The sequence below is a fragment of the Onychomys torridus genome, chromosome 17 (genome assembly GCF_903995425.1).
Source record: "Onychomys torridus chromosome 17, mOncTor1.1, whole genome shotgun sequence".
Lineage (NCBI taxonomy): Eukaryota > Metazoa > Chordata > Mammalia > Rodentia > Cricetidae > Onychomys > Onychomys torridus.
The window spans coordinates 39813710-39935605 of record NC_050459.1 but is presented as its reverse complement, the minus strand read 5'-3'; the positions used below and the strand labels follow the sequence as shown (position 1 = coordinate 39935605).

Below are 121896 nucleotides of genomic sequence, written 5' to 3'. Positions count from 1 at the left end.
TCTTTATTAGGAAGACTTCCTAGGACCAAAGAGCTGTCGGGAAACATATCCGTGGCTATGGGAACACAAGAGAATCAGAGTCCTGGGTTGGCATATGTTACCTAATGCCGAATGTGAGCAAACCGGTTTTTGTCTACGCTTCGCCCGTGTCACCGAGCAGTGCCCACCCACCCCTGTGGCAGGGCACTGCTGCCAGGGTGACTCCCAGCACTGTCTCTTCTCCCTTGCTTCTGCAGAGCCTACATGTAAAGCAGGAAGCCTGCCAGAGTTATCTGGAACCCCAGCAGCCTTGTGGTATCGAGCAAAGATGAGTCTGATCTGTGAAATTTGGCAGTCAGAAGTGTTTCCCTTCTCCTGGTCAAAACATCAACACAAAAGAGCTGCTAAGAACTATGCTGACACCGGGCAGTGGTGGCGCACACCTTTAATCCCAGCACTCGGGAGGCAGTGGCAGGTCTCTGTGAGTTCGAGGCCAGCCTGGGCTATGGAGTGAGTTCCAGGACAGGTGCAAAGCTACACAGAGAACCCCTATCTTAAAAAAAAATAAAATAAAATAAAATAAAAATAAAATAAAAAAATTCTATGCAAAATATATTGGGGGAAAGGTTCTACTTTAGGCCAAAACCAGAACATTCTACAACTCAAGAACATGATATAGAAGCAAAATCCAACTGCCAAGGCTTCTCTGAGGGGAAGAGACCACTCAGCTGGTAAAATGACTGCTGTGTAAGCACAAGGACCCGAACCCGATTTCAGCTGCCAGCACCCACATCAGAAGCTCAGCTTGGTGGCGTGTGTAACAATGTTGTGCTTATAATCTCAGCACCCACTGATCCAGGTTGGTGGAGACAAGTAGATCTCTGGACTTGCTGGTCAGCTATTCTAGCCTCGGTGAGCCCCAGGTCCCAGTGAGAGACCCTGTCTTAAGTTGGATGGATCCTGAGGAACAACACCTGAGTTTGACTCTGGCCTCCACATGCATGGGTATACAAATGACACACATGTACACACACACACACACACACACACACACACACACACACACACCTTTTTGAACAAGGTGTCAAAGGGTTAAGAATCCAATGGGGAAGGGACATCTAGATTGCTTTTTAGCCCAAATATATGGATAGTTAATATGGCAGGCCAATTTTACAATTATCCCTGCCAAAAGAAGTGAGTGTAATGGGAACCTATGTGGGATTTTGGCACTTAGTCTGGCAAACAGTGGTGAACTGGTAGCTCAAGCTGGTTGGGAAGACATATAGCCTTTTAGGAGCTCCCATTCCGAGCTCAGTGGTGGTGGCACTCGACTTTAATCTCAGCACTCGGGAGGCAGAGCCTGGCAGATCTCTGTGAGTTCAAGGCCAGACTGGTCTACAGAGTGAGATCTAGGAAAGGTGCAAAGCTACACAGAGAAACCCTGTCTCATAAACAAAAAACAAAAAACCAAAAACAACAACAACAAAAAACCCCAACCAACCAACCAAACAAACAAAAGCACTCCCATTCTGCAGGGGCCATGCTAACGTGGAGCCCAGGTTTCTAGCTCATGACCACCTGGAGCCCACGTTGGAAGAACTGCCTCTGAACTGAGACCTAAGGACCACTCACCCCCTGCAGTCAGACTCACAGCTGAGACCTGGTTCCATAGAAAATGAGGAGGGGGCTGCAGCCTGGCATCGTGCCTTGACTCACTCCCCAGGGCTCTGTCCTCTCTACTCCCCAGCAAGTTCCGCCCAAAGCTGTTGATGATTTTCCAGAGTCCCTAACTCGTTCTGCTTTCCATCAGGGTAGGATCAGTTGGAGATCCTTCCCTATTTTCTAGATATCCATCATCCCCAGGTTCTATGGCATTATTTACAGCTGTAACTCCCTGCTCCAGCTGTGGCTGCCAGTTCCACAGCTGGCCACAGGCTCTTCGGTATCTTCCATTCTTCAGTAGGATCCTCTAGTAAGAAGAGTTCAAATCAAGGCCCAAAGATCCCTCTCAAGATCTATGCAGCTTTGAGTCCTGTACAGCTCAGTAAGCAGGCTCTATCTAGACCACCCTGCACACACCTAAGCTCTGCTCTGATTACCCAAATACTCTCTCAACACTGAAAACAGCTGGTTCCAGCTGTCACCTTAGACTCCATGGTTTTTGTTTGTTTTGGTTTTTCGAGACAGGTTCTCTCTGTGTAACAGTTCTGGCTGTCCTGGAACTCTCTCTGTAGACCAGGCTGGCCTGGAACTCACAGATCCACCTGCCTGTGTCTCCCGAGGGCTGGAATTAAAGGTGTGTGCCACCAGCCCCAACTGACTCTGTGGTTCTTATCTGGCCCTTAGTCTTCTGATTTTATCCCTCGGCAGCAGTTTCTAGAGCAGCCAGCTGCTCCCCAGAAGGGTATTTCAGGGAGTATCGCTCTTTACTTCTGGAAGTTTCCCCCTGAACTCAGAGCTCAGTCAAGACCCCTTTCCTGGCTGTCAACTCAGGTAATTTCTTTTACTTTCTCCTGCTTATGATGCTGAAGCCACATGGGCTCCCTTCTGCTTCCTTGAACAAATCAGGCTCTCTCTCACCCCAGGGCCTTCACACTCAGTGTCTTCTATTTGAAAACTGTTTTCTGGAAGCCACGGGAAGCTGTTCCCTGTTCACCAAGGTTATCACCTCCAGTGTCACCGCCCCACACAGCCCTCTTCTGGTAATGCAGTGGTTCTCAACCTGTGGGTTGTGACCCTTGGGGGGCGGGGCTGTCAAATAACCCTTTCGCAGGGGTTGCCTAAGACTCTCGGAAAACACAGATATTTACATTACAATTCATAACAGTAGCAAATTAAGTGAGGAAGTAGCCATAAAATAATTCTATGGTTGGGGGGTCACCACATAAGGGACTGTATTAGAGGGACGCGGCACCAGGATGGTTGAGGACCACTGTGATGACACTTAAAAGGCAGATCAACACAACCTTTTTTGCTTAAAGCCCATCACACCTGAATACTCCTTGGCTTCCTTGCAGATTACCTGCCTCTCTGAAGCATCTCCATGGAGGGACCTTGCTGGCTGGGAGGACTGTGTATCCCTACAAACGGAGCAAGTCTGGAGCTTGGCAATGGCAGATCAGCCGAGAGAGTGATCACTCTCCTGATAGGGCTTTAAGATTAAACACACAGAGCACCACATTGACACGGGCCACAGCACGTTTCCCAATAGGTGTGGTTATCGCCATCCTCACGGTTGGTGACTCCTGGGAGTTCCCAGACATGTGATGAGTCACAGCACATCCGTAACCCAGCTTTATGCACATTTCCCCCTTACACACAGTGGCAGTTTCCATCAAGCTGTTGGCTCCCAGTGGATTTGGGGTTGCCAAAATCGTTCGTAACTCTTGACACCATAAACAACAGGATACAACTCAAGAGGTGTTAGCTGATGTATGATGCAGAAAATCCATCATCTAGAACCCAAGGCCACAGGTGCTAAAGCTTAGGGGTTCAACTGCTGCCATCCAGCAGTCCACATTTCCTCCAAGTTCACTGCTGAAGCGCGTGCGCACACACACACACACACACACACACACACACACACACACACACACCAGCAATCTATCCTCTAAGGTTCAGTCTATGTGGCCAGACTACACACACACACACACAACACACACACACATACACACACACACACCAGCAACCTGTCCTGTAAGGTTCAGTCTATGTGGCCAGACTACACACACACACACACACACACACACACACACACACACACACACACACACACACACACACACACACCCTGGCCAGACTGCACACACACACACACACACACACACACACACACACACACACACACACACCAGCAATCTATCCTCTAAGGTTCAGTCTATGAGGCCAGACTACACACACACATGCACACACACACACACACACACACACACACACACACACACACGCACACACACACACCCCGGCCAGACTGCAGACTCTGTCTAGCACTGTACGCTGCTCTAATTATGTTTGCTGTAGTTGCATCTGTAACCTGGGGAATAAAAGCAGAAACTGGCTAAAAAGAAGAGCTGATCTGGCTTGTGGCAGCACTCCACACGGCCTCGTCATGAGTCTACGCAGCTCTAAAGGTGGGGAGCAAGCCCAAACATTTATTAAATGCCAGCTATCCTTAAAAACAGACTGCCGTTGGGAGTTCAGAGAGTGAGTGAGGGTGTCTCCTGACCGGCCTGGAGGGAGAGTTGACAAGCTTCCAGGGCAGCAGGGTTGCATGCTGGACTGGCCTTCCCTGCAGTGAAATGCTCTTCAGTTTCTGGCCCCTGGCTCAGTGTCTAGAGGACCAGCTGTCCTGGCAGTTGCTAAGATGCTTAATAGGCAGTGAGCCTGGAGGGAAGAAAGAACTGCCTTATGGGTAGGCAAAGACACCCTGAAGTCACTTGCCTTTCTGGAGAGGTGAGAGACTGAACCTAATGAGCTTCTGAGGGGCAGCCTTTGTTTGTGGGAAGAAAGCCCATCATGGAGCCAGTGCTGCTGTGTGGGTGCCCACCCTCAACAGCTCACCTTACAAGAATTAAGTGATGCTCAGGGATTGATAGCCTGAATATATAAAGAACTCCCGCAGTGCAGTAACAAAAACCCCAAAGAACCCAATTTAAAATTTTTTTTTTGTTTTTATTCTATGCAATGAGTGTTTGCCTACGTGAACGTATGCATACAACATGTGTGCCTGGTACCTGCAGAGGCCAGAAGGGGGAATTAGAGCCCCCAAAAGTAGAGTTACAAACAGTTGTGAGCCACCATGTGAATGCTGGGCACTGAACCCTGAGCAGTGAGTGCTTTTAACTACAGCACTCCTCTCCAGTTCCATGAACTCAAGTGGCAGAGGGTTTTCATTGACAGCTTCTCCAGAGAGGATATGGAAATGTCCTCGGAGCAGAGATGCTCAGTATCAATGGCTACCTAGGAAATGCAAATCCAGACCACACTCACTCAGACTATTATGAAAAACAGACTAGCAGAAATGTAAAATGGTGCAGCCACCGCGGAGAACACTATTTCCGTTTTTTAAAAAAAAATGTATATGCACAGAACTATCATTCAGCCCAGGAATTTCACTTCCAGGAACACACAAAGAAGTGTTGAAAGCAGGGACTCAAAACAAAGGTCTCCCTTGTCCAAGCTTTGCTCAGTGTGACACTCAGTCCACTTCCTGTTGCCTTTGGGTCAAGATGTAGAACTCTCAGCTCCTTCTCCAGCACCATGTCTGCCTGCATGCTGCCATGTCCCACCATGAGGATAACGGACTGAACCTCTGAACTGTAAGCCAGTCCCAGTTAAATGTTTTTCCTTTATAAGAGTTGCTGTGGTCATCATGGTGTCTCTTCACAGCAACAGAAACCCTAGGAGACATGCTAAGTGGAATAAGCCAGCAGCCATGAAAGGACCAGTGTTACCGATGCCCCTTACAAGGGATACTCAAGTTCAGAGAGGAAGTGGGATGGTGGCGGCTAGGGGCCGAGGTGAAAGGAAGCATGGGAGTTATTGACTAACAGACACCAAGCTTGTACTCCAAAAGATGAAAATTTCCTCAGGAAGGAAGACAGCAACGCCACAGGAATGTCAATACAAGGCCTCTCCAAGCTGGATGTTTACACAGGTTAAGACGAGGCACTTCACCAAGTAAACCCAACAACCTGTCTGTTAACCTCACTGCGACACCTCTGCCCTGAATTACAAGACTGGTTTAGTGAATAGTCGCTAGTTTGTAAGTCCCAGGTTGGGTGCCGTAAGAAGAGCAATGCCTGCTCTCAAGACCTTGCGCTTCAATCAGGGAAAGGGGAAGATGAAGGCAAAATGGGATCTTTAAAACAAGAAAGGTGGTCTGGACTAGGAGCCATGAATTCATTAGAAATGTAACTCCCAATACCTTACGTATTAGAGGTGATTGGCTCTGTGGTCACTAATGGGTTAACCCATTTGCACAATCACGGGTTATCAAAGGAGTTACTGGGTTTTTCAGGTAGGTCTGTCTGTTAGAAAAGCAAGCTTGGGGGCTGAAGAGATGGCTCTATGAGTACGAGGACCAGAGTTCAATTCCCAGCACCAATATGGTGGCTAACAATGGTTTGTGACTTCAGTTCCAGGGATTCAGTGCCCCCTTCTGGCCTCCTCAGACACTGCAGTCATGTGGTGATACATGCAGGCAAAAACACCCATACACATAAAATTAAAATAATTTAATAAAAGCAAGCCTGGCCACCCCTCTTAGGCCCCTTTGCCATGTGGTAACCTGTACCACCTTGGAGCTCTGCAGGGAGTCTCTATTAGCCATATGGCCTCTAATCAGATGGTTCATGAATGTGAATTGTCTTTAAACCCACAACTGTACACTTTAAGATGGTGGCTGCTAGGCTCTTAGGCTTCCAAGCCTCTAGAACTGTGAGCTAAATAACCTTTACTCTTTATAAACTACCCGGTCTCTAATACTGTGTTATAGCAACAGAAAATGGGGTAAAGCAAGCTGTGTCAGATATTCATAAACTTGGGCTTATAAACCCAAGAAACCCATAAACCAGAAAGAAAGAACATACCAGGCCTAATGTCTTGGGCCTGTAATGCCAGCTCCCCAGGAGGCTGAAGCAGGAGACGTTCAAGCCAACCTTTGGCTGCACAGTGAGTTCGAGGCCAGCTTGGAGTGATTTAATGAGAACTCATCAAAGAAGAGAGTACTAGGGGGATCGCTCAATGACAAAGCATCTGTCAGGCTCTGGGTTCAAACCCCTATAAGACATACTCTCTTTCGCTCTGGCGCTCTCTCTCCTTCCTCCCCTCCTAAAAGCAAAGCACCACCCCCACCAGCCCCTCACAAAGACAAACACAAACTTGAAGAGTTTGGTATGGCAGCAATGGTAGCAGTGGTGTTAAACACAACAGGCTTGAAAGAAATTGGGAGTTACTTAACATCTGTTAACACAGAGCAGGCCAGGAAAGGGAAAGAAAAAGGTTGCTGTAAACAAGACACCTCTAAACCCACTGTATAGAAAGAGAATTACTCTGATACAGTGGAATTAAACCCACCACTGTAGACCAACGGCTGCTGTGTCTCCTGACACCACCGCCCTCAAGCAAAGCAGCTTCTACGACAGGGGACACTTAGCATTAGTAGTATAGATTCTACCCCATGGTGTTCTTCCCCCAGCATGGGTGACTGTGGCCAGACCAGTAGGGGGCAGTGTGAGTGTCATAGCATGACTGGGCTGAAGAGACCAGGGATGGAAAGAAGCAACCAACAGGAGGATCCCCTGAGGAGGGCCACCTTACTCAAGGGGCAGGCACCCCATGGGCTGTCTCCAATGTGACTCTGCACTCGAAAGACATTCTCCACTCACTCGAAATGCAGAAATATTTATTTTGGTTTCCTTCATTGTTTTTGGAAATTCTGTTTTGGTTTATAAAACATAGAAATAGCCAACACGGAAAGCAAACATTCAAAACCCCGTTGTGAAAATTATCGACTTCGTGTGCAATTAAGAATACAGGTATGAAGTTAGGCTACCAAATAGTGTTGTTACAATGACGATTCTTTAGTGCAAACCCAGCTGTGCTTCAGTGACACACACACACACTATCACACGCCCAATAACAGTGGCTCCCCATGTACACACGACGGCTTCACTAGGTCAAATGTGGCAAAGACTCATAGTAAAGTAAAATGCTGCTAATTCCCCAAATTAACTTTGAAAAAAAAAATCCCATGAGAAGTTATTCCCAGGATTTCCCCCCAATTTCTACATCCCAGAATTTTGGCTTGTCAAATGCATCTCATAGAAGTCAGGAAGTTTTACATTTACTTACTACTGTCCATTTTAATAAGTACCCATATTTATCAACTCCTTTAGTAGTTCTGAAGACATGCTTTGCCTGAGTTTAATTGGGAGGAAAAAAAAAGCAAGTTGATCACATCATCATTGGCTAGGAAAACCACGTTTGGAGCCCAGTGGCCGTCACAGTCACGAGCTGGTTCCACGAGGAGCGAGTGGACAGTGGCAGAGGCGTCACAGTTGAACATGGCCGATCCAGGTCGTTCTTGGAAATACCATCTTCATGGCAGAGTCTAAGGCAGGATTTCTCATAACCCCTGGGAAGGGGCTGGGGACCAGATCTGGAGAAGAGTCTAAGAGCATCCTGCTGTGTGAGCGGGGAGCTGCTAGCTCTCAAGAGCCTCCATTTTTTTTTTTTTCTTTTCTTTTTTTTTTTTTTTCTTTTCTTAGACTGGGCACCCACATTGTTCTGAGGAGGATCCGTCCTTTCATTTACTGGGCATCGTGTGTCCCAGCAGGCACAACAGGGGGCCATTTGGAATCCTTACAAATCAGATAGGTTGTGTGAGTGTACTGGATATGAGGTGGAGAAGTGCAGGGGCCCTGGAGGATTTAAAAGAGAGATCTGTGGTCCACTGTGACTTTCTTCAGCCTGGACACTTGTTCTTAAAGGGACAGCGTCCCTCCAGTGCACTGTACTCTTCAGAGCAGCAGACAGACAGCTGCAGGATGTGCAGCAGAGAGCAGACATATCAGAAAGAGGGAAGTCCTAACCCCTCCGGTAGAAAGACAGGAGACAGAAGTTTCAACACCCACCTTATTGGTTGAGGAAGTCTTAAATAACTTAGCACTTTTATGGGTTCCCCTTTACTATATTTAAGGCTCATTTTGGAAAGTGTGTATCACCAGGATCATGGGCTGCAACACAAGTGACTGTAAGGCGGTGCTCCGTGCCCTTGACTATCCCTATGGTAGGACCCTGTGGACAAGTCCATCATGGCCATATCCCTTCCCACACTGGCTGCAGGCAAAGTTACCAACGCCAAGGCCATTGGTACAAGGAGGATTGTGGAGGTGTGCCGTTTCTTCCAAGTCGTCTTCCCCGCGTTAAATCTTGATGGTGGAATACATTTCATCTATCTGTGACCTGAAATAGTTCCGTAGCTCTGGCCTTTTTGCCTTCATTGTTGGAGTCAGAAGGCCATTGTCAACAGAAAACAATTCCGTGTGTATAGCGATGCCTTTGACCTGCAAATAAACGAGGCTGTTAGAACAAGGGGAGAAAAGGCCAGACACACAGAAACAGCCTAAGAAGTCTCAAGAGAAATGAAGTTCTCAAAGGAGATGGAGACCCTTACAGCATCCAATCTACCCTCCCATTTCACTGTGCTTTCTCAATAGCGGACACGGGTCCCATTAGGACAGAATTCAGGAGTGTGTGCTAACCTCAGGAAAAAGAGCAGCCATATACTGAATAAAAACCCTGACATTGGAGAGATGCTCAGCAGTTAAGGGCACTTCCTGCTCTTCCAGAGGACCCAGGTTCAGTTCCCAGAACCCAAGTTGGGTGGCTCATGACTGCCTATAACTTCAGCTCCAGGAGAGCTGACACCTTAGGCCTCTCTGGCACCTGTATTCATGTAAACATGTGCTCGAGCACACGCACGCACACACACACACACACACACACACACACACACACACACACACACACACACACACACACACACACCCCACATGAATCTTTAAAAAGAAAATCCTCCTGCATCAAATTATTTCCAGGATTTCTTTAGGTCTGCTCTTCAGCCTCTAAAATCTGCTCATTTAAAAACCATCACGCCAGGTTCTGTTCCACACTGAATTTGTACGTGGACCAAAGTCATACCTGTTCGAAGGGCTTCAGACCAGCTTCCTTCCCGAGTTTCACCATGTCCTCCAGGATAGCCTTCTGGACATCCTAATAATGCATGAGAAACAAGATTACTCTCTCCCCTCCCTGCCGGTGCTAAGGACAGAGGGCAGAGGCAGCCGAGGGCAGAGGCAGCCGAGGGCTGGGACACAGTGGCGGCATCTTACCTTGTTTCTGCACAGTTCCTCGAAGGAGCCTTGAAAGCCTCTCTTGGAGGCCCAGGGACCCAGGTTCTCGGCGTCTGGGACCACAACGGCTATGAGAAACGCCTACAACACACACAAGTGAGTCGGGACCTGTTGGCCGTCCTGCACTGCAGGCCTGTGGGATTGTCTGATAGTGTTATGGGGTGTCACTCAGAATGTATTTCCACCATGTCCCTTCCCAGGGAGGGGTGCCTGAGCCCATGTGAGGAACTACCAGCCTTACCTACTGATGGTGACGCCACCAGTCACTGGAAATCAAAATCTAACATCAAAGCAATTTTTATGTACTTTGATACAAACTTTTTACTTGTTTATTTTTTCCAGACCAGCATCTCATGTAGCCCAGGCTAGCCTTGAATTGGCTACATAGCTGAGCCCGGTCTTACACTACTGACTCTCACACCTCTACCTCCCAAATGCTAGGACTACACGCGTGCACCACTCTGCATGGCTGTGTATACTTCTGGAAATTATATATATAATTAGAATACTAATTTTCATTTCTAACAGCAAATATGCTTGACTTACAACATAATTTTTTTCAAAAAAAAAATTTAAATAAGCTAGGCTTAGTAGTAAGTTTTAAAATGTAAAACCTTCCCCTGGGTCCTTGGTCTATCTGGTCTTAGGTTCAAATACCACCATTCTATTTTAGAGGAATGTAGCAATTACTCTAGTGATATTCTGCTACACTCATAGATCAGTGCCTTGCTCAGCCACCATCAGGGAAGCGGATGGGGAAACACAAACAGAGATCCACAGCTGGACAATGTTCAGAGCGTGAGAGACTGTGGAACACTCAGCCCTAAATGGGATGTCTTCATCGAATCCCTCCCATCAGGGTCCAGAGCACCCTTCAGAAGAGGAAGGAGAAAGACTGAGAGCCAGAGGGGACGGAGGACACCAAGGAAACAAGGCCCTCTAGACACATCAGGACCGACACACATATGAACCCAGAGACTGCGGCAGCATGCACAGGGCCTGCGTGGGTCCAAACCAGATAGGGATCCAGCCCTGGGGGGGGGGAGTGGGCACATGCCCCCACCCCTAACCCAGAAGCTATCCCCAGTCGGTAACCACTCGAAAAGGAAAAATCAGTGTTCTCCATCGGAGTCTCCCTGGATGTACAAACTACACACAAGGGCAGGCCCCATGCCCAGCAGATATCAACACAAACAAGCTCAGTGACATCTTTGGAAGTTCTTTGTTTAAAACAGTAATCAGAATGTATTATATGAAAAAACAAAACAACAAAACTTTTATTGTGTTTTTGTTGTTGTTTGATTGAAACAGGGTTTCTCTGAGTAGCCTGGGCTATCCTGGAACTCACTCAATAGACCAGGCTAGCCTTGGACTCAGAACTCCACCTGTCTCTGCCTCACAAGTGCTGGGATTAAAAGTATGCACCACCATGCCCAGTTTTGTTTTGTTTTGTTTTGACTTGGTTTTTTCCTTTATTAAAACAACTATTTTCAGTAAAAGGCAAATAGGAAAAAATGTAACATGTGCCAGGTGTGGTGGTATACTATACTCCTTTAGTCCCAGCACTCAGGAAGCTGAGGCAGGAGGGTCTGTATTGACTTCAAGTCTGTCTACAAAGTAAGTCCCAGGACAGTCAGGCTGACACAGAGAAACCCTGTCTCAAAACAAAAATGTAAACCTTGGGGTTGGATTGATGACTTAGCAGTTAAAAGCACTTATTACTCCTGCAGAGGACCCAGGTTCAGTTCCCAACTCCAACATAGGGGTTCACGACAATCCATAACTCCAGTGCCCGGGAATCCAATGCCTTCTGACCTCCACAGGCATCACATGTTACATTCCATAAGTATTAATATTTTCATTCATAACTAAATTAGAAACATACTATCAAACCCCTAGTATCTTTATTCAACTACTACTGATATACCACAGCAATTAAGTAGAGTTAAAATGAAAATCCAGAAACTGAAGAGAAACCAACTTTTAGGGACAGTGAAGGCCAATGGCGTAAACCCACCAGTGAGTCGGCTGTAGGTCAACAGATACTGACTCAATCTGTCAATCACCTTTTTGTTTTGATTTCTGAAACAAGGTGTCTACAAGTAGTAGCACAGGTTGGCCTCCAACTCATGATCCCTCACCCTCCCAGGTGCTGGGATTGTAGGCGTGTCCCACCACGCAGGGCTGTCAATCAAAGCCCCACGAATCCCATGGCTTTGCTTAGCAACGGTTCTAACCTAGAGAGCACATACCTGCAAGCTTTCTCCATGGACAAACACCTGGGCTAGGGCCTCGCTCCGCAGGTAGATATTTTCAATCTTTTCTGGTGCTATGTACTCGCCTTGGGCTAGTTTAAATATGTGCTTTTTCCTGTCGATGATCTTCAAGGTGCCATTCTGTGTGTCGGAGAGGAAGAGGGCTGAGTTCCAGGCTCATTTACCACCCTCAGTCACAGTACAGGGTATGTGAAATTGCCTAGGGCCATTGAGCTATGCTGAGAGAAAGTTAAGAGCCCCGGTGCCCTCTGCTTCCCTGCTTAGCATCAGACTTAATCATTCTGCTTCATTTACCTCCTGTCTCAAGTGGGGACACATATATCCTGCCCACCAAGTGAGGTGTGTTCCCTGACGGCCAGGACACAGCCTTAACCTCCCACATCACTCTACAGAGGCTGAATTTCCACGGCCATTACCATTCTTTTAGGGGAAGGCAGTTGTTCTAGTACTCTGGGAAGGGCCGGTCCCAACACCTACAAACCTGTGGGAATGCCAGCCAGCACCCAAATCAAGGTACACACTTGGTGTTGTAAAAACCCACTTTTTTTTTTTCTTTTTTGGATGTCAGATGAGGGGCAGCCATCAACTGATTTTAGGCAACAAGAAAGCATTGTGCTACAGTGAAAAATCAAGATTTTAATCAAGCATTCTGAGAATGTAAGCCTGCCTCCTGCAGGACACAAAGGATCTATAGCACATCATTCAACAAGGAGAGGGATGCAGCAGGGGTGGGGTGGGGTGGAGGGGTTGGGGTGGGGTTGGGCATATTCCTCTCTGCAGTGAGACAAAACTGTCTGTAAAGAGGAGAGGTGATAACTTACTGGCAGCCATTTCCCAATGTCCCCCGTGTGTAACCAGCCATCTTTATCCAGGGCTTCTGCTGTTTTTGCTGGGTCCTTCAAGTAGCCTTTGAACACATTTGCCCCTTTCACACACACCTAAGGAAGGATGCTCTATTAACATTTCCTAGGGATTCTCCCCAGAATTCACGCATATGTGTATTCCAACCTGTATCTGGAAGCCTTCGGTTCTAGGCTCTGGAGGGCATTACCAAAGTCCCACCAGGATCTTGGAGCCATTTCCAGGGTCCCCACTTCCTTTCTTGCTGACCTCAGGATAGTCAAGGCACAGGGGGAATGACATCACTTTCGTAATGAGGCTTTACTGGTGGCACAGGCAGGGCCATTAGCAGACTGGAGACAAGTCCCCTGGGAGCTTCTGTATCCTGCTCTTGGGCCCTAACTGCCCTGCAGGAGGAAGGTCTAAAGTGTCCTCCTCCCTCCAATCCTGAGGGGGTCAAACAGAAATGCACCTTTGACCTGACCTCCTTAACTCCAAGATCCCAATAGAATCAAGCTTAACAGCTGTATCGAGCGCTTTCCGGAACTGTGCTCCTAACAGCGGTTGTTACAGGAGATGATGTTACTCATCCGTGATGGACAGGTTTCCACTCACCTCACCCTCGCCCTTGGCGGCCATGTAATTCATTTCTTCCACATCCACGAGCTTCACATAATTGCAAGGCATGGGGGCACCAACATGGCCTGCAGATAAAATGGGAGAATCATTTCAAAGTGTACTAGAATGGCCTCGGGCCAAAGCATTTTTACAACCAGTAAGCCTCCTCACAGGAACAGCTGCTATAAATTTCTGGCTTTTGCAATTACAGCCTGACCCTGGTAAAATAATTTTGTTTTGTTTTGTTTTGTTTTTTTTGTTGTTTGTTTATTTTTTGAGACAGAGTTTCTCTGTCTAACAACCCTGGCTGTCCTAGAACTCGATCTGTAGACCAGGCTGGCCTCACAGAGATCCGCCTGCCTCTGCCTCCCAAGTGCTGGAATTAAAGGCATGCACTGCCACTGTCTGGCCTGGTAAAATAATTTAAGAGGACTTCTTTCTCAAAGACAGGCGAGAACACACAAAGGTCTATTTAGGACCTTTCCCATTTCTGAAGCTTTGAATAATCTCCAACATTTAAACTCCAGTCACTGATTTGAAGGTGGGCACAGATACTTGGAGGCATGGCTTCTAAATAAAACCTCAATTCCATAATCTGATTGGGTTGATTTCACCCACCCATATACTTTTTTTGTTTGTTTGTTTGTTTTTTGCCTCCAACTCTTTATATAGATGAGGTTGGCTTTGGATTTCTGATCCCCCTGCCTCTACCTCACCAGTGCTGGTCCAGGCATGCACCACCACAACCAATTTCAAACTTCTTTATGTCCACTCTCTCAGAGAACACAGGTAGCCCTGGACACCCTGGTGATTCTCTGACACACCCCTTGGTTCCGATCGGCACAGCTATTGTTTTTAGAGGAGCGTGTTTTTACATTTAGGTCTATAAAGACATTTCCATAGTCAATTATAGTCTCCCATCTAAAAGTATTAGGACTGGGCCTGTGCTGTTTAGCATTTTGATAATCTGATTCAGACTAGGTCACGTGGAAAGAGGGACCTCAACTGAGAGGATGCATCCATAGCATTGGCCTATAAGTAACTCTCTGGGGCATTTTCCTGATTAATGATTGATGTGCGCAGCGGGGCCTAGCCCACTGTGGACGGGGCCAATCCCTGGGCAGGTGGTCCTGCATCCTATAAGAAAGCGAGCTGAATAAGCCATGGACAGACAGACAGACAGCAGTCTCCCTCTCTGGCTTGTGCTTCGGTTCCTGCCTTGTCTCCTGCTCTGAGATCCCTCAGTCATTGATGGATTACGACTTCAGAGTAATAAGATGAAATAAACCCTTTCCTTCCTGGGTTGCTTTTGATCCTGGTGATTTCCCACAGCAACGGGAAGCCAACAAGGAAGGGTGTCTTTTTCCAAAACAAACATAAGCCATCACAGATACATTTTAAGAGTCTCACAGATAGTACTGCTTCCTATGTTTTACAATTCTAATATAGAGGTGGTTGTTCTAAATCCTCTGGCTGTTAAGGGATATGGTGATACAAACTAAAGGTATAAAGATGGTAGAATTCAGGGTCACCTGTAGAATTACATTATGAGACAGTGCTAGAGGCTGGGGTCTATGTTGCTAGATGGTTGCTAGACTTGTAATGCACCCGACAAGCCAGGGGAGCTCAGTCATCGCTGTGTCGACGATCCTGCCAATGGGTTACAGAGAGAAGCACAAAGCTTTTCAGTCTGCTTCACGACTCCACGGCAATGTAGTGAGTTCTCCCTGTCTGCATGCTATTTAAGCCGCATCTATAACTTATTTCCCCATGGTGTCACAGGGATAACACGGACACCCTGTCCACAAGAAACCCTTCCTACAGATCCGGATCCATTGCAGAGGCTCCTCAGGTCTTGTCCTCCCTGCTTGCTTTGAGACAAAGGGATTGTGGGTATTTCTCTTGGCAGTTCCAACAGCTCACACAGCACACAGTATAATGTGATACCCACTTCTGGGTTAAAAGCACCAGCAATGAGACCCCGCTCCATCACCGGCAAGTCTGTGGAGGAGGTAGCTCCTCTCAGATGCCCCTGCTAGGATGCATCACAGTCTCATCACACCGGGTCCAGGGACATTTTCTACCCAGCTCACAGAACCTCAGGACTATTTGCCTGAGGCCTAATTCCTTGAGAAGCATTATGCATTGCTGGGCAAGGAGGCTAATGCACCAATCAATGATGACTCTATTTCCAGGCATCCCAACCTCGAACTCCAAGGAGGAGACCCTGGAAATGGCTCTCCTGACAACCGTACCTGCTGTCCAGTCTCCAGGCAAGCTCAGGCAGCACCCAGCGGTGCACTCGGTCTGTCCATAGCCTTCATAGAACTTGGTCAGCGAGAAACAAGACATTATTACTGTGGGACTGCCATGTCTTTGCAGGAAGTGCACAAGAAATTAAGTTTTACTAACTCCTGGGGAATTCCAGCCTTTGAACCCTTTTAACGTTCAGTTTAGTAGGTTCATTCACTAGTGTAAAATGTATCCAAACATCTCCACCACCATGCCAAACACTGGCTGTATTCCATGTTGCCTTCCCACGCAACTTCCTGCAGACAGGCAAGGGGGAGCCTCCATAGCATGGGTCAGCACCCACCCGGTAGTACTTCTGTTCTGCTAAGCCAGGATATCCTACACATGTCCTAATTGTCAGCATGAGCTCTGGATTCTTTTGTAACAGCTTCTCAGCATGGTGTGTGGGTAGGCTTATCACCCATCCGATTCCTCTAGCCATACTCTAGAGGCATGGCTCACACCTTACCCTAGATAAAATTACACATACATCTTGCATAGGGCCAAACACATACAGATTTATTCCCCTAGGAAATCTGGCACTAACCTATTCTAAGCAAAACCAAGACATACAAAAGAGGGGCCAGGAGGTTTGGGAAGATTGAACAGATACTTGGAGGCATGGCTTCTAAATAAAACCTCAAGGAGGAGTGAGCTCAAGTCATCTACTGTATAGCATGGTGAGTGAGCTCAGGGGCAACCACATGGAAAACAGAGTACAATACAATGAACCATCTACTTGAAAATGTCTGAGTTGTTTCTAAGTGTTCTCACCACACACAAAATTGATAAGTACATGAAGTGATACAGTAATTTAGTCATTACTCAATGTAGTCATACGACATGCATTACAATGACAATACATATAAATTTCTGTCAATCAAAACATGGGTGCAGGGCATTACAAAGCCTGGGATAATTGGGTGGTGTGATCAACCTCACCTGACAGCCGAGCGCCGACCTCAGAAACGTCAGTACTGTGGCAGACACTGGGGCGGCTCCCGTGATCATCAGCCGGACTTTCCCACCCAGGCTCGACTTGCAAGACAGAAACAAGGCAGGGTTACCTATGCACAAGTCAGAGCTCCTCTGCCAGACACTTGCTTGGGACCAGCTGTCCTGCAGCTGCATGGACAGGACTCTCACTTGAGACAGAGCTCTTAGTGTCCACAGCAGGACCCAAGTTCCCTGGCAGACTTGGCACTAAGCCAGCACTCTGCTGATGGATGTCTTAGGGATCAGATTATGGCAACTACCACATTTTTGGCATCTGGGACAGCCCCTGATATTACACATTCTTATTCTCAGGCTTAAAACATCACCTCAGGAGTGGCATACTTGTTCCAGAGAAGCTAAAGGAAGGCTAACACACCCCGAATCCTTCTACCTAGGACAACTGTAGCATTTTCGGATGTAGGTAGGGAACAGGATTCACCTAATAGCTGTCTCTAACTTTCAGATGGGTGCCAGAAAGAATGGAAATCCGTTGTTGTCTCTTGGCTTCCTATCTACCCCAATCTGTGTGTGTGTGTGTGTGTGTGTGTGTGTGTGTGTGTGTGTCTGTCTGTCTGTCTGTCTTATTGATCTCTCAAGGCTCTGATGAGCTTGCTAGCAAGCATTCCACCACTGAGCTGTGTCTCTACCCCTCTTTTTATCTTTAACTTTGCAAGAGGATTTTACTAAGTTGCTCAGGCTAGTCTTGAACTTGCAATCCTCCTACCTATGCCTCCCTAGAAGCTGGGATTACAGATCTGCACCATTCAGCGCGCGCTCTCTCTCTCTCTTTCACATACACGTGCATGCACACACACATGCACGCATGCACGCTCGACTTTACAAGAGACGTCCACGAGGCAAGCGTCCACCTGCATCTACCTGTATCTTGTGAAAGATGAGTTTATCCCACAGGCTGTTGTTTCTGATGATGCCGCTGCGGAGCTCAGCTTCTTTTCTTTTGGAGGCAAAGTCCAGCAGCCATCGCTTCACTGTAGTGTTTGCTTGGCCAAAAATCTAGTGAGGCAAGAGGGAAGGTTTGCACATCTTCCAAGAAAGCTAAAATCAAAAGGTCAGGCGACAGTGTGGTGGAGACAGCACGCAGGAGCCTCGGAGCTGCAGGAGGGGTGGACACAGCTTTGGAAAACTACCCACCAGACCCTCTAGCTGTTAAGTGCAAATTTGCCCCAAGACCTAACTCTACAGGAATGAAGACATGTCCACTTAAACCTACACACAAGTGTTATGTTGACAGCAGGGTTATTTGCGGTTGTCAAAAGCTGAAACCACCCAAATGACTGTCAATAAAGGCACAGCTAAGTAAAATGTGGATGACCATACAGTGGGATAGTATTAGGCTATGAAAAGTTGTAAAACACCGAAATGTACATTTTGAAGGTCTGATATTGGTTGCTCAGGAATCTAGCAGGTAGGAGGTAATGAAGAGCAGGTTCATTTCTGGGGTGCTGAAAGTGATTTTGGTGTGGTTAGATCTTTGGAAGGAGTTAACGCTCCCCACTGTAGCACCCACAGTGATATCCTCCCCACTTTTACTGCTGGGCTTGAACTGGAGCCTCACACATACACCTCTCTGTGAGCTCTAGAACCCCAGGCCCTGCACCATACAACTCAAAAGAGTAAATTATATACTATGTGAATTATTCTTTCTTTTTTCTTTTTCTTTCTTTCTTTCTTTCTTTCTTTCTTTCTTTCTCTCTCTCTCTCTCTCTCTCTCTCTCTCTCTCTCTCTCTCTCTCTCTCCCTCCTCCTCCTCCTCCTCCTCCTCCTCCTCCTCTTCTTCTTCTTCTTTTTCTTCTTCGTCTAAGATTTCTTTATTATGTATAGTGTTTTCTGTCTGCATGTATCCCTGCAGGCCAGGAGAGGGCACCAGATCTCATTACAGATGGTTGTGAGCCACCATGTGGTTGCTGGGAATGGAACTCAGGACCTCTGGAAGAATAGTCAGTGCTCTTTTTAGAGATGTCAAGAAAAGAAAAAGTGAAAAGTATTATTAACAGTGCCCACTAGAAACTCAGTTTGAAGACTGGCCATGCTGGTCTTGCCCAACTGAGCAGTCTATGCCGAGACAGCAGGTGCCACATCTCCCCAATTGGCACTGCGGCCTGGACACTTCTCTCAGTAAGGTGAAATGGCGCTTCGTGCACACAAGGGTTGGTGGAACGATCACTAAACCATCTCGCAGTTATCTGTGAGTGATCCGCTAGCACCCTGATGAACAGGAGACGGATGGCCCGTTTCATAGAGGAGGAATGAAGACCAAGGATCGTGGGGAATAAACTGTCCTCCTGCTTATTACAGCTGGGCATCTGCAGAGCCCATGTGCTGTGTGCTCCCTTACCAGCAGATCTGTGCAGTGGGAGCTGTACTTCTGCAGACGTGTAGACTGAAGTTCTGGGAGGGAGAGGGCTGTTGATGGCCACCGAGGGGTAAGGGGCTGAACCCTAGTCAGACTGGCACCAGGCCTCTCACCTTCTGACCCCGACACTTCAAGGTTGGGGACTCACCCTGTCGAACATCCGGTTCAGCAGCCTCGGAACCACCGGGAAGATAGTGGGCTGAAGCGTCTTGAGGTCGTCCATCAGAAGCCTGATGTCCCCTTGGAAGAATCCTATCTTAGCTCCATGACACAGCATCACGCACTAGAGTAGGGACAGACGACAAGCTTCAGTACTCCCAGGAGGCTCCACGCACTCAGACTCCGAGCATCAGCGTTTCAAACCAGCTCCCAGAGACCAGAAGACCCCCTAAATACGGGCACTTCCTTTCAAAATGTGCCTGCCATGGCTTGCCGCTGTACAAACATGGAGACTGAGTATTTCCGCCATCCCAACGCCACGGGAGTTGGTATGAAACTGGGTTGCAGGGAAGGGGAACCTCTTTCTGATGGTAATGAGAAGGGCTATCTGGGGCTAACAAGCAACATCTGTTGGATGAGTTTTATGTTACTTTATAGACCCCAAATGTTTTTAACCTTCCGGGAACTTGAAAGCTTATTTATTCCCCAAATAAAAACCTGTTGCCTCCAGACCAGGCTTATTAAAATCTCATTTCCTTATCTGAATTGAAGTAGGATTTTCTGAAAAGACACTGCATTAGCTTGGGTCAGGACTCCAAGTGGCTGGCCACAAGATTATCCCGTATGTTGCTTTCCCTATGGCCTGCAAACCACCCAGACAGACTACACAAACCACCTATCTGCCGATCTCAAGTTCAACATAAAAAAAGCCTCACCGGGTGGTGGGGACACCCGTGTGGTGCTGTGTGCATTTGGGAGCCTAGCACTGGTGAGGCCGGAGCTCTCTGGGATCCAGGACTCGCCGACTAGGCTAGGCTGGCTGACCAGAGCTCCAGAACATTTTCACAAGGGTGCGGGGACCAAACTCAGGTCTTCACACTTCCAGAACAATCACTTTACCAACCCAGTTATCTCTCTGCCCTTGGTCAGGTTTTAGACTAGGGGCTTGGTTGTGTGGGCACAGGGAACCCAGGCCAAGGTCAGGTAGACACCATCCTTCCTCCCCGGGGGCATATGGAATGTTAGTGAAGAGATTCAGCCAAGCTGTGTATCAGTGAGAAGCACAAAGAGGGAGGCGTCTTCCATAGCAGGTGCCTCGGAGACATCGGATTCAATGAATTAAAACATTTCCTTTAGAGATGGGAACTAACATGGAGACCCAAAGCTGGACACCTCGCAGAGTATGAGAGACCTTGGAACACTGAGTCCTAAGAGGGATGTCTCCATCAAACCCCTCCCCTGAGTTCAAGGAACTCAATGGAAGAGGAGGTGGGAAGATTGTAAGAGCCAATGGGGACAGAAGACTCCAAGGAAACAAGGCCTTCTGGACACAATTTGACTGATGCACACGTGAACTCACCGAGACTGTGGAAGCATGCACAGGGCCCGCACAGGTCTAAACCAGATGAGACCTTGGCACTGAGGGGAACTGGGCAAAGGCCTCCACCCCTAACCCAGAAGCTGTCTCCAATGGACACCACTCCAAAGGAGTGTCACTGGATATACAAATCATACCAAAAGGAGGTCCCACGCCCAGAAATAGATGGCCAACACACAACCAAGCCAAAGGTATCTTTTGGAGATGTTCTGTCTCAGAATGCTTTGGGAATCTCTCTCTCTCTCTTTTTGTTTTTTTAACTTTACATGTCTTTTGCTTATCTATTATCATTTGCTATTTTGTGTTTATGTGGGTTTGTCTGCCTGTGTATGTTTCTGGTGCTTTTTTCCCTCTCTGTGTGTATGTTTGCTTTATTTTTGTTTGCTCTTAAAAAAAAAACAAAACCAAAAACAAAACCTTTTTTTAATAGTTCATCTGCAACCGTGTGCTTATGGGCATTCCTTGTTCAAACTCTCAGCTTTTTTTTTGTTTTTGTTTTTTTTGTGTGTGTGTTTTGGTTCTTCGAGACAGGGTTTCTCTGTGTAGCTTTGCACCTTTCCTAGATCTCGCTTGGTAGACCAGGCTGGCCTCGAACTCACAGAGATCCACCTGCCTCTGCCTTCCGTGTGCTGGGATTACAGGCGTGCGCCACCACCGCAAACTCTCAGCTTTAAACTGCAGGGTTAAAGTTCAAATACCCAGTTTGGATCTAGAATAAGTATGCATATTCTTTCCAATAATCTGCCGCTGTGAATGGAACCAAGTGAAGAACCTTGAGTGTGACGGGCCCCATGCACCACACTTACCTGCAGCTGCTGCTCATACATGTGTGCCAGTGGCAAGTAGGAAATCTGTGTGTCACTGGCATTCAAGGTCAGTGTTCTCTGCAAGACACAACAACTTAGCAGGGCACACAGGGACAAGCGGGGAGACACAGTCGATGCCTACCTCTACAATGGTCTCAAACATATGGGCGAGAGGCAAGAAAGATATCAGAGTATCATCTGGGGAAGCGATGAATGAGTTCTGAAAGCAAGGACACCAGCGAGAAGAGAAGAGTTAAGACTTCCAGGATACCCCCATTTTCCCTCAGAGCAGGGCACACGGCCCCTCAACACTCGCCACAGACGACTTCTACTCACGTCTGCCGTGGTTTTTCTCACCAAAGAATCAAAAGTCACTTTTTAAAGAGTATGACTGGGGATGGAGGGAGAGCAGTGCACAGGCTAGGCAAATGCCCCGACACAGACTACATCCTCTGTCTCAAAGCGACACCAGTCGGAGTGGACGTCGATCCTCATAACTCAGCGCACCCACTTCCGAACTATGTTTCCCGTCTGTAAAGAAGCTTGTCCGAACTGGAGTGTTGAGGGACTGTGTACCCCACTTGTTTTGGTTACAACACCCCACTACCAGGTAGTTCCCCAGCCCCTCAAGCACTGTAAGACCCACCGCCTGACAAGACAGCACGTTATCTTGCATAGGGAAAGGGGAGAAAGGGCTCCCAGGCCCTTTTCTTTCCAGTGTCTGTGGTGCTACTGGATGAGCTGGATCGATGTTTTTACCTTAAAACCTCCCTTCAGCTCCGGAAAATACTCAACAGTGTTTAATGCAACCGCAAATCTGGCTTGAGGAGATTTGCTCTCCTATAAAATCCTGACCAAGAGGAGCCTACAGGCAGATTAAGTGTGGACGCCTAGTTTTCCTCAGAGTGGGCCTTCTTAGGGATGGGTGCAGTGCATGTTATTAACATGAAGAAAGCTTGCCAATGCAGCTGCAGCCATATCAATCAGAAATGAGGGTGTGTGTGTGTGTGTGTGTGTGTGTGTGAGAGAGAGAGAGAGAGAGAGAGAGCACTGTACTAATTTCTAGGTCATATACTCTTATCCCCAAAGCTGGATCAGTCTTAGTAACAATGTAACCCTAAGTGGGGTCACTGACAATGGGATGGGTAGGCTATAATTTAAGTTCAATCTAAAAAAGTTAGAAATGCATCTCAGTTAGTATTTCTTGCTGTGACATTGTCATATAATGAGAAATCAGATCCAGTAATATCCATATATGCATGTGTGTTTATATATATGTATATGCATGAGTGTGTGTGTGTGTGTGTGTGTGTGTGTGTGTGTGTGTGAATCTGCACTGACCCCAAGGCCTCGAGCTTCGAAAGCTTGCTTTCTACTGCTGAGTACATTCCCAGCACTCATACTTTCGAATTTCTGAGATACCACCAGTGTCACGGTTAGAAGTTTTACAAGTGGAGCTTGCTCCTTGATGGTGTAACTATTTTCAGTGTCCTTCTGTTGTCATTTAAGTGATCTCTGAAGGCCTACCGGGAAATTCAAATTTCACTTTGGTGGGGCATGAAGTGTTGAGCTTTGTTTATATGGCAGACAACCCCCCAAAAGTGACGATGGAGTAAAATTAAGTGGAAGCACCCTCAAGAAAATCCACCTTCGACAGCCACCAAAGAAAGATGTCCGCTCCCCTAAGGTGCAGACAGCCTCCTACCACAAGAAGTAGGCTGCAGGATACCCCCGAGAGCCTGCAACAGCACACTGTGTTAAACGGAAAGAGCGTGCCTTTGCAAAGATGAGCATGCGATCCATCTTTGGAGTTCCGGACTGAACTCTGCTCCCTCCCAAATTCATACTCAACGGTCCCAGGCCCCAGGTCTCGAGAATAGGGCCCTGAGATGACTGGATTTGGGAGTAGGCTCCGACCCAACAGCCTGGGGTCTCATTAGAAGAGGAGACACTGGAGCGCCCAGAGAGAGAGGCAGCCCTCGGCAAGCCGGGGAGAAAAGCCCTCACCAGGAACCAAACTCGCTGCCAGCTGGTCCTGAACTCTCAGCCTCCTAAACTGAGGGAAATAACGGGCTGCCGTGCTTTGTTAATGGCAACCTGTGCAGACTCCGACCTGTGAACAGAAACCTTCAGATGACAGGACATTGGCTGGAGTCAAAGTGACCGAGTAAAGACGCTGGGAAGTCTCTCCTTTGTCTTTTCCAGAAAGCGCCTACAGAGTGACATCCAAACGGTCCCCCCACGAGAGCCACCTAGAGTTCCATCATGTCACAGAGAGGCTGACGGGACTAAGTCCACAGGGAAGCCATCCGAGAGAAGGGGACTCTGGGCCTGACTTACAGCTGACATTGTTTACATGCCATGTGGACCTCATGGGGAGGAGGAGGGCTTCAGGTCTCTCTCTTGGGGCCTAAAGGCCCTCGGTGGTGGTGGGTGCGTGAACGCAGAGAAGACCCGGATGACCCTCCCAGGAATTTACCTCTGTTGCTTTCACAAAAGCTGAGCAATCGCTCACAATGTTTCGGTGAGTGATCATTGCTCCTTTGGGGTTGCCTGCAGAGCACAGAAGGGGCAGTGAGGTTAGAGACCCCAGTTGGGAACAGCAGAAAACCTCTGCCCTCAGGGCCTTGGGGAGCTTTGCAGGATGCCCACCGGGGAGCCCGACGCTGAGTAATAATGCATTCCTGAGCAACCCACGGCCCTCTCGAGGAGACTCACTATCAGGAAACCACTGTAAAGAGTCTTCAGTAAGGTCTGTGTGTGTATCGGCAGGGGAAATAAACTAGGAATTGAACTCAGCAGAGACCCCGATAGAGTACATCTGAGGTCACTTTCAGTAAGCGAGGTACTAAGTACAGGAACTCTCAGATTGGGAGACTGCCTTACAGAGCAACGAGATGGCGTCATTCAGTCCACCCTGTCTCTCGCTTTCCTGCGCCCATCTATAATTAGTCAATACATTACCCCAAAGGCAGGCAGAGAGCACAGGCTTCCAGATACTGCTTTGAAACAATTACATCTCAACATGTACCTGTAGTTCCACTTGTGAAACAAATTATTGCAAGATCTTCAGGTGCTGGAGGCTGAAGAAAATTTTAAGAGACGGGATACATCAGAACAGAATATATCAAGCCATAAGGTATCACACTGCATTTCCAACAGTCTGCAATATGACTCGGAATTGCAAAGAACAAAAGGCTGTAATTCAGAGTAATCCAGAGTGCTTACCTTGGGTTTCTTTCTGTTCACTTTTCCAAGGTCCTTAATTAGAGGAGAGAGAGAGAAACAAAACCTCAGTGTTAAGACTTTCTAACTATTAAGAGTAAAGTCAGGGCTGTGGAGATGGCCCAGTGGCTAAGAGCACTGGCTGCTCTTCCAGAGAACCTAGGTTGGATTCCCAGCACCCACATGGCAAAAACCGTCTGTAATTCCAGGCCCAGGGCATCTGATGCCCTTTTCTGGACTCAGTTGGTGCACATCTATGCTTCACAGACATGCATACTGGCAAAGCACCCATATACAAAACAATAAAAGACTAAAGTCCTACCAGTTACTGCCTTTACTGCAGATTCCCCTCTCAGCTGGCTGAAATACCATCATTTTCAAATTAAATGAATCAGAACAATGCTAATGAACAAAAGCCATTGTATCTATAGTTCTAGGAAGACATTTTCCAGTTGTCTGTCTTTTACAATGAAACCAACCCCAGAAATGGTCTTGGAAATAGGATTGATTCCAAAGACAGCAAAATCCTCGGCACTGTATTCTAGTCTCCTTCCTTTTCCTAGGATGACATTTAACAAGGCCTTACTCTTGACCTTAAGCAAAGTCCTGCTGGTCCTCAGCACCCTCTCCCATGAGAGAATGCACTCCCTGAGCACCTGACTCCACCTCCATGACCTCTTGATAGACAGAAACACTCTCTGCCGGATTTAAATGCTAGCCCCGTTAGTGAGGCTCAGCTATCCATGCTCCACACATGGGAAGGAGGACTGGGGCACTTTGAACTGAAACAGGCTGCAAGGCAGAGGGGAGGCTGCTTCTGGACTGGGTGGTAAGTTGTTCTAAGCGCTGTCTCTAGGCACAGGTGTTCCCGGTGCAGACTTCTGCTATCAGGGATGTGCTTCAGTTTACGTGCTTGAGAATGCGTGTGGGGTGCGCTGGCATCCAGCATAAAATGGAAATTAGATGGGCATGCTCCACCTAGCACACGTTTAATCGGTTTAAATTACATACAGCATGACCGAAGATTAAAAACAAGAACCCTGACGTCTAATTAGAAGTAGTCAACTAGGGTTGGGCACTGCAGCACACACCCATAATCTGAGGCAAGAGGACGGCTTGAGCCCAGGAGTTCCAGATCAGCCCAGGCGACATACAAAGCCACCAGCTTAAAACAAAACAAGACATCAACAAAAACCACCCCACGGTCAACAAGGAGCTGGGCACAGCACTTCTGCAAATTATTTTCCCAATAGCTTTATTGCCTTTACTGATTTCTACTCATCCATTCACAATTTTCTCCGTTTTGTCGGTGGTGGTGGTGAGGTAGGACATCATTCATTAGGGCAGGCTGACCTCAAAAGAGCTTGGTAGCTGAAGATAACTTTGAAATAAACCTCCTCCCTCCCATTCCCAAGTGCTGGAACTCCAGGCATGCATCACCATGCCCAGCTAATCTGTTCTTAAGTGACTTCTAGAATCTTCAGCTGATGTTGAATAAGGTAAAGCTAGAGTCACACGCAATTTGCTTTTAATTTAGGAAAATAATCATGACCTCCATGGGTCCATTGCTTGGAGTGACAGCTTCAGAGCCTTAAGTCTGTCTTGCCATTTCTTAGGGGGAAAAAAGACAACAATTACTTTTAAAAGTGGTCATTCTAGGTTAAAAATGAATAAAATTGAGTTCTAGTGAATGACAAGCCAATTGGAGTACTTATGAGTAATGAAATCTGTTCCCTAATAAAAAATATGGAAGGATAGATAAATACTGGGGGAAAGCACTGCTGAAGCAGATGTGTTAAAGGCTTAACCATCGATTCTTTAGTAGGAAGAAGGGAATATGGCTGTGTGCTGTATTACTCAACAGTTTGTATGTTTGAAATGTTCATAACTAAAACACAGATGATGCAAATATTCCAAAATGCCTATTCTATCTTGATGCTACAAATATATGTATTATTGTAAATAGATAAAAATGTAAATGACCTCACAATCAACCATGATGTGAACTTTAAATTCTTTTCTTCTCATTTCTGTTTAGAAAATGTCTAAAATGCATAAATTTCATTAAGCAGGTGAGTGTGAAACAAGATTTCAATATAAACTCCATACTACAATTGTCGTTCATTTATCAAAATAATGTTTAATTTTAAAATTACCTCTTTCTCATGCAGTGGTTTTTTTAAAAAGGCAAAAGAAAACAACGATGTGCATGCATCTCAGAGGAGGGACAGAAAGGCAGGCAGGGGAAAAGAGATCTCAACAGGATGAAAGGAGACTACAAGTTTAAAAAACAGGCCGGTCGGTGGTGGCGCACGCCTTTAATCCCAGCACTTGTGAGGCAGAGGCAGGCGGATCTCTGTGAGTTCGAGGCCAGCCTGGGCTACCAAGTGAGTTCCAGGAAAGGAACAAAGCTACACAGAGAAGCCCTATCTCGAAAAACAAAACAAAACAAAAAAACAAAAAACAAAAAACAAAAAAACCAAAAACCAAAAACACCCCAATGGAAAATCTAGGTAGAAAGCTAGCTAAATTCTAATTTAAAGACGAAGCCTAGGCAAAAATGCATGTGGAGTCATTCCGTATGCTGCATGTGTGCAGGTGAGTGCATGCACAGTTACATGTCGGTGTTGGAAAAATGAGTTTCCCTCTGACTACTGGTTCCTCGAGAAAGGTCCCACAGACCCTGCTCTGTAGCCTCTGATTTTCTGTAGAAGGAAGAGAAGTAGACATAAAAACTAAAACCTTATTTCTAACAGTGTCTCAAAAAGCCTTCCATCTTCAGCCACAGTGTAGTGTAATCTACTACCTATGATGCACACATGAAAAGGCCCTCCTGCTGGCCTCCTGGCTTCCTAACCTAAGGTCAGGGTTGGGGTCAGATCACATGCACCCCACTGATACTCCTGGAATGGTTACTGTTAAAGTTGTGCTTAAGCTGAAAAGAAACCACATGGAAAATAAAAACAACGAAGAGATAAATAAGTGAGCTGTGCCAGGTAGTTTCCTGTCAACATGACAGCAGCCAAAGTCATCAGAGGGGAGGGAACCTCAATTAAGACAATGTCCCCATGAGATCAGGCTGCAGGCAAGCCTGTAGGCATTTTCTTACTTAGTGACCAATGGAGGAAGGCCCCACCCATTGTACGGGCTGTGTGATTGTGATTCTTTGGGATTGTGCGATTGGGACACGTAAGCCAAATAAACCTTTGCCTCCCCCAAGTTGCTTTTGGCCGTGATTTTTACCACGGCAACAGACACTTAACTGGGCCAAGCGACTCGTTCCTGTGATCCCAGCATTTGACAGACTAAGGCAAGAAAACCACTACAAGTTCAAGGCTGATCTGTGCTCCGCAGTGAGTTTTAGACCAGTCTCAGCTCTTAGAGCAAGACCATCTTCAAAAACCAAGCCAAGGGCTGGAGAGATGGCTCAGAGGTTAAGAGCACCGACTGCTCTTCCAGAGGTCCTGAGTTCAATTCCCAGCACCCACATCGTGGTTCACAACCATCTGTAATGAGATCTGGCGCCCTCTTCTGTATACATAATAAAATAAATCTTAAAAAACAAAAACAAAAACAAAAAAAACCAAGCCAAGCAAAACAGACAAACAACGCAGCATGCAAGTCCAATCCTCGTCTAGTAGGAAGATGGGAATTTGTCCTGTATCTTTAACATGACTGACCAGCACTGGGATGACACAGTCACTGGGTACCACATCCAAGCCCTCAGAGAAGTGGGCCGTGAGGATGGACTCACCTCCAGAGCCCTCAGGCTGATGATTTCCACCCCACACTTCTTGCCTCGTTCCACCAGATCACTGCCATAGGCGTCCATGATGACTATGATTTTAAGGCAGGGAGTTAGCTTATTCTCTACACCTTCTAACAAGAGTTTGGCCTTTTCTGGCTTGTCGACAAAAATCACAGCGAGTTCAGCTGTAAATGGAGAGGTGGTAAGGAGTGAGTCCTGGGATGTCAAAAGCTTGACTGTAACATATGACACAGACATACTAAACATGCCAGAGTGATGCAGATTTAAACGTAATACTCCCCGCTCCGAGCAGATATATGGATGTAAAGTCACCGAATCTAAACCCATAACTAAGACAATGGTCACACCAAGGTCAAAGACGTACCTTTGTTCACTATGTAGGTGATGGCTTCGGCTCCAAGGGTATCATAGAGTGGAACAACCACCATCGAATAAGCAAAGCATCCCTGCTCGATGATCACCCACTAAACAGTAAAAGTCACAGAAAGAAAATGTGACGTCTCGCCAGAATCATTGCAAAGGGCAATATGCAGAAAGTCAAATCAGAAGCATCTACTGTAGCAAACTGACATTAGTCTGTCTACCACTGTGCACCGGGTACCAGGAGAGTTCAAAACAAATGCTTGCTCCTTCTTTTGATTTTGTCTATTCTTGCAATCTCCGCCTTCTTTTTAAGTCAGCATATAAAAACCTGTCTCTTATCAAATCAGACTGCAATCTGCCTAAAGAAGAGAGGCAAGTGTGTGAGGACAGGTCCATTACAAGTCAGGGACTGGCCTAGAGAACAGGGACCCTCTGCGGCTTCTAGACGGCTGCAGAACCTTGGCGGGGAGAAATCTGGGGAGATCCGTTGTAACAGAGACACAACTGGAGCGTGGAGGAGACAGGGAGAGAGACTAGCAAGGGACTTGCGATATCTAAGGCTGGGAGGCCAGTGAGCAAGCAGGCTGGATAGAAGCCTGGAGGTATGGGCGGACTAGAGTGAGCCTCTGCTCACTCTACTCCATGGGCCACCCGGAACTACTAAGGTATTCTGGGCAGCACAAAGGCTGCGGGGTTTGAGGAACGCCATTCCCACAGCAGTACAGAGTAAGGTCTGAGATCTGGGAGCAAGAGCACCTATCTATCAAATGAGAAAGCCGTCTTGAAAACAATTCTCCCTAGTAAGTGACCAGGGCAAGTGGTGATACAGTTACTGGTTCTCTTGCCACTAACCTCGGCTGCATAGCAACACAGGGGTAGCAGAACCAAGAAGCCTTTCTGGACATAAGCAGATATAAAAATAAATTTGATGCTTAAATTTTTCCAAGGCAGTTATTGCTTACACACTAGTTAACAGTGCTCTAAGAGGGACTTCCCACTTCAAGTCACTTTATTTTTAAAATTATTTGTGTGTGTGTGTGTGTGTGTGTGTGTGTGTGTGTGTATGTGTGTGTGTGTGTGTGTGTGTGTGTGTGTGTGTGTGTGTGTAGGTGCCCGTGGTTAAGACCACTGGGGCATCTCTCCAGCCCCTGAAGTCACTTCTCTGGAGTTCTAAGCATGAGCTTCCACAGCCAAATAACAGCTGTATACCGCCACAAAGGCCAACTCAGAATGGGTATTTCATGGTATTTTAAGTTGGGACATCTGGTCAGAAGAAAGGTTCAGACCTTTCAGGAAGAAAAGTTTGCTACTAACAAAAATATACCCAGGATTTCTGCTCTAATTTATTAATAATTTATTGATGCCTTTTATCCAGTCATAGAGATAGCCCTTGAAGAGAGGAGACTTCTGATACGACATTTTGTTTCTAAGAGTTTTGTCTGATGACTTGAATTAATAAAAATGTAAACAAACAAACAAAGTATGGGTGCATGATGGTTTTCTTTTTCTCTTAAAGTTTAAGAAATTCTCAGTTCAGGTTTTCATACCTCTAACTTTCTAAAGGAAAAACCACAGAGCCATATTCCCAGCCGAAACCAGACAACAACATCTCGTCCCCAGCAGCTGCAGGCGCGAACCCACAGAGGCCCGTGGAAACCCTGTACAGCAAAAGGCTGGTGGTTAATACCTCAGGTCTGTTTTGAGAAAAGATGCCGATGAACTGTTCTGGGGAGGCCTTGAAACCCTTCTGGATCAGTGCGGAGCCGATGTACTCAGCCAGTTCTGCAACCTGCAGAAAGGGGGTGGGGGTGAGGGGAGCATTAGCAAAGAGCAGCATTCTCAGGGCCTTTTCGAAAATGTTTGCCTAACACAAGGTTTTATTCACCACAACCCAGCGGTGGCTTTAATGGACCTGGCCATGGGATTCCTTCTGCAGAGCAAGTTGTTCGGAGTTGGCGGGTCCCAGACGACTGCAAATCTGGGCTTCCTATACATGACTGTTTCTATTTTAGCGCTATGGAATAAAGAGACTGTTTCTTTTCGGGGTTCTTGCTGGTTTGCCGTGCTGAGAGGGGAACGGAGGGCCAGGCACATTCCAGGCAAGCATTCGAAGATGACCTTGTCGCCAGTCCTTGATTTCTCCAGCTGGTCTGGCTAACCTCCAATTCACAGGTCTACTGCTTCTGCCGTTGGGGCCACAGGTGTGTACCTGCCTAGATCTTTTCTCATTTATAAAACATTCGAAAGGTAACCAAAACCCTCGCAACCTGTCATTAGAAACAGTTAAAAAAAAAAAAAAAAAAAAAGACCAGGCTTTTATTTATTTGTTTGTTCTTTTGAGACAGGTTTCTCAGTGTAGCCCTGGCTGTCCTGGAACTTGCTCTGTAGCCCAGGCTGGCCTCAGATTTGTAGAGATCTGCCTGTGTCTGCCTCCCTTGTGCTGGGATCAAAGGCGTGTGCCACCACACCCCGCTATGACTCAGTTTTTAATCTACAATCCCACATTGGGAATTTCTTTTTGGTAAATGATATAATCTTAGGAGATTTTTGAAGGCTTATATGCAAAGATACAAATTTTAAAATTACCTAAAGCTGAATAAATCCAAGGGAAAAATAAAAATAGAATGTTAAGTAAATGACAATAACCCCCAGAAAATAACAGCTAGGTAGCTGGCAAATATTACAACTCTGAGAAATGCCCCAAGCCTAGGGCAGTGTTAACAATGATAGGCAGTAAAAATAGATGAAAACCAACACTATAATACCCAAGTGAAAACATTCACAAAACTGAGGAATATATATTCATGGCTACCTTCTCGGCATGCCTGCTCTAAATTAATTTTTAAAAATTTAAACCTTAAAAGTTAGGCCAGGCAGTAGAGGTGCACACCTTTAATCCCAGCACTTGGGAGGCAGAGGCAGGCGGATCTCTACAAGTTTCAAGGGCAGTGTGGTCTACAGAGCAGGTTCCAGGACACCCAGGGCTACACAGAGAAAACCACGTCTCAAAAAACCAAAACCAATCAACCAACCAACCAAACAAACAAAAAACCCTAAACAAACAACTGACCAAACACACAAAAATAGACCTTAAAACGTTCTTTATTCTCAAGAGCACTTTTAAGGCCTATCATGCCAACAGGAAACCCAACCATCCCATCCTTGCCAGGAATCCCGTGGGTTCTGGTACCTGACACCTCCCCAGGCCTACCTAAGGGAACCAGAGTGGTATAGGCCAAGTGACAGGGCAGCATGACCAGATCACAAGTCTACACTGAATTTAAGGGACTGGAATTTGAGAAATGCCTACAACTGTTTGCAGGGCTCACTGGAACAATACATATACATTTATGTTTCTAGAAAGATGGTCCATTTGCTTTTTAAAAAAACAAAAACGAAAACAAAAAAACAAATTAAAAAAAAAAAAAAAACAACTCAAAGAGATTCTTACTTTCCTTAAAAGTCAGTCTTGTTAAGTGAGTAAAAAGTAAATTGAGGTAAAGATCTTTACAAAGCCGGAGTTGGCTTCAGGTAAATTCAGCTCTGCGTCTCTGCCAAGCCTCTGGCTGAACTGTGCAAAATCACACAGCAACGCCTTCAGAAACTCCAGGGACTTACAGTGTGCCCTGAACACCAATCTGCAACAGACGCCTTGTTTCTTCTGGCCAATAAACCTAACAGAAACAATGCAGTGAGCACTGGGGAAGTCTGTGGAGCCTGAGGGCTGGCACACGGTGCCCCGTGTCCAACACACAGTCTTAGTGTTTTGAGGTGGTCTCACTTGGCAGCCCAGAGTTGGACTCTGCCTCCATATGTTACCAAGGCTGGCCAGGAACTCACAGGGATCCTCTGGTCCCAACTTTCCTAGTACTGGGAATACAGATGCCAGTCAACACTGACTGATGTGTGTGTGTGTGTGTGATTGGATAGAAACTGGTTTGGACTTTGGTAAAGCCAAACAGAAAGAGAGAAATCCCTCTGGTCACGTGAGTTCCTGGCTCTGTCCACAGGCAAGGTATGATAAGCCCATCTCCCTTGTCTCTCTTAAGAGACAAATACTACCCAAGCAGAGCGTTGGGCATTCTTGTCCATCCTCTGAGGAGGGACGAGGACAAATCCAGGGCTTCAATCCAAGAAGCTCTGACAGGTGCTACTCCCAGACTGGGGTTTCTGGCTCCAAAGGACAACTCCCTCCATAGCCACACCCTCAGACAAACCAGCTACTGAAAAGGAAGAGGGAGAGAGTCAATGTGTGCTGTTCATGAGTGTCACGGCATTACCTGGCCCCGGAACAGGCAACAGTGGAGGCCAGGGACAGAGAGCCATTTCCTGGACAGCTGTGTGGGAAAAAGGAATCAGCCAAACTGTGCTCACAGCTGCGCCTGCCTATCCTGAGGCCAGACCGGAAAAGCAACAACAGCTTGATTCTGTGTGATCATAATGAGAATTTAAAAAAAATAAAATAAACAAAAGGTGCCGTCTTCCTGCTCTGAGACCCGCTACTCTCAAATTGTGATTCAGACAGTTTTGGCTGCTGCTGAGTGAGGATGAGAGCGCTGTGTGCTATTGAATATCCAGATCCTAGCTTTAGGCTTACACGGACAGGCAGAGGTGTCCTCTGAACATCTGGGCTCTTCCCTATGGCCGCCAAGAGGTTAAATGTCACACCCTGGGGAGCTGGCCAAGAACAGTTTTGAGGATCAATGAACAGATGCCAACATGTCCACAGTACACTTGGCTCTGGTCTGGTTTCTGCTACTCACACTATGTGAGCGTGGGCAAGGACACTCCCAGGGCATTTTCCCTCATCTATAAAATAGGGGGACACTCCAAATTGGGGTTTCTAAGTTTCCTAGCACCCCTCAGGCAGAGACATCCTAGGCCAGGGGTCGGGGGTTAGAGGGAGCATTTGCTTCTAGAGATTTCTAGAATTATCTGAAAAGTTATACTTCCCAATAAATCCATATAGGTTGCCAATAAAATGCTTTAATCCATCCATTAGCTAGACTTTCCCAAGATTTCCTCTGCTCTGTTTTTCCACACATGCTCAGTGGAGTTCCAAAAGTGCTGCCCATTTCCTGCCCCTGCCATCTTTCAGCAGGGTGCTGGACCAATCTACAGAGCCATCCTTATGGCTGCAGTCTGAAATGGACCACGCAGGTACATGTGCCTAGACATTTGGCTCCTAGCTAGTGGCAGAATTCTGGAAGAGGCAGAACTTTCTGGACATGGGGCCTAGCTGTCGCATAGAGGGTCACAGGGACTGGCTTTGGGTTTAGGCTAGCCCTGCTTCAGATTGGGCTTGGTTCTGCAAAGCACAGGAAAACATAATGGAATCCAGCTACTATCACAAAAGCTACTACTTGGAAAAGTCAAGGACTTCTCCACAGGTCAAACCAGGGATTAAGATGTCTTGGTGATATTTTAACTTTTGTATATATATTAGCTGGTTCCTACAATGATTTTCTTCTATGCTTCCAAGAACTCCTAACAGAGTATTTATCTAAAATGCCTACCAAGCATCCAAGGCCAAATGAAACAACACCTGTTTCCTAGGTCAGATGGATAGCTTTATTTCTTGGGCTATTTAGGGTGAGACCCTCCTTTCTTATACAACCTTACTAATAGACCCCTAACCACTTCTAGGGATGCAGACTGAGCACATAGATCCCCCTCTTGATATACTGACTGGTCATTAGCACTCAGTTGACCTCCTCTTATACCTGAGATCTAACAAGCTGCATAATCCGCTTGCACAGCCGGGCACCAAGCCTTCCCCACCATGGCGGACTGAATACCCCCAAACCCGAGCCCAAATCAACTTCTTCTCCATTCATGTTGAGTATTTGGTTGAGTATTCCATTTAGCTGCTTACTCTGAGAATCTGGTCACAGATGTGTGGAAGGCTATCAGAGCCAGGGAACTCACCTCTTTGTAGGAAATCCATTCGTAGGGCTGGTCTGGCTTTCTAGAACCCAAACAAGGACCATTGTCTACAAAAGAAAAAACAAAGATGAAGCAGAAGATAGCCTTGACCGTTAACTATTCCTGCGTTTTCTTTGTTTCTCTATTCCTCAAAATACCAGTCTAGTCTTCAAATTAAAAATGGTGAGTTCAGATTAGAAATGCTTCCCCCCTCCCCCAGAGTCTGAAGTGATTTTTATGTTTCTTTGTTTAATTTGCTCTGTTTCTTAAACTGAAAGGAGTTGTAGATAAATAATGGAAAGGTAGATATATGACTGACACTTTCGGGGTTGGGTTTGGGTTTTTTGAGACAAGGTCTCTCTATCACGTCGCTCTGGCTGTCCTTGAACTCACTTTGGAGACCAGGCTGGCTTTGAACTCACTGAGATCTGCCTGCCTCTGCCTCTGGAATGATGGGATTAAAAGTTTGTGCCACCACACCCCGTTACCATGATTTTCAAGAACATTTGACCTGTGACTTTTTCTCTCGTGCCAGTGGCTGAGTGTAGAGATGCTACTGTGGGTTCTCAGAAGAGGCAGCCCCCTGAATTTCTAGGGAAACTTCAAGCATTCCAACTCAGAATGCAATGCACCCCCAAAAGATCATGTGTTGGATGAGGCTTAGGTGGCAGCTGACGGCCTTCTGAGAAGTGATGGAGACCTGGGGGTTCGACCCAATCACTGGATTAATCCCTCCATGAACTTGTAACAGGAGGGCAGCATTGGGACAATATCCTGGAGGATAACATCCCGCCCCAGCCCTGCTGACTTTTTTCTGTCTCCCACCCCCACAGGGAGGAAGGTAAGGTAAGCGAAGATGTCACAGTGTCTGGGTTCACCAGTCCAAGTCTGAGTTGGTAAAGGTGTTCTGATCTGCTATGGGGACATGGCAGAACTGGCAAGGAAGACAGAAGAATGGCTTGGGGGTGGGGGTGGGGGGGCTGTGACAAGCCTGGTGCTAATGCCTGGAGAAGTGTGGAGCGCAAATGGATTCAGGCGTCACTCCGCCGCCGTCCACAAAATGGGAGGACATGAGCTGGGCTCCTGACAGCTCCCTGACAACAGACCAAAAAAACCAGTCCTTCCTCCAGACTCACTTCCGTTTACAGTGCCCTACCCCAGGCTGGGAGGGTTGGGGAGGGGCAGCAGCTCTGCACCTTGGAGGGAGACACCTCAGCTACAGGAACCCATGTCACTTTACTCCTCAAGAAGTGAGACAGGCGGAGTGCAGCCAAGGGCCACAGTGAGCCAAAGGCTGTTTCTGTAAGCAGTATTAGTAGAACGCGGCCTTACCAACTCATCCGCCTGCATCTGAAGCTGCAGAGAGTCTGGGGCCCCAAACGTCTAAAGCCTAAAGTGTTTACTGTTTGGTCTTTATGGACACAGCATGCTGATCCCAGCTCTAGAACTGTGGTTAAAAAGCAGCTCCCCGGCAAACTTGAAAATGCCCATTCCCAGGCCCTACTGCTAAAATCTGCTGTCACTGCAAGGCTGAACATGAGCTTTAGAATTTTAAAAAGTGTCCCCAGGTGACACTAACGTGCAGCTAGGTGAATATTAAAAGTATTAGGTTTGAGGGGACTCGAGAGATGGCTGAGCAGTTACAAGCACTGGCTGCTCTTCCAGAGGACCCAGGCTCAATTCTCAGCAGCCAAAGTTCATCTCTGACTCCAGTCCCAGGAGGTCTGACTGACGCCCTCTTCTGGCCTCTGTGGGCACTTCATGTAACAGGTGCACAGGCAAAACATACACAGAAAAATAATTTTAAAAAAAATTAAAATGAGGTTTTAAAAGCTCTAGGCTATCCCAGCACATGGGAGGCAGACAGGTGGATCCTTGTGAGTTTGAAGCCAGCCTGGTCTACAGAGTGAGTTCCAGAACAGGCTCCAAAAGCTACAGAGAAAAACCCTGCCTCACCCCCCCCAAAAAACCACCCCCCCAAAAAACCACAAACAAACAAAAACAAAAAACCCCTCTAGGTTAGCTTCTCCTGCCACTGAACAAACTTCTGACCATCTACGAAAATGCTGGGCTTTGCTCCTCTATAATTTTTTAATCCTGAGATAGCCTAAGAAAATTAAAGTTTAGGATAAAATGTTTCTTGGGGGAAAAGAGGAAATGCTGACTTAGAAAGCTGCTGCCTTTAACCAGTGTGTATGAAGAAAGCTTACATTATTTCCCTTTCCTGTGAGTTATCGAAGACCATTCGTTTTCCAAAGGACCATTGACAACGGAGCAGAGAGCTGTCTGAGTGTCAGAGGCCCAGTGGAGGTCAGCCCCACCCTCCTAGACACACGGCACTCCCCGCCTACAGAGGAAAGTCCGAACATCACTTCCAACACACAGATTTGCACGTAGCTTGATGCTGGCCTGCTCTACCTCAGGGAGATTTACTGTCCTAGATGAGCTCAGACCTTGACTCCAACGTCAAGAAAGTTCATGTCGTAAATGATATACCAGGAGGCTTGCTTTCTCTTTACAGTGGGCTAATGGGCCTTTTATAGGGCTGAACACAATGGGCTGAGTAATCATTGTACACCAGTGTCAAGCAGTAAACAGCAGGTACTTGTTAAGTGCACACATGTCCTGTGGGACACAGAGAACGTTAATCTCCCCCGGTTCCTGACTGTACGGTGGTCACAATCTAGCTACCAGTGGCAAAGACCAGAAGCCAGAGTATGGATCTTAAGATCTTTTTCTGTAGCGGATCTCGGCAAAGCAAGAGTGGTCCTTAAAAAGAGCCTTCCTTCATGGACAATGTATTGATTATCTAGTGTGGACAGGTCCTGGGTCAGTGCTGTTGAGAGAGCAAAATGGAAGGACGCGTTCTCAAGGAGCACAGGCTGAAAAGCAAAAGGCAGGGCATGCCGTGAGATGCTGGGATGAAAAGGGGGAGATGCCCTACAGAGACAGGAGTGAACGACACACGCAGACGAGGTTTAACAGAAACAGGGAAATGCAACAGGGTGTCAAAAGAGTACCAGCATGTCCAGAACACTGAGGGAGGTGTGGAAAGCACAGGACTGTGATTTGGGAAAAGGAAGTGCATGAAGACATGAAGGGAGGGACCAGCGTGGTCTCGCTAGAGGACTGGTTCAGGCTGGGGAGCTGGAGAGAGGCTGTAACCGAGGCAGGTGATTGGACAGCATGGGCTCTCGACGGTGTTTCTGGTAGGGTGCAGCTTTCCTGGAAAGTTAGCATTTCTCTCAAAATACGAATGCTAATGGCCCAGCAAGCTTGAAAAATGATGGGCCAGAGCCAATTAAACATATTTTTTTTAACTATAGGAAACATTGGAGCACAGTATGTGTGATTCTCCATCAAATATACGACATATTTGGTGACAGAGATTGACTGACAAGTCACAGAAGGAGGCGGGATACAAACAATGCTAGGCATGGGACAGGCTGGCAGATGAGCCTTTTTGAAAGGAAGGCTGCTCATTCCTTGTGAGAAAGTGTCAGTCACCACCGCGCAGCTACGGGCTTACTTGACACCTGCATGCCCCTCTGGAAGCCATCGTACAGTGTTCTGACATCGTCGTAGATGTACACCAAGAGCTTGTCGTTGTCGAGGAGTGCGGATCTGCGAGCACCGTCAGTACCCTGGGAAGGACAGGGGCAAGGAGGATGTCAGTGGAAGCCCACAGCAGCACGCCTTTACAGAGGTGCGTGTCATGGCCCAATGAAGTTAACCAACATGCCTATGTTTTTCCCGAGGCTTGTCATTTATTTGTGGTACAAACACAATCTCCTGTCCTGGCAATTCTCAGGTGGACAATAAATACACTGGCAATGAATGGTGGCCATGATACTGTAAGAGAGATTCTGTGAGCCTATTTTACTTACTGTACATCTTCCATATATGCAATTACTATTCAGCAGACGGATATAAAATAAATCCTAACTGCTATGCAGTAACTAACAGCTGAATGAAGAAGTGCAGAATTTGTTGATGTGCTAATGTAAGTTATGGGGGTTCTGCCCCCACCTTTCTACCCCGGAGTACTCTTGAGGAGTGAGGGATAAGAGACTTAGACAGAAACACAGAGGGGAGAGAGACAGAAACACAGGATAGCCTCGGGAGGGCCTGGATCCTTATCTACCGGTCCCTTCTGTCTCTTCTAAAGGGCTTTTTATAGGAATGCCAAGGGGTGAAGCAAAAGATCTCCCCCTAGCACAGCCAAGTACAGACCGTTCCAATCACCTGGTAACCACACACGTGGTCCAGCCATCCCGTTATGCAGCCCTGCTGGGTAAAGCAAACTCAGATCTCACTAGGAAACCTCTGTGCACCTCCATAGTAAGTCAGCCGGAGAACCATGGTGGCTTTGGAGAAGCAAGGCTAAGACAACATGGCCATGAGTGAATCTGCCTGTCTGTGAAAACTGAGCGGGGAAAGAAGCTGCTCACAGATTTATAAGTACTTGCTCTGCTAGACCAAGCCAAAGAGAAGGAGAGGACAAAAGGAAAATGTCACCACATCGTATACTCACTGCATCCACCAACAGAACAGAGGATGATCCTACCAGGTTGGGAAGAACAACAGACCACTCAATTTTAACTTCGTAAATCACCTATGCGGGGTTACTGCTTCAGCTCTCTCTTATTACCAACTGCAATACAGTCCGGGAGGTATCAGCTACCAAAGGTGAGCAGACGCAGGTCTTTCCAGGTGTGCACATCTGCTGCTGAACACCATCTTAGTTGTCTCCACCTGCTAGGACCTAAATACAGCTGCCATGTACGGGACTCCTGACCATGAACAGAGTGTCAGTTCCTAGCCTCCCCAGAGTAGCAGGAGGAGCTACCGAGCTCTCTGGGACCAGAGCAATTCTACACGGGGGTCCAGAGAGCCACAGGGACCCCTCAGACATTCTTTCTACACTGGCAGGTGAGAGCTCAACTACAAGGCTGGAGCCTTCTTCCTATTTCACATTTCAAAGAGGGGCCCTTCGCATTTACAACACCCAGGAAACCCTTGGGGGAAAGGAGGACATGGTCTGAGAACTTCCACCATCACAAGAAAGGATCATCCAAAAAAAGTGGAAGAGATCACTTGTGGCTTGAGGTTAGGTGAAGGGAAACAGGAAACCACCCCAGGCAACAGGGGCAAAGAGCAGCAGAGTGGAAGTACAGGCACCCTGGCTGCCCCGCGCTGTCCACAGGGAAGTCCTTATGACTCTGTGCTCAGGGTGGTGCCTCTCATCCCACTCACCCACTCATCGCGCCACGGAAAACCACTCATGGCGTTTCTCTATACAGCATTAGCTCTTTAAAAGCGATGATGATACATACCTGCATCCCACAGAGAGGCTCTCGAAGCTCTGAGTGGAGCAGTTGTGAGTCAGGTAAACAGGGGTGTGAGGGGCTAAGACTTGTGCTACGGTGTGAATCTGAAATGTCCCCTGCAAGCCTCATGTTTTGCATGCCTGTCCCCTGGCCAGTGGTGCCATTTGGAAGGCTGTTGAAGCCTTAAAAGGTGGGACCTATCTTGCAGAAGTAGGTCACCAGGTATAGGCCTTTGAAGGTGACAGACAGCATCTGGTTCCTCCAGAGCTCCCGGCATCCTGTCCGCCATGATGTGCACAGCCTCTGACACATAATCCCATCGCTATGAACTAAGCTGCTCCATCTGGCCTTCTCTCCCATAGGGGACTGATACCCTCTGAGACCATGAGCCAAATGAAAGCTTGCCTCCCCTAAGTCATGATGCAAAGCTCCTACAGAAATGAACACCAGAAAAATGGGGCTGCTGCTCTGCCTGCACCTGACCATGTGGTTCTCGGACTGTTGGAAGGGATCTGCGGGAACAATCTGGAAGACCCGGGAGACACTGTTGCAAAGTTTAGTGAGCAACCATGGTGCGAGTTTGGGAAATGAAAATTCCTCCAGGATTACAGACAGTGAAGACGGCTCATGAGTTTCCAGATGGGAGCAAGGACTCCATTAGGAACTTGACCAGAGTTCATTTGTAGGACGTCCTGGTAAAAAGAACTTGTCTATAATTTCCCCACATCCAAAAAATTAAGTGAAGCTGAACTAAAAGGTAACAGTGATGGGGCTGGAGAGATGGCTCAGAGGTTAAGAGCACTGGCTGCTTTTCCAGAGGTCCTGAGTTCAATTCCCAGCAACCACATGGTGGCTCACAACCATCTGTAATGAGATCTAGTGCCCTCTTCTGGCCAGCAGGCATACGTGCTGTATACATAATACATAAATAAGTCTTTTTTTTAAAAAGTGACAGTGATAACCAATCAATTTGGAGGAGAAACATGTCAAACTATAACCTTGAGGCCGTTGCATGGTTATTGCTAGATGCTCTTTAGTCAGCTTCACTGTGAGACTTGTAAACAAAAAGATGTAAAGAGAGAGAGAAAAAAAGGCACAGTCTGGCCAGAATGGGATTTATTTAATGTTGGAAACAAAGGAGTAGTTAAAGAGATTGACCACTTAAGAAAAGCCAGCTAGTTTGTACCAGGAAAATAGAAAAGGGGCCTTTGTGGACTTTTCTGGAATTGGAGAGACTTTACCCACCAAAAATTCCTGCATACTGGGTTTTATAGATTTCACCACCATATTATATATGCACATCATTTATATATACATCACCACCATTTTATATCTCACACACACACACACACACACACACACACACACACCATCTCGAATTATATATGACATGAAGGTAAAATGAAACCACAGGGGAAGGCAGAGGGTACGAGAGAGAAGGTGGTCCAAGTACATTTTACACTTGTGTGAGATGCGTTGCCATGTACTGTGAACACACACCCTCACTGAAAAACTGAGTTAAAACAACAACAACAAACCCTCCTGTATCTAAACACAAAAGCTTATTTTAAAGACCTTCCTTAAAGAAATAAACCTGTTCCCTGTAGAGCAGGGTGAGGACTATCTCACAGGACCCACCCACAGACAGAGAACTCAGGCAACTTCGGAACACTAGTCCCCTTGGTAGTGAGTCCCATAATTGATTATCCAATACCAAGTGGTCAGCCCTAAAATCGCACACATACAATTAACACTAAGTGGTCCGAGTAGGTTGTAGCGTGTGTGTGTGTGTGTGTGTGTGTGTGTGTGTGTGTGTGTGTGTGTAATAATAACAACTAAAGAAAAAGGAGCCACAAGCCATGATTTTTGAGAGAGGGGTTTACACAGAAGGAGTTGGAGGGAGGAAAGGGAAGAAGGAAATGATATAATTATATTTTAATTATAAAGTAATTATACAAAGGTAATGTGTTTTTTGTTGTTGTTTTGTTTTGTTTTGTTTTGTTTTTTCGAGACAGTGTTTCTCTGTGTAGCTTTGTGCCTTTCCTGAAATTCACTTGGTAGCCCAGGCTGGCCTCGAACTCACAGAGATCCACCTGCCTCTGCCTCCTGAGTGCTGGGATTACAGGCATGCGCTGCCACCGCCCGGCAGGTAATGTGTTTTTAAAGCTATGATACTAAGTAACATCACTTTGTGGATGCATGGATTCCCTTGTGAATAAATGCAATTAAAATGACGGAGGATGCTGAGGAGAAAATGAATAATAACCACTAAACTGTGAGAACAAGGAGAAAGTTTTCCTAGGGTGCCTGACTTGCACAGAGCAGCCTAAGAAAGGGTCTTCCCAGGTCTCCCACCCTGGAACTCCAAGGCGACTGTGGTCGTGGTGCAAGGAGGCACGGGCCTTGGAACTGGACCTCAGAGGCCAACTGTGACCACAGGACAAGGAGGCACAGCGGCTGCTCAGGCTGACAGTGGAAATGCTGTGTTGTCCAGTGGTACTAGTTGTGTGGGCGGGCAGAATGCTAGAATCATGGAATCATGGCAGCTTCCACCAAGATTTTTAAGGAAATCTTGGGAACCAGGCAATGTGTATAAGCATCAGATGTGCTGCAGGGAGCCTGAGAGGTCTGTAGATGAAGCGCGGAAGGTGAAGACTAAGTTACAATCGAGGTCCAGGATGTCGGCAAGGACAAGAACATAGGCCGTCTGTGGAGGAAAGCTGTAGGCAGAGAACAGGGCCATGCCAGGACGGAGGCTGCGTGTGTCACGTGTGGTGAGGAGAGGCGCTTCCCAAGCTCACTGGAGCGCACACATCATGGCAACATGTGCCTCTCACGCCGGACACAGAACTACAGGATGCGATGCTTGCCCGGCTGGCTTCGGGCCTTGCTTTGGTCCTACACACACTCACTCTCTCTCCTCTCTCTCTCTCTCTCTCTCTCTCTCTCTCTCTCTCTCTCTCTCTCTCTTTCTCTTCCTCCCTCTCTCTCTCTCTCTCTCTTTCTCTTCCTCCCTCCCTCCCTCCCTCTCTCTCTCTCTCTCTCTTTCTCTTCCTCCCTCCCTCCCTCTCTCTCTCTCTCTCTCTCTCTCTCTCTCTCTCTCTCTCTCTCTGTCACACACACACACACACACACACACACACACACACACACACACACACGCCCCTTGCCAAGCCACCATCCCCCCTTTAGAGTAGCAGTGCTTACCCTGTGTCCTTGTATGTTGGAAGTGTATGGTTTGTGTATTTTCTAGGAGCTTGGAGCGAAAAGACTGCTTTGGATCTGAGCAAAGATTCTGGATGCAGACTTTGGGACAGTGACGGAAGAGGGCTGTGGGACTCTGAGTTGGACTAAATATATATTACGTTAGGAGATGGTCATTAGCTCCCGGGGCCCAGAGGTAGAATGCTATGGTCTGAATCTGGAATGCTGCCTCACAGGCCCATGCTTTGACTCTGTGTTCTCTGGCTAGTCCCTCTATTTAAGAGAGGCTGTGGGACCTTTCGACGGTGGGGCCTAGTAGACAGCTGTGGGTGATGGTGTGGGTGTTTTAAGGTGTACCTTGCCCCTTGGTTCTGGCTGGCTCTCTGCTTCCTGTCTGTGGAGACACAAACAGGAACTTCTCCAGCCACCATGAACTTGAGTGCTCCACAGGCCTTCCCGCTGTGAAGATGGAAACCTGTGAAACTGTGAAGCCACAGTCTCTTCTTCCCTCAGGAAGTCGCCTCAGGTGTCGTGACCACGGCAGTGCAGAAGTAACTAACACATCTTGTCTTTGAGTGACCAAAGACTCCAAGGAATATTGGCCAATCTAAAGAAAACCAGAAGTCAACAAGGACAGACAAGGGTAGGCCTGGACCCTGAGGGCCACAGGCTTAATAGGTTGTCTTTGTTAGAAATAAGTTCTAGATCTCAAAGAAAGAGACCATCATCCCAACTGGAGTGTCTGGACCAGGAGGTCACACTCAGAAGAGTGAACACGAACACACACACACACACACACACACACACACACACACACACACACATACACACATGAAATGCACTTGGGGGTGGGGACCTCATAGTCTCATTTGATTGGCTGGTCCATCTTAAGGTCATAAAATTCCTGGAATGCAGCAAGAGGCCTTTGTGTACACCAAGATTTACCAGTTGGGGGAAAGGGATTAAAAATTTTCATGAAAGTTTTAAAAGGTGGGAAAGACAGAAAGTTTTATAGCATTTAATAGAAAAGACCCATACTTAATATTTCCTACATCTTAGAGACCAGGTCTACAAAATATGGACTGGGGGACAACTGCCATTTGCTGGGAAGCGGAGTGAAGTAGGCTGAACCTGAAACTCTGAGGCTGTGACCCAGCAATCAGGCTTCAACAATACTGTCAAGAGATCCTCAGCCAGCCCTACAGTCTGAGAAGCAGGATTCCAGGGACAAGTCCCAAGCTGGGGAGTGGTGAGACCAGAGAGAAATCTACCTCAGTGTGTCGCAAGGGCTGTGGGAGAGAGAAAAGGATTTATGTGGGCTCAGTCTCGGGCAGTGGCCTGGGGATGGGGCAAGGGCAGCCATGCCACGAGCCACATGAAATCTGTCATTTAACAGAAAAAAGGGAAGAATTGAGGCATGAAGAATCACAGCTCCGAGTCCATGGGGTTTAGCTAGATAGTGATGACCATAACCCTCAAGATAGGATGACCCTCTCGGTCTGCTTCCCAACTCTTCAAAAACTGCTCTAGAGGGTCACTGTAGAACAAAGCCTTAGCTAAATAGTTCTTTAGTTAGGCTTAGGCTCTTGGAAAGAAGGAGGCAAAGCTATCCGACCAAACCTGAGGAAGTTAATTTTACTCCTAGTAAAGCCAACATCTTGACACCATAGCCCAAGGACAAGGTGTTGATTATTGGTCTAATTATAAGAGCTAAACTAATTGGCAAAGGCTTGGAAAGGAAGCAGTAAGGAGATGCCAAGGAAGAGGTATGAACTAGAGGGGACAGGTGGAACTGGGCCAGAGGTCCCCCTGTCACTCAGTTGACACTGTCACTCAGCTCTGGAGAAGAGGGCAGTGAAATGGGGGAGAGGCGCTAGGCGACACCAAGTGCCATGCTTTGAAATCTGTTCTAGGGATGATCACAGATTCCCCTAAAAGGATCATCACCGTGGATGGGCGGGAGTTTTCCCATTCTTCCTGAATAAAAATGCTCTATGTAAGGACTGGGCATTCATCACCCGAGTTATACAAACCGACAGCAAGAAAGACTGCATTCTGCAGGCTGACAGCTGGAGCCCAGAGTGCCCAGATGTGCCACAACACGGAGCCTTTAATTACTAGGTTGTCCAAGTCCACAGAAACGGTTCTAGGAACGGCTGCTACTGAAATGGAGAACGTCTTAAGTGCAGCCTTCCGATATAACCTGCAGAAAGAAGGTTGGCTGGGGCGTAGGCTGTGCTCAAGAGATAGCTACCAGTATTCTCCAACATCGACAGGCTTTAGGATCTGTTTTTCTACACACTGAATTAGTAAGTGCAGTTGAGGTTGAATTAGGCTACATTAGAAAGTAAAAACTCAAATTGCCCCTGAGGGTAGGAATTGGGAAAGGCAGGGATAGGAAAACAGGGAGCATCTATGTCTTAGGAAGTTCAGGAGACTAAAGCTCTTGCCAGTATTTGACGAACAGGAATCCATGGTGGTGAGTTATTCTGGCCTATCTTGATATAAAGTATAGCAACTGATGTCCCCGAGGAGTTCCTAGAAGTAAAGGGGTCCAACTTGACATTGTAGCCTCGCTAATCTCAAGCTATGAAATGGGTAGCTACAGGAACTGTCCTGGTGGTGAAGGGCGGCACCTCTGCTCCCTTCCGGAGTCCGCTTCTCCCAGCACGGCACCTGACATCTGCCACTTGACTGACAAGCCACTTCCCTGCAGCCCACCACCACACACTTCTTTTCAAAAGTCTGGATGAAACTGCTCTTCAGCGACACTAGATGTTGACATAAAGGAGGTCTCTTCGAGGCCAGCCTGCGTGAGGCACCCCACACTCAGTGACCTCTCTACGGATAATAGACAAATTAACAACACCCCTAAACTGTCTCAGTGGGTACAGGGCAGAGGCTGCAGGGCAGGGGTCATGCTGACTGTTGAACTTGATAACAACCCTGGTTCTGCACTCCCACAGGCAAAGACAGTGTAATTGTCATCACCGGTTGGTGCTGGATTTCCACTAGTGGAGGGAGAATGTGTGGGGCCTCTCAAGGCCAGCCACCTCTCATCAAGGACAGGCTTGCTGACTGGGTCCCTCCTCACTTCCCTGTTTACAAGGCAGTGAAGCGGAGCTTCCTATCCAGCTAGCCTGGTGAAGGGTTCTGCAAGCAGACTCCTCCAGACTTGCCCACCTATCATTCCCCTTCATGCTTCAGAGGACAGCGTCCCGAGAAACACCACCCTCTAATTCTCAAAGCCCTTGGCACTTTCTAAATCTAGTTAATTCTCTAACTCTTGCTAATTTCCTGTGCTGTCCACTATCCTAATCAGAGGATTTGTTTAGGAGAAATTGTGTGTGTGTGTGTGTGTGTGTGTGTGTGTGTGTGTGTGTAGCACATGAAAAAAATATCACTAGGAAAAATCTCAGCATATACTGCTCTGGAAAAAGGAGAAGGCTGTCTATAAAGTTTTTCCCCAGCCCTGTAGAACACACAAGGCACTAGGTGTCACCTCTGCCTGGCCTAAAGGGGCCACAGCTCCAAGTCCTACATTATATGATCCCACCTCTCGGATGTTAGTGCTCGGTAGGAACTTTTTGCAGGAAGCACAGAGTGGTGACAAAATTGTCTTTTTTTTTCACTTGGGACTTGTTGGTCTCATTTGGGAGGGTATTTTAAAACTCAAGTAAATATTACAGAAATCCTATCTGTCACTTCTATGAACACACATCTCTTGTGTAGTGAGGCAGGTCAAACTCACATGTGTTTTCAGAACGGGTTTAACATATTCCTATGCAATCAACCCTTGCTTTTCTTGGGTATGGAGAACTCAATAACATACCAATATGCAGATATATTACATACTATATAAATTGTTATTTTGGGCTTATTTATTTATTTTTATGTATGAGTGCACACAGATAGCTATGAGCCACCATGTGGATGCTGGGAACTGAACCCGAGTCCTCTGTAAGAACCAAGTACTCTTAACCACTGGGCCATCTCTCCAGATGCAGCATATGGTTTTTTAAGACTAATAATCAACTTCTCTCTTTCCTTAAATTCCTAAGACACCTGCTTAAACCTTCTGCAGCCTGGTGTTGGTGTGAAGACCAGAGCTCTGCCCCGACTTCCCAGGAATCCCTGCCTTGACCTCCAGTGCCCCAGACCACTGCCACCGCTCATTACCAGCACGACACTTCCTCCTCTCAGGCAGTTCAAAGCCCCAGGCACCTGCATCATCGTTCCAAAGTCAGCAGACTGCTCACAGGAACACCTTATACTTAGGTTCCAAGAGGGTAAGTGTAGTAAGACAGTAATATTCAGAAAGGTTTCATAATTTATCAGAAAGCCTGTTAAGTTTTGGAAAAGGTGATGAAGTTACCGAAAGGCATGAAATGTCTGCAAACTTCCAGAAGACTCTCTGAACAGAAGCACCCTGAATATGCTTTCTTTCTTTCCCTCTAATCCCCACTGACCTGTGAGGACTGCCAGCTAAAGACATTCTCGGACGCTGAAAAGCCCTTTCAGGAAAATGTGTTCAGGAATTCTCTGAGTTGGTAGAAGCACGACTGTGAGGGCAAACATTGGCTCCTCTTTATTTAACCACCTGGACAATTACCTTTCGATCAAGACCAAAAGAGACCGTGGGAAACAGTGACCAGGACCCTGCAGGGACAAACGGTAGGTGGATGCAAGTGGCTGCTTTCAGGACTCTCGTGAAAATGGTGGATTTCAAAGACCGTTTCATCATACCAGCAGGTGCTTCTGAAGCATCATGGGGACTTCCAGTCCTACACATGTCTACCGATTGCTCTCTGGCCTAACAGCTTCACAGAGTTGAGAAGTAGTGTTCATCTACAAATGGCTACAAAGCAGCATTTATGATGTCATGTTTATAAATAGCTGCAGAGATAACCACATCCTACCGTGGTCCCTAATATCGCTCAGCACTCAACTGCTACTTCCCCTTCGGTGAAAAAATCTTTAGTCCCCATCTTACAACCAAGGGGCTGGGGCGTTTCCGCAGACCTCCGGGCTCGTGTGGGAGACAGCCGCGGACACTGTCGTCCACCCTCATTCCACAGCAGCCTGCGCTCAGGGCTGTTGCCAGCTCTCCACCTCCCAGCAGCACTGGGTGCTGCCCACTTCCACCAGAGCTCCCTGGCTCAGAGCTGGTCATAGGGTTTCAAGTCCGAAAGGGCACAGCCATTCTCTGAGATTTCACCATCATTACCTTACAGGTCTGCACTGGTTTTATTGCCATGAGTCTGATGTGAGTAAGTCTTCAAAGATTGATTTATTTATTATGTATACCGCATGGATGACTGCAGGCCAGAAGAGGGCGCCAGATCTCATTACAGATGGTTGTGAGCCACCATGTGGATGCTGGGAATTGAACTCAGGACCTCTGGAAGAGCAGCCAGTGCTCTTAGCCTCTCAGCCATCTCTCCAGCCTGCAAGTCTTCATAAGAATGTATCTCTTGTGTGAGTGGGCCTTTGCACATACGCATGGGTAAAGATGGAGTATGTGGAAGACTACTCATAGATATGTCTAAATATGGACCAGGACAGCTGGTCCTTGCTGCAGTGTGCACATGAGCTCTGACTTTAAGAATGGCAAGCCGGGTAGTGGTGGTACACATCTTTAATCCCAGCACTCGGGAGGCAGAGGCAGGCGGATCTCTGAGTTGGAGGCCAGCCTGGTCTACAGAGTGGCTTCCGGGACAGCCAGGGCTACCCAGAGTAACCGTGTCTCAAGCAAACAAATGGCACTTGACCTCTGCCACAGAGAGAAGGGCCCGAGCAGTCCCTCTCACGGCCAGAGGTTTCACAAGGACAGAGGCCTGCCCTGCCTGGTGATGTGTCCATCATGGGGCAGAAGCTCGAGGACCTGTCGAACAGATGCAAGTCTGACAACTGGATTCAGCAAGTGGAGGAGGGCTCCGGCCAAGCCACAGCCTCCGCATCAGACTTTCTGGAGGATACGATTAACATGCTAAGAAGAGTCACTAGTCACATGCAGCCCAACGTATGAACGTGTAAGTTCCAACCGTTCACCTATGAGGGTCACCAGCTGGCATGCACCCCACACATCGTATCCTTTACTCTGAAGCCAAGTCACCCAACTTGGAAACCAGATGAGTTATACCCAGGGGGCTGGTGCTGCATTTGAGAAGCTATGAATCCAAACTTGAACCCCCATCTACTCACAAGCTTAGGCACCGAGTCTGCTATAGCCCATGGTTTAGTCACCAGAAGCAAATTCTACCCTAAATTCTGATAGTCCAAAAATTGCTTTAGATAGGCTAAGGACTTATTAGGTGTAAATTCTTATTTGTTCCGATTTATTCATTTCCATAACTGGAGAAAACACAAACACGTGTTTCCTGAAGTTCTTTATGACCTAGTGGTCGTCACAAGCCTTTCTAAACCAACTTGACAGGAAGCCACACCTCTCTTTTCTCTCTACTGCCTCCTGTAGTAATTCCCATGGATCTCATCTGCTCTTCACAGCTGGTTATGTCCCAAATCCTTTGAGCCTCATAGGTGGGCACTCTGCCCCCATCCCTGTAGTAGCAAGCTCCACTCCAGCCACATCTCTGCCCAACCGCGGTCAAAGGTCAGGATGGACAGAACTGCTGGCATTTCACAGCTCCATGCCTTCCCAGGCTCTCCTGCGGACTCAAGCACCCGATTCTTAACTGTTTCTGATTCTACATCTACAGACTTTAGCCATCATTTCTTAACTTTATTGTTTGTTTTGTTTTGACAGGATCTTGCTATGTAGCCCAGCCTGCCCTCAAACTTATGATTTTCCTGTCTCAGTGCTAAAATTACAGGCCTACACATTCATTTTCAGAAAAGCCTCCTCCTGAGTCCCAAGGCTCCAGGCACTGATCTTTCAGATTTCCTGAACCCACTTAACCTTCTTTATCATAGTAGTCCATTCTCCTTCCCAGAGGTCTTGTTTTAACAAACTAACACCAAACATATCACAGGCCAGGCAGACGTATGTCTTCTAAGCAGTGCTAGGCAGGGACTTTACTTATGTTTCTTAGACGTAAAATGTGGAGGTTAGAAAAGACAGATGATGCCGGGCGGTGGTGGCTCACGCCTGTAATCCCAGCATTCGGGAGGCAGAGGTAGGTGGATCTCTGTGAGTTTGAGGCCAGCCTGGTCTACAGAGTGAGTTCCAGGAGAGCCTCCAAAGCTACAGAGAAACCCTGTCTCGAAAAACCAAAAAAGAAAGAAAGAAAGAAAAAAAGAAAGAAAGAAAGGAAGGAAGGAAGGAAGGAAGGAAGGAAGGAAGGAAAAGCAAGAAAGGAAGGAAGGAAATAAAGAGAAAGAAAGAAAGGAAGGAAGGAAGGAAGGAAGGAAGGAAGGAAGGAAGGAAGGAAGGAAAAAGAAAGGAAGGAAGGAAGGAAGGAAGGAAGGAAGGAAGGAAGGAAGGAAGGAAGGAAGGAAGGACGGACAGATGACTATGTCAGGGCTGTCAAGTCTATATCTTCCAGGTCCTTCTTGTCAGGTCCAAAGGAAACTCCATTTCCCCAAACTCTGGTGGTTAGACAAAACCCGCCATATCTGAGGAGCTTGTGAAGCTGGTTCTCTCAACCAAAGCAGCCATTCCCCATATCACAGGCAGAAGGGGACAATTGGCTGTCTGCGGTGTCTGTGTGCACAGCAAAGCGCACGCTGGCCCCCAGGCTCCCTCAGTGCCACGATACCTGTCACACATTTCAGAGTCCAGCCTGGCATCCTGGCTCTTCTCACCTCCCCCTACCCCAAACTTCTCCAGCTCATGGGCTCCCTCTCCACAGCTACTCACTCTCCTTATAACCCTGCCAGTTCCGCTACGTTTTCCGCCGTCCTCTCTTGGCCCCCTCTTGCCCTCTCTGGGTCTTCCCCCCCACGCTCTTCTCTCATTGCCAGGCCCAGTCTGCTGCCCATGTTCAGCCTGCTACTTTTCTTCTCTGCTCTGACTCTTCCAAATGTCTCTGGCGGTTCTCTCCTTCATAGCTACAATTTAAAAAAACGTTTCCATGAACCGTTCCTTAGAGCGGCCATGTCCTCAGTTTATAAACTTCTCAGCCTCAACATCTCTTAATGTTTCTCTTAACTGCAGGCAGGCCCCAGGGACCTAACCAATCAACACAGGTTTCAAGTCACCATCACCGCTGTGAACAGCATCTTTACTAAGGGAAGGTGAGGAATTCAAACTCAGCAAGCGAGGGCAGGCAGAGAAAATAAGAGCTCTTGTATATCAAGTATGGAAGGAGTTTAAAACAAAACAAAACAGAAACCCCAAAACCTGTTTTTATGCTGTTCAAAGTCATGGAGCAGCGGAAGCATCAATCTGCAGCAGGTGGGTGTTCCTCCTAGCCGCAAGGGACAGGCTGGCCTTTAGGTAACCAAGGCTCCCAGGTGAGCTGCAACCACACACTCTGGGACAGGGCTCTTGAAATAGAGCCTGATTAAACCATCCTCAAACTTTCAAGATCCTGGCGCCAAGCCCGGCCACCTTCCAGAGCTGCACGGCCTTTTCTGACGGGTCCACAGAGATATATACTCACACTCACTCTAGTGCCCTGAGTCGTCATAGGAAACCTTAAGATGTAACTCGCACCAAAGCCCTGGGTTGGTACTGTACAGCTAGAGTGGGCGGAGAAGAGAAGCATCCAAACCAAAGTGTGGACTCCTCATCTTCACATCCATGTAAAGTTTAGAGAAAAGGAAGCGACAGAAAGTGCGTGAGCTGGGGAAGAGCAGGTAAGGACCGGATGGCAGGTGACTAGCAAGTGTTACTCACTTGCTTTCAAAGCATGAACGATACAACAGCCCTTGTCTTGAGAGGTAGCTCCGAACAGTTGCCAGGTGTCAGGAACACCTTAAGAAATCAGTGGTGTTTGTCCTTCTTGCTAACAGAGGTTCATAGAACAATGCTCCCTATGATGTGTCTAGAACTACCGAGTATATAACTCCCTATAATGAGTCTATAACTATAGACTCAACTATGTTTAAACTTCAAATTTTATATTTCAATTTTTAAAAAGCAAAGCAAGTCCATTATGCCTAAGATCACTGAATTCTGAAACTCAGATCTAAATCTATTTCTTATAAACAAAGAGAAGAATCAGAACTCCTATATACTGAACAGTAAAATTATAATTTTAGTGTTCTGTTTATCTGTAATTTTAAACTGTTCTTCAGAGAACATGTGTAATTATTTTAATAAGGGACAATCACTTCATGCTAAGATGGAACTTTACACACTGAGGGCTGGAGAGACAGCTCAGTGGTTAAGAGCATTTTCTGCTCTTTCAGAGGACCCGGGTTCAGTTCCCACACGCACCTGGCAGCTCACAACCACCTACAACTCCAGTCCCAGATATGACATCATCTTTTGGCCTCTGAGAGCATCTACATGCAATATGGTATGCATGACACACACTCATACATGTAATAAAAATATAAATAAATCTTAAAAAAAAACACAAACCACATTGCAAGTGTCCCCACTGATGCAATGTCTCCTCTAGTGAGAACTGGGCATTGCCAAGAGTTGCTGCTGAATTACTGGTGTCTAAACTGTACCTGTCACCTACCCTCTTGACAGTGACAACCACCATACCAGGTGTCGTGCAGAAGAGAAGGAATACCAGAGTCACACCAACTCTAGGAAAAGTTGAACCTCCTCATTGGAGTGTGGAAAGCTGGGTGGGACACCATCTCCTCCCCGTGGAAATGAAGCAGAGAGCCTAGCTTTCTCAGACAGCCCTTGCCTGTGTCTGTCACAAATTACCGACATATGTGGTATATTTTAAGAACTTCATATTAGCGAATCCCAGGACTTATTTAAAACAAAACCCCCCAAATTAGCATCACAAAACTATAGTCTAGCCAGGGCTTTCTGTGGAGGGGCACACTCGTCTGCCACAGCAACCAACTGGGGGAAAGGTAAGGGGACCTTTCACCTCTCCATCCAAAAGCAGCAAAGGCCTGTGTTTCCCAACTTCTTTCTGTGTTGAAAGTGACAAAATACTGACAGCTAGTTCTGACCAGAGCAGAGGAGAGCGAGCAGCTGTGCAGGGGAGGGTGTGTGAAGAGTCAAAGCACCCTGAGGACTTGGCTTCTCGGCCTTGTCAATCACTTGCCTGTTCTGTGAAATTTGGGAAGAGATCAAGAGGAGGACACAGAAGTGTTAGGGAAGGGTATTCAGAGGAGGAGGGTCTAGAGGTTTCTTACACCATCCCGCCCACTATTCCTTATCCCATTCACCAGCTTTCACATTCATGGCTACTTCATGGCCTTCCGTTTGCCCGGGGCCACAGACAGCATGGGGCTCACAGTGCAAGCATAGATGCCTCTTGAGTGCTGGCTCCTTGTGCCCTAGCCTAAACACTGCAGCCATGATATTCTCTTAAGGGCCGATTATAGCCTCCACCTGAGTCAAGCCACAGCATCCCTACCTCACATTTTCCATCCCCATGCCCTGCCCCGTAATTTGTGTTTACTACCAACAACTTCTCTTAAAAACTGTCCTCAAAGACATATCAGCGAAGTTAAAACTAATCAGGGAACATAAAGAGAAAGCCCACAAGACAGGCCAGGCCCCCACTTACCGCTACTTCCACAGACTGCATGGAAAGGTCACATGGTGGCTTGAGAGCCTTGGGTCTTGTGGCATACCAGAAAGTGGTAAGTGCCGCAAAAGCTCCAAAGCCCATGAGTGTGTTGGTTGGAAGAGTGCGCACATACTGCCGGATGTCAATCAGCTCTGGCATCCGGAAGTACCGGAATAATTCATGGACTTCCATGGTCCTGTGTTGGTGGCTCCTTAGGCAGAATTCTGTTAGAAGAGAAAAGATGCCATGTTCAGGCCAGGGAGCAGGACACGCCTCCAGAATTCCCACAGACCAACCCCTAGTGCCGTGGCTTGCTGCTCAACCCAGGCATGAAACCCAGAGTCGCATGGTCCAGGTCTTTCCCCTCAGACAAATTTCATTTTTATAGTAACGTTTGAGTCATTTACTTTTGTTCTCTCTCTCCATGCTGTTGTATATTATAACAAAGTTTTCATTAGCCACTTTAAACTTCAAGAATTCTTGAAGCCATGCAATGCTCAAGTGATTCAGAAAAGGAGGAAATGGCATCTTTGTTCCCTTCCACTCAGCCCTCACTGTCAAGGCTACCATGGATAGTATGAGTGAAGGAGAGTAAACAAGCCCAAACCTCCTAAGGGTCAGGAGGAGCTGCTCCTGCCAGGAGATTCCAGAACAAGTTTCCCAACTGGTAAAACAGACCAGCCTCAATTTCAACATGTCTCTCAGCTCCCCAGCACAAGTGGTTATAAATGTCAGGAGATCCATAATCAGCTGTTCTAATCAGATCACTTTCTTTTATATTCCCCAAGGTATTACACCTAAACTGAATAAATAAATCAGTGCACATAAACTTGAAAACAAATACCAGAAGTCTCGTGAGGGGTTATGGAATTGTATTTGAGAGACAGGCAAAACGGTATTGAAGACTGTACTCTGGAACCAAGGCTGGCCTTTGTGCTTTCCCGGCTGTGTGAATAGCTTCTTTTGCCTTGCTGAACCTTGGTTTGTGTCTCTGTAAACGGAGATGGAAACGGTACCCATTCCAGAGAGCTTTCAGTACTACTGAAGGATTCCCATCAACAGCTGAGGATGGGACCACACACAAGAAATTACTCAATAAATGTTAGATGATATTACCATTTCCTCCACCAAAGCTCTCTGATGAGTCCTGAGCTCAGAATACTAAGTTACTGTGGTACTAAAAGTGCTTAGCTACATTTTACAGAGCCCAAAGAAGCAGCCAAGATACACAGAAGGAAATTCGGTGTACATTAATATATGCCAAAGCCCCGAATTGCATCTTCTAAGCAATTTATGTAGAGACTGGTCTAAAATAATTAAGTGTGCACTAGAGAGCAAGAACAGTCCTGATTTAAAAGCTTATGAATAATGGGCTATGTGCCTCAAGGCTGGCACAAAGCAAAGGAAGAAAGAAGAAATGAACCGGGAGACTGTACTTCTCTCCACAGCACCCAACAAGTGTTCGCTCTGCCACTGAAGTTCAGACAGCACACATTCCTTTGAAAGCCAGGTCACAAGACTGGAAATACCTTTTTGAAATACAGAAGCCATCCTTTTAAATCAAATCTACACGATTATGCTATGTCGTCCCCCCCCCCAGAGTAACAGAATATCAAGCTACTTGCTTTTCTGAACCAAGAATGTGACAGGACCCCACATAATAACACATTTGCTCAGCTTGTTCAGGCCTGTGCTATCATGGCTCAGGGCAAGAGTAGTCATGTACACCCAAACACACACACACACATACACACACACACACACACACACACACACACACACACACGCACACCTCAAGGTTAACATGATAACAGAAAGAACAGATAGGCAAGTGTCTTCGGATTTTAGCTCTGGAAAGAAGGCAGCCGTGCCTACTCACCATCTGTGCCATGGACAGCTGACTGCTAGGTGATACACCACGGCAGAATCAGAAAAGGGCAGGGAGGGTGGGGGGGGGGGGGGGGCCAGGGCAGCTCAGCGGGTGCTTACCAGGCCTGCCAAGGTCTTTCAGGGCATTAGTCACATGCCGAGTCCTGCCCTGCTGCCCACTGGGCTAAAGGTAACTAGCAGACAAAATCCATACTTGACTTCTCAGGGGAACAGAGGGTGGAGGATGGGCCAATGAGCAGCTGGGAGTAGAGTCACCCCACTGCTCCACCCATGGGCAGGGACCAGCATCAGTGACGGCTGCTGCCAGGGACAGTTCTTCAAACAGACACTGTTTTCATTTTGCTCAGCTTCCCATAAGAGGAGACAATGGGTAGGTTTCTTTTCAACCACTGACAGGAAGGCTAGGATACTGTGTGGTATGTCTAACCACCATGAGACAGCCCCGAGAGAGATACCAAAATATACTGGCAGAGTATTTGTTCTCAGTGTATTCATAGGAACTGGGCTCCCCCCACCATCCTCCTGCGGATCTGAGTGCTGAGAGGGTACCAAGCACTGGGCTGGGCAGGAGCTGGGAAGACGGTGCTAACGATCAAGTCAGCCACTCAATGGGTTAACTACGGAAGGAGGAAGAGATTGAAATGAGCAAAGCCCACTAAGCATCCAGAAGGGCCCTTCTGAGAACCAGAAGCCTACACCGAGGCTTCAAGGATAAGCAGAGAAAATCAGGTCTCATTGGCACCGGCACAAACAGTATTATAACTTGGCACACTTCTGATCTAACATGCCAACCTGCCTTGCTCCCCAACCGGTCTATTCCACTTGTCTTCATGGCCCTTCATCATTGTGAGTCTGAAGAGGCATTATCCACCCCTTGCATACACACCCATGGCCTCTACTTCCCTCAGTGTCTGGGGAGTAATTTTTATACCATCTAGATTGTGTGGATTTATAGGAGTTGAATATAGCAGAATTACATCCTTGAGTGAGGCTACCAATTCTTCTCTCAACAAATAGAGTCTCACACGAGAGGACTAACTTCTCTATTTTAAGCAGTGGCAGCCAAGATATAGAGTGCATTGAGCAAGGAAAGTTTAATAAGGCTGGGAAGAATAATGTTTTAAAAACCTTCTGAGACTTATATATTAATAGCATGTATGCAAGAACATCTTATTATGTGCTAATCTGTAACGCTAAGCATTTAAATCCAGCCAAATTGTGACATTTAGTGGGGGAATAATGACAAGCAATAGCCATTTAATCCATGCGAGGAGCCAGGTACCAATCTGCAGACCAGCTCTACCGTGTAAACTGGTAAGGCTACACACGGGAAGCTCTGCATGAAGAAGAGAATACATCATTGAGTTTGTCAAGAACAAACACTAAGCACTGATTGCATTAGAAACCTTTCTTCTTTCTACTTCAGTGCTGTTAAGGAAAAGGCAGTCAGCTATGTAAAATGTAGAGGTGGGCTTCCAGTCAAACAAAGACACTAGAATCAGCCGTTCTATGACGACAGATAGATACCATACCTAAGATTCAGCCCTTGATAGGTTTTTGAGCACTTCCTAATAAAGGACTAGAACTAAGAGACACATTGTGTTCTTAAGCCAACTGTATTCTGTTGGGAATTTTCTTGGATTTTTTTTTTTCAAAAGCAAATTTCCATATCGGCATCTAGCAGAGCATATAGCTCAGGCACATTCATCACACTGCTATCTGCTAATAACATGATTCAGTTGGCTTAAAGTCTTAGGAAGAAGACATATGTCTCAGTGTAGAGCATACAGACTTGCTGACGGCCAGCTGTTCCTTCAGCTACAGCCACTCCTGTGCACACCTGCTTACGGAAAGTGTGTGTGGAGCTGTGGAGCCATGGAGCCGTGGAGCTGGAGAGGCGGTTCAGCAGTGAGGAGCACTCGCTGCTCTTCTAGTGGACCTAAGTTCAGTTCCCAGCACCCACACTGGGCAGCTCACAACCACCTGCATCCCCAGCCCCACGGGACTTCAACTTGTTCTGGCCTGTGGCACCCACATGCACATAGCATACAGACGACAAACCTAGATATTTTTCAAAAGCATTTGTCCAGCTGGCTTGTTAGAAATGCCGCTTACACAAGAGTCAAAAAACCACAGAGTGACAGGAAACTAATAGTCGAGAAGAGCCTGTGACCTCAGCGAAGAACAAGAATGGAGGATGCCTCTAGGTACATGTGGGTAGACACAGGTAACAAGGGGGAACTGGATAGCAAGACCGTCGAAACCAGAAATGCCAGGACCCTTTGCCCAAGCTTTGAACGGAAGCATCATTTATCTGTACCTGGTGCTTCAGGGAGTTTTTCATCTTCTGCATCTCTCTAAGACATCACAGTAGTAAAATGACCCTGAGGAAAACCGGAGCCGGACACAGAAAAGGCTTCTCTGAGGTGTCTGTCAGAACAAGACACTAACCTGACTCTACACCAATTCACATGAGTAGCTCTTCCTCTCGGCTGACCCCTGACCTGCTCACTGAGAACATACACAGGGTGAACTGCACATGGACTCATGGTCTCCCTCAGCCCGCTCCAAGTTAGGAACTAACCTGACCTGCTCACTGAGAACATACACAGGGGGAGCTGCACATGGACTCACGGTCTCCCTCAGCCTGCTTGAAGTTAGGAACAAGAGGACAGGACAGAAGGGTCCTTTCAGCAGTAATATTGACTGGTGTTATGAGAACCCCAAACCTGAAATCCATCTGGACTCTTATGTCTTACATAAATGCTTCCATCGATCCTGTCTCCCTGGTCTCTGCACATGTAGGTTCACCTCTGTGTTTGCATCATAAAACAACAACAACAACAACAACAACAACAAAACCCCGTAGCTCAGAGCCGGAGGTGACCCACAAGGGCATCATTCTCCCTAGGGACACCTGAGGATGGACACACGCATGTGCAATTCTGCAAAGTAGCATTCTTTTACTTACAGCAGCATTTTAGTCTCTCCTTGTGATCTAGATCCTTGGGTGTTTCTCTCTCTCTCTCCTTCCGACGTTCCTCGAGCTTCCATCAATCTGAGGAACAGCACTTGGATGGAATGCTTTGTGAGGAATGCAGACCTCAAACAAACCCACACAAATTGCACACTTGCCTAACAGCAGCAAACTGAGAAGTCCTGACATCTTTCCTTAATGCCGCAAGCCAAGCTGGCACACTGCTGCCGTTCCCTGCCCCACCTCCTCCCCCGGACACAAGAAGCTATTTACAGGGCTGAAAGTGCCCCTTTTGTCCTGCACTAGCTGGGCAGAGCTCAGGCCCCAGGAGGAACAAGAGGGTGGCAGCTAGGCCATTTGCTGGGCATTCAGTCTGCCATTCCAGAGTCACTGGAGTCATGCTCCTTAACCCAGTCTGGCAAACCACCTAAAGCTAGATTTGTTTAAACCATAGCCTAGGAACCAAAGAACAGTGGGGCTGCCCCTACCGGGGAGAAAGTACTGGGGACCAAACAGGAGAGGGGAGGCAGGGGCTGCTGCCCAAAACCAATGCCATGGGAATCTCCAACATGCTCACTTCTTTTGGCCCACATCATTAACCCAGAGGACCACTTGGGGAGTGGGTCTGACTCTGGGATCCTGTGCACAAAGACACCAGGGGATCCAGAGAATCCATCATTGCCACCTATCACTTTAGGGCTTTTCCTCTCAACCAATTATAATAGACCTTAGATCAATGGGGTTTTTTATTGTCATTTAAGTGACTGATCCTGTGGATTACCAAGTTAATTTCCATGAAGGTTTTTTTTTTTTTTTTTTTTTTTTTTGGGCTTTTCGAGACGGGGTTTCTCTGTAGCTTTGGAGCCTGTCCTGTAGACCAGGCTGGCCTGGAACTCACAGAGATCCTCCTGCCTCTGCCTCCCAAGTGCTGGGATTACAGGCGTGTGCCACCACTGCCCAACTTCCATGAAGATTTTTAAAGGAGAAACAAAGCAGAGATGTTTTGCTTTTAAAAACTTGATTTATTTTATGAAATACTGGAGTCAAGTTGAGTACTTCTATACTCAGACTTCTTGCCCATCCATCCTAAAGTTCTCAGAGGAAGAACTGAACACACAAAGCATTTAAAATAAAATATAATGAGGTACTACTTTTATCCACCAAGAGTAAGGTCATAATGGTAGCTTTAGGTCACAACTATCACATATGCAACACCCCAACAAAATATCCCAAATACATTAACTTAAAAAGATAAATTTTTAGGGATGCATATAGGACTGGTCAAATATCTGTTCATAATAATTTCCACATTCATTAAACTCATATATAGATAAGTCAAATGACAAACTAAATTACTTCAGAAATATTACCTAGGCTTGCTTATCCACCCATCCATCCATCCATCCATCCATCCATCCATCCATCCATCCATCCATCCACCTACCTACATACATACCTATCTACCTACCTATCTATTATCTATCATACAAGATTTTGCTATATAGCCTAGGCTGGCCTTAATCTTCCTGCCTCAGCTTCCCTAGTAGAGTTCTAGAACTTCAGAACTATACCACTTCAGACCACCTTTTCGAGCGCCACAGTTTTCTGTGAAGTATCTTCATATTCTTCCCTTTCATTTAACTTAAGTTGAATCATTTGTCAAATCACGTATGCATTTATCACTAAACACAATCCCCCCAGGTTACAGGAACACATTTGATTATGAATCCATATTTATAACCTTGATATTGCTTTTTAAAGTGACTTTCAAGTGTCTTAGAGCAATAGTCAACATTTCTCTTTGGAAGGTCAAGCACCAATAAGTAATTAGCTAGCTTGTGTTATTTTTCTTTGCATTACAAAAAGTCCATCAGTTATTTTACAAGGACCCAAGACTGAGTTCAGGACCAGGTGTTTGCTCTACCTGATGCTGCCCAAAAAGTGGCCGACAGTACCCCTCACCATATGAGAACACTGATGGGACTTTCAATGTGAAGGCCGAGTAAGGGACTGGAGAAGACTCTGCCCTGGCAATCAAGCACAAGAATGATTTCCTACTTCGAGAAATAATTAGACAAATTGAGAAGAACTCAGACCTGCTCTTGAGGACTTGGGGCACAAACACGGGAAGAGGACAAGGCAACAGAACAAGAGACAGTGGCACAGGCCTTCAGGGGAGCTGCACAGGTTGGCCCTCCAAAGAGGGGACAGAGATGACAAGGACGAGCCACTCCCACTTAGGCCTAACACTATTGACAGATGACCCCGGAACAAACTGACAGTTAAGGTGGACAGGAGAGGGGAAGGAAGGGTGTTCGGGGAAATCTGTTGAGTCACGATTTTTAAAACTTATCTGTTTTATGTGTGTGAGCGTTTTGCCTGGCTACATGTGAGTATGTGTACCTTGTGCATGCCTGGAGCCCTTGGAGGACAGAACAAGGTGTTAGATCCCCTAAAACTGGAGTCACAGACAGTTGTGAGCCATCGTGTGGGTACCGGGAGCCAAACCTGGGGCTCCTGGAGGAGCAGCCAGTGTGTGCTCTTAACCCCCGAGCCATCTCTCCATGCCCTAGTTCCAATGCTGGTAAGAGTCAAGTGCCAGCTGTGCACTTACAGCCTACCAGGCCCTAGACGATGCAGTTGCACACATGGCCAAATGTGAATCTTCACAATGGCCTTTCTTTACTGTGGGAGGTGGTTACTGCCATCAAAGAACAGGGCATTCCCTGCTCCTAATCCACTTGAGGAAGGATAAGTAGCCAAAACCCAGGCTGAAGTCAAAGCTTACGGACTTTGAGAGGTCAACACCGTGACTCAGGCAAAGGGACTCGAATCCAGGCAGGGGTGGGAGGCCATGATGCTAATGACAAAATGCCTCCATACACAATGCTTTAAAAAGCCAGTATCTGGGGCTGGAGAGATGGCTCAGTGGTTAAGAGCACTGGTTGTTCTTCCAGAGGTCCTAAGTTCAATTCCCAGCAACCACATGGTGGCTCACAACCATCTGTAATGAGATCTGGCACCCTCTTCTGGCCTGCAAGGACACATGCAGGCAGAACACTGTATGCATAACAAATAAATAAATCTTAAAAAAAAAAAAAAGCCAGTATCTGAACCCAAATGCCCATCACCAGATGGATGAATAAGCAGGTTGTGGCATACATAGGCATACATATACAGCAGATCAGCATCCAGCCTTTCAAAGAAAATCAGGAAAAACCACAACAAAGATGATAACGAACAAATGGAGAAAACACCAAGCTAAGTGAAATAAGCCAAAGGGAAGGACAAATAAGAGCTTATCTACATGAGGTACACAGAATCAGCGATTTCACAGACAGAAAGAAGAGCAGAGGTTACCGGGGGCTGGGGGCAGGAGAGGGACACATGAGCGACATTGCCCAACAGCTGCCGGGGTTTTGTTTGGGGTGATGAAAAGTGTGGGGCTGGACAGTGGTGATGCTTACACAACTCAGTGCCATTGGGCAACCGTACACTTCAAGAGAGTTCAAATGGTAACTCTGATGTTAGATGTGCTTTACCATCAAAGGAAAACTCTAAATGCTTTATCAAGAAGCAGACATTTGGGAAATAACTGGCAATAGAGGATAAGGAACTAGAGAGCTGAGTTTTAGGGGCCTGGGAGGATGATGGCGGTACATTAATAAGAGCGGAGTTCGCGATTGGGAAGTGGTCTCCAAAACCTTCCTCCATGGACAAGATCAGAGGTTGTGGGGTGGCCACACTTGGCGGCGTCTCTGTCCCAGGACCACCACAGGAACAGGTTCCACGTGTAATGCTGCGCCAGTCTCCGAGTCTGAGTGTCTGCACCTGCCCTTTCTACACCCAGCCTTTCCTAAAGCCAATCTTCCCTCTAGCCTGTGCCAGCTCTGCATCTCCCTTCTGCACTCTCTTCCTGTTTTATGACATCCAAATCCTACCCGGACAGGCCAGAGGTCACTTTCTCTAACCAGTTCTTACAGGGTCTCCTCGCTGATGAACATCCTCTAGCTGGACTCCAGGGAGACTTCCTTTGTGGCCTTTGTGATGTACTTTGTGCTTCCTGCTAGACACTCAGGAAGTACTGTACCTACGGAGCTCCTTCTCTCCCCTCCTACCCTGGTGCTTAATACAGTGAGTGCCCAGACCAAAACAGGTACTTGCGGAATATTTCCTGAGTATTTCCTGGCTATCGATCTATTGCAATCCACTGGGAGACGCACTTACACAGCAGGGATTCTGAAGAGCAAAGAGATAGCCAGGATGTCCCCACACGTCAGCCCCCCTCTTCTCCCTCCCTCCCATCTGCAGAGTCTCAGGTGATGTGGAGTGTCAGGAGAGGCTGGGAGGAGGATGCCCAGCATCCCCATGCTGCATTATATGTCTCCAAGCATTTCACTTCCCGAGAAGTCTGTCAACACTAAGAGAACAGACCTGGGGTACTTAGGGATGTGACTCCTCGTCGGCTTAAGACGATCAAGGCTGCCCACAGACGCACAGATTCTATGAGTAAAGAAGAATGGAGGCTCCCAGGGTGCCGCACCAGGTGAGGCTTTTTATGACAAAACAGAATCCTACAAACCCGAGAAACACATTGGGCTTCTATCCCTGGAGCCGGAGCAGCACAGGACTCTGGTGAGGACAGCATTCTCCAGACACTGAGAGGGCTACGTGGGAGGCCCTCTGAGATGTGAAGGAAGCTGACTAGAGAACCTGTCCAGCATTCCCCACAGTGCCTTATTCACAGTCAACACAACATACAGCTCCCCCGCTCCCCGCCCTCACCCCGTCCACACAGACACAAAGAGGACCTGTCTGTCTGGAGACTCCTAAGGAAGATGCCTAGGTCATGGGAAGGCTTTTATGTAGGACGACAAGGTTAAACTTGAGTCGGATGTACTGAAGAACGTTCCCGAGGGATGCAAGATTACTCCATTTGTCTTCATATTTATTTAATACACAGATGAATAACGTCTGACAGGGGCAGGGGGTTGTTTCCTTCTGTGGTGGAGCCACTGATGAGGCTCTCGGGCTCCCCCGAACAAACCCACATTGCTAATGGGGCTCATTGGGTCAGGAAAACACGGGAAAGTAGAGGAGGGGCTAGTTGCGAAGAGGAAGGGGATTCATGGGAGTGGGAAAGAGACTAAAGAGGATGGGGGGGGGTGACTATCATTGCGACATAGTCTGTACCTCTATGACAACATCGGAATAAAACCCATCCTATCTGATTAACACAAGCTGATAAGATACTAAAGTGTCGATCGACTTAACACTGTTCCATTTCTGTATAGATGTCACAACAAAGCAGGGGTGCTTACTGACAAAGGCTAGGGGCTGACTTGGACAAGAGGGGCTGCCTCAGTCAATCAGCTTCAGCGGATGGAATGGGTCGACTGACCCAACTCTCCCTAAGGATGCAGACAGACAGAAGAGGCTTCTGAAGATTAAACTTCCGGTCATCAGATGGTACCTGACCCAAGGATGAGTCCTAATTATGTCCACGGGACTACAGGTTGAGGGGGTGACACCATGGTCTTACCACGTTGGGCAACACAAGTAGAGCCTATTACTGAGGCAGGTAGAGGCAGAAATAAAATTCCCCTGGTTACGAAAATAACCCACAAGGACAGACCCTCCACCTTACAAAGGAAATCAGGAGTGAGAAACCCCACCGTGAGAAGGGAGAGAGCTAAACAAGTGAAGGGATTCCATGTGTCCTACCACAGCCAGGGCAAGAAGCGTCTTCACTGAGGGCCTGCAGAAAGGAAGAAGAAAGAAAGGTCCCTGTGTTTCAGAAGGGGACCTATCCAATCCTCGAGGTCCCCTCGGTGGTTTTCACCCAAAGCCTGCATCTTCCAGTAGTGACTAGGAAATTACACAGCATAGAAATGTGGAAAGAACTCTGGACTCAAAGCAAAAGGGTCCCGTCCTAGGAACTGGCTGTGCCCAGACAAGCTGCACATCATGAGCAGGGCCGCTCTCTGCCTGTGTGAGCCCTGTAGGCACAAAGAAAGGGGTGGGACCAGTGGGAAATGCTCCTCTTTGGGTCAAAAAAGCCACGTTGGTCCCTCCAAGACAAAAAAAAAGGATGATGGAGTCATCCTGTCAACAAGATCAAATTAAACAGGCTTCTACCCATACCTTGAAACCCCAGATAACAGGTACTGGAGGAAAACATTAAAAACCACCCATTCTGAGCTGGAGAGATGGCTCAGTGATTAAAAGCATATCAAGTTCTATTCCCAGCACCACCTGTAACTCCAGCATCATAAGGATCCAATATCTCTGCCCTGTGTGGACATATGCAGTCATCTATACATACTCACAGACAGACACAGATACACACATACAAACACACACACACACACACACACACACACACACACACACACCCCTCTGGCCTCTGTTGACATCAGCAGTCACCTGCACATACTTGCATACAAACACAAAGACAGACACACACACATTTCTGCTCTCTGTGGACACAGGCAGTCACCTACACATACACACAGACATGCAGACAGACAGACACACACACACACACACACACACACACACACACACACATACCACACAACTTAAAAATAAATCATAAAAACCCAGTTCTCTTTGAGCTGAGGATTGAACCCAGGGCCTTGTGCTTGCTAGGCAAGCGCTCTACCACTGAGCTAAATCCCCAACCCAACCCAGAAGTTCTATGGTAGTAGGCCTGTGTTTAATTATTGATTATTATTTTATTATGCTTTACATTTGCCTCCCCCCCAGCTTTTTAATTATAAACGCATAACTTAAAATTTGCCTTATCAACCACTAACTATATTTTCAATCAATTCTCAGGATAAACAAGGTATGACTAGGTTCAGGTTGGTTGACATTCTTTTGTATTTATGTATTTTCCACCTGCTACCAAGGATTGAGGGTGGTAACCTGCCCTTATTAAGGAGTGACAGATGGACCATAAAGCTCTTCCAGAAAACACAGCTAAGCCTTCCCTGTCTGTCCTGAGCCGGGCCCTGGTGCAGGCCCCCACCAGCTCCGGGAGCAATTTCCACGGAAGTGTCCTTTCAGAGAGGGCCTCACTGCAAACCAAACAATATTGAGGGAACACTGGAGGGAAATAAAACTTTGCAAACAGAAGGTCATTGCCGGGACAATGAAGCCCTAGCAATGTTTCCTCCACCTTCCACGAGTTGGGGAGAACTTGAAGACAAACACACCTGCAGGAGTTAACCCCCACACCAGACAGCTGGGGATAACCTCTGGGTAGGAAGAAAGGGGTAGGGCTCTGTTGCTGCAAGCATTTGGCAGGTAGAGAACGCGATGTATGGGCTGGAGGCCACCAGAGGGCTGTGCAGTGGCCAAGGTGGACCTGGGCCAAACCTAAACAGTGAAAGACAGGCTGGTAGGGAGACAGTCGTGAAAACCAGACCATATGGGGAGCAAGGAGGCAGGCAGGAACCCTTCAAGGGGCAGTTGGGGCGGGCTGGGAACTGGCAGCCTCAGCGGCCAGGAGACTGGCTCTCTGTCCTAGGACACTATTCCTGTAAGCAGGTTACGGTATTGCTGCTGGAGGCTCATCTTCACCTTGGAGGTTTAGTTTACAGAGTCAGCCATGTCCTTGTGTGTGTGTGGGGGGGGGCGCCTAGGTCAGTATGGGAGAGAGAAGAGACTCAGTCCTTGTCCTCAAGGAGCCCACAGGGCCCAGCGACTCAGAGGTCACAGCTATCAAATAGCAGTGACCTGGATAAGAAGGCTCAAGAGGGCACAGGTTGGGTAGGGTTACTGACACCTCTTAAAATAGAATAAGGCTTCAGAGTAACCGTCAACTGGAGAAATGACTTAGCCCAACACAGTGGGAGTCGCAAACCAAATACAAACACAGGCTTCCACCCAGGGAAGACCAGCCACTCCCAAGGTTAGAGAAGTCACCTTGGAATTTTAACAGACCTCAACAGCTAACTTAAAAAGCAGAAACCAATGGAATCTTTGAAATATTTTGAAGTTGTGAGGCTCCTTGGAATTGAACGGAACCTTTAAAGAACATGGGCCCCTAGGTCTTTATGGAAGGGAACAATGTTAGAAAAAGCAACAGGCAAAACAGAGGACAGATGAAGCAAGATTTTGCTCATTGTATGGGAATGCATGGGAGGTATCTGTGACACCATGGGACACAAGCTAAAATTACACAGAGTTCAGGTAACCCGAAGAAGTGACTGGCTTAGGAAAGCTAAAAACAAATCTAAGTTACGGAAGATTACAGAATACAGACCAACGACCTACTATTTAAAGGAGAGGAAAAAGAAAAACCAAATGCTAAATTTGGTTGTTACTTGCTCTGAATAAATAAGCTACATCAGTTCGGGGATCTTTACATTCCTGTTATAGTTAGTTTAAACTCTTGCTACGAAAGTTCCCAAATCCATTCAAGAGTCCACACAGTACAATAACATCACTGTGTACTTTTACCTTCAGTCGGTATCAATCACAGTTAACATTTTGCTAACACTGTTTTATTATGCTCTTCTTCTGAAAACGATTGGAAAGCAAAGCGCACACCTGCGGTCATTCAGGAGATACTCTGAGGTGCCAACAGTCCTCTGACTCTATGGGTTCGGAAACTGTGGGGCAGCAGTCAGCCTAACTGGCACACGAAGTGTACCCTGCCGACAGCCCAAAGAATTACACAAAGGGAGCCAAGTTCAATGTTGACTTGAAGCAGCCGGTCCAGCGCGATATTGAATTTCCATGCAAGGAAAAGGTCCCGTGTATTCGGCCGGCAAACATTCATTGACCACCCACTATATACCAAGCCAGCCCAAGCCTCAGGAGGTGTGGTTGTAAACCACAGAGAAAACAAAGGATCTGTCTAATTAAGGCTTTCACACTAACAAATCTGTAGGACAAAATCCCCAAGCACTCTGGCTTTTACTAACTCACTCCCCTAAAGTCAGACACACTCTGACAAGGCTCAGAACCGTGTTCCAGAGAGAAGTTTCAGTTTATGTCTGCCAAACTGAGTCACCTTTTGAAAAGTGGCCCTCGGAGATCAACTGCCAAGCTGGCAGTTGAGGGGACAACTTTCGGGTTCTCTACTTCTTCTAATACATCCTACTAAGTGACGAATAAATGCACCTGTACATGCTCTCGTTCATATATCCATATTCTCTAAGATAGTGTATGGCCATGAATCAAATCTGGATTTAAAAAAAAAAACAAAAGGGTTGTCTAAAATAGTTCTAATATTTCCATCTTGCACTCTATTACATGGTCGTAACCCCTATTAGAAACCATCCTCGGGGGTTGGGGATTTAGCTCAGTGGTGGAGTGCTTGCCTAGCAAGCGCAAGGCCCTGGGTTCAATCCCCAGCTCCAAAAAAAAAAAAGAAACCATCCTCTCTGGCACCTGCCTGGTGAGGCTCACCTGTTTCTGCCAGAACTGCCACCAGTTCCCAGTTCTTCCCTCATATGGGCAACAATACATAAGCCCCTAAGAGGCTTGCTGCATCAAAGAGCCTACAAAAGAGACCACAGCATACAGGATAAAGACACCCACCATCACCTGCTGGACGATAGACCCATGCTGGAGACTGTCACCAGACCACAAGACTGGGTTGGTTGGTCTGTAACAAGGAGAATTAAGGCCACAGAGCCATGCCAGCCACAAAGGCTGGCCATGTTTGAGGAACTCTGTCCTGGGCTGGGAATCTTACAGCTTTACCCTAGCTCCAATGCCAAGAATCCTTACCTTGCTTACACTCTGCATTCCCGAATTCATCTCCAAGTCATGTCATGAAAGAACAACAGACTGGCACAGTCTGTGGAGGCTAGCCCCGAGCTCTGGACTGCTCAGCTATACCCTCTGGAATTTGGATCAGTCCTCTCCAGGGTGCTCGGTCAGACTGGTGATGCGTAAGGTCCCTGTCGGCTCCACATGCTACGATGCCTCACAGCTTGCCTGAGGTACAATGTGGGTAACTGTCCCACAGAAGGAACAGAGACCTATTTGACCAATGTTGTCCTGGCACAGAAACAAGGCACACCTTTAAAGTAGGAATACCAGGTAAGTGACGACTCCAGCACAGTTATGCAAGATTATCTAGAATCCACACTAATCTCCTCTCACATCCTGAGAAGCCCAGAACCACCTGTTTCTCATCCTCGCTGAACCACATACAGGAAAGAAACCCCTGAGCTGTGTTCTGAAACCCAAAGTTCACCTCCAGGAAGCGTACCTTTTGGTCCCCAGATTTTCAACTCCTTCATCTTAATTGCTAAGATCTAGTTTAGCAGAGTAGATCATGAGTACTATTGCCAGGGGCCATTATCTTAATGTCTCCCGGTTTCCATCAGTCATCAAGACACTATGAAGGGCCTGTTGGGGTAAGGCACCGTATAAAATGCTGGCTGAGGGACAGCGAGCTGGAGGCCACGCTACGGAGGCCCCCAACAGACAAGCTTAAAAAGAGACCTGGGGCCTGACTGTGGAGAGCCGTGACTATTTCTGCCGAGAAAGGATTGGGTCAAACCTTGGCTTCAGGGAAAGTAGCTACCCCCCTTCTCCTAGCACCCTTTTTTTGTTTTAACTAAGAGCCTTCACTATCTACGCTGGAGGTGGCCGACTCCAGACTTGGCTGGGGATACGAGAATCAAAGCAAGGATCAGGGGCCCGCTGGGTGCTACTGTTCAGAGAGTACATGAGAATAAGCAGGCCCTGCCCATTGACTGGGTTTGGGGGCACAAGTCAAGGACAATACCTAGTTTCAATAACTCTTCAGGCCAGTCCAGGGCCCAGGAACACTTCTGGAAATATGGAAATGACAATGATCAGGTCCCCTTCTCACCTAGAGGTCACAGAATGGTTGAAGTGCTCATATGAGGGTGAAAGATATACCCACATACCCAGAAGCATGCAAGTCAGAATGCTTACCGAAGTACTACATAACCACTGAAGAAGATGCCAGCTTCTGAATTAAGGGTTGGGACACTTGGGACCACCGTCATTTTTTAACTGGTCTAAGTGAACTTCAACATTTTGGCCACCAGCTGGGTTGCTGTTGCATCCCGGCTGGGGGTCAGAGAACTCAAGGTTCCAAAGTATAAGAGTCTGAAAAGGGGGTTACCTCTGAGCAAGAGCTCTCCGAGGAATAAGGTTTAGAAAATGATCAACATTATAGAAAGGCCCATGAAGATACAGACACACAGGGGTTTTGAGGCCTGTGCCTCCTTCTAGGACACAGACTAGGAACTAAGGTATCTGGACAGCTTGTAGAGTCTTAGGGTGCATGGTTCCTTCAGCCCCAAGCACCTAGTGTCTTGTTCCTAAGTCCCTCTTCATGGAGCTTTGAGACAGGCAGAGAAAACAGGACAATAGAGCCAGGATGTAGAAGCCCTTGAAAGGCTAACTAAATAAAGACTTGGGACTGATGGATTCTGCCCTGGAGTTCTGCTTCAGAAAGACTTCCTTCTTTATTAACCAACATCACCTCCTTCTCGTCTTCACTTTTGAGATGGAGTCTCATTCTCTAGTCCAGGTTGGCCCGAAACTCACTATGTAGCCCAGCTTGACCTCCAACTCACAGGGGCTCTCCTGCCTCAGCCTCCCAAGGGCTGGGATTCCAGGTGCTATCATGTTCAGATTTGTTTCTTTTTGTTTTCTTCTTAACAAAGGGCATTGGCTGCCTACACTGGAGATAACAGACTGTGAACTTACTAAGAATGCAAGGAAGAAACAGGTGCATGCTGGGAAGTGCTGGACAGAGAGTAGATTACAATAAGCAGAAACCTGCTGCCTGCCTGAGTCTCAGGACATTAAGTCAAGGGCAACTCTAGGGGCCAGACATTCCTCAAACAGGCATGGGGCCCAGGAACAAACTCCATATGTGTGTGTGTGTGTGTGTGTGTGTGTGTGTGAGAGAGAGAGAGAGAGAGAGAGAGAGAGAGAGAGAGAGAGAGAGAGATGGCCAGAGGGGAAGGCAGGTTGTGTAACCTTGACTGAGTCAAACTCTCCATCCACCACAGCTCCTGCATCAGCCTGGCTGTTTCATAGGTCGGGGATTGTCTGAAGAGACGCTGAGGTGCCAAGAGATAGAAGTGACTGTGTGTGGATTCCACCCATGCTCCTCACACCTGACTTCACCCACAGCAGCTCTATTAATTTACACATGACTACTAGCTCTGTACTGTCACCAGGAGAGATGGCACTTGCAAACTCTGAATATGGAGGATTCCACTCTCTGGTTTATTATGTTTTCAGCACCACCACTAGACCGTGCCAAGAAAGGGGTAAAAGTGCTCCCCACATACATAGGAGAAAACAAGCCCATGTGTTACTGTGAAGATAATCTCTTATTAAAGCGCTTGGTTCCACAATCTGTGCTAAGCTAAGGACCAGTGCCCACCTGCCGTCTCCAATACTCAGGGCGTTCATTGATCATGCACCCCAGTTGTGCTCCAGGCTTCCAAGACCTAGTTCAAAGGCAGATGATTGTTAATTTTTAATTCTCCAGAAAGTCATAGCTATGCAGTAAATGATCCCAATCACACACTCCACGACGCTGAATCAAGCAGTTACCTCTTGGAACTCGGTGTGACAAAGAGAACATTCGCTGCCGAGTGTAAATGAGACCAAGACATCAAGGAACTGACTTGCCTTGTTCCTAGATGAGTAGAGAGGAACTTCCCAAGCCTCAGAACCCTAGCTCCAGAGACAGCAGAGGGAAGCATTTGAGAGCACAAGCCCCAAAGCCAGGCAGCAGCCTAGGTTCAAATCCTGCCTTGGGCAACTTCATCTCTAAATATCATAGAGCAGCAGTTCTCAACCTGTGGGTCAAGACCCCTTCTTGGGGGCGTGATGAGAGGTCGAACCACCCTTTCATGGGGGTTGCATATTGGATATCCTGCATAGCAGATATTTACATTATGATTCATCACAGTAGCAATATTACAGTTATGAAGTAGCAATGCAAACAATCCTATGGTTGGGGTCGCCACCACATAAGGAGCTGTCTTAAAAGGTCTCAGCATTAGGAGGAACCACTATCATAGAGTCGAAGAGTAGGACCTTCCTCACAGGGCTGCCGGGAGGCTAAGGAATTAACACATGAGAAGCACCAAGCACAGACTATCGGTTGGTGCTGGCGCTAGCTACTCAACTAGTCTCTCAACTAGTCCTGTTTGACTGGCAGCTGAGCCTAAAGGAAGAAGCCAGTGCTGCTGCAGCTTTCTCTTGATTCTGCTTCATCAATGGCGTTCTGACCTTGTGGCTCCAGACATGCTCCCCAACAACAAACCTGAGTGGACAGTGCCAATTTCTACAGCAGCCAAAACTCTGCAAATGGGTAGATAATACATTTATCAGAAGTCACACCCAAACTGGGGAAATATTCTAAAGGGCAAACCGCACTTTTCTGATGCTCTACCTCCTTTCCATTTATCTTTCCAAACCATAAAATCCTTATTTCAACAGTTTTTCCCTAAAACACATGAACCCCAAAGCCCATTAAAGCCTATTCATTTATTATTTTCAAATTAGTTATAAAACCATGAGTTGCTTTTTTTTTTTTTTTAAGAACATGTTTTATTTTAAACATGCATATGTTTAACTAGAGAAAAGAGCTTGGTAAACCGCTCTGAAGTCAACAGAAAGAGAGAAATGAATACATTAAAAGGAGTCATTGTCAAAAGTCACTGAAAACAAATCCGAGGGAAAGATCACTATAAGTCAGGTGATTAAAAGTGACTTGTCAGTCTGGAAAGATGGCTTGGCAGTTAAGAGCATTGGTGGCTTTTCCAGAGGCCCTGGGTTTGAGTCCCAGGATCCACCGGACAGTCCCCAACCACCTGTTACTCCAGTCCCCGGAGATCCAAGGCCTTCTTCTCAACTCTGCAGGCACTGCATGGAAGTGGTGCACACATGCATGCAGGCAGATTATCCGTACACATAAAATGAAAATAAAGGTTACATTTTTTAAAATGAATTCTCAAAATGTTCAACTTCAAATGACAATATACGCCTTAAAATTGTTTTTCAATTGCTTGTAAAACAGGAAGAACATGAACCCAGATGTGCTTTCTTCAAGACTTTTAGTTTTTATATGTCCTGGTGTTTAATAACAAGTATATATCACTTTAATAATATGAAAAAGCAAAAGAACACTTTGATTTAGATATTTAGACAGCTTTCTTGTTTTTATTTAAAACTTGAAGACTGGCAAATAATCCATAAAGAGAACTAACCCAGGATCCTATGTGAATTCAGTCACTGGTTTTGAAATCTCAGACTTAGGACACAGGACATACCTTGTTCTCCAGCAGTGCTTCCTAGCCTAAGGGAATACAGCCTTCACACACCTCCAGGTTAAAGTGGCATCCCTCCCAGCCAGCCAAGGAAGAGGAAAAGGACCACTCCGATGCAACCCCCAGCCCCCCTCAGCTTGATTCCTCAAAGGTTACAACTGACTGAATACCACTGCCTCCGACAGTTAAGAAATTATAAACATCAGGATGGGCAAAGTAGAAAAAATTAACACAGCTCATTCATGGGATAGTTTTTTTTCCCCTTGTCCATATTACCTACTACCCCAGAATTACACAAACTAAAATGTCCTAGGCATTGACATGCAGCATTTCATGAAGATGAGACTCTCAGAGCACTATGGCAAACCCTGGTAAAACTGCCTCTCCTCTCTAGTTCACCAAGCTCAGCTTCCACTTTTTAGGGCTGGCATTTCTTCTTTAAAGTTCTCAGGAACCCCTCAAAGTACCAGGATGTTGAAACCTAAACTCAGGCACAGCAGCTTCAGAGGAGCTCTGCGTACTGAGGACCATCCTCCTGGCAAGAATGTCAAAGGTACATCATGACCCTAAAATGTTTGTCCAATTTGGACATGAAGACCTTCACTAAAAACTCAGGCACCTTAATCTAGCCGGGCCGAACGAACAGTCCGGCTTAAAGAGGGTTTAGGAAACTCCCAGCTGTGAGGGTGAGTTTCCATGTTGCAGCGTGACAGCCTATGCACAGCATCATATAAACGAGGCTGTCCACAAAACATTTCTAATGGTGCAACTCCAGGAGGATTTAGTCATAAGGGGACAGGGCATGCCAAGGAGCAACCGGCAAGCTTACCCAACAAGTCAAACTGATCTTACAAACTACATGACCCTCTGAAATGACTGAGTATAAACGTCTAGAAACTACTGTAGTCTTCCCACAGCCTAGCCAAAAAAAAAAAAAAAAGCCACAGAGAGAAAGATAGAAATCTCTACATGCAAACGACAAAACCACCTGAGCCTTCCCCTGGCCCCTACTCCCAACAGCCACACTGCACTAGGCAGCCACATCAAAACTGAAGATGTGCTAAAGACATTAACACTGTGGCATGCTGGTTTGCACTAATTATTACACACTTAACTCAGAAACCTGGAGGGAGCTGAAAAGTACCCGTATGGTATAAACAGATAACCCGCCCCTATTTGCACTTGTCATATGTCCATGGCAAAACTTGTAAGGTCCAGAGATTTCAGTCAGGTTGCCGTGATAATAAAACACTGACAAAATATAAATAACAGACAGAGGAAGGAAATGTGTCAAAATGCTTATAATCGTGGGTGGGGAGGCTAGTCTTGTTTGTTTGTTTAAGTTCCGTCTGTTTACAGTAAATTCAGAAAGGGTGAGTTAAGAAAGCGGTTTTTCTTTGAGTTTTCCTTCACTAGCTACTTAATTGGAGCTCAAGACCTTTTCATCTCTATGCAGACCAGTCACAAAAGCACCAGGCTCACACCAGAAAGGGACTTCTCAGTTGAACTACAAGAAAGACCATCTTCTAAGATCTGGTCCTGCTTGTTTTCTGCCCTTATCACACCGTGTTGCCTCTGGCTGATGGTTCTTTTTGGCTGTGTTTTCAACCCTGCCCATTGCAGACCACCAGTTCAAACTTTTAAGTTCAGGTGGGCTTAACAGTCACAGGCACCTGAAGAGAACCAGAGCAACCACCGAAGGTCTGGATGACTTTCGTTTGTTTGGGTTATGTTAATAGTTTCCATTGGGATAAATACAGATCGCAGGTTCAAACGTGTCCCAGAAAATGACAAAATGTCAAGTCCTTTAGGGCATACTCACAGTTCAAGATGTCTCGGCAGGGCATTTTCATAATGGCCATTCTTACCTAGGCTCCATAACCATGATCTTGGGTGGAGTGGAAAGATGGTTTGTAAACCTTGGCATAACGCACTGATGAGATGGAGTCTCTAGATCCTAAGCCACGTGTTCTTTCAAGTCCTCTATCAGCATTAGCTGTCTATGCTTCAAGGTGATAAAAACCATGTTTGCTCCCTAATCTAAAAACAATTGCCTAAAATCAATGACTCCATCACTGCTGTGTGCAGTGACTGTGGGCGCTCCTCTTTGGAGACACCGCGAGAATTTCTCCTTATGACATCGGGCTCCCGGGCGCTGCCTCTGACCCTCCTCGAACGCTCGGCGCAGGGGCACGTCACAGAGCTGCACCGGGACAGTCGCTCTCCACGCGCGGTGCGAGCGCGCCTCACAATCCCTGCCTCTGGGGCACGAAGGGACGAGGTGGCCGAGACACCAGGGGGTCCCCGGCCGGCAGGACCACCTCTCGGCACCTGAGCCGGGCAGGGCTCTGCTTCCTACCGCCACCCTAGCCGGGGACCGGTCTCTGCGAGGCGCGCCCCGACTCCGCGGTGCACCAGCCCCGCGCGCACACGGCCCGCGGGGAACCCGGCGCTCGGGCACCGGAAGCGGCGGCCGCCGGGGCCGTCCCGGAGCCTCCCGGTGCCGAGGGAAACGAGGCCGCGGAGCCCAGGCCCGGGAGGAAAAAAAGCGGAACGTCCCGCAGAGCCGCGGGGAGGCTCTCGAGTCTCGGCCCCCCTGGCTAGGGTCGCCTCGGCTGACACGCGCGGCCCCTGGCAGCTGGCGCACTCACCTCCTCCGCTGCCCCGGCAGCTCTGCCCGCGGCTGTCACTGCGGTCCACGAACTGCCCCGCGCCGGGTCGCGATGCTATTTAAGGAGTCGCGGCTGCAGCTGCTGCCCTGGGCTGCGCCACCGCGTTGTTGCAGCAGTGGCAGCAGCAACAGCAACAGCGGCGGCAGCAGGGCCGGGTGGCTGGTAGTGCGCGTGCCGCGCCGCGCCACCCCTCCCCGCCCCGCCCTCAGGCCCCTCCCCGCCCCATCTCCTGCCGCGGCCCGCGGCCCGCTCCTCCCCGCCCCCCGCCAGCTCCGCCCCCCGCCAGCTCCGCCCCCCGCCAGCTCCGCCCCCCTGGCCGCGCAGGTCGAGCCTGTCCCGCCCCCTCAGACCCGCCGCTCCTCTCAGGCCCCGCCCCATCGGCGCCATTCCCGCCTCTTCGGCCCCGCCCCGTCTGGCCTGGTCCACCGCCTCAGGCCCGCCGCTCCCCTCAGGCCCCGCCCACCAGCTCCAGTCCGTCCCCCCTCAGGCCCCGCCTCCTTATTTGTGCTCTCCACCCCCTCAAAACCCGGTTCTTCCCCTGCAGGCCCCGCCCAGTCCCGCCGACCCCGCCTCTAAGGCCGCGCGGTGGGCGTGGCCTCTCGCCGGTCCCCCGGCGCGCGTTGGCTGTCAGCTAGCAAAAGCCACTACAGTCACCCGAACTGCCCTCTAGTTTCACAACGAATCCGAGGCAGGGCAAAGGGTCAATCTGTGTCTCAACTCCAAAGGGTCCTGAACCCTGATAATGTGATGCTTTGGAATGTTGTAGGCGCCCTTTCGCTCTTCTGTCCTCAGCAGTCAGCCCAGCTTGCTTCTTGGCATGGCCTCTGTGGGAAGAGCATCCCTGCTTCGAAGGACCATGGTGGCCCAAGACTCCCCATCTTTCCTTAGCACCGATATACACGACCCCCTTTAATCCAATTTCACCATGGTCTCCACACCAGGTTTCGCCACAGTCCTTGGCTGGGAAGACTGGACTTCTGCAATGTCCTGGCTATAAGACATCTCTGGACAACCCAGGCCCCGGAGTTCTAAGAGTGAAAAGCAGGCTAGACATTGCTCAAGGATGAGGTCCACCTGCCAAGTTCTAAAGGCTGGTCTGCCCTGCCTCGGCTCTGTGGTGGACTGGACAGATCCCTTGAGATGACCTTTGGCTGCCTTCCAAAGGCCAATGCAAGGCCAGCAAGATGGCTCATTGGGTAAAAGGTGCATGCATGCCGAAGATCCTGATGATCTATCTGAGTGAAATCTTCAGAACCCACATTGTGAGTACCTTGTACACGTGTGCCCTCTCCCAAATAAATGTAATAAAAAAAATTACACTCCAAAGCTTTAAGATAATCTTTAACAAGGTCTAATACTAGAATGGGCACTGTTGGTCAGTGTCCAGAACTGGTCAGCGTGGCTAACTTGAGATGCAGATCATGCTAACATTTTGAAGAGAAAAGGTCAACACAATTATTCCTGGGCTCACCTGCGAAGAGCTACTTTCCTTATTGCCTGAGGCCACTCATCCAGTTACAATAGTGTTTGCTCCCAGCATTAGGTGGGATGTTTGCTAGTATTGCTTTGAATTTGAGGGACAAGAATTATTGTCACAGCTGGGCAGTGGTGGCACACACCTTTAATCCCAGCACTCAGGAGGCAGAGGCAGGTGGATCTCTGTGAGTCTGAGGCAAGCCTGGGCTACAGAGTGAGCTCCAGGACAGCCAGGACTGTTACACAGAGAAACCCTGTCTCAAAAAACAAAAGTCACAATAAACTCCTCTTACAACAGAGATCATTTACTAGGCGACACTGCTAATAAACTCTGTGTAGTGCTCATCACACCCCGATGAGGTGGTGCCACCACTAGTTGTCCTTTGTAGAAGAGGAAACAGAGTCAGGGCACAGGAAGGGCGGAGTGCTCTTGAAATTCAAGGTTGTCTGCTTCTAGAATATGGCCTACACTCTTGGAAGATGACATCTGTTCCCTCCAGTCCAAGGTATGCTCAAGTTGACTCAGCAAGTACATATTTTCCTGAGTGTGTCTGGTCTTCCTCCCGTGGTGTGCTAGGCTCCTTGTACAGTGCCAGTGAGAGGCAAGCCTCACACCAACAACCCTCTATAGCAACAGGGCCTTCCAGATCCTTGAGACTCCCGAATCTTCTGTGTCTACATGCTCCTGTGTATAAGGGGGAGAAATAGGCTCCACGTGCATTTTTGCTTTTCGCTTGGCTTCTCTCTTTGAAGATCTCTCTCTCCCACCCATTATTCTACCCACTTTATCCTCTTCTTTTCCTCATTCACTAACTGATCTTCAGCCCAGGGCCACCTCAGACATTTTCTTTTTCTTTCTTTTTTTTTTTTTTTTTTTTGTGGGGGGTTGTTTCAAGACAGGATTTCTCTGTGTAGCTTTGTGCCTTTCTTGGAACTCGCTTTGGTGACCAGGCTGGCCTCGAACTCACAGAGATCCGCCTGGCTCTGCCTCCTGAGTGCTGGGATTAAAGGCGTGCAGCCAGCACTACTGCCCGGCCCCAAATATTCGTCCATTCCTTTTTTTTTTTTCTTTTTGGAGCTGAGGATCGAACCCAGGGTCCTTGCACTTGCTAGGCAAGTGCTCTACCACTGAGCTAAATCCCCAACCTTGCACCTCAGGCATTTTCTAGGTTCTGTAGTGCTGTCCTTTCCCAGGGCTGTGCAACCCCAAACCAGAAATCAAGTGATTCCAATAGTAGAAACAGTAGTCCCACGGTTGTGGTGACGAGATTATACAAAAGTAAGGTGTCAGCAAGATTCATCCTTCTGAGGTCTGCCAAGAAAGGGCCTGCTCCAGATCTCTCTTTGGCTTGCAAACATCTGTCTTGGCCTTTCATGCCATCTTCCTAGTGTCTTCACCCAACCCTCCTCCATAGGGTGTGGTCTAAAGCTCCCCCTCCACAAAGATGCCATTTTAAAAAGAAGGCCACATTCTGAGATTCTCCAACATATGAAGGAGGCATGTGTGTTTCCATGCTGACAGTTGGCTGCAGTTGTCTTGCCTCATCTCTTTCCACAGTAAGCCATTCTTCCCCAAACTGGGCATCTCCTTTTGTGCCCAAGCCCTGGGCCTTAGTGCTCTTTTGCTGTTGTGAAGAGATGCCATGACCATAGCAACTCTTGTCAAGGAAAGCATTCAATTAGGGCTGGCTTACAGGTTCAGAGGGTTAGTCCATTGTCATCACGGCAGGGAGCTTGGCAGCATGCAGGTAGACATGGTGCTGAAGAGGTAGCTGAGAGTTCTGCATCTAGATCTGCAGGCAGCAGGAAGAGAGAGAAACACTGGGCCTGGCTTGAGCCATTGAAACCCCAAAGCCCAAGTGAAGTTGACACACAACTTCAACAAGGCCACACCTCCTAGTCCCTGTCAAGAAGCGCCACTCACTCCCTAATGACCAAGAATTTAAAAACTATGAACCTATGGGTGGGAGCATTCTTATGCAGACCACCACACCCTGAATGCAGGGGATTTATAATTTGTGGAGCCAAGCATAGAAGAGTCAATTGGGAGATTTCTCTATGGAAGCCTGAGTCTCTTTTTCGTTGTTCTAGCCTCCATTACATTTTGGCCTAATTTCTTTTAAATGTGGCTAATTTCCGCTGTATTCAAATCTGTGTCTGTCTGAAACTAATTGATCAGTCTTCTAGAGAAATTAAGCAGAGCTGCAGTTCTCTGGGGATACAGACTGGTTGGCAGATTGACAATGGCCTCATGTCAGAAGCTTTGTTATGATCATCAGCTGCAATGTTGTGATGATCATTTAGCTAGCCTGGTCTCCTGGAGTATAATCACACTGATTAGTAATAGCCAAAGTGCTTTTAATCCAGACCTTGTCAATTGTGTGGTTAAAGGAAGGTCTGGCATCAGTGAATATTTGATGCTTAATCTTTGTGTAGCTCTGGCTGTCCTGGAACTCACTTTGTAGACCAGGCTGGCCTTGAACTCACAGAGATCTCCCTACCTCTGCACCCCTGAGTGCTGGGATTAAAGGTGTGCACCACCCTGCCCAGCATGCTTAATCACTTTTGAGGTCGCATCTATACTAGGAGTATCTCCCTGGCCCTCATGAAACTACAAATATCTAGAGAATAGACACCATGTCCCATTGTCTTAGTTGGGGTTACTATTGCTGCAATGAAACACTGGGTTCTTTGGTTTGCACTTCCACATCATAGACCATCACTGAAGAAAGTCAGGACAGGAATTCAAACAGGGCAGGAACCTGGAGGCAGGAGCTGATGCAGAGGCCATGGAGGGGTGCTGCTTGCTGGCTTGCTCGGGCTGCTTTTTCATAGAACCCAGGACCACCAGTCCAGGGATGACATCACCCACAATGAGCTGGGCCCTCCCCCATCAATCACTAATTGAGAAAATGCCCCACAGCCAGATCTTATGGGGGCATTTTCTCGATTGAGACTCCCTCCTTTTAGATAACCCTAGCTTGTGTCAAATTGACATGAGACGATCCAGCACACCCAGGAATCCTCAGAATCTATCCCGTGTCTTCTCATGTCTCTGTAAGCCTTGGCCCAGCATTTGAACATGGTGTTGGTCGATTGTCTCATTGGATATTTTCCTAACTATTCATACGGGACCAGTGCCAATCAATGGTGCATTCGGGTGTTGAGAATCTGGAAGACTATACAATTCTAGAAGCCTCTTTAAGAAAGTTGCAAGTATGACGTTGGATATCAAAGTGAATACTTGCATGAGGGGGTCAGACCTTTAAATCCCAGCACTCAGGAGACAATGAGGAAAGATGAATTGAGGCCTGGTCTACATAGTGAGTTCCAGGCCAGCCAGCGTTACATAGTGAGACCCTCAAAAGCCAAAATAAAACAAAATGAAACCAAACTTCAAACCAACCAACCAAAAAGTGAATACTTCTTTGAATGAGAGAACAGAAATCATGGTATGATACAGATGTAGAATCTCTGTGTCCTCTGAGGCCTCAGGAGGTAGGGAGGCAGGCCAAAACAAAAACAACAAACACAAATTTCACAAAAAGAACCCAATTTTAAAAACTCTTTCCCTGCCTGAATAATAAGTTCCCCCCACCCCGAATACTCATTCATTTCTTTTTAGGAGGTTTCTAGTGAATTTTACTTTTTAGGACAGTTTTCAGTTTATTGAAAAAAAAATTTGCAGAGTCCTCCTAAACCCCTTACCCAGTTCCTGCTCCGACTGAGATTTTACAGTAGTACAACACATTTATCACTATTGGTAAACTGGCTTAGAGATACCGTTTGTTTGGAGGTGAGTACCCTTGTTAGCTAAGCCATTTTCCCAGCTTGGAATTTTTTGAGAGTTTTGATTAGATGTGAATAAGAACCAAACCCTTTCTCGTCCATCTTAAATGAGTGCCCATTGGGAGACCGACCTTCCCATGGTATACTTTCTGGCCATGCACATTGCATTCCCTGTCTCTCTCACTTTTACCACACACTTCCAGATGTCCTCTGACAGGTTAATTTGGAGGGATGGCCCTGGACCTTTAATCTCCCGCCAGGATGATAGATGAGTTGACAGAGTGGGTGGAGGAGTCTTGAAGGCATCCCTGTTAATGCAAATCCCATAAATATAGCTCCTAAAACCCAAAGTGTGTGTGTGTGCAACACTAGTTCCCCTTAGCTGAGCTTCAAAAATGACCTCAGCACCCCAAAGGGGCTAGCTGGAATAGACAGTGTTGCCTGTTTGAACTGATAGAAGTCCAATTGTCTTTTGCAAAATTAATCCCAGAATCATTGGACTATGTGATCACACTTCTAGGGCCCCTCACAAGGGGCTTCTACTAGTCACTCCCCAAACTAAGCTATGTGAACTTCCTAGTTAATCTAACACAGTTGGCAAACCTCCCATTTTGAAGTCTTTTTACATTCTGTGTGTGTGTGTGTGTGTGTGTGTGTGTGTGTGTGTGTGTGTGTACGCATTCACAATTAAACCAGAGCATGTGTAGGGTGGTCAGCAGACAACTCGAGGAAATGGGTTCTCTTCTTCTAATGTGTGGGTTCCGGGGATTGAACTCAGATTGTTCGACTTAGCAGCAAAGGCCTTCAGCTGGCAAATCCTCTTCTACCATTTTGTGCCATTATTTAGAAGTCTCTTGAGCTTGTTTTACAGCTACTGACAGCTGTCACACGGGCCTCTGTGGCCCTAATCAAGCCACACCCTGCCTTCTTCTATACCCCTCTTATTTTCTTTCTTTCTTTCTCTGTGTTGCTTTGTGCCTTTCCTGGATCTCGCTCTGTAGACCAGGCTGGCCTCGAACTTACAAAGATTCACCTGCCTCTGCCTCCCGAGTGCCGGGATTAAAGGCATGCGCCACCACTGCCTGGCTCCCCTTTGTTTTCTAAATGCACTTGACCCATGGTCTTCGGGCACGTCATGTGGGAGAGCTTGGTTGCAGCTGCTTAGGCAATAGCTTCCCTGCACATCTCTCTTCTCCACCTTGGTCAGAGTCCACCAACTCTCCCAGCCTCCCTCTGTGTCAGAGATTGCATTTCTGCCTCAACCCAAAGCTGTCCATTGGGACAGGCTTTCTAGACCCCACCCTGCACCCCACAGCACTCTATGTCCTTATCTTGAGGCGATATGAAGATTTTCATTAGTCGAGGGGAAAAAGAAGGTATAAGTTCTTGATGCTTCCAACTCTCTGCAAGGTCATTTAAGGGACACATGATTACCTCTCCCTGCTGTCTTGGCAACCATTTGGTTTGGCATTCCTCTCCCCAGCTAGATGGAACTCTGTGTGGGCTAAAGGGGCCTAGAGTACAGTGTCAGACCACTTACATTAGAAATCTGTGGCTTACTGATAGGCTTAAAGCAAGCAACTCTCAAATCCCTAGTTGTTATTGTGAATCTAAAACTACATTGCATCAACTCTAAGTCACAATTAGAAGAGGTATTACTGTTTTATGCAAAGAAAAAAAGGGCTGCTCATTTTAATTGCCACATGTTATCTGTCAAATGTATCAGTTAGCACACTGTATTAGTTAGCCTTTGCTGTGTAACAAATCACACCGAAACGTATTGCTTAAAAAAGTGGTCATTTATTACTTCATCATTCGGTGGGGTAATTCTTGTGCTAGATTCAGCTAGATGGTTCCTTCGTTGGTCTCTTCAGAGCTTACTCCAGAGGACACTAACAACATAAGCTTATCTGGGGCTAGATGGTCCAGAACGGTCTCACTCTACCTGTTTGATGGTTAGCAGGCTGTTTGCTCAAGTTCTCCTGTTTCTCACATGGCCTTTCCAACAGTCTGGTTCAAACATGCACAGAGGTGGCTTCAGATCTTCAAACACAGACGGCACAGAGGGCACAGGCCATTATACCATCTCCAAACCTTTGCTTTGCTAGGTCCCTGTTGGTGAAATCAAATGACATGATTGATTTTAAAAATCCATATGGCAAAGGGCTAAGCAAGCATAACTACCAGGAAGAGGAATTAGGGTGGTATTTTGCAAACCGCACATGGCTATTAAACTCTGAGAAAAATCTGTCTGCAAGAGAATACAGAGATAGTAACAGCACTTACCTCAAAGGCTTGCTCAGTGAGCTAATGTCTCAGAAGCACCCAGCACAGTGCTTGTTTCCTGGTGAGTGCTCAATAAGTATCATACTCTATTGCTTCTTTGGGACGGGGGTGGGTGGGGGGACTTTGACTCAATGCGTCTTCCTTTTTGGTCCTCCCAAACCTAAGTCAGATATCACTTTCCCCACAACATCCTTATTTGCAGGGCCAGCTGCCCAGCACGCCAGGCACACTGCTTTTGTTGTGTATGGTTGTCCTCTTATGGCTTCTAGTCTGAGGGCCCAGCTTTGGACTTGTTCAAAGTAGATTCTGCTGATAGGTTGAGTCTAGATACTTTCTTCTCCCAAGCCAATGCAGAGCCTGATACTCCATCTGGTATTAATGTAGCTGAACTGCCACGTTACCTCCAACTGAAGTACTTCTCACCCACCCTCACCCCTAATGTACAAGCTCTAGGTGTGCCTGAAGGGCTTTATCATGTGACTAGTGTAGGGTTTGTCAGACTGAGTTGTGATTACATGTGTGTATAACCAATACACATAAAGAATCTACCTGATTTTCTGTTACACGCAGCTCCATAACATCACACTTAGAACATTCTAGAAATACTGTCTGATGACTAAAAACAGAATTCTTGATCTCCGTCTTCTACACAAGAAGGCTGGTGACCTAGAAATCCTGATCAAAGCCGGAATCAGTACTTAACCCATCGGTGATGTTTCTGACACTACTCCTGGAGACTCAGCTCTGCTGGTTTCACTCTCCGCATTACGACACAGCTCATTGCCAAGCTCTACGGCGATTGTAATCAGGCCCAGTTCTGTCCCTGTGGCCCACCTAACACCACACCCCCAAAACAAATGTATATGCTTACACACTAATATTTCAAGTTTCTCAGAGCTGAATGCAGTAAATACGATGAAGAGTGAGTAGGATTTGGGACATGGCATTTATTTAATCCCTGAGGGTAGATAAGAGAGTTGGCACACCAGCTTGGAGGAACGCTGCATGTGGGCAAGCAGAGTCACACGCTGCCTGCCCCTACTGTCGATTTTATCCTCTGCACCAATGCATTAGGCAAACAGCCCATGTCTTTGCCTTCTGAAAGTTGTGGGCCACCCTAAGAGCCTGATGAAAGATCCAGAACCTCTCCTCATAAACATTTCCAATATGCATTCCTTGGGTTTCTTGAGTTCCTAGTCAAAGCCCTTGGTAAAATTGAATAGGCCAGGGAGGGCTGTAGTGGCAAAAACCTAACTTCAAGGCTGAATTTCTCCTCTTCTGCATGCTGTGACTAATCTTTCTGAGCCTTGGTTTTCACGTCTGGAGATGAGGTATCATGACAGATGTCACTGTAGGTTGTCAAGTGCCTGTCATGGATGAATGAGATGCTCTCCATCCCAGGCTCCCAGACATGCTATAACCGGCCATAGGTTCTTGTCATCAGTAGTGGGTTAAAGCTACATTTCACATTTTGGATGTCATGTCTTCACTTAAAAATACTTATCGAGCATTTACTATGTGGTAGCCATGGTGGAAGGTGCTGTCATATATGTGTGTGTATGTATTTGGAAGCAAATACCTGGCCCTGGCCATGAAAGGTATACTGAACATAATAGAAGAATTCAGAGGCTCACAGTACAGATAGCCTAGTGCCCATCTATCACTACAGTGAGATCTCTCCTAAAGTTTTTAGCACAAAACATTTTTCCTAATTAGCTCACTAAGAGGATGTGGCATTGTTGATGCTCACATCACTCTGGCCATGGGATCAAAGTCTGGCCCTTGTCTGTCTCCCATGTATCTCTGAGAAAACAAACATTCTCTTCCTTGACTATTAAAATCAAGTCCTCATCGAGGCTATTCAGGGGAGTCAAAATTAAATGGAATGTATTTAGTTCGACTCTATTTATTTAATTTGTATGTTGATTTTAAAATTAGTTCAATATGATAAACACTGAGGCTTTCACTGAATAAAACTGATTATAAAATTCACTCTGGGAAGCTGAGGTTATTCAGATGTGTTTGGAGGAACACTGATTTTGTCTTATAATGACTTAAATTCATTTTTATAAACAATACACTGGTCAGGCCATTCCTCAGCATAGTTCTCAACTTAAAACGTAAGCAGCTAATAGAGTTCTGGTCATTTGGACTCATATCCAATGTTTCCATTTCTGTGAGCTTTTCTTTCAATTAACCAGAGGATGCTAATTCTGGGAAGCTAGCCTTTTGGAAAATATCTGGAGAGAATAGATTTAAACAGTATGAATGTCCAGAAGTCTCCATCTCCTCAGTTATTTTTACTGAAGTACCACTTGCCACAGGTTCCATTATTCACACATTCTATTTAAAAAATGCATAGCCATCTGCTTTAGGTGAACTGGTCTGCTCCATCTTGCCACAGTAACTTTGCACCTGCTGCTGGCCACTATGCTAGTCCAGGAACCATTGAGTGTAAGTGGCTTCTTGACTGTAAACAAGATGTCAACAATGACTGTCCTAAGGAGATCCAGAATTCATGAGAAACAAAATGGAGAATTTCACCAACTAAAAGATTTGATCTGGTGTGTGAGGGCCAAGAAGTAGGGAGAATTGATGTCACCTTCTAAAATAACAGCCTCATCTGGATGCTGACTTATAACTTCAGTAACTGCCTACATGTTATGTAGCAGGGACATCATTGGCACATCTAAGTCTCAGCCCTTCCGCTCTGTCCAGGATACTCACAAGAGTCAAGACTTGAAGAAAGGAATACTAGCTGGCAGGTGGCTTATTTTCCTCTGACAGTTAAAGAATAAAAGAAAGGAAAATGGGTCAGCCCGAAGTGAAACTTTAATGGCATCCCTAACTTCGTGGGGAGAAAGAATGTTTCAGAGCTCTGGGCCACCCATTTTAGGGGGACATGGATTTTTTTATTTGAGCTCAAATACCCCTCTCCCCTGGTAATGCTCCCTATTCTTCAACTAGGCTTAAGGTGTTCATGTGTAGGGATTGGCTAGCCCACTCTTGCCCACGGGGTGGAAACATATTTGGTTGTTGGGGTTCGTCAACAATCAGGGTGAACCTCTAGCCCTTCCTTTCGATGTTATGATAGATAGAGTAAATTAATAGGCAAAGAGAAACTTAAAACAGAGACGGGAAAATGGACAGAGACTCAACCTCTATTTTTTTTCCCCATCTGCCCTTGGGGTGGGGTGGGTCATGGCCTCATAAGAATCTTCAGTCATCAGCTCGGGGTCCTGTACCCTAGCCACCAACCAGAGAGAGAAAAAGAGTAGCTCTCTCCACTGTGCCCCCCTGGCATTTTAGTCCGGGTAACCTAACACTCCCACCCCCAACTAGGAAAGGGGATAAAGAGACTGACAATGTTCACCACGCTGGATATTCAATGAGTCAAGCTCAGTATTAAAATTCATGTAGATAAAGTGGAATCATTTTTTTTCTTGGACGTGTGAAATGAGAGAGTCGTGGCGGGCCTCGCAGAGGAGTAGACCCTTCCACGAAGTTTCAAAGCAGAAACAGATCACAGCAAATAATGAGCCTAAACAGAGTGAGAGCATGAATGGAGCCTCTTTTTTTATTGTTTTATTATTTTTTTTTATTTTTCTATTATCACCTTGATACAGTACAAATTCTTATCCTAATAGTGAAATGTTTCACTGAAGCTTACCCAGCAATTGAGTAAAACCAAAACTTAGTTTAAGTCCTAGGGTCCCAAATGGAGGGTGTTTTAGTGTCTGAGACAGCCAAGTCCAAAGCTGAAGAAGGCTAGAAAGACAATGGACAGTGCTGTGTGCTTTCCTCTGCCAGCTTAGATATGGGTACAGGATGATGGAGGGCTCCACCTAGCTCATACCTGTTGTGTGGAAAGCTTTTGTATCTCCCTCTTTGGAGTGGAGGTGACAGAAAATGTTGTGGATTGGCCTGGGTTTGGGAGTAGGCCTGGGAAGACTGTTCTTAATTCTGCTTCTTTTGTCTTCAGTTGCATGATTTGGTAGATTTGATATTTACCTGTCTAGACCTCATTATATTTTTTAAAAATGCCTTATGCAGATAAAACAATTCTAATGTCTTTTCCACCTTTAAGCATCTCGGACTTAGTTACTAGAAAGGCAGGATGGGCTGGGTGTGGTGGCGCACGCCTTTAATCCCGGCACTCTGAAAGCAGAGGCAGGCTGATCGCTGTGAGTTCGAGGCCAGCCTGGTCTACAGAGTGAGTTCCAGTTCAGCTAGGGCTACACAGAGAAACCCTGTCTCAAAAAACAAAGGGACAAAAAGAAAATCTTATAGTAATATAAGATGGAGATACATACTGTGTAGAAAGGTAAATCCGGGCTTGAGAGTGTGGTTTAGACACATAATGCTTGCCTAGTACTGTGAGGTCTTAGATTTCTTGCCCAACACTAGAGGGTGGGGCAGACGGAACAGGGAACAGTAAAGCGGCTTAGAGGGACTAATGGTGACAGACTGGGGATGACATTTGACACCGGCCAGCAGGGATAGCTTCTCAAGGAAGAGAAAGAGATCTTTGAGCTGAGATTTAAGAGATTTAGATTAAAGGCAGGATCAAGTTTTCTGAAGGTAAACAGAAGTTTTCTTAAGCTGGTCTCTGGTTGATATGTTTAGGGCAGAGAGGGAAGGTCGGTGAAGCAGAGCCTAACAGAGGGTTTTGGTAAACGGAAGAGCAAACACCTAGGCTGAGTAGTCTTTAACAAACACCAAGATTATCCACAGAATGGGATAGTGTAGCCAAGGAGAGGGTGAGAGAAGGCATAGCCGAGGGCTAGCCCTCTATGTGGGCCGTTCCTCCACTACTTCAGTGTTGCAGGCACTATGCAAGTTTCTAGAACCACAGTCATGAGCTGGCCACATCGCCAAGGAGCTAGTCTTCCTTTTATTAGCTACAGGAGAATGTCAAACACATTTCCAGCCATCAATGGTATCCCTATTGCTCCATATCTTGCCAGCTTTCATTCAACTCTTCTGGCCCATTAAGCTTTTGGCTCAGGATGTTTGCTCGGCTCTAAGTTTGCCCATTATCATTCCATGTATCTTTATCTTCCTCAGCCATTAAGATTCCAACCAAATACTAGTTCCAGTGGGCAATTTCTAATACCAAAGGCCAAAAGAAATCGCTGACACTCTCTGCCGATCATCCATCTATTTGTCCCTCCCTACCTATCCCTTCCATTTATCCATCACATCTGGTGATTTTCCCCCTCCCACTAGACAGTGAGCCTGTCTAGGCACAGCTGACGTGGTACTGAAAGAACAGTTTACTGCTTTTGAGTGAGTCCGAGTGCAATCGTGAAGGCAGGCGAGACAATCAACCTCAAAAGTGTTGGAACATATCTTAATCATTTAAAAAAAAAAAATCAGGCACTTGCTGTTCAATCAATGTCACATTCAGCACAATGCCTAATAACAAAATGTAAAGTATCAACTCCCCACTTCAGAGCCCAGGAGTATATGCACTCGGCATGTATAAAGCCCTGAACTTGATCCCCCAGCATCACAAAAATACATAAATAAAAACTAATTATCTTAACACTGAGCAGGGGTCCTATTTTACAAATAAGAGTTTGCAAACAATAATCTCAGTGTGGGGAATAGACACTAAATATCTTCTCCCCTGGGCCGGGCAGCAGTGATGCATCCCTTTGATCCCAGCAAATTTCTTGTTTCCTTTCTTTTTTTCCAAGACCGTGTCTTATGTAGACCATGCTGGCCTTGAGCTTGCCATATAGCTGAGGATGGCCTTGAACTTCTGATTCTCTTGATTCCACCTCCCAAGTGCTAGGATTACAGGCATTTATCTCTACACTGGTTGCTGAAGATTGAACCCAAGGCTTCATGCATGCCAAGCAAGCATTCTACAAACTGGACTATAGCCCCAGTCCAATGACCAATTTCTTCATTGGTTAACCAATTGATCAAGAATTACAATCCTATCAACTAGATCCTGAGCAAAAACACTACATATAGACTTAGAGAGCTGCTCGTGTGTTTTATCATCACCCTTGGCACCACTTCTATGGCCTAACACACTCAACAGTGTTGGTTAACTGGAGTTTAAAACAGTGCATGGATAAGTCATTCAGAAACCACTTAGGCTGTTTTGGAGCATGACTTCAAGCATTTACTAATTATTCTCCATCAATTAAAAAATCGGGAGTCCAATATCTGGGTAAGAGCCTGAAAGATCAGAGAAGCAGGGGAGCAGTCACCAATGCCTCCTATCTCTTCCCTTCCTTCCTCCAAAATGGCGAGATCCTCTCTCAGCCCCACCTAACCACTTCCTGAATCCCATCTGTTTACAGTCCTCCGAACCTCGAACCTCTATGGTTAATTTTGGTCAGCCATTGGCTAGCTCCGTCCTCTGACTCCAAGCGAGTTTTGTTTGTCAGAACACAATCAAAATATCACACAACTTCAAAGGAAAGGGTAGGACAAGGAAAGGTGGGAAGAGGGATAGGATTCTGGAAAGTCACGGCCACCTGGAGGCACAGTGGTGTGAGCCTGCTGCCGCGATGCCTATCAGTCTGTGACGCATTTGAAGGATTGTATAAAAGCTGGTGATGGGTATGGGTGACCAGAAAGACACCGTGGTCAAAGATGACATCAGGAACTTAGGAGAGAGAGGACGATATTTTAGGAGAAGGTAAAATTCAAGAGCAGAAAGAGAGAGCACTTGAAGCTGTAGGCTTACAAACCTAATTGCAAGATGAACATTGGAGGAGGTGTCTGCTTTCCTACTGTGCACAGAAGCTGGCCTAGGTCCCACAGGAAAGGCTCAGGCTCTGGGTGTCTCCCTTCATTTCTAACAAGGCAGGTCCTTGATCTCTGATGCTTTACAGCAATACAAGCTCATCATGCATCCAAATCAGTGAAATATGTGTGCAAGTTAGTTCCATAAGCGATTTTGATTCTATGTATTCTGTGATCCTGCAGGCAAAGGCGACTTTCATGTTTTGCAGGTTTCAAGTAAGAGGCAAGGGCTCTGTTTTATTTCTGAACTAGGGAACAACCTGGGTGAAGTCTCAAGAGAAACCCAGCTGAAGGAGCCCTGGGTGGAGTGGGGCCATGGTTGCCATAGATATTCCCACTCACCCAGGAGCAAAGAGGAGCATCTCTTGTCCCCACATCTGTGGAGAGCTGCATATGCAGTGGATTGCTGTCCAGAGCACCTAATGAAGACCTGCCTGGAGGCAGCTGTGTGTTTTGAGGTATGCTTACAGGAATGCTCCCGTTTTCCTTCTCATGGCTTTTAAAATTTCTATTTTATTATTTTCTGCATGGGTTTTTTCGTTTGTTTGTTTCGTTTTGTTTTTTTGCTGCACGTATATCTGTGCACCATAATACATGTCTGGTGTTCATGGAAGCTAGAAGAAGGTATTGGATTCCCTGGAATTGGAGCCTGTAGACAGTTATGAGCCATGATGTGAGTGCTGGGAATTGAACCTGGGTCTTTTGGAAGAGCAACCAGTGCTCTTAACCACTGAGTTATCTCTCCAGTCAATTCCATCTCACAATCTATATGCTCTGCACTGAGGCATTTGTGAGACACAGTTAAAAATCATCCTATCCTCTTAGAGTAACCACCAGGCATCCTGCTTTTCTTCATTAAGTTAATAACAGCTCACAGAATTTCTGATGGTGATGTCGGCAATACCTGGACCAGTACGAACAATAGGTCAGGTACAGGAGTGGAATCAGTGACCGTGGAAAACATATGTAGACATTTAGAATATATTTTGCAAGGAGTCGATAGAACTGCTTCTTGGTTGTATGGTTTGCAGTGATGATGGAGAGTAAAAAATAGAGGATTTAAAAAAATTTTTCATTATTATTATTATTACTATTATTTCCTGAAAAGGTAAGATCGCAAAAACCTGGGCAATTGCCATCTTATCAGGGGAAATAAGAAATTCTGGTTTGGAGATGGTAAGGTTCTTTCTGCACACTGAAGTGGACAGGCCCGCAGACAGCTGTGGGCTGGGGAGGTCAGGGCTGGAGTCTCCAACGTGGTGAGTAGGGTGTTCCAAATCTTTTGCTTCCCTCTCAGACTTCAGGTTCACATAACTAGGGAGCAGAACTAGTTCTCAAGAGAAACCAATAACTCTTGTCCATTTATTCACTCATGCTTTCACTCAGCCACTAGAGGTTCATTGAGTGCTTTTTAGGCTTGGAGGCCATGCTAATGGTCTCCAAGGGGCTAGATCAGCAAAACTGGATATTCACTGTCTCGTTGAACTTGACATCTAGACACCAGAACAATGGAATTGACTCTACATTTGTAAGCTGTATTATATAATTTGTATTTATTTTGGTATATATGCAGGTGCACATATATGCCTATGAGAGAGAGAGACAAAGAGACACAGAGAGACAGAGAGAGACAGAGAGAAAGTCAGAGAAAACCTTGAAACCTTGGGCATCATTTCTAAGGCATCTTCCACTCTCTTTCAGACAGGGCCCCTCACTGGCCCGGGATGCACGTGGAATTTGCCAAGTCCTCAAGGCTGGTTGCTCTGTAAGCTCCAGGCATCTGCCTGTTGCTGCTTCCTCCTCATCAGGATTAGGATCACGTGTTACCATGCTGGGCTGTCTTCCTAAGTGTTCTGAGGATCAGATGCAGGTCCTCATGCTTGTGTGGCTAGCACACTGCTGACAGTGATCTCCCCGGCCTCTGGAAACTGCAATCCTTTCAGTAGCCACTTAAGATACAAGGGCGGGGGTGTGGGGGTGTGGGGGTGCGGGGGTGTGGGGGTGTGGGGGTGTGGGGAGATAACTTAAGCATATATTTTATTCACCTAATATGTCCAAAATTAGTATTATTTCACCATTTAATCAGCATAAAAGCTATTGCTGGGATACTTTGTATTCGTTCTGCTCACACTTCTTCCAGAATTCTTTGTGGATGTCATACATATCTCAGTTTGGGTTAACTACATACCGAGCACTCACTACTACACGTGGCTCTGTCAGAGCGCAGATCCAGAAGACATTCGCTTTGCGCTTTCATGTCCAAGTTGCTTTCTTCGTCCAACACCAGAAGACTGAAGCTCCAGGATGCTGTCAGACAGTGAGATAGAACTCCAAGGATCAAAGTCAAGAGTTCATGCTCCCTGAACTGGTAATGGCAATGTGCGTGTACCCAAGCCACTATGCCACAGACCGTTATCCAGCTGCCCCTAGCCACACTCGAACTAGTTAGGGACCTACCAGGGGATACCGGGTACACAGGCTGTACCTGGGATCATTACTGCTCAATTAAATGTGTTTGTTTGCAGTGTGGAAAATGAACTTACTTTCGATAAAAAGCTGTTTCAGTGATGCAGTCTTTCTGGACCTTTCCTTTTGTCCTGTTTCCCTGACTCCATTTGATAACATTTCTCAGAGTCACACTGTCTGGGTGTAGTGTGGCTCAGAACGTGTTTGGTGGATGACCAAACACAGAAATGGTAGACTTGAACCATGACTCAGGTGATAAAAGTGTGGGGTTGTGATTCTGGCACTGTCTTTTTCTTCCAGTGACTCATAGCCAGACTAATGCCTTCTCTGATGTCTTCCTATCAGGAGGAATGGGCAGGCATATTTCTGTGTTGAATAGAAGTGTCACCCCTCAGACTATCTCCTCTTCATAATGTGCGGTTCAAAGGTCAACAAAAACCAGCCAGAAGGACACTGGGGAGATGGCTCAGTGGGTAAAGGGCTTTCTACACAGGCACTATGATCTGAAGGTGTGTCCCCAGCACCCATACCGGTGCAATGGAAGGTATATCTACACCCCAGTGCTGGAGAGGCAGAGACAGCTGGATCCTAGGAGCTTGCTGGCAACTGGCCTAGCCATTCAGCAAACTCCAGGTTCAGTGAAAGACTCTGTCTCAAAAATTAAAGTAAAAAGTCATAGAAGGGGGTTAGGAATTTAGCTCAGAGGTAGAACGATTGCCTAGCAAGCGCAAGACCCTGGGTTCTATCCTCAGCTCTGTAAAAAAAAAAAAAAAAGTTATAGAAGAAGACACCAGACTACTGGACTCCACATCTGTACACACAGTTGTGTGCAAAGGTATATACATGTATGTGTAGACACAAACACATAGATACACATACACAAAAATCAAGCAACAGCAAAAATGAGCCTTGAGACATCAGTTTAGGGAGCCTAAAGTGGACACAGAAAGCCAGACAAAAAAAAATTTTTTTCCATAGTGAGCCGCCATGCTTTAGGGAGACCAGAGGAACCACTGTTAGAGACCAGGTGCGGCTTTGACCGTACCAAGAGGCTGCTCACGCACATGCCTACAGCACTCACTGTCTGTCACTTTCCAGGCCTTGCTCCCCCTGCCTAGCAGTTTTCCACCTTCAAAGTCAGATAGAGGGCAGCACGGCATGCTCTTGGAAGTCTACCTGGCCTTTCTGCCTGTTGCTTTTCTTATTTCCCTGCAGATCCGCTGGAATGTCTAACACGCCTTCTGTTCCCAGCTCCCCAGGCTGCCTGGATGCCCTCTTGGGACCTCAGCAGCTCGGGCTGAGACAGAGTGTGGCCATCTGGAGTCTCTGAGGAGTCCAAGCTGAGACTTTTGTTAAGTAGCTGGAGAAAGCTGAGATTCCACCAGACTGCTATGTACAGAATATCTGGTGTGAAGTGATGGTCCCCTGTTGGTCCAGAGGGGTCGGAGCTCTCTCTTGAAGAGCACCTCAGTGTTTTCTGGGGACCCTTTCCCAAGCCCACACTCAGGCTGTCTCATAGACAAGTTGCATGGTCTTCCTTCACACATGCATAGAGCAAGCACCACATACCACAGTGGGAGACACTCTGGAATTGGCTTCCAGCCTTGATCTAATACTTTATAGTTTCATAATTTGACATGAATCAATGAATGTCTGTTTCTATTGCTATAACTGAATGTCACAGAGCAGGCAATTTACAAAAAAAAAAAAAAAAAAAAGAGTTGATTCTGCCTATGATTCTGGAGGGTGGAAGGTCAGAGCTGACCAATTCTGGTGGGGGCCTTCTCAAAGGTGGGAGCTTTGCAGAGAGACACAAGGCATTGTAAGGCAAGAAGCAGAGTCCAAATTGGCTTTTCTAATAGACCTGTTCTTGAGGTAACCCATGGAGAATTCAATCTACAAACCCAAGGGGTGATGGATTAATCATTCACAAGGACAGTGCCTCCAGGATCTAATTACATCTTACTGGTCCCACCTGGCATCAACTCTCAGTCACTCACGATGAGGAGTCAGTTTCAACATGTGTTTTGGTGGGCGTATTCAAAGCATAGCACCAAATCTCTCAGAGCCTGTGTTCTTAAAATAGTAATTGTCTTACTCCTACCACGATAATAGGGTTCAAACCCAGGGCCTGGAACATGCCAGGCAAGCCCTCCATCACTGAGCTACATTCCAGCACCACAAAGCAAGAATTAAGTTATTAAACGACAAGAATTCTGGTGTTTTCCTGAAAGGAGGATGCTCTGGTTCATAGAGTTACCTGGAAAGAGGGACTCTCGGTGGAGGAATTGCCTTCACAGGATTGCCTGTTTCTGGGGCATTATCTTGATTAATGATTGAACTGGGGATGGCCCACAGTTCACTGTGGGCAGTACCATCCCTGGGCGGTACTAGGTAGTATAAGAAAGCTAGCTGAGCAAGCCAGGGAGCAGCACCCCTCCATGGTTTCCGATGAAGCTCCTGCCTTGCATTCTGACCTTGACTTCCCTCAGTGATGGAGTATAACCTATCAGCCAAATAAACTCTTTCCTCTCTATGTTCATTTGATCTTGGTGTTTATCACGACAGCTGAAACCAAACTAGGTCAGAGAGTCAGTGACAATGACAGAGATGTGCCCATCTTCTGGTCCTCATATTTTTATACAATACTGAATGCTGCCAGGGGAGATACCATGATCATGAAGGTGGTTTTCCCAGGGTGAGGCTTATCCATTGCACTCTGCATGTGCTGACCCCTGCGATTTCCCCAAATGCGGGAATCTTGACTGCATAATTTGTGGTGTTGGGGGACTGCGATTAAAAAAAAAAAAAAAAAAGAATGCTACCAGGCTGCACTTGGAAGGCAGAGACAGGCAGATCTGTGAGTTTGAGGCCAGCCTGGTCTATCTTGCAAGTTCCAGGCCAGTCAGGACCATATAGAGAGACAATGTTTTCAGTCTAACGGTCTAGGTGACTCAGCAAAGGTCTGCTCTATCCACTCTGTTCTTGGCAGAGACTTATAAAACTTTTAAAATGCACAGAGACTGAGGAAGATGACTATTTCAGAAAGGCTTTACATCTTTACAAGAGTCTATTCTGCAGATTATGAGTAAATCACAGCTGGTGGCTTAGCAACGCTAAGTGGTGAGTCAGCAACGCTCTGCGAGTGTTCTCCAGCTCCTTCACTTTTAAGCTTGGAAGAGAAGGGAGCCCCTGACAGTGCTTCAGCTCAGAGACATCCCTTAGGGTTTATTCGAGGGAACTCCAGAGGTCCAAAGTCCGCAACACATCTAAGGGGCGGGAAGCGAGGCAGTGGACTGGGACGGGGCTGGCAGCTCAACCCTCAGAGACCCAGCTCCCAGACTCACTCACTCACTCTGGACAGACTCCAGAAGGTGGGGAAGGCAACGCTCGTATGATTCTTGTGGGTTATTTCTCAACAGTTGAGGGATTTAGAACCGGGTTGATTCTCCGCTGCGGTGGGCGGGGGAGGGAGGGGGGGAGATAAATGAGCAGACGGTCTTGTGTTAGAAACTCAGTGTAGCCCTGAGGTTGCCATCATCAGAACTGAGACGGTGGAGTGGTAGGAATCAGGGAGGCAAGGGTGGAGGCTCCCAAGCAAAGAGTGAGTCACACCACTGACAACTTGATGGTGAGGCAATACATCACCCCATCTAAGAATACACACCCCCGGACAGAAGCTGCCGCAGCCGGCTACACACCCCCTTGTCGGTCTTAAGAAGCGTTTCATCATCTTTTGCCCCCACCCATGGATGGGGAGGGCAGGGATTTCTCCCTCACCTCCAGTCCCACACTTGTGGCTTTTTCTGTTTTCCTTTCCTCGTGGCCAGGCTATCTTGACAACTCCACAGCAGTCCAGAAACCATGGCCAGTTCAGAGGACGTGTGTCCACAGTCCGAAGGAACGCATGAGACGTTGATAGAGCAGTGACCTCCCCAGTGTCTCTGAAAGTATGGCCCCTAGACGGATTGCTGCATCAGCATTACCAAGAGAGCTTTTAAAGAAGGTGCCCTGGGTTACGGGTGTGGCTCAGTGGCAGAGTGCTCACCCTGTGGACATTATGCCCTGTGTCCGATCCCCATCTACTGCAAAACCAAGCAAAATGGAAGATGGTGTCTTCTTTCTATAACACAGTGGGGTGGACTAAGAGGTCACACATGGATAGCATTTATTACAAAATAGCCAGAAGAAGGATTTTAAATATTTCACCACCAAGAAATGATAAATGTTTAAAGAGAGAACTGTCGAGCACTACTTGAACTTTACACAATATAAATGTGCATTGAAACATCATGTGGTACCCCATAAATACATGCAAATACTGTAAAATGCAAAGATATCCTTAGGGTATCATCCCAGCACTTGGGAGGTAGAGGCAAGAGGAGTTTAAGGCCTGTCTGGACTATATAGCAAGTTAAAGTTCAGTTTGGGCCATAAAATGAGAGCTGGGCTACAACAACTCCACCTCCCCTCCCCTCCCCACCCTCTCCTCACTCAGAATGTAGAGAGAAGGACTCCAGAAATTTTTCCTTCCAGTTTTCTCTGAGTCTTTGCAGACAAACTTAAGATCCAGCTAGACAACCTAGGAGCTATCAGATAAAGTCTTGTGTCTTAATGATCCCACCTCTGGAAAGCTTTCTCAGTTACTGTAGTTTTGAAAGTTTAAGCTCATTCCTTTTTTGTTTGTTTGTTTGTTTGCTTGTTTAATTTCCTGAACACCATTCTCTCTGAGTCTCTAGACTTAGTCTTTTCTGTTGTTTATTTGTTTGACATAGGGTTTTACTGTGTAGCTCACACTGGCTTCAAACTTACTATGTAAGCCAGAATAGCGTTGAACTCATGATCTTTGCTTCCCAATAAACTATTCATAAAACCATACATTGAGTTTCTGTCCAGAAAAACCCCAGGATTTCCAGCAGAGAAGTGGACACTAAGATATCTTGATGTATCCTTGGCTCAAAGGAGCTTCTGGGTTAGCAGGGTTGCTGAGAATGTGTGAAATCAGCTTTGTTGTAGAGCAGAGGTTGTGGCTGATCATTCAGGAGACTTCTCTTCTGAGTACTCAGTATTTGGCCTTTGGGAGTGGATAAATATATTGAACCTCAGCCTTGACGATGGGTCTCATAAGTGATAAGAACAAAGTTCTCCAGGAGTTTAGAGGAGGAAGGCACCAGGGTTAGTTAAGACAAGTAGGAGAGCATCACAGAAGTGAGTGAGACCTTTAAGGACAGGTAAGCTTGCAATGCAAGACGACATTCTGGTGGAAGAAACAGTGCAAGAAAAGATGCAGGTGTGGAGAACTGTAAAGCTTGTTCATGAACAGGAGACATTCAGTTTGGGCTGAGCGGAGAGAGGCTTAGTTGGAAAGAGGGACATGTATTTGCCAGCTTCAGCTGTGTAACAAACCAAAGGTTCATAACAACAGCTCTTCATTTCGCTTATAGATCTACAGCATGTCTTGGTTGCCCTTAGTGTGGACCCACTTTCGGGGTAGCGTCTGTACACAGCTGGAAGTCGGGAGCAGCCATCTGTTCTTATGTGGCTTATCTACAGTCTGTGCTTCCTCACAGCAAGGTGTTTCAAGAGACCCGAGCTAAAGACACACCAGAATCTGTGACTCAGTGTTGGGAATCACTGTGATCACAAGTATACTTAAATCTAAAGAGAGGTGGTGTAATTCTCAAAGGTGGAGTGTTGAAGCCATAACTTTAAGAGGAGAATTGGGAAGGGAGACACTTTTGTGGGCAAATTTTTAAAGTACAGGTGTGGTGGTGCACACCTATAATCCTAGCACTCAGGCGGATCCCAGTATCAAGGCTATTTAAGCTACCTAGTAAACCTATCAGAACAGAGGAAGGTAAAAACCACCCATCCCCCAAAATACAAATAAACTATAATGGTTCATTAAATAATAACATGGTTTTTCTTTTCAAACACACACAGCATTGGGGCCAAGGAGTGTAGCTTAGTAGAGAAGAGCCTGCCAAGCATGTGCACAGCGCTGGGTTCAATCCTTGTAGTATGATAACATCAACAAACCATCAAAAACCCTCACAGAACTTTACCAGCTGTCAAGATGCTGTTGGGCTTGACAAAGCAACAAGCAAATCTATTCTTATTTTACAAATAAGGAAGAAAAAAAACCCTCCAAATTGTAAGTAAAAGGGCAGGTTTTCTAGCCATTTTTAAAAATGTTTAATTCATTATTTACTTATTTTATGTATGAGTGTTTTGCTTTTATGTATGTCTTCACTTTTTTTGCTTTTGTAACCTTTAAAATTTACTTCTTGTATTTGAGATTGTAATGTAATTAAATCATGTTCCCCCTTCCTTCCTCCCCTCTAAATATTCCCTTATACCTCTCCTTGCTCTCTTTCAAATTCCTGGCAAACTCCCTGTCCCTCTGGCTCTTGCAGTCTCTCTGCCTACTCTTCCACAGTGTTCCCTGGAAGGACTGCACTTACATGCGCGTATAAGCAGACATCTTTAGACTGCACTGAGGCGTTGTGCTGCCTTCATAAACTGTTTGTAGCTTCTCCTCCAGGACCTGAGACTTCACTAGTTCTGGGTAGTTGGCTGAGTTTTCAGTACCAGACCTCTTGTTCAATGGGTCTTAAGGGTTTTTTGTTTTGTTCTTTTTTGGTTTTTTTTGTTTGTTTGTTTGTTTGTTTTAAATAATTCACCAAATCCAATTTGTGCTGCCCATAATAAACTCATGAAAGAAGTTCAGTAAGATTGCAGATAGAAGAACAATATTTTTTTAAAAAAAATCAGCTGTATGGCTATACAATAGAAATGCATAAACCAATAATTAAAGAGTTCAATTTCATTTATAATTTTTAAAAAAGTCAAAACACTTGGGAGATTGGCAGACACCCAAAGACTATGGGCCATTTTGGAAAGAGACTGAAGAAAAGTCTAACAAATGGAGGGGAATGCCATGTTCATGGACCAGAAGAATTAACGTCATGATAATCATTCCCCAGAAGGATGTACAGATTTGGCTCACTTGCTGCCAAAAGCCCAGCCAGAAGTAACAAGCTGATCCTAAAATTCATATGCAAATTCAACGGACCCAGGATGGCCTGTGGTGGTCTGAACAAGACCTCCCTCGTATTTTCAGACATCTAAATACTTGTCTGGTGGCCCCGTTTGGGAGACTTCAGAGTTGTGGAGGAAGTAGGTCCACTGGGGGTGAGCTTCAAAGGCTGATAGACGAGCCATTTCAAGTTTGCGCTCTCTGCTTCCTGCTTGCGGTTTGAGAGGTGTCGGTGCTGCCCCAGACACCATGCCTGCTTATTGCCACCCTTCTCGCCTATGATGGTGATGGACCCTTATTCCTCCAGAACTGTAAGACGCCCCCAAAGCCCTTCCTGCTAGAAGTTCCTCTGAATAGGTAATTCTATAAAGCAAGATATACAAACTGCCAACTGGCATATGAAGAGATGCTTTAATCACTAGCCTTTAGAAAAAACGCAAATCACCTACACAAATCAATGTCACTGGGATGGCCCCCATTAAAGACACAAATGAATGTCACTGGGATGGCCCCCATTAAAGACACAAATGAATGTCACTGGGATGGCCCCCATTAAAGACACAAATGAATGTCACTGGGATGGCCCTCATTAAAGACGCCAATGACAGTGTTTGGATAGTGTGGGGAAACTGGAACTGTCACATTGCTGGTGAAGACGGTAAATTGGCAGCTTTTTCTGGAAAATAGCCTGGTGGTTCTTGCCTTTACACACAGAGTACCATTCAGTTCAGCAGTTCCATAGCTGTTCTTTGCCAAAATCAGTACGTACGTGTTCACGGCAGCATTATCCACTATAGCCACAATGTTAGGGGTCGGGTGGGGAATCCAAATGTCATAATGGTGACTGAATACGCAAAATGTGGCATACCCATACAACAGAATATCATTCATGAATGAAAAGAAAGTAGTAGTATTCACACTTCCACATCCCTGAAACTTGAAGACATGCTAAAAATAAATAAAAGGCCAAGCACGCCGGGCCAGTGGTGGCACAGGCCTTTAATCCCAGCACTTGGGAGGCAGAGGCAGAGGCAGGTAGATCTTTGTGAGTTCAAGGCCAGCCTGGTCTACAGAGTGAGATCCAGGAAAGGTGCAAAGCTACACAGAGAAACCTTGTCTCAGAAAAAAAAAAAAAAAAAAAAAAAAAAAAAAAAAAAAGGCCAAGCACAAGAGAGTATTTAATGATTAAATTTGGATGAAAGCTCAAAATAGACAAATCTAGAGACAGAGAGACATGAGGGTTGTCTAGGCCTTAGGAGATGGGGGGTTGAAGATTGATGGCTAAGGAATGGATGGTTCACTTTGAAGTAAAGAATAATTAAAAATTAATTGTGGTAGAGGCGGCAAGCTGGCTCAGCAGGTAAAGGCACTTGATGCCAAAGCTGATTACCTGAGTTTGACCCTTGGGCCCCAGTGGATTGAAAGAACAGACTCTCGAATGTTAGAATCTGACCTCTGACCTGTGCATGCTTGTGAGCACACGCGCACACACACACACACACACACACACACACACACACACACACGGACAAATAAAAAGAAGCAAACAAACTTTTAAAAGGATAGTTGGGAGCAGGGCCAGGTCAAGAGTCTTTGAGTGTGTTAATAGGTATTGTATTTCACATTTTAAACGGGTGAATTATGTGGTGTGTGAACCATAGTCTAATAAACCTGCTCAAAAGAATTAAATGTGGAGAAACCTAATTTTTTTTTTTATGGAAAGAGTCAAAATGAGCCTATGTCTCTTTAAATGATGGAGGAAGATGTATCCCCCAAGGAAGAAAATCAGGTTTTTAAAAAATGATTTTCTAGTTTAAAAATGACAAAGATACTAAAAACAAAATTTTAATTCTAGTAGGCTTATATTTCAGTACAGTAGAAGAATAAAAATCCCACAACTGTATTAATGCATTATCAGAGGTCAAATAAATCAGCCTAAAGGTATTAGTAGTGAGTAGAGGAAGACAGAACAAATCAGAATGTGAGAGGGCAAGGAAGGCCTCTGTGAGGTCAAATTCACACAGCAGGCTCACGTAAGCCAGCTCCGGTTGCTGCAGGGTCCAGGAACGATGCTACTCCAGCAGCAGGAAGTACGCATAGCACCTCGATCTTGGCCTCTACATCTCTCTCCCCATGAGGAGAACTCATGTCTCCTAGAGACACAGACAGCTCTGAGACGGCAGGAGGGCAGGTACAAGAAGATCTTTGGACTTCTACATTATTTTGTTGGTTAAGAAAGAAATGAAGAATCCAGGAAAAAAAAATGAAGACATGCCAGAAGGATGCGGGGGCTGAATGAAATGGACCCCACTGATGCACTGATGGACTTTGAGTCAATTAGACTACAATGACAGAAACGGACTGTAACTTACGGGATATAATATGACTACATCTCCATATGAAACAACCATGTTGAGTATACACAGGAAAACAGAAACGGGAAAGAGAAGAAAGGAGGGGGAGGAGGGAAACTCTTCCTCACATTACAAAGGAACTAACATTTAAAAATGTGAGTTAGAAGTCAGAGTATGCGAAGAAACCTCCAAGACCACTTTCACCAGGAGATCGAAGGTGACATCAGTAGCAGCCGCGGCAATATTTTGTGCTTATGCAGGACAAAGGTTCTTACCAGGATGTCCACAAATCCTCCACTAATTCATAGGTGTGCTTTCTCTGTCCGTTTGCTTGCTATTTGAAACACATTTTTAAATAAGACTCCCCAGAAGCCATGGATATTGTTCTGAGCTCATGGAACAGCATAGTTTCTATAGCATTCTGGCCCAAATTTGTGATCCGAATATACATAAGGAAATGTCACATCAACCAAGACTGAAGGTCATCCTGGAAAGGTAACTGGGCAGCATACTACAAAAATAGCATCGTAAAAGAAATAAAAGAAAATATGAAGACAAATGATGTCTCTGGATTACAGGAGCCCTTGACTCTGCACTGGTTACTGCTGTGGTTTGAATCTGAAATGCAATACCCTCCCCCCTAACACACACACACACACACATACACACACACACGCTCAAGTTCTGAGTCCCTGTTTCTCTGCTTGTATTGTAGCTTTGGAGCCTGTAGAATTATAATCACATTGGGCCTAAGTGGAGGAAGCAGGCTTAGGGGTGGGAATTGGAATGTTCTGCTCATCTTTGTCCTCTCTGATACCTGGTCCACTGTGCTGTGAAATACTTAGGTCACACACATCTGCCACTAAGGACTGAGAGGCCTGCTGTATCTCCCCTACCAGAATGAACTGAAAATCCCTGTAACTGAGAGCCAGAATAAATATTTTTCCTCTTAATTTGTTTCTATTAGGCAGAAGGATCACAGGGGCCCAAAAACAACTAACACAGAGCAAATGGGGAGAAGTTGCTATGGAAGACGAAACTGGTACAGTTGGCGAATGAGACTATAGACTCTAGATTAGATAACATTGTGTTCTTATTAAATTTCCTGGATTCAACCGGCACGCTATGTTATATCTCCTTTCTTAGAAAAGGCAAGCTAATGTTTAGATAAAATGCTACACACAGCATATTCTCAAATGATACAGAAAAAGATACAAGCATGCACACGTCACACACCAAACATGACAAAAATAAATTAAGCAAAGTTATTTTAAATTGTTAATTTTGGGCAAAGGGTGTATGTGCATGTGCTTTACCATGCTTATAATTTTCCTGTAAGTTCAAAAATACTTCCAAGTGATGATTTTTTGTGAGCAGAAGGAAGTGCCTAACCAAGGGAGAATTTTCTCTTGCCAGGCATATAGTTAACCATGCAGTATGATTAATTATTATAAATGAAGCATACAACACAAATACTTTAGATTGTTCCCAGACAGTATATAGTACAGGAAAAGAATTCTCAAAGGTTAGAAAGGTGACTCAGTCAGTAAAATACCTGCTTCACAAGCACAGGGCCTGAATTTAATCCTTAGTATCCACAGAGAAAAAACTAGTGTGACATCTCATGCCTATAATCCCAGTGCTCAGAAGGAAGAACTCCAAGGCCTGTCGGGCAGCCAGAAAGACAGCTGGTATTGACCTCTTGTTTCTGTATGCACATGTACACACTTGCCCATGCATCCACACCAGTACACCTGCAAATACACATACACACATACACTCCTCACATATGCGCTAGAGACACACCACATCAATATAGTGAAATTATACAAAAATCACGAACTCCTTCAGACAAATTTATACATTTTAAATAAAAATAACCAGAAAGTCTTTGGCTTAGTCCACAATCCTATTAATGAGGAGGAGGAAATATTAATAATATATTGGAAAAAATCCTGGGGCTTTAACGATTTGTTATAAAACAGTGACTTCAACAAATTCAACACGAAACTAAGCACATTGAGGGCACTGAAGACAAGCTGGCTCATGGGGGAACTCAGCTCCAAATATTTATGGTTAATCACTGCAAAGGGAGCCCTCAATCTTATGGAGACTTAAGAGAAGCTCTCTTGAGTTTCACAATTGCCTAAAAGCACCCACAAGATAATATAAAGTCCAAAGAAGCAACTATCAAAAAATCAATAAGTTGGTATCAATAATACTAATCAATCTTTGCCAGAGGTAAGCCTGAGTCATCCTTCTACATACTTGTGACATACTACCAAAAAAAATTGCCATGTAGTCAAAATACAGTCAAAGAGCCTAAGATGCATGCTTACTTTCAAGTATTATGTTACTTTTCTGCATTATGTTTGTCATATTGGCTAGCTTTAAATCCATTTCTAAGTCAATGTCTCTTTTGTATTGAATGTTTCATTTGGGTCTATACTCAGTCTTTCATGCCATAGATATAGTTCCGTTCCTGGTAGAGAGTAATGTGACTGTTACCATTTCATTTCTTTTCTGACCTCTTGATTCTCTGCCACAGCTCTTTAGGGATGGAGTTTGAATGGCTTTTTTGGAGGTGCTTGTGAGGGGGAGGGTAGTGACCTTGAGTGCTTCCAGAAGGTTCCATGAACCATGGTGCCTTGCATCTGACTGAAGTGAGTGGGCTTAAGTCACTAGCTGGGGGGAAGGGAGGCCAGTGAGATTTGAAAGAAAGGGATGTGAGAGTTATCTCAATGGGAGAGATGACAGGAAATCACGGAGTCGTTTGGGATCATGGGATCTTATGGCCTAAGTTCTCCCTTTTACTTTGTGTTTCAACATTTGAGGAGGAGTTTCAGAGATTCTGGTGGTGGTGAACATTGCCAAATTGTGGAGTTTGCACTTTGTAATGTGGGTGTCGAGGAACCAGCAAATGTTTATAAGCAGATCAGTGATACAATCTGAATTTTAGGAAATCGACTCTGGCATGACTTAGTGGAAATAGAAACTTCAATAAAATAACTAGGTCAGACTCTATGTCAGAAAAGACTTGTGGGTAGACAAACAAGAAAATAGTGATGAGTGACTGTGGATCTGGTCATGTTACTAAGGAGACGGCATTCAAAAAGGGATTCTTTTAGTTACTTTTCCATCCCTGCATCAGAACACCTGAGAACACCAAAAACAACAGGATTTGTTTTCATTCACTATTACTGTCCACATGTCCGGGACTGTGGTGAGTTAGAACATCATAGCAAGGAGCATCCAGGCAGACAACTGCTTACTTCACTGAAGCAAGGAGGTAGAGGGTTAGAAAGAAAGGGTCTGGGGACATGCATGATACATCCTTCCAAGGTACACCTCCAGTGGCCTACTCACTTCCACAAGACTCCACCACCAACAGTCCATTCAGTTAAGAGTCCATCAACAGACAATCAATGGAGTCAGCTAGAGCCCTCACGATCCAAAGACCTCTCAGAAGCCCTTCAGCTGGCAAGCCAGTCTTCCATACAAGATCTTTCAGGGGACATTTTTAGATTTTAAACCATAACAGAGATGTAATGCACAATACTGGTTACTTTTGTACATATGTCCATGTGCCGCCCTCTTCTTCTTCTTCTTCCTCTTCTTCCTCTTCTTCTTCTTCTTCTTCTTCTTCTTCTTCTTCTTCTTCTTCTTCTTCTTCTTCTTCTTCTTCCTCCTCCTCCTCCTCCTCCTCCTCCTCCTCCTCCTCCTCCTCCTCCTCCTTCTCCCCCCTCCTCCTTCTTCAAAACTGTTTCTAAGAAGAAGAAAAAGAAATGACTAACATATCTTATGCTTCTCTGGTTAGGACTGTGTGACTCCTATCTGTACCCTTAGCTCCACTCCAAGTCTATAGGACAGAGTCTTGTACTTGGGTGTCCTGAAGTCCCCGGGTAACACATGGATGAATCCTAGAGAGTTTGTGAGCTCCCTGTGGGACAAGCAAGATTTTGTCATTTTGTGCTTATGTGCTTTTATATAGAAAGACAATTTTACAGATCCTTAAATGAGTAAGAGACTCACAAAGGCCATAATCTATCATTCGTGGTCCGAGATGATCTTAGCCAGTGGGAAGAGACTTAGAATATTAAGTTATAGTTTTAAGACTTTATTTTTTTGTAGTACAATATTTATAATAGAAACTGGCTGAAAATACCACATGCTAACAGACAATATGATACACAAGTGGGGTGGGAGCAGTCAGGAAAGGGCAGAGGCCACCGGCCTACACCAGGGGCCTTTCAATAGACTGCTGGATGGACTGGATCTGCTGCCTTAGCTGGGAGCCTTCTTTGATGGTAGCCGAACAGGCGATGACAGGTCTGGAGACCCCACAGGCCCGTCCTAGGACCTGCTTGGAGTGCACGAATACATAGGGGACATTCTTGTCTTCACACAGCAGGGGGAGGTGTGGGATGATCTTCAAGGGCTCAACATCTGCTGCCATCACAATGAACTCAGAAATGCCTCTATTGAGGGTTTTGGTGGCTCCATTGGCTCCTTTCCAAAGATGCTTGTAGTTACATGACTGCTGAATGAGGTCCAGCAGCTTCTTGGTGAGGTAGGAATCTGCAAGGGGATAGGCCTTCAGATTCACATCAGCCTCCGTCATGGCTGCCGTGGGCCAGCCTTGCAGCGATCTGAGAACAGCTCACCTCAGACAGGCCGAAAGGCCAAGTGGAAATCACTTCATGCGTGGGAGGAAGCGGGAGTCTAATCTTAAGTCTTAACAACAAGTTGCCCTTGATCCTACTTTGATTTGGACTTGGTTTGTAACTCAGTTTATAATTGAACTTCTACGCCATTCTAAAGATACACTTCCCATCTGGATCCTAGGGAAAGTCAAGCCAGTAGACTGAGTACTGGACTATGATGTTAGAGGATGTAAGGTGCAAATAGGCTGGAGGGAACAGGAAGGAAGACCTGGGATGATGTAATGTTTTGTTTCTTCATCCAGTTAAGCTGGAAAATTTGTGATGCTATACTCACACACATGCTTTCCTTTATGTGTGTTGTGTTTCATTTTTTTAAATTGTCCAAATATAGTAACGAGTAAGATTCTTCTTTCACATGTCCCCATAAGCTGAACACTATGATGTGTCATAATTGGAGGAAAGGAGAGTTTGGCTTCAACTTGATCTGAATCAGAGCCTGGCCTTCTTATCTACGGGGATATATCTTTCCTCAGTAGTCTTTGCTACTGATTCTAACTTTCTTCACTTGTTACTCAAGGCTATCAAGTACCGATATTTCAGGGTTACTGTAGGGATTATAGATCGCATAAACAAAGTGCTGGAACCATGAAAATAATTCTATGAAGTCATTTGTGCCCATCCGTAACCAAAAAGTAATGAATAAGGACGGTGAGTTCATGCAGATATTTCTGACATCCAAAACGATTGTAAAAGACTTCGTCTGAACTACAACATCACATGATGATCATTGAGACCTTACACAGAAGAGCCTTCTACAGAGCGCCTGTCCAACAACTGCCTAGTTATCCTTGGTCTGACACAGCCCTAATTATTGATCATTATGTCAAAAATGGTTCAAAACAACTTAGGTAATCTTTCTCATTTTGCCTTTAAGACCCTCCTCTTTGGTGTAGCCTCTTTGATATACTTATTATATCACACATATTCTTATTACAATGCTATTCTCAAATGTGCTTAACTTTTAGAGACTCTCTATTATTCACTTTGACAGCTGTATAAGAGACGCCTGCTCATCGCGGTTTCTGTGGGGTTCAGAGATAAGTAAAATATCTGACACTAACTCAATCCCTGTTTTGGCCATGAAGGTACAGCAAAGCCTACATGTTGACGCTCCATGCAGCTAATGTGATGTAGTTCTGAACAGTGAAATGTCTGTCGAGCATGCTTATATTGGAAACAGACATGACCGGTGCCACTGCCTGGTGTCTTGAATTTTTAAACTAGCCCAAATGGCAATAGCCACCTTGTGACCTAAACTAAGCATGAGAGAACAGCTAAGAAAATTCACAAGGTACCGTTGAGTAACAGAATCAAAGCTAGCATCCCCCTGTCTCTGTCCTCTCTGCTATTGACTGTTAGAGTCTATGTAAGTCACTTTGCTGGTCAGAACCTATTTCTAACTGGAACACACTTTAACTTCTGTTATTAAACACAGCACAAGTTTTTGATACTTTTATGTGACCGCATCCCACTGCTATTTCCAACTGGCTAGTGATCAACTAAACATGACAGCCAAGTACTGTAGCTAGCCTCCAGCTGTGGAATTTGTGTAAATAAAAATCCAAGACTCTGCCTGCTAAATGTTAGGCCATTTTTCTACTCTCAAATTTCTCAGACATTTACAGTTCTGGTTAGGATGTTATGCTCAATCAATATCTGCCTTAAAAAAAATCATGCTGCCAGGTGTGATGGCACACACCTTTAATTTCCGGCACTCAAGAGGAAGAGGCAAGGGGATCTCAGTGAGTTCAAGGCCAGATTGGTCTATGTAGTGACTTTCAGGTCAGCCAGGGCTACATAGTGAGACCCTGTCTCTCTCCCCACCTCTAAGAAAGTCTTGAACCAGCCCCTCTCGGAAAATTTTAAGAACTAAAATTTCATATTGCAGATGTTTCCTGTCTGTTCCTCTCCTTCACTCCAGCCTGTCCCTTGTCTCAGGAAGACTCTGCTGTGTTTGAGATGATCTCTAAGTCCACATTCCTTTTAGTGAACTGGGGATCTTTGGGGGGGGTGAGACAGAAATACAGAAAACAGTCACCAAGCGAAGACCAGGCTGGGTACACATCTCATGTGTTGAAGCCTTGCTTCCCAGCTGGTGGCACTATTGAAGGTTAATTGCATCATGAGGCACTGACCTCATCCATAATGGGTTAATCCACCGATAAACTCATAACTGAATGGGCTGTAAGGTGGGAGGTCCTACTTGGAGGAAGTAGGTCACTGGAGGCATGCCTTTGAAAGGTATATCTTATTCTTGGACCCTTTCTTTTTCCTTCCTTCCTTTTTTCTCTGCCTCATACCTGACCACCATGAGGTGAGCAATTTTGCTCTGCCATGGCCTGCCACCATGATTTCCTGTCTCAGCCCACCTCAGAAACAAAGCTGCCAGCTGGCCACAGATTGCAATCTCAGAAACCATGAGCCAAAATAAATCTCTCCTCTAATATTGTTTCTGTCAGGCGTAGCGATGATTCATCTCCATTGTCAACTTGATAGAATCTGGACCCACTGAAGAGTAATGCCTTTGGTATATCAATGAATGCATCTCCAGAAAGGATTAATCGAGGGGGGAAGACATGCCCTCAGGGTGGGGGGGCACTGTTCCGCAGGTGGCTCAGATTTAAAGAGATCCAAGAGCAAAAGCGGTACATGCCTGCCTGCTTGTGCTTCTTCTTGAGCCAGTGTTCCATCGAGGCTGCCATTCCCATCAGAATGCAGCTTCTTCAGCCTTCCAACATGGAAGAGTACCAGAGACTCTCCTGGAAACTTCCAGGTCCTCATTGTCGGATTGTGACTTCTGAAGTGTCCAGCTTTGTGGAAAGAACAGCTGTCTCAAGCTCTCTGTATTTCTAAAGTAAGGCAACCATCATTGGACTACCCAGTCTCTCTTGTGTAAGCCAATCTAACACATTTGGGGGGGGGGGTTCAAGACAGGGTTTCTCTATGTAGTTTTGGTGCCTGTCCTGGAACTCACTCTGTAGACCAGGCTGGCCTCGAACTCACAGAGATCCACCTGCTCCGCCTCCCAGGTGCTGGGATTAAAGGCGTGCACCACCATCGCCCGGCCCACATCTCCTTTTTATAGTAATATTTATTCTATCAGTTTTGTTCCTCTAGAGAGCCCAGCCTGATACAGGTATTTTTGTCACAGTGATAAAAAAAAAAAAAAAAATCACTGTAACTTAATTTCTAACAAAAAGGGAGAGCCACTTTGGAGTATTTCATGTCTCAGGAGTTCGAAATAAGACTTGACTAACGATGGCCCCTCCCAGTCTGGGCTCTCCATGATGCTGCTTACTGGACTGGAGAAATCTCCCCTGTCCTCAGTCATCTCTTTGCCCTCAAGCCCTGGGCACAGCAGTCCCTCTCCTCTGAGCATCCTTTTCTGCCCTCACTCCTGTGTCTGCATTTCCCGCTTGCTTAGTCTTTCCTCAATGGTCTGTTTTCCAAATCATGTTTTCCATCTGTGAGTACCGCTACTTGTCAACCCTAGCCCTCCAGCCTTCTCTCTTGACTCTAGACCATCTCTATCAATCCTCTTATATTGACCTCCACATCTGCTCTTCCACTCGCTCTCAACATTTTGGCCAAGGCTTCCAGTGGATACTTGTTGATGGATTATTATCATTCAAAACTGAAAACATGCACGCTTAGCTAATCATCCCCCCAAACTAGTTCTCTTCCTCATTCTCTGCTTCTGTTATGCTATCTTTCACAAATTCCCCTAAATGTGTAATCACTGGACTTTCCTTATTTGGACGCTTAAATCAGTCACCGTGTCCTGTAGTTTCACTTTTACACATTTACAAACCCATCCTAGTCCCCCTCCTTAGCCCAAGAGTCCCAAGCCATCTCATTCACTCTGTCCAAGAAACAAGAGATTTGCTTCAGGCTGACACTCGGCAGCAGTATTTCACACACTTAAGTAGAAGGTTGGAAGACTTTGTCTCATCTAAATCTTTCAGCCCTGAGTTGTTGCCACTGCTGAGCAGATATTACCAAGAAAAAAGCCACCTGTCAGCAAATCTAACTATCATTTCCAGGCTCACACAGCTACCAAAAAACCGGAGCCACAAAGACAGATCTTGTCCAATTGCCAAGTTTGTTGTGGGACTTATGACAAACTGCAGCAGTCTCCTCTTACACTAGTTCAAGCCCATCATCCTCAGCATCCTCTCATCTAGACTCACAAGTCTGCCCTCTAGCTTCTCTAACTTTGCAAAGCGGTACCGTCTCCACTGGCCCACAATATCCCACATAATTAGTGGAGCATAGGCTTTGGGGATCACATGACTGGCATAATAAAAGGTTATAAAGCATGTGTGAGTATCAGGGCCCATGTGATTATTCTAATATCCTTACTTCTTTTATTCATGGTATTCCTCACAGATATGTTTGAATTCCTTAATTCTCCAGCACAACTGTTCTTAAGCACAAAACTCCACCTTTATCAAACCCTTTCCACACTACAGCACATATACAATAGGCAGCTTGTATTATATTCTGTTCTTAAATGGTTTCAGGTAGATGGGTCTCAGTGATTAGCTCATTTACATTTTCTCTATCATTATCTTTCTGTTTTTACCTCACAGCTCCCAGCAAAGTGTCCAAAAGGTCTATATAGTAATTGATGGCAACATTTAAATATTAGGCCAAGTCAGAGAGAGACAGACAGACACACACACACACACACACACACACACACACAGAGAGAGAGAGAGAGAGAGAGAGAGAGAGAGAGAGAGAGAGAGAAGAGCAAATTGAAATATAATTTGTTTTACTTCAGCTGACAATTGATGGCTTGTGTTCAGGTTCTCTAGGAAGAGACGTGAATCAAGAAGGAAGCCCAGGGAAAGAGATGGTGCCAGCCAGCTGTATATCGGAAAGGAAAAAAAGACCTCTGTACTATCGAGCTGTCGCCTTACAGTTCTTTCTCCTAGGGAAGGGGCAGATCCAAGAGGAAAAGATTTGAGATAAACTCTCAGGGAACATTGAAAGCGACTGCGCACAGTAAAGAGATACAAATCGAGGTGAAGGTGCCGCGGGCGGACAAAATGAAGCAGCACACCCACATCCTCAAATCAGAAGACCTGGGTTTGGTTCCCGGGACCCACATGGAGGTTCAAAACCATCTGTAACTCCATGACACCCTCTTCTGACCTGTAGGTACCCAGGCATGCCTGTGATGCACATATCAACAAGCAGGCAAAGCACTCATACACATAAAATCAAATAAATCTAAACCACACACACACAAAAGAAAACAAGAAGAATGTTGAAATGGAGGAAGCATGGGTTACATTTTTTTTTTAAAGGTGAGATTGTGGGTGCTATCAGCAGAAGAGGAAGAGCCTTGAGTTCACAAGCCCAGCGAATTAGGTTACGTAAAGTGTTGCTTAATGATTACAAAGGAAATTAGATAACCATATTATTTTGAAAGATCAGATTATTTTAAATGATGAGAAAGAAATGAAAGCTGGGTAGAAACATTTTGTTTGGTTTTCTGAGATTGAATCGTAGCAGGGAGCCCATTTTTTATGTTTTTATATTATGTATTTTATATGCATGCACATGCATACACACAAAGCGAGTGAGTGAGAGAGACAGAGAGAGAGAGAGAGAGAGAGAGAGAGAGAGAGAGAGAGAGATTGAAAAGATAGTATTTCTGCCATCCTTATCCTATTGAGGAGACATCAGCTGTATGCTGCCTCTTGTGAGAGAAGATTATTAAATAAGAGCATTGTGAGTAGTCTGTGAAGCATTCACTGTAATCCCGTCCCACAGCAAGACTACTGTAAAGATCCTAGAGGTACGATAGTCTCAGATCTGCTCAATTTGAAGGAAAGGATTTGGGATCTGTTAAGAGCTACACCAAACAATACAAAAATTCTACTTAGATGCTTGGAACAGCTATGAGCCTTGGCCTTCCGCATGAGACTGGGGTCAGAGCTCACTGAAAGCACTTCTGACACTAATGTGCGATTCAGTGTCTTCCAGAGGGCAGAGAGGAAGAGGGAAAGAAGGTATCCGTGACCCCAAGTAGCAGTACCTCCTCCACTGCACTCAGCTGCTGAGAATGAGTCAGATGGGCCCAGCCAGGGGCAGCAGTGACTGAGAATTCACTTGACTGTTTCCAGGAAAAGAAGAGACTATGATGAGTCAGATAGATAAAAAATCAAATCAAATCAAATCCCAGTAACGATTCATATTTTTCTACCAACCAATTTGCCTATATTTATGAAGTGACTTCATTCACATGTTTTATATTGTAAAGACGCCACCCCAAATATAATCTCTCTCCCCTCTTCCTCTCTCTTTCCCTCCCTCCTTCTCTCCCTGTCCTCCCCCACTTCATAAAATCATATGAACAGATGAGGAATACAGAAGCTCGCTGTTTGGATGAAGGCATCCCTGGAGTTACGAAGCCTTCCTTAGGGCCCCAAATCAGAACCCATAGTCAGAGGTGACAACCAATGCCATACCCAAAGAAACAAATTGTTTAAAACGCAAGATACAAGCATGAGAAAGGACCGTGATACTCACCATTTAGACTACTGTTGCATACACCTAGAGACAAAGAGTACAGAGTGTCGGAACAGCTGAAATTCAATGACTTCAAAGCGTCATAACAGCACCAGGGTGACATTTCTATTTTCAGAATATTTTCATCATTTTCTGGTTTCCAAATCATTTCTTTCTTTCTTTCTTTCTTTCTTTCTTTCTTTCTTTCTTTCTTTCTTTCTTTCTTTCTTTCTTTCTTTTTTTTTTGAGCTGAGGATCGAATCCAGGGCCTTGCGCTTGCTTGCTAGACAAGTGCTCTACCACTGAGCTAAATCCCCAACCCTCCAAATCATTTCATATTGAAGAAAATTACCATGCCTTTCAAGCCAGTGGCATAATACACAAAGTTGAGGGGACTTTACAAAGGTGGATTTAATTGTAATTCAATTGTTTGTTTATTTATTTGTTTGTTTGTTTGTTTAGAGATGGGGCCTCTCTTTGTAACTCCAACTGTTCTGAAACTCACTATGTGAAACCAGGCTGGCCTCAAACCCACAGGGATTCTTTTGCTGGGATCAAAAGTGTGCACTACCATGCCCAGTTAATCTTGTTTATGTGTTTATTTTTGCATATGTTTATGTGGTGTGAGTGGATATATGCATGCTTGCATGTGCGTGGATGCTTATGTGTGTGCATGCAGGCAAAGGCCTGAGGTTGATGTTGGCTGTTGTTTTCACTCTTTACCTTATGTACTGAAGCAGGGTCTCTCAGGAACTCAGCTCACTGACTCAGTTAGCCAGTGTGCCCCAAAGATCCTCTGTCCTGCTTTACAAGTACTGAATTACAGGTGAGCCATCAAGACTGCCTGGTCTTTACATGTGTGCCGGGAATCCAAATCACAACCCTCATGCTTGTAGGGCAAGCACTGAACCATCTCCCCTGCCCCTAAAGGTGTGTTTTAAAGTAAAAAGAACATGACTAACGTAGTATAACTTACGTTGGTAGAAAGGGAATTCTCAATAGCACAAGGCTGTGATTTAGAAATAAATACTGGATCACTTTACCTATGGGAATGAAACTGTCCAGACTCTCTTCCTGGAGGACAGATAGGCTTACCTAAACACTGAGTGCTGTCACCCCAGTAACCATGTCTTCCCACTCAGAATGCTCATGTCACGGATATGACACCTTTGTCCTACTTCACAGAACTTTACAGCATGACAACATAATATAATTTACTACCCAGTTTAACCCCCAGTGCTGAAATGATTTAACCGATGCCACAGTTGAAATACCACAAAAAACATTGCAACCTTAAGGTTTGCTGCAACCAAGACGACTTAGATACAAAATACTGACCTTGACAAGGTAGATGATGAAGGGAGAGGGGAAAAGAACTCTGGGCAAAGATTCTGGAGACTCAATAAGTGGACAGTGAAAGGATCCTGGGACTCAATTGGCGAAGCCTGGGAGCAGAGGATGCATGGAGCCTTCAGAGGTTTAGGATCAGGACCTAAGAGGACTGTCTTTTCATCCCAGGAGTTGACGTTGTAGGCTGGTTCAACTTCACAGGATGGGGATAAGTTGCTTACTAAATCCTCAGAGGTAAAGGCACCAACCAAGCTGTCATGGTTAGACCCTGGGCTCTTGGTCTGGGCTGGTGGCTTGTTCTCCAACCCTACCAGGTATGTGATGGTGTCAGAGGATGTCAGGAAGGCAAGGCCCTGAGAAGTGGATTAGGTGGAACAAACAATAACACTATGGCCTCCACACATCCCAGAATGAGGCTGTGGACATTTGGAATCTCAACACATCTTTGTCACTTGATTTCAACAATGTGTCTGTATCCTCAAACTACAGGAAGGGTAAGAGGAAGTTACAGCCTTTTCAAAGTTGGGACTAGATGTGTAGGTCAGTGGTATAGTACTGGCCTGGAATATGCAAGACCCTGGGCTCTATCCCCAGTGCTTACAAAAAATAGAAAGATGATAGATAGATAGATAGATAGATAGATAGATAGATAGATAGATAGATAGGACACACAGAGGAGAGGAACTATTAAATATTGGTGCTGAATCTCCATGAATGTGTGATTGACTAAAGCTCACTTTGAGCACATGGTCATCTCATGGGAACTAGACAGGGTCGTGCATATTTAAGAATTGGATGGTGCTGAGCAAGGGGTGGATGATGACACCTTCCAGTTAACCCATGTCTGGCATAAACCAGCTAGTCCTCTAGATTTCACCTTACAAGTTCACTATGCATTTTCTCAAGTCAGAGAGATCCTTAAGAAATAATTGTCCAGGAGGCAGAGGCAGGTAGATCGCTGTGAGTTCAAGGCCAGCCTGGTCTACAGAGTGAGTTCCAGGACAGCCAGGCCTACATGGAGAAACCCTGTCTCAAAAAACAAACAAAAGAAAAGAAAGGAAGGAAAGAAGGAAGGAAGGAAGGAAGGAAGGAAGGAAGGAAGGAAGGAAGGAAGGAAGGAAGGAAGACTTGCCTGTCTGGACAATGCCATGCTACTACAGAGAACTGATACTGGATCCTTCTGTGGCCAGAGTGTACACTGTGTGTTTTGTATGTGTTATTCTTCCCACAATAATAACGAGCCCAGTTTACAGATGGCACCACTGATGCAAGGAGATGTTACAGCTATCAAGAACCAGAACTGGAACTTAAGCTCTGCAGCCTCCATTTTTAAAGTACCAAGTGTGCAGACGTCCCTATGGGGGACAGACTCAGCTATGAACAAAGGGAAAAGGAAAAGGAAGGCAGAGAAACTTCTAAGGGCGCGCTGACAGCTGGAGATCTGGGGGAGAAGATGAAAAGAATTGAAATGGAAGCACACCAAAAAAAAAAGTCCATTTTTTTTGTGGTGAAGTTGAGACTGTGATTAAAATGAAGGCATCCAAACTGCTTTTATTCATTCATCATACTTTAGTCAATGAAAAATTCATTGGATGGTTTGAATTAAACATGCTATCATGTTTAGTTTAATTTTAGCTCAGGCTAAAATTCAGATGTTCTCCCACCTCCAGAATCTGGTTCAATAATGAATGAGGCTTCTGACGGGGAAGTCGTGGTGGTTACTGCCTTGAGCAGACCCCCAGCCTGAGGCTGGCGAAGCATGGGACCTTTTCAGCCATAGAGGCTGCGGTCTCCCTGTGTGAGCTGTACAGCATAAAGTCCGATGCCACCAGAGAGCAGACAGGACGGCACTCGTTCCTTGGGTCTCAGCACTGAGAAGTTGTGAGATCTCTTCAACACCATGATCAGAAAGGCAGAGTCAGTTCAAGGAGGTCAGCCCACCGCCCCACCCCCAATCTTAGGCAAGATCAGACCCAAGTGAACAAAGCCTTAGTGTCAATTATTTGGGGTAGAGAGAGGATGTAGAAATTGAGCCACCGGGGACTTCTTACATTACAAAACTCTAAAATTATTTTCAGTTTTTCTATGTTGTAAGAGGAGCCCCACATTAGCAATTTCTTAGAGGGAAGGAAGGTGCGGAACTGATGCCTTCATTAACCTCTGCCTGGTGTTTTCAGTTACATATTTGGGGGTCTTCAAAATCTAGTGGATGGCTAGAAAGTCGGTTCATCGTCACGTCATATGTATGATTAGGTCGGGTGATAGCCATCAACATGTGGAGTGTACCACTACTGTGTGAACCCTCCCTCTGTGCAGACCAGACCCTTTTCTCTTCTCTAGGATGGACAGGTTCACCCTGTCTGGAGTTGTGAATGGCTTCTGTATAAGTCCTTTGGCATCGGAGTTATCATTTCACTTTTTCATAAAAGAGACGATCAAAGCTCACCTAGCCCAGTGCCAAGAGGCTGAGCTACGGATTAAGTTTATCCAGCTACATCCCTTTCCCTCTGCATCCACACTTGAAAATTGCTGTTCAAGTGTACCAGGCACCCAGAAATTAACATTGATTTCTGCTATTTCATGAGGGCACATCATCTTTATAGTATCGTCTTTAAATTTTCTTATGTGTATGAATGTTTTGCACACATGTATATATGTATGTGCATTACATGCATGTCTAGTGCCCAGGGAAACCGGAAGAGGTTATTGAATTCCCTGGGACTGGATGGATGGTTGTGGACTGCCATGTAGGTGCTGGGAACTGACCTGAACTTGGGTCTTCTGCAAGGGCAGCAACTGCTCTTAACCATGGTGACATCTCCCCAACCCTTATTTTTATGCTATTTTCTAATAGTTCAGCAGAGTGCCTAAGTGAGCTGCTTAGAATTTTCTCTATTTAAAAATCTTGGATTTTGAAAGCATGATAAAAGCAGCAGACACATCGGATCCACCAGTGATCCCCCTGTCTCTGCCCTCCAAGCACTAGGATCACAGGTACGTACAAGCACACTCAGCTCTTTGTATCAGGTTTGGGATCCATCCATCCATCCATCCTTCCATCCATCCATCCATCCTTCCTTCCATCCATCCATCCATCCATCCATCCATCCATCCATCCTTCCTTCCTTCCATCCATCCATCCTTCCTTCCATCCATCCATCCATCCATCCATCCACCCATCCATCCATCCACCCATCCTTCCATCCATCCATCCTTCCTTCCATCCATCCATCCATCCATCCATCCATCCATCCATCCATCCTTCCTTCCATCCATCCATCCATCCTTCCATCCATCCATCCTTCCTTCCATCCTTCCATCCATCCATCCTTCCATCCATCCATCCTTCCTTCCATCCTTCCATCCATCCATCCTTCCATCCATCCATCCATCCATCCATCCATCCATCCATCCATCCATCTATGACAGAAAATGCAACATTTGTCTTTCTTTTACGTATTTTTTAGATTTATTTATCTTACTTTATGTGTATGAGTGATTTGCCTACATGTATATGTATCGTGTGAGTGCCTGGTACCCCCAGAGGTCACAAGAGGGCATTGGATGTCCTGGAACTGGAGTTAAGGATGGTTGTGAACCACCATTTTGGTGCTGGAAACTGAACCTAGGTACTGTTCACGAGCAACAAGTGCTCTTAACAGCTGAGTGAGCCATCGCTCCAGCCCATGTGTGTTTCTTAATTTTGTCATTCTTACCCCCTTATTGCCCCCTTTTTTCCCCCTTCTCCCTAGCAGGTCAATTTCTGCTCTTAGTCATAAGATGTATGTGTCTTGTAGGCACAGCTATAAAATTCAAATAGTTTTAGTTATATTTGTAGAAATTCTAGTCATGAATATTTGTTGAACATTGTCAAATGCTTTTTTTAACATCTACTGAGGTTGTACCATCTTTTCCCCTGTATAGTATTAATAAGAAGTATTTTATGATTCTGCAAATGTTAAGCTACTCTTGAATATCAGAGCAGACTGATTTCAACATAGCATATTCATCTTGTCTTTGGGATATTTGTTTCTTAAGAACAACTTTAGCAGTAAAGTTGGTTGAAGGTTCTCTTTTTGTTATTACATCAGTGTAAAACCTGGTCATAATTTGGCTGTGGGAAGACCCCTCGTAGGCTCGTGTGTTTGACTGAGTAGTTGGTTCCTAGCTGAAGAACAGGCCCCCATCATGTACTGCTGTGGCCACATGCTCCTGACACCACACAGCTTCCCGTCATGCCTTATTAACGTGATGAACTATATATACTCTCTCAAACTGTGAGCCTAAAAAAACCTCTATTCCCTTCAATGGTTTCCATTGGGCATTTCATCTCAGCAAGAACAAAAGTGACTAATAGAGACACTATTCTATAATGGCCCGTAATTTCCCTTTTTTATAATAGATCTGTTAGCTCTTGCTATCAAGGTAAACTGAGGCCTCAGGAGAAAGTTGAGAGATATTCTCACTCTTGATTCTTTGGGGATGTTTAGGTATAAGTAACATTATTTCATTCTTAAGTATCTGGTGAAATGTATCAGCAATTTCATCTGAATCTGGAGTTTTCTTTACAGAAAGTTTGAAATGATGTATTCCACACAGTTCAAACTCATCTCTGTCTCCAAATGATAATGCAGGACCTGGGATCCTTCCACAGATTTTTTTTTCCCAGCTGATGCCCTCTTAGGCTGTGCCAGTGAGGAGCACTCCAGGAGACCTGGCAGGCGAGGAGGAGAGAGACACTTGTCCCTTGCTTTGGTTTCTCTGGGGCTTCCTGTCTGTTCCGGTCAGCATCAGAAGCCTCCCTTCCCTCCAGGGCTGACATTTTTCTGGATGTAGCCGACTGCAGCTCCTTTGCATTCTGGCACATTTGCCTCCGTGTTCTCCTCCAGAAACACCAGCCACTGGCACCCCATTCTCAGAGGGCTGAATTTTGGCTTTGTGGGTTCCATCTCAAAGCTTCTAAGAATACCTGTTACTCTAGCCCAAGGGGAGCCTGGTGCTCCCCAAAGTTGCTTATTCAGTATAGAAAGTATAAGACCTTAATATTTTGTTTTTTTTTTCTTGTGGGTTTCTCTAGGACATCCCTTCTCCAAAGAGAGGCACCTCCTGATCTCCCCAAACCTGTGACTGTTACCCGACATGGCAAGAGGTACTTTGCAGATAACGATTCAGTTGATTTCAGATGGGAAGATTATCATACTCAAGTCATCACAGGGCCCTCATGTTGGGGAGGAAGATGGTCAGCATTGGAGCAAGAGAAGCAGGGACAGAAGTATGGGTTGGAGTGATGGGGAGGGGGAGGGGGATGGCACAAGATGTGCAGATGGCTTCTAGAAGCTGGGAAAGGCAAGGGAAACATCTTGTCCCTAGGGATTAGCTTCAAAAGGAACATGGTTCTGTCAATGCTGATTCAACCCAGTAGAGCTATTTTAGACTTCTGACTCCAGAGCTGTAAGGCAATACATTTGTGTTGGGAGCTAGAGAGATGGCTCAGCAGTTAAGAGCATGTACTGCTCTTAGGACCTGAGTTCACTTCCCAGCACACAAGTCAGGCAGCTCATAACTGACTGTAATTCCAGCACCAGAGGATCCAATGCCTTCTTCTGGTTTCTACAGGAACCTGCACTCAAGTGCACATAGCTTTCCTCACCCCCACCACACACTGCCCCCCCACACAAACACACACACACACACACACACACACACACACACACACACTCACACATGCATGATTAAAAATCAAATGAACTCAATAAATCTGTGTTGTCTAAGTCACTAAATCTGTGATACTTGGTCACAGCAGTAACAGAAGACTGCTTCATTTACATAGTTACTATGCCACATCAAATTCTTTCTGTTAAAAATAACAACTGTAGTGTGGATGCTGTTTAGTTAACATTCTGTTGCTGTGAAGAGACCAAGGCAACTCCTATAAGAGAAAGCTTAGTTCATTATCATCATAGTGGCACGCAGGTAGACACAGTGCTGGAGAAGTAGCTGAGAGTTACTTTCTGATGTGCAGGAGGCAGACAGAGAGAGACAGAGAGACAGAGAGAAAGAGATACTGGGCCCTCAAAGCCCACCCCCAGGGTACACACCTCCTCTAACAAGGCCACACCTCCTAATCCTTCCCAAACATGGCCATCAGCTGAGGACCAAGCATACAAATATATGAGCTCATGGGGCCATTCTCATTCAATCCACAACAGAAGTCCTGATTTAGCCCTGCCTTTCGTGGCGACTTAGTGTCACCACATTTGGAGTCCATGTTCTATCTAAGTGATTGTCAAGCAACTAGTTAAATTACTTTAATCAACTTACTGCAAAAGAAATGAGTTGAGTAAGTGACTCAAGGTTACTGTTGTAATTTAATTTCTTCACTTCCATTTTTCTCCTATTTATTGTCCAATCTATAAAGCTTTTAAAGATGTAGCAAGTAGCCAGGCAAGGTGATGCACACTTGTAATCCTGACAACTGGATGGTTAAGACAGGAGCATTCAAGTATGAGGTCAGCTTGGGGTACATAGGGAGATCCTGTCTTAAGGAAACTATATATATATAATTTGTATATGAGAAAATAAATCCATTTTCTCTTTTTCCCTGGTACCTTGGAACATGCTTGATTTTGTTCAGCGGTATCTTTGGGTTCCTATGGGAGGAAAGGATTTGTTTCATAACTGTCAAGTGATAACTTCATCACTGAGGAAAGTCAGGGCAGGAACTCAAGGCAGGAACCTGGATGCAGGAACTGAGGCAGAGGTCATGGAGGAGTGCTGCTTATTGCCCACAACGAGCAGAATCTACCTGAGCCTACCCATAAGAATCATTAATCAAGAAAAGGCACTATGGATTTTCCTACAGGCAAATATCATAGAGGGTTTTTTTTCTCAATTGAGAGTTGCTTTTCCCAAATGTCTGTCCCTTTAGTCAACTTGACAGAAAACTAACCCACACAGCAGGCTTCCCCCACAAGAGGTGTCAGTGACCAATTGCATAGGAAGTGAGGCCCTGGCCAGGCTGAGAGATGAGAGCTCTGTGTCCCAACTATTTCCTCCTTGCACTGAAATCATGATCTTTCACAAGACATCCCTGTGTCCTAAGCCCGAGGAAATAAATCTCCTATAGGCAAAGCTCACCTAGTGATGAAAAGGCTTTCCTAATGGAACATACTGAAAAGATGGCAATCTGGAGAAATGAGACTGTGCAATTGCCAGTTTC

The 121896-nt window shown here is 46.1% G+C and overlaps 2 protein-coding genes and 1 pseudogene across 7 annotated transcripts; 1 reads left to right on the top strand and 2 right to left on the bottom strand.

The window, feature by feature from the left end:
* Positions 1 to 7367: 7367 nt before the first annotated feature.
* On the bottom strand, positions 7368 to 76092 carry Acsl1 (acyl-CoA synthetase long chain family member 1). Of its 6 annotated transcripts, none has more exons than XM_036209506.1 (21): positions 75883 to 76092; positions 54065 to 54291; positions 38447 to 38561; positions 34921 to 34985; positions 30680 to 30781; positions 28994 to 29093; positions 28615 to 28793; positions 24864 to 24896; positions 24667 to 24718; positions 24115 to 24188; positions 21778 to 21855; positions 19441 to 19575; positions 17798 to 17932; positions 16865 to 16960; positions 15886 to 15958; positions 13628 to 13716; positions 12994 to 13110; positions 12149 to 12292; positions 9876 to 9977; positions 9685 to 9756; positions 7368 to 9047 (listed from the first exon to the last, which is right to left on the bottom strand). In XM_036209506.1, the coding sequence occupies exons 2-21, from the start codon at positions 54257 to 54259 to the stop codon at positions 8907 to 8909; spliced, it is 2097 nt and encodes a 698-aa protein (XP_036065399.1). In that variant the 5' UTR covers positions 54260 to 54291; positions 75883 to 76092; the 3' UTR covers positions 7368 to 8906. The 6 variants fall into 6 exon arrangements, with proteins under 6 accessions (XP_036065399.1, XP_036065401.1, XP_036065400.1 ...); XM_036209508.1 differs by lacking the exon at positions 75883 to 76092 and adding an exon at positions 75100 to 75347; XM_036209507.1 differs by lacking the exon at positions 75883 to 76092 and adding an exon at positions 75054 to 75112.
* Positions 76093 to 95333: 19241 nt separating this feature from the next.
* On the top strand, positions 95334 to 95483 carry LOC118569219 (annotated as a pseudogene).
* A 10832-nt stretch (positions 95484 to 106315) lies between these two features.
* Positions 106316 to 106702, bottom strand: LOC118597713 (NHP2-like protein 1). Its single transcript, XM_036209385.1, has one exon. It carries the CDS (start codon positions 106700 to 106702, stop codon positions 106316 to 106318), a length of 387 nt encoding a protein of 128 aa, XP_036065278.1.
* Positions 106703 to 121896: the final 15194 nt, after the last annotated feature.

Coding starts and splice junctions, on each gene's coding strand:
- Acsl1 (XM_036209506.1), bottom strand. CDS start 54,259: ATGGAAGTCCATGAATTATTCCGGTACTTCCGGATGCCAGAGCTGATT. Junction 13,111..13,627: donor CCGCCAAGGGCGAGGGTGAG/GTGAGTGGAAAC, acceptor ATCCTTCCTTAG/GTGTGTGTGAAAGGGGCAAA. Junction 12,293..12,993: donor ACATTGGGAAATGGCTGCCA/GTAAGTTATCAC, acceptor TCCGACACACAG/AATGGCACCTTGAAGATCAT.
- LOC118597713 (XM_036209385.1), bottom strand. CDS start 106,702: ATGACGGAGGCTGATGTGAATCTGAAGGCCTATCCCCTTGCAGATTCC.